Source organism: Tenrec ecaudatus, chromosome X (assembly GCF_050624435.1).
Source record: "Tenrec ecaudatus isolate mTenEca1 chromosome X, mTenEca1.hap1, whole genome shotgun sequence".
NCBI lineage: Eukaryota > Metazoa > Chordata > Mammalia > Afrosoricida > Tenrecidae > Tenrec > Tenrec ecaudatus.
In genome coordinates, this window is record NC_134548.1 from 130,737,019 (window position 1) to 130,881,197 (window position 144,179).

General features: G+C 43.7%; 1 long non-coding RNA gene and 1 other non-coding gene across 19 annotated transcripts; both read right to left on the reverse strand.

The window, feature by feature from the left end:
* Positions 1-24,045: 24,045 nt before the first annotated feature.
* Positions 24,046-100,489, reverse strand: LOC142434924 (uncharacterized). Of its 18 annotated transcripts, XR_012781202.1 has the most exons (16): positions 100,145-100,489; positions 97,401-97,572; positions 96,375-96,904; positions 95,443-95,528; positions 94,608-94,812; positions 90,278-90,450; positions 84,914-85,085; positions 77,664-81,238; positions 76,791-76,872; positions 55,402-55,681; positions 44,181-44,214; positions 34,931-35,192; positions 31,392-31,469; positions 29,619-29,722; positions 26,457-26,561; positions 24,046-24,300 (listed from the first exon to the last, which is right to left on the reverse strand). It is a non-coding gene; the product is annotated as an uncharacterized LOC142434924 (long non-coding RNA). The 18 variants fall into 18 exon arrangements; XR_012781199.1 differs by lacking the exon at positions 96,375-96,904; XR_012781189.1 differs by lacking the exons at positions 95,443-95,528; positions 96,375-96,904 and having other exon boundaries at positions 77,664-77,768; positions 78,717-81,238; positions 100,145-100,488.
* Positions 78,535-78,664, reverse strand: LOC142435444 (small Cajal body-specific RNA 24). The gene has a single exon (XR_012781499.1).
* Positions 100,490-144,179: the final 43,690 nt, after the last annotated feature.

The window sequence follows — 144,179 nt, forward strand, 5'->3', positions numbered from 1 at the left end:
CCTCCGCCTGCACCATTGCCTCCTTCATCACGTTCAGATTCTCCCGGGGGACCTCCCCGGTCTCGTAGGAGAGTCGCTCCTCGACTTGCTCTCGAAGCTTTTCCCCAAACACACTTGTGGGCACCTCAGAGAGACAATCGATCTGATCCAAGAGGCGATGCTGCACTTGATTGCCAGGTATCAGGAGAAGCGGCCTTTATTCTTGGCAGCTGCTCGGCCCGTGAAGGTGGAGTGGAAAATGAGTCCGTATTTAGGGGTGTTTCCCCTAGTTAGTCTTCAGGGCTCTGGAGCCTTGGTCCCTTTTGCTGGGCCTGGGAATCACTCCAGTTTCCATAAACTTTTGAGGTGGCCTCTTTGCCTTGCATTTATAGGCACAGAGCCCCCTAGAATTCTTAGGTTCCAGCTAAATATCTCTGTTTCTGAGAAGAGAAAAATTCCATGAATATTTTTCTCCTGTTGAGCCACAATTTCATTGCCTTAGCATTTGTCTTATGTATAAAATGACATCAGGTAAAGAACGATGTATGCAATACAGATTAAATTCTCTAGAATGCGGCATAAAAAAGAGAGCCATTTGTTCGAATTTTTAATGCTTTCTGCTTTCTTTTCTATTGACTTTTTTCTGTTTTACTTTGTTATTCTTGTTAGTTTCATTGTCTTTTTGTTTGTTTTTTTAATGGTTTTCTGTAAATGAAATCCAGAAAAGGTAGCACTCTAGAGACAGTAAGTGGATTACTGGTTCCTTGGGGGTGTGGCAGGAGAGGTTGAGGGGAATTGGGGAGCTAATACCTATGAATACAGGTTGAAGAAAATGTTCTAAAACTGATTGTGGTGATAATTGTATAACCCTCATTGAGAGATTGAAGTATTGAATTGTATGATATGTGAATTATGTCAATAAAACTGTTGTCAAGGGGAAAAGACAGATTTAGATCAAAATCTGGATGAACATATAGATCCATGCCCGTGTGTGTAGAAAGTGAGCAAATTAGTACCATAAATGGAGAGGCCCCTTCTTGATAGAACCACAGACTTTTCCTCTTTGTCCACACACTACCCCCGGGTTGATGATGGTTTTGACAGTTGTGATCTAGGCTCCCTGTGAGTCTGCAATAACTGGCCGTCGTGAGTTTGTTTGGGATCTGTGGTAAAAACTCCAAGTGATTAAATGACAAGGTCATAGAGAACAGATGAAGGTTTTATTCCCCACCACTACTTTTCAGTTTAAGTTTTTCTTCTCTGACTCTCTTGCCATGGGTCTCTCTCTGACATGTGCTGCCCCCTTGTCTTTGCCTTGTTCCTTTTTTATTTTCCTTTTCAATCTTTTCTGTGAACAATTTGAGGGAATTCACAAATGATACAATTCAAAATATGAGTTTCCTGTTTTATTTGAAGTTTCAAATAAAATAACTTTAGGTAAGCTTCAGAGGCAGGGTCATAATACAGACCTCTCGTCCAACCCAAGAATCCTACTAAATGAATAATATGACACTTTGACACTAAAAGGTGATTTTCATCTTTTTGTTTCCAAAACAATGTTGTCTAAGACCATGTTTTTAACGCTCTCACTCTTGGGGAGCAAGCTCACCAGGTCATTTTGGTATTCTAATCTATAAACTAATCACGTTGTAATTTATTATTGTAAATTGCTCTGTTATATATATACACATATATATTTCTATTACATAAAACCATTGGTAAAATGTCATCAAATTCAACTGCTGTAGTCCTAATAAAAAACATCATCTTTAAAGCCAGCCACCATCACTACCAAGAATCATACAGGCAATCTCTCCATTAACAGCCTGTCTCAGAAAAACTTAAATAATACTCCACACTCAATAGCGATTCAGAAACAAATACTAGCAAACCTCAGAGGAGTGGAATTCAAGCTTTATGAAGTGAAACATATCCTAGCTGAGAAGGTCTTACCTGATACATTACACAGTGGGAAAACCCACTGTAAAACTTCCATAATACAATTGCAGTGGGGATAACCATTAAAGACACTATGAATGTATCCACTTGGTTATATGTATTTCTATCAAATGTGTCATTGTCTGAAAGAGGTGGGAGATGGCAAGTCAGATACAAAGTCTATACACTTACTGATTTCTGGCTCACATTTTATTTATAAAATTGATTACATGTTGCTAATACATATATATTTACTGGGAAATTTATGGACACACTGTAAATAGTTTTTGTAAGCTACGTGAAAAGAATTAAAGTGACTTTAGTTTGACATGGGTATGAAAAACACCTCTTTAATGGTTTACCATACGACAAATGGCTCTGAGTGTGCACTACAGTAAGTGGAATTTGATGGAACTGTCTTTCACAGTGTAGGATATTGTTTATTAACACCACGACATCCCTGTAATAACAGGTATCATTGTGTGGTGGAGTGAAATTCCTAATATGACTCTTCTATCCATGTCTCTGTATCACCCACCAAGTGAATGGATGGGACGATGCATCAGGGTGTGTGTAACACTAATAGAAGCAATTGGTCAATTTTAATTGCCACTGCCATAGCAATATATGAGTCATCTCTGCAGGAAGAGAGAGAAATACCAAGACTGTGAGATGAAGAACACACCAGAGGTCCAAACCAGGGTAACCAGAGGTGAAGACAAGGAGGTCATGTGGCAGAAGAAAGAGGAAGAGCAGTGCAGAGACTATGAGACTGTGAAGCAGAACAGCAGGCTGGCTTCCTGGCCCATAGAGGCAGGAGCCAAGAGACCATGTAGCTGAGAGCCTGAGGACTACAGAAAGACTTAGCTACTGGGTGAAGAGAGATGCCATTGTGGACCATTGATGGTTTCCTGGTGCTGTTTTGTCATAACCTGATAACTTCCCCCAATAAACCACCTTAACTGTGAGTATTATCTGTGAGTTCTGTGTGGCGATCACAACAATTTGTTGAAGCCAACAGAGAATTATAGTACACGGTAGGAGCAGTTGCTGTCAAAGTACATAAAGAAGGAAGGCAGGTGGAGGCAGTAGAGAAATCAGAGACATTCAAATACGGCCCCTCACCTAATCATTTACAAAAGATGAAACAAAATATAAAGAAATTATTGATGAAAGTTGATGATCTACTGTGTAAAGATTCACCCAATTCAGAGTAAAAAGTTAAAACAAAACATTGCTGTAAAACTAGCAGTAAGATTTCAGAGTAGTGCTAAAAAAAATCCCAAAACTCAAACTAAGTGCCGCTGAGTCTATATTCTGACTCGTAATGATTTTATAGGACAGGGTAGAACTGTCTCTGTGGGTTTCTAAGACTGTATTTCTTTATGGGAGTACAAAGCCTCATCTTTCTCCTGAGAGTAGTACTAGATGTTTTTATAGACCCAAAATATCAAAATGTGAAGTTATTCTTTCTCAACATATCCTCCATCTAGGTCTATAAAGTTGTTGTATTTGCTGTAAGGTGCCGTCAAAATGGTCATAACAATCTTCTGCAGAGAAAAAGGAAAGACTTCCCAGCCCTGCACCATCTGCACAATACTTCCTATGCTTGAGGCCAATTGTTGCATTCACTGTGTCAATTCATCTGCTGGAGGGCCTTCCTCTTGTCCGCTGCCCCTCTACCATGCATGTCGCCCTTCTCCAGGGACTGAGCTCTCCTGACGACATGTCCCTGGACCACTCTAGTTGTACTTCTCTCAAGACAGATCTGTTTATCCTTTTAGCAGTCCATAGTACTTACAATGTTCTTCTCCAGCACCACAATTCAAATGCATCACTTCTTCTTTGACCTCCTTTATTCAATGTCCAATTTTCACATGACTATAAGACAACTGCAAAATACCATGACTTGGGTCAGGTGCACCCTAGTCCTCAAATTAACATCATTGCTCTTCAATGTCCTAAAGAGGTCTCGTGCAGCAGAGTTACCTAATGCAACACAGCTTTTGATCTCTTGACCACAGCTTCCAAGAGCATTGATTGTGGTTTGTTTTTTTTAACTCTGTGGAGTTAGAAAAACAAAAAAGGAAGAACAGGCTCACCATCACTTTAAAAGGAAAAATATTCAAGATTGTGTAGGCAAAATATTGAATGGTATAAAAACCATCAAAAGAAGATGGAAAGAATATACTGTACCAAAAAGAGCTAGTTGATATTCAGCCATTTTTAAAAGTCGCATATGAGCAAGATCCAATGGTACTGATGGAAGAATTTCAATTGGCACAGAAGACTTTAGTCAAAAACAAGGCTTCCAAAATTGATGGAATACTAACTGAAACAAGCTGATGAAACACTGGATGCACTCACTCCTCCATACCAGGAAATGTCGAAGAAGACTACTTGGCCAACTGACTAGAACCGATCCATATTTGTATACATTCCAACAGAATGCACAAGAAATAGAACATTATCAATGATATCACATGCAAGTAAAATTATGTTGAAGATCATCCAACAATGGTTGTGCCAGTGTACATCCACAGGGAGCTGTCCGAGTTTCAGGCTAGATTCAGAAGAGAATATGGAACAAGGGATACCATTGGATATGTTAGATTGATTTTAGCTTAAATGAGAGAATAGTAGAAAGATGTTTACTTGTATTTTATTGACTATGCGAGGGCACTCAACTGTGTGTATCATAACAATGTATCGCTTTGAGAAAAATGGGAATTCCAGAACATTTCACTGTGCTCACACAGAACTTGAACCTGGATCAAGACGCAGTTGGGCAAACAGAACAAGGGAATACTTTATGGTTTAAAATTAACAAATGTGTGTGTCATGATTGTATCGTCTCACCACATTTATTCAATCTGTATACTGAGCAAATTATCAAAGGAGCTGTATTATCCAAAGAAGAATGTGACATTAGGATTGGAGGAAGGCTTATCGACAACCTGAGATGTGCAGACGACACAACCTTGCTGAGAAAAATTGGGAAGAAATTGCAGCACTTGCTGATGAGGATCAAAGATTTCAGCCTTTAGTATGACTCAATGTAAGGAAGACCAAAAAGCCTCCCAAATTTGAAACTAAGTACATTGTTGATAAATGGAGAACAGATTGAAGTTGTCAAGGATTTTGTCTTATTTTAATCCACAATCAATCATCACAGAAGCAGATGCCTAGGACCTTTTTAATTGTTTAAAAGCTAGAAGGTTACTTTGAGGACTGTGGTGTGCTAGATTCAAGCCATGGGATTTTCAGTTCCCTCATGCACGCGGAAAGTTGGACATTGAACAAGGAAGACTGAAGAAAAATTGAGGTGCTTGAATTAAGGTGCTGGCACATGATACTGACAGTGCTATGGGCTGTCAAAAAGAGAAACAAATCTGTCTTGGGAGAAGGTAAGGCAGACTGCTCCTTAGAGGCAAGAATGGCAAGACTTCCTTTCATATCCTTTGGATATGTTGTCAGAAGAGAAGAGTCCTTGAAGAAGGACATCCTAAACGAAGGATCTAATGCTAGTCGGAATGGCAGTGACAAAGAGGAAGGCCCTATAACAGACGAATTGACCCAGTGGCTGCAGCGATGGGCCCACCATAAGAAAAACTATGAGGATGGAGCAGGACTGGCCAGTGTTTCATTCTGCTGGCCAAGGGCTGGGCTCTGGGCCGGAACCAATTCAAGGACACCTACAACAGCAAGTCTATATACTTCCATCTCTCTAACCCTTCCCCCGAAGAACTGTGCTCTTCCAGTTACACGTAGCAATCACCATGGCAATATTGGCATCTTCATTGGACCCAGATTGTGTTCTTTTTACATGTTCTTGGAGTTTGGTGAGTAAAAAAATCTAAAGGGGCAAAATCAGGATTGTTGGATGGAGGGGATAAGATTTCCCATTCTCCTTGGCCAACCCTTGCTGTCCTTGAAGAATAAATAAGCAAATGCATTGTTGTTAAGGAGGAAAGTTGTCCCGCACAAAATTCCTGAACTGCTTTCTCACTTGATGAAGTTTTCAATACTCTTAAAACTTCTTCCTAATAAGCCCCTATGTGTCCTTCCAAAAATCCATCAAGATTACCCCTTTGGGATCCCCAAAGCAGTTATCATAGCCTGACTGATCCCTGTTTCGAATCTAACTGGCCCTGCAGATGGTCTCAGAAAGCCACTGTTTTGATTAGACTTCTTTGGAAAGAAACCTTAAGGAAACTTAGAGAGAACTTGTCTACAGGCATCCACTGATCACAGAGACAAGGTTAAACATGGGTTTTTGTTGGGTTGGTTGGTAGTAATGCTTTATGACTTCTTCTAGTATACTGCCAAAGTCTTCCACCACCGTTAACATCACTTCACTGTGTCCTGAGATATGTCCCCTCTCCCTCATCCCCTATCCCTTCCCTGCTAATCCTGGAACCACTAATAAGCTTGGATGATGGCCACCTTTTGACAAACACAACTGCTCTGACATAGGGGTTATGCCGCTGAAAAAGGAAATGGGAAATGGGGAGACAGGACCTTGTAAACCCAGATATTCAGGTAGGCAGTATTGCTTGTCCTATTTATGGAGCACTGGACTATAAATCTCAACTCTGGACTACTTTAAAGCTACCTCTGAATTATACAGGGAAAAAAATCTTGAGTTGGCAATTTAGAAATGAACCCCTGCAATAAATTCTAGTTTACATTGTTGGTCTGAAACTGATGGCTGCTGCTTTTTACTTCCCTCTGTGCTTTCCTTTCGAAACATACCACTTTGGGACCGACAATCACACAATGGCCTCTTACAGACACGGAATCCTTTCTCAAATGGAAAATCCTTATTTTTTAAGGAAAAATAAGTTTTGTTTTCCCTTTGCATTTTCTTAGATTATTTAACTCAGACAGAGGTTGATCTGAAAGAGCTTGCTTTTTTCCACTCACAGTAACTGGCAAAATGAAACTTTCCTACACCACAGACTGCCTCACTAACTACAGGCTCAACCACTTGCAGCAATGTGTATGTGTGTGACAGAGACAGACAGACCAGACAAGGAAAGAGGCATGTATAACTTGCACTGCTGCTTGCTAACTGGGACACTGGCAACAGCCTAAGTGGGCATTTGGCACCTCGGTGTACGTATGCCCTCTAACCCAGAGTGATCTCCTCAGACGTACCTAGATATCTAGAACCTCTGGAGCAAGATGAAGGGCAACGATTCCCTGCTAATACAGTATTGGATCAGAGGAGGGAGTATGGACAAACATCCCTGTTTGAAAGTTGCATGGTATTTTTCAGCTGGGAAAAATGGATCATGATCTCCCTCTAGTGACAAAAGGAGAGTAGCACCGTGCAATCTTAAATCCTATCCCCTTCAATCTTCAAACAAGCGAATTTGTAATTAACAGAAGTAAGTTTGTATTTGTTATTGACAACTAAAGACACACACCTCAAATATAGCATATGTATATACTCCTGATGTTGTATAAGCAGACCACAAGGCTGTGGCCAGCACAGAAACTGCATGCCAGCGAATTATAAAATCAAAAGAACCAAACACTGCTATTGCGTTAACCCTGACTTATAGCGACCCCTGGATTTCCAAGACTGGGACAGCTTCTGGAGGTAGAAAGCCAGCCTTTCTTGCATGTGGCGCACAGCCACTGCGTCATCAGGGCCTCTGGGCACTGTAAATTGGATCCTCGGCTACCTAGGCACTAACTGCTTTGCTGATGAGCGTGTTAGTGTTGCTGTCAGGGTCCCAAGAGCCGCGTCCGACTCCTCGGAACCCTGCGTGCAACAGAAGGAAACCCTGCCAGGTCCTGCGCCTTCCTCACAACTGTTCCTGCGCTTGAACCCAGGGTTGCCGCCGCCGTGTCCATCCGTCTCCTTGAGGTTCTTCCTCGTTCTCATTGCCTTTCTACTTTCCCACGGGGAGAAAGATGAGGCTTTCCGTGCCCACGGACAGTTGTAGCCCTGGAAACCCAGGCAGTTCTACCGCCTTCTAAGGGGCTGCTGTGACTCAGCATTGCTTCTGTGGAAGTGAGATTTGGGGGTTTTCTTCTTTTTACCAGTTTAATTAGCACTTCATCCACATATCATACAATTCAATAATTCAATCATATTAAGAAGAATTGTACAATTACACCACAGTAAGCTCTAGAATATTTTATTTGGGCTCTTTTTTCCTACTTTACCACACATGATGTCCTTTTCCAGAGACTAGTCTTTCCTGATAACATGTCTTGAGAGGCAGTCTCCCCATCCTTGCTTCCAGGGAGCATTCTGGCTGTACTTCTTCCACTGCAGAATTGTTTGTCTATCTGGAAGCCCATGGTATTCTCAACCTTCTTCCCCAGTACCATAACTCAAACAAATCATTTCATCTACGGTCAGCCTTATTCATTGTCCAGTTTTCAAACACACATAAGGCTATTGAAAATAACATGGCTTGGATGCCAGCACAACTTATTCCTCAAAATGATTAAGCGTCTTGGCTGCCGTCTGTTGAGCAGAGGCCATCCTGCCTGGGAGTTGAACCACAGACATAAGAAGGAAGAGTGGCCAAAGTTAGATGCCTGGAGAGGCCTCCGGGGGGCCTCTCCACATGGTTTTCCTGCCCTCCTTCCAGTTTCTAGCTCCACTTCCAGAGGCCCGCACCCCACCCCCACTACCAAGCCTTTACCACAATTCACCTCTCTCCTGTACTCAGATTCACCACCTCACTAGCCATGCAACTTCAGCCCTTTGGATGAATGTGTTCAACTACTGTGAATGTATTCATAGGCAGCCTCGCACGCAAGTGATATTCTTGCCTTTGAGCACCTTAAAGAACTCTTTCACAACAGATTTGCCCAATGAAATGAAAGCATTGATTTCTTGACTGCTGCTTCCATGAGCATTGGTTATGAATTCTAATAAATGAAATACTTGACAACTTCAATAGTCTTATTGTTCCAGGGAGGAACGTAATTTTCTTTGTGTTGAGGTGTACTTCATACTGTAGACGGTCATCCTTACTAAGTGCTTCAAATCATCTTGCCTTTCAGCAAGCAAGGTTGAGCCTGAGCTTTCCTCCAATGCAGAATGTAAGGAGTCCTCAAATAGTAAGCTCAGGATGGGATGACTCCACGTTTAATAAAGGATCATCTGATAGAAGAGGGAATCTGACGTTCTTGAAGTTAGACCAAACCTAATCATTTTGCTTGGATAAATCAACTTTTCTGCATTGCCCAGGATATGATTCTACTACAGATTCCTGAGCACTTTGGTACAAATGTTTTATAACGCAGGTGTTGAAGATAAAGCGGTAAGACAGAAGAGAGAGCAGGAAGATGAACCTCCAGCAGGTAGGAAGTGCATTGCCTGAAAATCTGTGCATCCCGCAGCATCAGTAGTCATTGCCGGGAAGAACATTTGGAAGGTGTGGTGTGGGATGCCCTGAGCTGAGCCCACCTCACAGTAACCCCCAGTGGCAGAGTGAACCTTTTCCGTAGGGTTTTCTTGGCTGTGACCATCACGGCACCTCACAATGACGATCTTTGTGGAAGTAGATCACGGCGTCCTTCTTCCACGGAGACCCTGGGCGGTCTCTGACCAAGAACCAGTCAAGTCACTTAAGCTGTTCTGCCACCAAAACCATCATAAACTCCAAACTCAATGCCATGGAGCCAATTCTGAGGCATAGCACGCTCATAGCAACAGAGTAGAATTGTCCCTGGGGGTTTCAGAGACTAGAAATCTTTACAGGAGTAGAAAGACCCATCTTTCTTCCTAGGAGTTGCTAGTGGGTTTGAACCTTGCTAACTTTGTGGTTCCAGAGCTCTGGTGATGCAATGGTTATGCTTTGGCCTTAGATCCTGCAAACTAGACAGTCAGACACTACTAAACCACCAGTAGATCTCTGGAACAGACTGGGCTTTCTACTCCCATAAACAATTACCATCACAGAAACCCACAAGTGGTCGCTGTGAATCAGCATTGACTCTTAGGCAGTGATTTTGTGTTGTTGCTTTTCTTGTTAACCTTGTGGTTAGCAACTCACTGTGAAACCCACTACACAAGACATCATTGGGTCAAACTCTCTCGCTCACTTCTCAGTTGGGTAAATGGGGAAAACAGAAGTTATAAAAACTAACAGCAACAACTCATAGCAGGAAGGATGGAACAATAGGTCCACTTTTGAAACTCACAGATGATGTCTCCAACTGTCTGAGATGTGAAATATTTGGTTTTAAAATATTTTGGGAAACACAACTCAAGTCACCGTGTAAGTTATCTACTTTCAAAACATTACTGTAAAAAATGAATTTACAAAAGTGGATGTACACAATGGATGAATGTGTGAATTGTGAAAAGAGTTGTATGAGTCCCCAATAAAATGGTTTTTTTAAAGTTGTCTACTTTCAAAGCATTGCTGTAGAAGAACAGGGTAAACCCATCAACAAAGATGTACAGACACATTCAGTTGTCTCAGCTAATCAGCAACCATTTGAGGGCCTAGTGAGAACACGACTGTTGATGGGGGAACAAAGAAGAAACCGTAACTCATTAAACAATGAGGAGTTTAATTTGAAAGAAGACATTGACATTTAAAACGTGATTAAGAGCCTTTTCTCCTACTTTTCTTTGGACTAATGTCCTAGTGGAAAAAACCACTCAGACCCTTAAACATTGCGAAAATGCATTCGATAGCAACGAAATACTATTGGTGCCATTCTAAATGAATGTACCTGTGTCAAAACTCCCTTCCTTGGGGTGTATTCCTTCCACAACCTAGTTTCACAACAAAGAAAATGGTCCTTTCTTTCAGTGGTTCTCAACCTGTGGGTTGTGATCCCTTTGGGGGGTTGAACGACCCTTTCACGGGGGTCACCTAAGACCAATGGAAAACACATATTTCCAATGGACTTAGGAAACAATACACCGCCACGCTATCCATCTACAGGCGGGTTGCCCACCTGCAGATATGCCCACATAGAAGTACCCAGTGTGAAGACTGTTACCCATGCTACACCATGCTTCGAGACAAAATTTCATTTATTTGTCCTTAGAAATAAATATTTCACAATATATAACTACATATTGCTTTTGATTAATCACTATGCTTTAATTATGTTCAATTTGTAACAATGAAATACATCCTGTATATCAGATATTTACATGATGATTCATAACAGTAGCAAAATTACAGTTATGAAATAGCAATAAAAATAATTGTATGGCTGGGGGGGTCACCACACATGAGGAACTGTATTAAAGGGCCATGGCATTAGGAAGGTTGAGAACCACTGCTTTAGTTATTTATGCTTCAAGTAATAAACATAGCCAGATAATAGGATCGTGCTAGAATTCTACCTTTAATTCAACATTTCCTGGCAGACAGGCCAGGAAAGAACTGGTTTAACTCACTAAGAGCTGGGTTTAATTCAATATTTTAGTTTTTTAAAGCTATGGATTTCTCCTTTACGCTATTAGAACAATTTCTTACACTTCAGGAGAATCTACTATTTAGCAAACACTTCAGACATTGGTGTCTTTGGTGGCTCCTTCTTTAAGTCCCCTTTTCACTTCCTTGACACTTGATTAAAATGTCAACTTGTATTTTGTGATTTTTATTAGTTGTTTTTATTTTTGTAGGTTTTCCTGTATATGAAATCCAGGATGGGCTAATCTATAGAAACAGTAACTAAATTCATGGGTTCTTGGGGTAGGAGAGGTTGCAGGGAAATGTTGAGCGAATAATACTGAGTACAAGAAAGAACATGTTCTAAAATTGACTGTGATAATGAATGTATAACACTTCTTGATATTAATGAACTATTGAATTGTATGGTGTGTGGATTATGTTCCAATAAAACTATTTTTAAAGGGACAAATACCATACAATCCACATTTAAATGAAAAATCTAAAGTTGACACATGCACAAGTTTAAAAGTTGAATAATCATTCCTAAAGAGTGGAGGCAAGGGGGATGATGGCAAGGGGGGATTGGAGGAAAATGTTATTGTGTAAGGACTACTGAGTTTCTGTTCGGGATGATGAAAACTGTTTTTGATATAGGTAGTCGTCATGATTGGACAAGATGGTGAACGTCAGTCAATTCCAGTGGACTGCATGCTTAGAAGTGGTTGAGAGTAGTGTTTGTGCTATATGTGGTTTACTAAAATAAGTTAAAATATCTCATCACAGTGCATATATATCTGTATCTATATATGTGTGTATATGTATATATATCAACCTGATTGCCCTACATATGGATAAATGCCCATCAGTCCTTTAAAATGACTGTATTTAACATTGAGTACCTCATTCTTCTTAATCCTATAACACCGAGCATGATGTTCTTGCAACCTTTAATTAATTTAAGTAATATATAGATAACTATGAAAGTAAAGAATAAAAACAAAAAAATTTTCCTGAAATTAAAAATCCTGGCATTATAGGGTTAAAAATTCAAGCATTTACCATTGACAATCGAACCATTCCCTTTTCTTTTCTTTTTAAAGTTTTATTTCCTTATTTTCATTATTTTTTATTACTGTTGTTGTTGGAAAAAATGTACAACACAGAATTTTGCACTTTAACCATTTTACTGCTAACCACACGGTCGGCAGTTCCAAAACAAGAAGATAGATAAAGCTTTCTACTCCCATAAACAGTTACAGTCTCAGAAACCCACAGGGGAAATTGTACTCTGTCCTACCGGGAAGCTATGAGTCAAAAGTGATTCCATGGTGGTGAGAAACAGAAATACAGTTCCATGAATTACATGCCCCATGTTGGTAATTAGTATAACTATTTTCAAAGCTTTGTCATTCGAAAGAAATTAGGTGCCCATGTTTCCCATTCTTCTTTTGCTCTCAGCTCCTGGAAAACTCTAATCTACTTTCTGTCTCTGTGAATTTGCCTGGTCTATTGATTACATGTGGTGATGCTAACCAAAAGGTTAGTAGTCAGAAACCACTAGCCGATCCTCAGGAGAAAAATGAGGCTTCAACTCCCAGAAATAGTTACAGTCTCTGAAACCCACATGGAAAGCTGTACCCAATTCTATAGGATAACTGTGAGTCAAACTCCATTCAATTAAAGTGAGTTTTGTTTGTGTGTTTGTTGGGGGAGGGCATGTATTCACGTGTCAGTGTCATTAAACGTAGAAAAATATTTCAAGGTTCATATCATAGCATAAATCCGAACTTCATTCCTCTTTATGGCTGTAAAATAGTTGTCCAATATTATATTTATCCTTTTATCTGTTGATGGTCATGAGATGCTGCCACCAGTTGGCAATTATGACACAGGCTGCAATGAACATTTAATGTTCCACTCCTGGTGGCGTGGTGCATTACAAGTTGGACTCCTGACCTCAAGGTCAACCATCTAAATCCACCAGCTGCTTTCCAGAAGACAGATGAGGTTTTCTGCTCTGGGAAGGTATATAGCCTTGGAAACTCTACAGAGCGGCTCTATTCTGCCCGACAGTGTTGCTATGAAACAGCAAAGCCTCAATGGCAGTGGACTTGACCTCACACATAATGGACATGTTATCAGGAGGGACCAGGCTCTGAGGAAAGACATGCTTGGTAAACGAAAGGGTCAGTGAAAAGGAGGAAGGCCCTCAATGAAATAGATTGACATAGTGGCTTCATCAATAGACGGAATCATAACAAAAGTTGTGAGGATGGCATGGGATTGGGAACTGTTTTTGGTGGCAAAATAGAGCAGCAGCAAAACGAATCAAAACTGATGCCTGAGACCATATAACACAACGAATGCAAAATGGATCCACGACCTAAAGGTGAAGCCCAAAGCACTTAATTCTCAGAAGAAACTAGGGGACTTACATTTGTTTTATTTTAATGAGAGCTACTCCAATACAACTACAAATACGAGAGTAACAGAGGACAAAATACATAAATAAGACCTCCTAAGAAGAAATACTTATTAAAAGAATTTGTCAAAAGAATAAAAAGACAACCTACAGATTGGGGCATCTACTATAGAAATGATATATCAGATAAAAATCTAATTTCTAAAATATATAGAAATTTTAAGCAACTCAACAACAAAAGACAAACTGCTCAAGCAAAACTTGGCAAAATAGGAAATTCGAGTAGCCAATAAACACATGAAAAGTTGTCCCTGATCTCAGCTATTGAGCAGATGCACATCAACACAAAAGTGAGCCACCATCTCACCCCTGCATAGATGACATGCATCACAAAGAAACACAACCAAGGATGGTGCGGATGCGCGAAGATTTGAATCCTTATCTATTGCTGCAGGGACTGTGTGAAGGGAAAGGGGTATGATACTTCCTTTAAAAAAACGACAAAGACAGAAAAATAACTACCCAATAATCGGACAATCCCACTCCTAAGTATATACCCGAGATCCTTAACACAAGTGACATTCACACCAATGTTCATTGCAGAACATGTACACGGATCAAGAAGCAGTTGTTCAGTCAAAGCAAAGAAATACTTCATGGTTTACAAATCAAGAAAGGTGGGCCTCAGGGTTGGATCCTCTCACCATACTTATTCAGTTGGACTATATTAAGAGGAAAGCAGCTGCACAGAAGCAACAAAGCACACATGGACGAAGCACACAAGCCTGTATGATCATGAGGTGTCAATGGGTTCAGGTACCAGGCATCAAAAACCCAGAACAACATAACAAATCAATATGTATCGATGGAGAAGTGCCTTGTGGAAACCCAGAGCCCATCAGCAGACAATTGGTCATCCCCTTACAGAAGGGTCACAAGAAAGGGATGAAGCAGTCAGGGTGCAATATAGCACTGATTAAACATACAACTTTCCTCTAGTTTTTTGGTGCTTCCTCCACTCCCCCCTTACCCCCCACTATCATGACCCAAATTCTACCTTACACATCTGGCTAGACCTGAGAAAGTGCACTAGTACTGATAAGAGCTCACAGCACAAGGAATCCAGGACAGATAACCCACTCAGGACCAATTATGAGAATAGTGATACTAAGAGGGTAAGGGGAAGGTGAGGAGAGAAAGGGGAATTCTATCCCAATTATCTACATATACCCCCCTCCCAGGGGGATGGACAACACAAAAGTGGGTGAAAGGAGACATCAGTCAGTGTAAGACATGAAAAAGTAATAATTTATAAAGTATCAAGGGTTCATGAGGGAGGGAGGGAGGGTGGAGGAAGGGGCAAAATGAGCTGATACTAAGGGCTCAAGTAGAAAGAAAATGTTTTCAAAATGATGATGGCAATGTATGTACAAAGGTGCTTGACACAATGGATTATGTATGGATTGTGATAAGTGCTGTATGAGCCCCCAATAAAATATTTTTTAAGAGGAAAGCAGCATCAGGATTGGAGAAAACTATTAGCAAGTTTCAATATGCAGACAACACAACCTTGTCTGCTGAACGTGAGGAGGATTTGAAGCACTTGCTGATGAAGGCCAAAGATTGTAGCATGAATTACAACTCAGTGTCAATGACACCAAAATCCTCAAGATTGGACCATTAGGTAGCATCATAAGCAGAGAAGTGATGGAAGTTGTCGAGAATTTTATCTTCCTTGGATCCACAATCAATGCTCATGCAAACAGCAGTCAAGGGATCGACAGATGCATGGCATTGGGTGAATTTGCTACATAAGACTTCTTTAAAGTATTGGAAAGCAAGGACATTACTTTGAGGATTAAGGTGCATTTAAGCTATGCCATGTTTTTTTTCAATTGCCTCTTATGCATGTGCAAGTTGGACCTTGAATATGGAAGACCAAAGAAGAATCAATGTGCTTGAATTATGATACTGGAGAATAATATAGAAAGTACTGAGGACTTCCAGAACTAATAAAACTGTCTTGAAAGAATTATATATTGCCAGAACACTCCTTAGAAGGATTGCAAGAATTCATATCATATGCTTTGGACATGTTATCAGGAGAGATCAGGCCCTGCAGAAGGACATCATGTTAGGTAACATAGAGGGGTAGCTAAAAAGAGGAAGACCCTTGACAAGATAGATTAACACAACAGTCACAAAAACAGACTTGAGCATACTATTTGTGAGGATGACATAAGATGGGGCACCATTTCATTCTGTTGTGCATAGGATGTCTGAGGCAGAACCAACTTGACGGCCCCTAACACCAGGTTCACTGAAGCACTATTCACAACAGGTAAACGTTGGAAAGAACTTAAGTGCCCATCAAGAGGTGAATGGCTTAACAAGATGTATTGCATGCTCATACATACCATGGAATCCTATGAAATCATAAAACAGTGATAAGTATTCAAGACATCTGAATATGGAGATAAGTCTAAAGGACATTGTATTGTAAAGAGCTAGTAACAAATGACAAGTATTTCATGATCCCACTTTCATTAGAAGTAAAAATTATTTGTACAAACAAAACCAACATGTATTGGATTAGATCGTCTCACTGCCATCTATGCCGACTCATAGCAATCCTATTGGACTGGGTTGAACTCCCCCAGATGAGTTTCTTACACTGGAACCCCTTACAGGAGTAGAAAGCCCCATCATTCTCCCCTGTTGGCAATAGACACCTCTTATTTGTTATAATGGGAATGGTAGCATGAAACGCAAGTGAAGTGTGCACAGCTGGAGCAAGGTAAGTGTTGTCACTAAGAAGGACACGTGGATGAATACTAGAAAATACAGAATTTAGCAATAACAGAAACATCAACCAAACAATATATGTGTGGATCACAATTTCCAGGCTAAGGACCAGATATTCTGGCAAGGGCCAAATCAAACCCAAAGATTTCTATATCAACAACAGACTCAGGTAGCACCTGTGATGAAAAAAAGTGGGTGAAGAAAGATGTTCAACAGTATAACTCATGACAAAGTAATACTAATTTATAAATTATCAAGGGTTCAAGAGGAAGGGAGGGCAGGTAGAGAGAGGAAAAATGAGGAGCTGATACCAAGGGCTCAAGTAGAAAGCAAATGTTTTGAGAATGATGATGGCAACAAATGTACAAATGTGCTTGACCCAGTGGATGGATGGATGGGTTATCACAAGAGTTGTACAAGCCCCCAATAAAATGATTTTTTAACAAAAGAATGAAACAAAAGCATCTACTGACTACCTCTCATATGCCTCTACGGCCCACAGAGGCATGGGAGGAGAAACAATGGGGGGTCAATAGGGGGTGAGGGCACTAACAAACCCAAGGGAAGGGTATTGTTTATGTCTCCACAGGAAAGGGAGAGCAGAGTAGACCTCATTCTGTTATGCCAATCTACGAGGGCAATGTTCCTGAATGGAGCAGCTCATTCCTAGGGATGACTGCAGGGACGCTGGAGGGCCTCTTCCTGGGTGACAGGCTGCAGAGGACAGCCCTGAAGATGCAGTTCAGAGAGAGCAGCCAGCCTGACCCACCTACGTGGGGGCAACCCAAGAGGGGAGAGAAACAGACCAGTGATGGGAGCAAAACCATGAAGTCCCTGAAGAATCCTGACTGTGGAAATCTCGCTCACGCGCAGTGCTTGGCACCCCACCTGAACTGGTTGGGGTTTACACACAAGGGGTCACACTGAAATTCTAAGACATAAATTGAGGGGGTTGGGGTGGGCACAAGTTCATCCCAGACTGTGAGAATAGCAACATGGGAAACTAGCCTTTTGGATATGAATGTGGCTCTATGAGTCTGGTGACCATCTGTATGTTGTTGTTTTTATCATTTATTTTATTATTGTTGTTGTTGCGTTCTCTTTTTTTGGTGTTGATCTATACAATAAATGCAGGATGGGCAGTCTTACAGAGACAGTGGCTGGACTGACGGTTCCTGGGGGGACACGGGAGGGGTGGATGGGGGGAGGTGAGCGGGAAGTTAACAATGTCAGGTACAGGGGAACAGGAAGAGTTCTAAAAATGGACCATCAAGAGGGTGTCACTTTTTGGAGTGTGATTGATCAATCAAATAGTATCTGAGAGGAATTACTGAGAGGTGAACAACTGGCAAGCATAAAAGTGAGGTAGGTGGAAAAAACAAAACCATATACCATATATATGTATATATATGAATATTTGTATGTTTGTGCAAGGTTGATTTGGCAACAGAAAGAAAGAAAGCAAAGGTAGAAAATAGTTTCCGAGGTTTATTTCAGAGTTCCCAGGGGGGGGGGGAGGGAGAGCAGAGAAAGGGACAGGATCATCATGAGCCCCTGGCCAAGGTTCGCGGGGGAGGGGGGCCCAGTTGGGGCCCCCTTGAAGGCACACTGTCCAGGCGAGAGGTGTAGAGTTGTATAGCCTGGGTCTCGAGGGAGGAAATAGCTGGGGAATTTTCCACTGTAACTTTGTTGTCATAGGTCCGGAGCTAAGCAACAGCGTTCAAAGTTATCTATAATGGTTAGTCTTCTGCACCTGGGCCTGAAGGCCACCGAAAGGGAGGGGGAGGGGGCGGGGAAAGGGGGGGTCTGACCTTTCGCAGTGTCCTTGATGTGTTTTCACCAGCTCTATCTCCTAACCCACCTGCCCTGCTCACTCCCGCTTCTGCCTGACAGTTTGTTTGTGTATGTATGTAATATAAATGCAACAAAGAAGCAGATGAACTTTGGGCCTCTACTTAAATCATATCTCAGTACAAGAATGGGTTGTTCTAATAATGTGGCATTGTATGATACCCACCTCCCTTAAAGGATTGCTGAAGCTAAAATGGATGCATAGCAAATGTGGTAAAGAAAGCTGATGGCACCTGCCTATCAAAAGATATAGCATCTGGGCATGAAGATAACCAAGTGGCCTTCTAGCAGGGAAGCAACAAAACCCACATGGAAGAAGCACACAAGCCTATGTGATCACGAGGTGTTGACAGGATCAGGTATCGGAAGTTTAAAAACACAAATTCAAATTGATATGAAAGGGAGTGGATGTAGTGGAGAGTCAAAGTCCACCACTATGACAATGGGACAATACCTCTTAAAAGGGCCACACAAAATGGATGCTAAATCCAGGATGCAGTACAGTACTAAGGGACCATTTAACTATCCTCTAGCTCTTTATGATTTCATCCCCTAACTATAAAGGGATTTCTTTATTTGTTTTACCTCGTTAGTCATGTTAGATTTGCATATGTTTATTTGGATATTTAAAATCGTTCAGTACAAGGAAGTCAACATGCTATATGCTGTGAGAGATTAAAGACCACTATTATGCCATGAATCCTATGGAGTCTTTATTAAGCCGACAATAGGAGGACTAGTATCACTTCACACTCCATGCCCCAAATAGTACTCAGGCAGGGTATATATAGGCAAAAACCGTATCCTGTTTTTCAAGCAGCAAGGTACGGGGGGACTCCAGCTGCATCATGTTTTTCGAGCTGCGGAGCTGTGGAGTGCAGATATTCCATTCTAATTAGCCAAGTTGATTACAGAGGCTAAAAGAAGCATTAGTTTACATAACATCCTGAAACAGGGTGGGGGTTCATACATAGTATCTAAGAATAAATTTTAAATTAATATCCTAGAACAGGGTGGGAGTAGAGAGTTATCTGAAGGCTGTAAACTTAGATTTGGAAAATTACCAGGATAGCTTGACATAGCAAACTATCAACAGGGCTATAAAGGCCATGAACTTAAGGCAAGATGGCATTACCAACACTTATCTAGGGGGTAAACCAGAATATTAGGAGTAGGTTGGAACAAAGATAGATGACCCCTCAGAGAGAGTGACAGGAGTAATGGTTTCCTGAGGGTACGGGAAGAGAGAAGGTGTTGGGGAGGACAGGGAGCAGAAAAAAGAATAAATGTATGTGTGTATGTGTATGCATGTATGTGTGTATATTAAAAACCGAAAACAAACTACCATTGAGTCAATTCCAACTCACAGAGACCCTGTAAGATAGGATAGAACTGTACCCATAGGCTTCTAAGATTGTAATTCATTACAGGAGGACAACGCTTCACCTTTATTAAGCAGAGTGGTTGGTGCTCTAAACTGCTGACCATTTCATTAGCAGCCCAACGTGTAACTCACTGTGCCATTAAGGGTCCTGTGCGTATATCTATACACAGCCATATGTATAGGCATATACATGTGTGCATGCATGCAGCTTCACATATATTAAAAACACACAGAGAACACAATTATGTTTACTTCTTAGACAAACCAATCTCCTCAAGATCCTAGGATTCTAGTTTCATGGGACAGCTTCGTCAGTGGGCTGACATAATGCACAGCCCTTCAATGAAACAGCATGAGGCAGCCGTTTCTGGCACACTTACTCGGGGAAAATGCCTAAGGGGAGCTGCTTTCTCATACTACTGTCATTGCATAGGCTAGTCACTCACAATGGAAGATGCCATGAGACCAAAGAAAGAAATATCCACATAGGAATTTATTAGGAAGACTTACATACGAGGAAGGTCCTTGGCAACCACGTGACTTGTTCAATTCTTTGTGTCCTCGGTGGGAAGCAGGGTTTTATAACTATGTTGAAGTGTGGCTACATGCCAGGATTACAGACTAAAGGTACCTAGGAAATCTGCTCTTGGTGACTTTCTCCTTCCACCTAACAGGACAACCTTCTACTAGGGGACTCAATGTACTACCTAAGTTAGCTAGCTACCTTTAATATACTGTAAGGAGAATATGGATAAACTCTTAATCGGGACAGAGACAAAAAAAAACATCATCCGGATGATGAACACCATTAATATAAGGTCATGATGGCCTCTAAGGATTTGTTGAGATTCAGAGATTTGTAAAGGGTGTGGAACGGAAAAGGAAACTCACAAAATCATGATTGGTGGCACAGATATATGAGAGGTGTGCTTATAGAAGGTGGAAACAGACCATAATTGGGATATACATTGTATTAGACCAGCAGTTCTCAACATGGGGGTCGCGACCCCATTTGGGGGGGGTCAAATGACCCTTTCACAGGGGTTGCCTAAGACCATATTTCCACAGGTCTTAGAAACCGAGACACGGCTCCTCGATCCCTCTCCAGGCGGCTCTGTCCACATGCAGATACGCCCACATATGGGCTCACCACAACATGAGGAACTGTATTAAAGGGTAACAACATTAGGAAGGTTGACAATTACTGTATTAGACAGAAGAGCTCACATGACAGGTCCAGTACATTCAGACAAAGGAATTCAGGGCATATCTCATGACTACTGGACCCCAGTGTAGCAGTTTCCAGAAAAGATGCACGCAGGCAAGCCCTTAAGGGACACTGCCCCTCCCTGTGTCTGTCTGGAAATTGATTGGGTACTCTGTTGGACAGAATTGATAATGATGGGGGAAATGGCCCCCAAAGCAATAGGGTCCTACGGTGTGTAACTGAAGAGAATAAATAGACAAAAATTGTTGGGTACTCATCTCCCCAAGGAATCTGGGTGAGAGGTGAGAGGTGAAAGGGAGAGAGGGAGGGAGGGAGGGAGAGAGGAAGAGAGGGAGAGAGAGAGAGAGAACTGCATCCTGGGTGGGGGGGCGGGAGAGAGAGAGAGAAACTGCATCCTGGTTCATCAAGCCTGGAGGATGACATTCCTGCTTGGGGCAGCCAGTGCACAGAGCGAACAGCCCCTCTACAAGACACAACAACCCCCTCGCTGACCCACTGGACTACAGGGGACAGCACTGGAGAAAGAATGAGAATTGTGCCCTTCTGACGGTCCCACACTGGGACAAAACAGGAAAGGAGCATAGCCGAACAACAAGGGGAGCAAAACAATGAGGTACCCTAAGCATCCTAAAAATAGACCTCAGAATCTGTGGGCAGGGTATGTTACCTCACTAGACCAGATTGGAAAACATGCAGAAGGGTCAACAGACAGACCTGGGACTACTTATAGGGTTGGATTTTTCTATGTGCCATATTTTTCTTCTTTCTTTCTTTTTTCTTTTTCTCATGTCTATCCAGATAGGATAGATAGGATAACAGATACCAAGGAGAAAGTAACAGGGCAGAGGGCACTGGGGGTACATGCAGAAGAGGAGATGGGAGAAAGGGAGGGGGGAGCCAACAAAGCCAGGTAGAAGAAAACAGTAAGAGATCTACAATCAATGACGAAGAGGGAGTAGAATGCCTGCTGGGGGTCGATCAAATGCAATGTAGCCGAGAGAAAGTACTGAGAGTTGAATGAAGTCCGAACATGATAGTGGGACAGGAGGAAAGGAAAAAGAAATAGAGGAAAGAACTTGGAGGCAAATACAATTACAGAGGCATACATTTAGGCGTGCAGACATGTAAATAAATTAACATATAACTATAAGGATATAGGTCTATGTACATATATTTAAATGTTGAGCACTAAAGTAGCAGATGGGCATTGGGTTCTCCCTCAATGCAAGAACATTTTTGTTCTAATAACTTGGCATTCTAACATGATCACTGAAATCAAAATGGGGGCATAAACAAATGTGGTGAAGAAAGCTGATAGTGCCCAGCTATTAAAAGATATGGTGTCTAGGGTCTTAAAGGCTTGAAGATAAACAAGCAGCCATCTAGCTCAGAAGCGCACACGGAAGAAGGACATCAGCCTGTGTGGTCATGAGGTGTTGAAGGGATCAGGTACCAGGCATCAAAGACCCCAAACAATAAATCCTTACCACTGTGAATATGGGGTAGTGCAGAATAGAGACCGAAAGCCCATCTGTAGACGATTGTACATCGCCTTACATAAGGCTCACAAGGAAGAGATGAGCCAGTCAGGGTGCAGTATGCACCAATGAAACAATATTCCTCTAGTTCTTTAATTCTTCCTCCCCCATACTATCATGGCTCCAATTCTACCTTACAAATCCAGCTAGACCAGAGCATGTCCACTGGTGCAGATAAAGAGCCCTTGCCTCTTGGAATCCAGGACAAATAATCCCCTCAGGAACAGCAATGAGAGTATCAATAGTATGAGGGGAAGGGGAAGATGGGGGGAGAAGGGGAAGAAATGAGGGACCAACTACAATTAAGTATAATCTCCCCCCTCCCCAGGGGTACAAACAACAGTAACGTGGGTGAAGGGAGAAAGTGTGTGGTGTAAGATATGAAAATAATAATAATTTATAATTTTTCAGGGGTCCAGGAGGGTGGGAGAGTGACAGAGGGAGGGGAAAAACGAGGAGTTGAAACCAAGGGCTCAAACAGAAAAAATAATTCTTAAAATGATGATGGCAACATATGTACAAATATGCATGATATAATTTATGTATGCATTGTTATAAGAGCTGTAAGAGCCCGAAATAAAATAAAGTGATTTTTTTAAAGGCCTAATTTGTGGCAGATGGTGGATTGGTTTTTCTTCCATGACAATGCACCTGCTCACACAGTCATCTCAGTGCACCAGTTTATGGCAAAAAAAAATCCAGCATGCCTCTCTTGCCCCACGTACCTGACTCAACTGACCTGGGTCTTTGCGATTTCTTTTACTTTTTTTACTCAAATGAAGAGGGGCATGAAATGACAGTGATTTGACGAAGTAGAAAAGGTGAAGAAAAAAACGAGTAAGGTGCTGTCAGCCATCCAAACAGATGAGCTTGAAAACTGTTTCCAAAAATGGAAGCACAGATTTGACAAATGCGTTAACTGTAATGGAAAGTACTTTGAAGGGTTGTTTTGTAAAAAAATACAATAAATTTAATACATATCTTTGAAAAACTTCCATTTTTGGTACCCCCTCGTATGGAAAAAATTAGCCTAACGGACTACAGTCACATGAAAACATCCTGAGATGATAGGTGATGCTCTACTAGTACCAATCACTCTGAGAGGCTTCCTTCAGAGCTTCAAGGAGGCCAAAAAATGTAGAAGAAAACCCAAAGTCAGCGAGGATACCAGGCTTACCGCTGGGGTAGAGACGAAGTAGAACTCTGTAGTCTATGGCTATCAGTCACCCTCCAGATCTGGACCTGAATTCACCCACACAGCTAAATCTTCATCCAAACAACAAACACGCCTCTAAGGGAAATTATAATACTAGTGAGGTCCGCACACAAAAGAACAATCAAACATTTAAGAGGAAAGAAGGAATGGATCCAAGAAACACAGGGAAGAAATGGGATTAGTGATGGTACATTGTGGGAGTCGCACTTCATGAGTTGGATTCTCTGCTTTGTAACCCTTTAGTCAAGTCACAATACAAGTGAAAAGAAAAACAAAGAAAGTTCAGTTTTGCATATTTATTTCTGCTGTATCGTAGACGATAGAGCAAGCAACAATTCTTAGGGCGAAGGTAGCCTGAAACAGGTGGTGGTGGTACAGGTAGTGATGACTTAGGACTTAGTCCAGGTAAAGGAACTGGAAGAGCAAAAGTAACTCATCTGCACTGCAATACTGTTCACTGACTTGATGACGTGGATGTTCTTCCTTTGGCCAGGGGAATTGTTGGAGGAAATCCTTGGATCTACCAGCACCATGTGGGTCTGTAGTACTGTAATATAAACAAACAGAAGATGCAATACTTGCAATAAAATATAACAGTCAGGAATACGTAACTCTCCACCTTGTACTTGTTTAAAGAGCACACACACACAACCCTAACCATAAAATTGATTGCAGAGATATTAAAAATATTTAAACCATTCAATTGTGTGTTATGTGAGATATGTGTCAACACAACTGTTGAAAGATTTTTAACACACACACACACACACCCGGCATTGGCATTAAGTCAACTGTGATGCATAGTGATCCTAGTTCGGATTTTTGAGACCGTTAATCTTAACAGGAGCAGACTGCTTCACGGTACCCCATCAAGGTTATGTACAGCTTATTCGGGTAGAAAGAGTCAAAGACTTATATCGTTATTTGATAAACATTTAAAACTGTTTAATGGTCATTTCTACTGACACTGTAATGCAGCAATTTTCAACCTGTGAGTCACGACCCCTTTGGGTGTCAAATGACCCTTTCTTAGGGGGTCGCCCATTTCATAAAAGTAGCAAAATAAGTGTGATGAAGTAGCAACGAAAATAGTTCTATGGTTGGGGGGTCACCACCACATGAACTATATGAAAGAGTTGCGACATTAGAAGGATGAGAATTGCTGCTCTCATGTTAGTAAAATTGGCATCCTTATTTAAGGCTCTGATAAAAATCTCTAAAAAGAAATACTGTCTACAGCTCGGGCCTATTCGATGAGTTGGTTAAAATCAGAGATCATCAGTACAAGGGCATGCTTTTCATCCACTCAGTGACAAACAAGATTTACCCCTAAAGTCTTTCTCTTGGCACCTGTGTCTTCTACTAGCAGTAATTAATGCTAAGTAACATGCCTGTACATATATGTACATTAAACTTTTATAGCAATTATGTTTTTATCCTCATTTTAACACTGGACAATAAGTAGTTTCATTTCATTCACTGTAGATGAGAACACTGGAATTCCAGGAGTTTAAGCGATGGAAAAAAGGTCCCACAAAGGAAAGGCAGGTATGTGAGTACAGAGACAGCTGCAGACAAGCCTAGCCACTAGCTGCTAGGAGCAGGCATAATCTACAAAAAAGGGGTGTGCATGGATGTGCGCGCGTGCTTGTATGTGTGAGTGTGTGTGTGTGTGTGTGTGTGAGAGAGAGAGAGAGAGAGAGAGAGAGAGAGAGAGAGAGAGAGAGAGAGAGAGAGAGAGAGAGAGAGAGAGAACGTCAGAAGGAATCCGCATAGCCAATACTCTGATTTGGACTCCAGTTTCCAAAAAGATGACAGTGAATTCTCCCTCTTAAAAGTCATCGACGTTGTGCTATTTCGTTACGGCAGCCCTTGGGGCATAATATGGTGGAGCTAGTCTTTCAAATCGTTCTGAAAATTTCCTCTCAAAAATGGATTTGCTTCTGTTTTACAGTCTATCACAAAACACTCAGGGTACATTCCAAAACTAATGCTGGGGTCTTTTCTACAAACAAAGATGATGTTTCCACTCTAACAATAATTGAGGGATGGGGATACATTGGTTACCAAACAGCGTATTGGAGAGACGACTATAGTATATCCAAGTGATAGACCTGGCTTGACCTCCCCTTTCATAGACTTTGGGCTAGATCTGGTTTTCAACATTTTCTGTGGTTTCGGGGTTTGTTTTCATATTAGGGTCTATCTCTGTTGTATCTTCTCTTTGTGGGTAGCCTCCTTGAGTCTTTGTTATGTGTATCTGTTTCCCAGTATATGAAAACAGGATTGATGAATCAATCGAGAAAACAACGAGAATCAGGGCTCCTTGGGGGTTGAGGGGTGCAGTGGGGGAGGTGTGTGTGTGCACATGGGAAGAGAGCTGATATCAAAGAGTTCAGGTAGGAAGAAAAAAGGTTTTTAAACTAACTGTAGTAGCAACTGTACAATTCTTCTTGATGTGATTGATCTATAAAATGATATAATATCTGGATTAACTCCAAATAAAATGGTTTAATTAATAGTATGTTTATTGTCTTGGTTAATGACATTTATAGTACTAATTAAACTAAAATCTGAAGGAACCTAGAAAATCGACTGTGGTCACATTCTCCTTCCACCAAAAAGCTTATCTACTTTTATCTACTGTGGGTCTCACTGCGACATGATACAGATCAGCATCTACCTTCAAAGTGACCTAGTTACCTGGGTTGCGCAGTGCTGGTGTTTGGCTCCAAATGCTTACATTTTCTCTTCCGCTTTCCGCATGTGGGATTGAGCTCACCATTTGATTCTGAATTCTGCATTGAACTACAATGAATAATAGTAATAATAAATGTAAACTTACTGATACGGTTTCAGATTAATTTGATAGCACTAGGACATAAAGCAGCGGTTCTCAACCTTCCTAATGCTACGACCCTTTAACACAGTTCTTTATGTTGCAGTGACCCCCAACCATAAAATTATTTTTGTTGCTCCTTCTTAACTTAATTTTGCTACTGTTATGAATTGTAAATATCTGATATGCAGGATGTATTTTCATTATTACCAATTCAACATAATTAAAGCATAGTGATTAATGACAAAAACAATCTGTACTTATATATTGTGAAATATTTATTTTTAATTACAAATAAATGAAATTTTGTCTTGAAACATGGTGTAGCATGGGTAACAGTCTTAATATAACAACAGTAAATTATATTGCTAAATTCTGTGACAGTATGCATAAAAAGCCAACGTCAGTGCCAAGGTTGAGATGGTTTCTTTCTCACCAGATCAGCATATCTGCATGTGGGCAGACCCGCCTGAAGACGGAGAGAGGAGCAGTGTCGGTGTCTCAGGTCCTAAGATCATCGGAAATACCTGATTTCTGATGCTCTTGGATGACCCCTGTGAAAGGGTCCTTCGACCCCCCCACCCCCCAAAGGGGACGTGACCCACAAGCTGAGACCGCTGATATAAAGAGAGCATAATCTGGCTCTTTGCATTCCCACACCCTGACAAGCAGAGTTCCTGAATGCTAACAATTCATGTGGGGGTGGAACTAAGAGCCCATTTTACCTTCTGAAAAGAAAACAACAGCAGCAAAAACCGGTGGGGCTGGAACAAAGCAACCAAGCTGGAGGGTGGTGAGGGCAGAAGAGCCAGATTTCGATCTTTGCTGGTCATAGGGAGCAAGAATTTGCTTTTCAACGTACACAAAAAAATATTTGCAGAGTTTTACAATGACCTGATTATGGGACATAACAAAATCACAGGCGTATGCAATCAGAACAGACATGAAGCCCCTTCATACCAGTTATCTAAAGAGATTGATAGCATTGAAGTTCCTATGTGTTCCTGTTTTACTGTTAGTTAATGAAATTTCCAGACCATTCATTAACTTTGCAGAAAGGTCCTTGACCATAAATCATTAGGAAGCATCCCTTCATTTGTCTCTGCTGACTCACAAGTAAAGGGCAGTGAAGCCTGGAGACATTAAACGACTTGTTCAAAAGTAAGATATTATGAGAGTTTGAGGACAATTTTTACTAATACCTAATTCCCTCCTTTCTCTGCTATAGAAAACTAAATTTTCTTGGCTGCATATCATTTTGCAATAGGTTTAGGGCAGAAACATGGGGAATACTCTCAAAGGGGTAGTATGAAAAAGGAAAATGGAATTCCCAGGAATGTGACCTATGAGTAAGGGTGAACTGCCACAAAAAGATAATGGGAAGTCATCACCCAATACCTGTGACTGTGAACTTGTTCAAAATTATAGCCTTTGATAATGCTATCAATTAGGTTAACATGAAGTCATGCTAGAATAGGAAGACTCTTAATCCTGTATGACTGGTGTCCCTGTAACAGAGAAGATACATACACAAGGCTATGGCGAGAAGGGAAGGGCAACTATGTGTCTACAGAGGCAGCTGCCAGCCAAGGCGTGTCACCTCTAGAAGCTGCCATAAACTATGAAAAAAAACATGCAAGAGTCTGTGTATGTGTCGCAGAACCTTCTGAAAGAATCAGCATGGCCACTCCTCTGATTTTGACTCTATTTTCCACAATGATGACCTTCAATTCTTTTTTTTTAATTTATAAAAGTCATTTTATTGGGGGCTCTTACAGCTCTTATGACAATCCATACTTCAATTATCTCAAGCATATTTATACATATCTGCCATCATCATTTTATGAACATTTACTTTCTATTTGTGCCCCTGGTGTTCGCTCATTATCCCCCTCCCTTCCCACTCGCCCCTCCCCCATGAACCACTGATAATTTATAACTTATTATTTTGTCATATCTTACACCATCCAACATCTCCCTTCAGCCACTTCTCTACTGTCCCCCAGGGCGGAGGTTATATGTAGATCCTTATAATCGGTTCCCACTTTCTACCTCACCTTCTCTCCACCCTCCCGGTATCACCACTCTCTCCACTGGTCCTGAAGGGATCGTCCACCCTGGATTCCCTGTGTTTCCAGTTCCTATCTGTACCAGTGTATATCCTCTGGTCTAGCCGGATTTGTAATTTGTAGAATTTGGATCATGATAATAGGGGGGACGAAGCATTCGAGAGCTAGAGGAAAGTTGTATGTTTCATCATTGCTATACTGCACCCTGACTGGCTCGTCTCTTCCAGACAACCCTTCTGCAAGGTGATGTCCCATTCCAGACAGATGGGCCCTGGGTCCTCAATATGTACGTTTCATTGTGGCTACCCTGCAACCTGACTGGCTCATCTCCTTTCCGCGACCCTTCAGTAAGGGGGTGTCCAGTTGCCGACAAATGGGCTTTGGGTCCCCACTCCGCACACCCCCTCATTCACAATGATATGATTTTTTATTCTTTGATGCCTGATACCTGATCCCTTTGAAACCTCATGGTCACACAGGCTGGTGTGCCTATTCCATGTGGGCTTTGTTGCTTCTCAGCTAGATGGCCAACTGTTTATCTTCAGTCCTTTAAGACCCCAGACTCTATATCTTTTAATAGCCAGGCACCATCAGCTTTCTTCACCACATTTGCTTATACACCCGCTTTGTCTTCAGCGATCGTGTCGGGACAGGCTGGTGTGTTTCTTCCATGTGGGTTTCATTCTCAGCTAGATGGCTGCCTGTTTATCTTCAGGCCTTTAAGACCCCAGATGCTATATCTTTTGATAGCGGAGCACCATCAGGTTTCTTCACCACATTTGCTTATGCACCACTTTGTGCTCTTCTGTTATGGCAGCCCTAGGGAACCAGCATGGTGGACCTAATCTTTCCAATCATTCTGAATGGTTTCTCCAACAACTTGCCAAGGCATCTTTCAACTGTGGGACTCACACTGACATGTCACAAGTCAGCATCTACCTACAAAGTTATAGTTACCTGGGTTCCGCGGTGCTGGTGTTTGGCTCTAAATGCTTACATTTTCTCTTCCTTTTTCTGCATATAGGCTTGAGCTCATCACTGGACTCTGCATTATTCATTGGCTGCAGTGAATAAATATAGACTTATTAATATGGCTTCAGGAGAGTATGCAATAACATTAAGATACAAAGGGAGTACAATTTGGCTCAATGAATTCCGACACACAGAGAAGCAGAGTTCTTGATTATTAAATATCATGAAAACTAATAAATCATGGGGATACAACTAATAAAGAAATATGCCCCTACTCAAAGACACCATGCCATTTTCCTCTCTGAAATGGCAAAAGGAGATAGGATAGGTAAGTGTGATTGGATGTGTTTCTAATCTTGTAATTATGGCTTTATATGCACATATATGTCAAATATATTAAATGGTGATATATATAGAGATATATAGACATAAACAGACCTGAAAACAACAAAAACTTGAGTGACTGGAACAAACCAACAAGAGGAAAGTGGCAAGGACAATGGAGCATGGGGACCAAGCATTGTACTTTTCAGCACACATGAAACAACATGTTTTCAGAATTTTACAATGGCCACATATGACTTATGAGAGATAACAGGGCAGAGTTTGGATTTAACTGAAGAGCAATAAAAACAAAAACAAAACCCAAAGAAAAACCACTGTCATAGAGTTAAGTTCAATTCATAGTGACTCTAAATAGGGTTTCTGAGACTATAAAATTCTTTAAAGGATCAAACAGCCTCATCTTGCTCCCAAAGAGTGGCTATTAGGTTTGAATCACTGACTTTGTGGCTAGCAACTCAATGCCTAACCCAGGACTATTTAAAAGACCACACACAGATTTCTTTTTTTATTTTATTTTTTTAGCGCCACCCCACCCACCACCCCCCAGATTTCTTTTTTTAAACCCTCACTGCCATCAAGTCAACTCCTACTCGCAGTGAATCTATAGGATGGGGTCAAACTTCCCCTGTGCATTTCCGACACTATAACCCCTTATGGGAGTAGAAAGCTCCACATTTCTGCTGTGTGGCTAGAGGTTTTAAATTGCTGTCCTTAAGGTTAATAAGTAGCCCAACACTTAAAACACTACGCCATCACGCCTCCCTACAGGGCCACATAGTACCGTATAAGGCATAAGTGATGTTTCACATCATACTTCGATCATTCTAAAAAGCATAACTAACTACTAGTGAAGGATGACAGAAGGTTATTTCATAAGAAGTCTGAAGATATGAAAACAGGGTCACTTCAATTTCTCTCCTAGCTGTAAGGTTTTCGGTTTCTGGAAAAGGTTTGTATTAGTTTGCTTGGTCTGTGTACTAAGAACATAGCTGTAACACTACTTGAAACTTAATGATTTGTACCAAAATCTCAAGGCACCAGTCTAAAATGGACTCAAGCAATTCCAAAAGTCAAGGCATTCAGCTGTAGTAGGATGACTGCCGCTGATGGAGCTTTGAGTTTAAACCAGTTTCAGGGGAAATAGTTTACCATTGCCAATGAGTGCACTGACAGAACCCTCAGGAGCATCCTGATTCTAAAAGCATACTTAGGATGTTCCCTTGGAGATATTACCTCACCAGACGTTCACAGAGGAAGTTCAGGGATAACGTGCCCTAATGAAGAGCCTTTTAAACAGACACAAGTTGTAAGAACCCCCGATAACATGATTTACAAAATAACAGACACATAATTACAATAGAAAGGACAAGGCTGTCACATTACTATCAGACAGATGAGAGTTTACTGTCTAACCTGTCTCTGTTTGATGTCTCACAGGACTGCGGTAGAGCGCTGGCTGTAATTGGCGCTCTTGGATTTTCTTGCGGTAACCTGAAAAGAAAATATTGTTGAACCCCTTTGCCACATACACAAATCAAGTGTAAAAAGAAAGAATTCAATAAGATAAAAGAGGCCGTGTTCTTTTCTAACTCTGTAAAAGGCCCACACAGAGACAGAAACCCCTGTGGCCACTACATACCTCTGGTGTAATAAGCCTGAGGCTAAAGTTGCAAGAGACTTTCTAGAGGGACAGCATTTTGATGTCATCAACTGTGACACCTGCGTGACTTCAAGCCCAGTTTCCTGGGGGACAGGCTTGTGTTTCAAGACAACGAAATAGGCTTTCCAGTTTACCAAACTGATTGGCCCTCAAGTAATGAAACATCTCAACATTCATGGAAACCGTAACGTACTCAGAAGTCGAGTTCTCAACAGGAAAAGCATGCTGGCAAGAATTGGCATATGAGAACTTTGACTTTGTTCAGCAACTTTATACAAATTAGTATAAGGAGCTTACACATCTGGACTGAGGCATCTTTGTACATAACAGAAATGGGAATTATTTCTTAAAATCACATAGAGATATCCTTGTTCAATATCCCCACCTTCCCTAAACACAGGGATTTAGAGATTTTCAAAGGACATGAGAGAGCAAAGGAAACTGTCACAAACCATGTGTGGCAGCAGACCGGTCGCTACATCAGTTACAGTTGGGACCAAAGAAATGGAGGAGTGGGGAAAGAAATAAGAAGGAGACCATGATTGGGAAACGTATATTATATTACACAGAAGAGCTCACAAGTTTGGTTCAGGACCTTCCAAACATGGCAATCAAGGTGTGACTCTTGGCCACGACTCCTGCGTACGGGACCTCAGTATGGTAGTTTCCATCAAGGATACACCCAGTCGAACCCCGAAGACTGGGCGCCTAGGGAAAGTGCAGGTAATCTGCTTCCCAAGGAACTTTCCCAAAGAAAAGACTGCTCACATCTCAGGGTAATGGTCAGAAAGACCATTGTAATTGGCCTTTGGACTTTCACTGGTCCTCATTTTGTTATTAGGTGCCTTGGAGTCGGTTCTGACAGCACAGGACAGAACAAAACACTGCCTGGTCCTGTGCCATCCTCATAACTGTTCTCATGTTTGAACCACTGTATAAATTGTTCTTATGTTTGAAGCCACTGCATAGATCCCTCTTGTGGAGGGTCTTGCTGCTTTCCATTGTCCTTCTACTTTACCAAGCAAGATGTCCTTCTCCAGGAACGGGTCTCTCCTGATAACCTGTCCAAAGTACATGAGACCAAGTCTTGCCTGCCATCCTGGTTTCTAAGGAGCATTCTGACTGTATCTTTTAAGACAAATTTCTTTGCACTTTTGGCAGTCTGTACTAATTTCAATATTCTCCTACAGCACCAAAATTCAAGTGTATCCATTCTTATTTGGTCTTCCGTATTCAATGTCCAACTTTCACTGGCATAGCCATAGCCTTCTACAAAGCCAGGGCTCAGAATTTAAGCTCTAAAACACAAGGGTTACCCAAGTACTTGTAGCATGTGACATTCCCACATTGTTTCATGGCTGAATGAGAATACGGTTATGATACATATGGCTTATCAAGTGGGCAGATGGTGTCCATTTGGCTCATTGTTCCTTTCAGATGTTGGGAATAAAGCATACATACAGTTTCATTCCGTTGAGGTATTCTATACTGGCACAATTATCTGTCTGTGTTTAGCATTTTGTGAAACTGCTGAACTGCTTTCCCCCAGCAATAGATGAAGCCTCCAATTTCTCCACACCTATGAAATATTACCCGGCTTTTTGATCAGAGCCATTTTAGGGGACGTGGACTTGTATCTCATTATGGGTTTGAGTGGCATTTCCCTGAAGGCTAGTGGTAGTGCACATTCTTTCCCATGTACATTAGCCATTCTCATGGGCCAACCAAGAGGCTGCAACCTGTGAGCCCTGAGTCTGTGATTCCATCCTGTGCCAACTGGTACACTTTGGTAAAGCCTTTAAGCACGAGTATATCCTCATTCTGTGTCTAAGGAACAGAGGCAAGAAAAACCTAAAGGGCCAATACCTCCGTGAAATGGCTTAGGAGAAGAACACGGAGGCATCCTGGTGGGGTAGCTGAGGTACAGAAAACAGAGCTTTACTATGGAAGCCCCCCTGGGGGGAAACCCAAGCTCGCTCCACTGTGCATAAGGTGAGGAAGTCATGGCTGATGATTTTCTCCTCCCTCCCAGGCACACCGTAGCAGCAAAAGGCCAGTAGATGTTGTGAGATCTCTCACACTGAAGTGGAATGCGAAACTACACAAAAGCCCCTGCTACCTGTCTAGGGAAAACACCTCTAGAGCCTCCGCCCTCAGATTCCTTACCCCCTTGACTGAGCAAAGGACTGTGCCAGATCCCTGACTGCCCCTGAAGGCAGTCTGGAACCGATAGATAGATAGATAGATAGACAGACAGAGAGACAGACAGACAGATAGATAGATGATAGATAGACAGACAGACGGATGGTAGCAAGCTAGAGCTTGTGGGTGTGTTCTGGGGAATAGGCTGAGCATGTGCAGATCCTTTCTGGGGCAAGGAACTCTGAGGCTTTAGGGGCAAAAATCGGGGCCAAGTGTGATATCTTTTGGTTGTTGCAGAGGCTTTGAATTTTTTTGTAAAGTATTATTTACATTTATGCGGGAACTTCAAAATATTTCTTGAAAAATGGAAATAAAAGCTAATGGAATTTTTACACGAAACCTTTGTTGCTGTTCCTTGTTAGGTGCCTTCTGTGGGTTCTGACTCACAGCAGCCTATGTGTTCGGTGTCTGGGATGGTTGTCCCGGTTCCAAGAATCTATGCGGCAGAAGCACTTCATAATCTAAGTAACTTTCATGAAGGAAAGGGAAGTTTCCAGTAATACAGTCTGCCATACCACACCTTGTCTCTGGAAAGAGAGGAAGGCCACCTGGCAGGGCCGTGGGAGAGTTCGCTACTGAAAATGGCCACTTCTCGGGAGAGTGAAAAACCACATGGAAAAGCGAGTGCTAGAACCGAAAAGTAAAGAAGACAGGGTGCGAGGGCTGAGAGGGCGTAGGAGCACCCCGAGTGGCCTCGACGCCCACAAGAGAAATCCCGTCCTCCTACCTGAAACAGAAAGAACCAGGCTTCTGTGTCTGCTTTCGACGACCCACCCCGATGTGAAGGGCCTGGTGGGTGGGGGCAGCGGCTTGACCCTCAATTCAGGTGTACGTGTGACATAAGGTTCCGGGAGTACAAGCCCTCCACGTGCACCTATTTAACCTCAGTCTGCGAGGTTTTGATCGTCCCCATAGGTGTCTAATGTGTGCCTGATTCCTTTCAAATCCATTTATTGTGGCTTGGATGGCTAATTTTCATTTAGAGTAGGCATTCGGTAGAGACAACCGCCCTTATCCCTAATTTTCCTTCTGTCGTACGGACACCAGGATGAAACCTTTCCCTGTCCTCGGTCATCCCCACAATTGTTACCTTTGAGGCTGTGGTGGCAGCTACGGTATCAATCCATGTTGACGAGGACCTTCCTCGTTTTCACTGCCCCGCCACTTTACCACACAGGGTGTCACTGTCCAGAGACTAGTCTCTCCTTAGAACTTGTCAGAAGTATGAAACATATGGACCCCCTTATTTCAAGGCTTCTGCTAGCCAGGAAACTTAGGGGAAAGAGAGTTGTCTACTCATAATACCGGTGCTCCAGGAGGATCAGCTGGCCAGGCCACAAATCAAGGGGCTCCTGTGAAAGGAAATCAGGCACACATTAGGAGCCTATGCGAGGAGACCCATGCAACGAAAGACCCAAGGCCAGGACCCAAATCTTGCACATACGCACATTCATTTTGTCTGCGCATGCGCACTAGAAACCCAGAACCCTCCCTCATACACACTGGAACACACCCACTGAAAATCTGCAGATACACAACCATGCGCCCCCAATGGTCGGGTGGGGAGGGATTTCGACAGCTGGGAAGGGATAAACCAACAAGATGGAACTCAGTTCTTCCTTTTCGATTTCAATGACCCTCCTTTCCAGGCATCGTCACGTGGCTCTCCACCTGGCACTCCACGTGGATCGACGCTCACTGGAAGCATCGATTTTCTTGGCCACTGCCACGTGGGGGTCTCCCTGTGCTCCCCTGCAAGCTCTCCAGAGATGGTGTGTAGTGTCTGAACCTCCACTATCCAAAACTTCCTTTTCGCTCCTTAGAGTTTACTTGGACTTACAATTGTGCGCGCGTCATTTAAATTCTGTCAGACAAGTGAGAACGGGGAGAATCTGTCCCCAAACCGAACACTAATATACGCGGAAGATTGTGACGCGAGTGCCCCCAGCTCTGTGAAGGGTGGTCGCACGGAGGCGTGAGTGAAGTTCAGTTCCCGGGCTGTCGTCCACAGAACTAACCAGCTCCCAACCTGTGTGGTTGTTTGGGTCCAGAGATAAGCTGAGCTCACACACACTTACACAGCAGCAGACAGGTAAGCCACCACTGTATAAAAGCATGGAGTCGTTTCAGAAGACTCTCACAGTTGGGGTAAAGCGGGTCCCATCTCATGAATGAAGATGAGGATACTCTCAGGAAATGATTCTGGTTTTTATACAGCACTTTAAAGGACGGGTGTTTCTGCTCTGCTGATGGTCAAGCAACTTTCTAATTAATTACTCAGTTGGTCCTTGGGTTTCAGTTTTATCTGGGATGCTGCTTTGGGTCAGCATGTCCCAGAATTATCTTCAAGTACAGTCCTGTGCCAGCATGTCACTGGGGTCTGGCTTCAAGGTGAAGGTATTGACCATGCCAGTTCCCACACAGGGTCCTTTGTTTGTCCCCTTAGCAGACAGGGCAGGAGTCCTTGTTCTGTCCCTGTTGGTGCTTGTGAAGATTTACTTTCACCTAAAATGAAATTAGGCAAGTGCTCCTTTTCCAATGGGCAACAAAAATCTCTCCCTCTCTCTTCCTCTATCCTTTCTTGGAAAGATACCAAGAGTCCAAACTAGTTCTTTCGCGGATTCTGACTCATGGTGATCCTAGGCCCCTCAAAGCAGAAATGTGCTTGCTCCATGGGGCTTTCAACAGCTGGTATTTTCAAGATAAAATATCAGAAGCTTGGTCTGCTGACACTGCAAGGTTAGCAGTTCAAAACCATCAGCCTCATCAATTGGAATAGTGTCTTACAGGCTTATATTCAAACAAGCAGCCATGTAAGTGAGGTGGTCACAATGTAGACATGGAAGAAGCACACCACTCTACGTGATACAAAGATGAAAAAGACCAAAGTCCAAATATGTTGGAGGGAAGGGTATTAAAGCTCAAATTGTGAACAGCCAATTTTTTAGAAGGCTATGGGGGACAGTGGGAGCCCAAAATGACCCTGCTGAGTGCCTGTTTGGACTAAGCCTGTGGCAGATCCCCTCTGGCCACATTTGAGGAAGAACAGCCCTGCTATCATACAGTATATTGTAAAGGATGGAGGGAACGATGGTATAATGTAAAGACTGGTCAGTTGGCCTCCCTCTGCACCCATCCTGTATATGCTCTAGGTTTCAATATTTCTCGCTTATTTTTACTTTTTATTGGCCCTGTTTCCTTCCACAACTACCTGGAACTTGGTCCTTAGACCCTGGACTCCTCTTGGAAAGGCATGGCAGTTTCTGGCTTCGGAGGACTGGGGAGAAGAGGTGAGCATCCACTGAGCAGAGTTGGGCTGAACTCCTCTCTGGAATTTGCTGAAAAGTTGCAAAGAGCCAAGTGCTAAGGACCAACCTGACCCAAAATTCCTTCCACAGGGGGACTCTTAGTATTGAAATGCTACCAGCAGGGTCCCTTGCTAGTAGTGATTGTCAGTGGGATGATGGGACCTGTGTGACCAGGGCCAATTGTCCCAAGTCCAACGTGGTCCTCACGGCCATGGAGTCCTAAAGCCAGCCTATAGGACAGGGTAGAACAGCCCTTGGCTGTTTTGAGATTGTAACTCTTTCCAGGAGTTCAAAGCCTCATCTTTCTTCCACAGAGCTGTTAGGTTTCTGGTTCTTTGCTTTGCACACTGAAAGAATTCATGCTAAAGCACACTTTATAATCCAAATGTGTTTTAATGAAGGGAAGGAGAAGTTTGGGGTTTTACAGTCTCAAGGGGGTACACGCTGTTTCTGGAAAGCATGCCAAGCTGCATGGATGTCACATTGGGGTTCCCAAATGGGCACGAAAAACCACATGGAAAAGAGCACCTAAACATGTGGAATTAGGGAATCCCCAGAGGCCGAGCACAAGTAGGCTCTGGAGCAGGCTCTGAGTGGGCACGCAGGCGTGTGTACCCCCCATGCTAGAAGCCCTCCTTACATCATGTGCCTGAGCAAGAGCAGAACAAAAGAGACTACTGGCCAGCCAAAAGGGGCTGTCAAGAGAGCAAGTGAGGAAGAGCCTAGCATGTGGGCCAAGGGTTAGCCCTGAGGGGACATGCCCAGGCCCCCACCATCCGACCTGCCACAAGATCCAGAGCAAAAGAGAGAGATCATCTTTCCTACAGCTGGCCTTTAACACCTCTGGCTGGGGAGGTGTGCTTGAAGGTACTGGTTGACCTCATTGACTGAATTAAGCCTGATTGTGTAATGTCATGAGCTTGGGCCTAGTTTGGGAGCCCAGATGTACCTCCCACCCAGCTCAGGGTCTTGTGTATGAGTATGCCCAGTTCTAGGCCTCTCCCACTGGTGTCCAATGGTTGAGTAGGGCAGATCTTTGCAAGACAATAGGAAGTGATGATTTGGGACTACAGCGGACACACCCAAAACTGGGCAGGAAGCAGCAGGCATGCTGCTCAGATGGACTCCAAAGGAAACCACCAACAGCTCCTGGGGAGAAAGCCTGGCTTCCGCCTCCTGTAAGCAGTTACAGGCTGAGAACCCCCCAAGGGGGCTCACTGCGATGGAAGCTATGAGATCACGACTGTTTGTGATTCGGGACAGATTGCTGGGATCAAGTACTGAATTCTTGTATGTCTTGGTCTCTTCTTTTTTTGTGGACATGTGTTCACATACTCTATTAATTTCCCATTTAGAACATTTCTTTTTATAAATGAAGTAACATTCACGTACTATGAAACACACCATGAAAAGTATACTATTCAGAGGCATTCGCACGTCGAACCACCTTTGCTTTCCTGAGATAAATTCCAATTTGTTCTGATCTGCCTTCCTTGTAATATGCTCTGGATTCTGTTCGGTACTACTCCTTCGGGGCTTTTACATCTGTCGCTGCAAAGGTTATTAGTCTGTACTTTCTTTTCTTGTCATGTTTTTACCTGGCTTTGCTATCAGGATAAAACATGCCTTCTTGGAGATGTTTGTTATTCCTGCTTCAATTTTGTGTGATAGATCTGTTTTGAGTTTCTATTTCTCTTTGAATCAGTTTTGGTTTTCTTTTGTGCTTCTAGGAATTTGCCCCATTTCATCCAAGTTGTCAAATTTTCAGAGTATTCCTTTAAAATCTCTTTCAATTCAGTTAGGTCTCTAGTAATATACCCACATAGAAATTCTGATTTTAGCATTTTGCAACTTTATTTCCTGTGTATTCTGACTTAAACTTTAGTCATTTTGTAGATTCTCTCAGAGAACTACCTGGTGGGATCTTTGATTCTCCGCATTGCTTTTCTAGTCTCTATATTAGAGCCCTGGCAGGGTAGTGTTTAGGTGTTGCGCTGCTACCAGCAAAGTTGACAGTTCAAAGCCACCAGCTGCTCCTCGGGACAAAGATGATGCTTTCTAGTCCTATAAAAAGTTACTGAAGGTGGTCTTTTCTTTATTACTCATTTATTGAGCTTTATCTTTATATTATTATTATTATTATTTTGTCCTTAGAATGTTATTTATTTTTGTCCTTTATTGGTTCCTCCAGGTTGCACAGCACAAAAGGAGTAGCTGCACAGGGATAATAACTGATACAAGGGCTTATAGAGGATGTAGGATTGGGGTGGGAGACAGGGAGGGTGAGGGGGTTTGGAGAGCAAATGCAATATATGAAGGAGGGGGGAGAGTGCTAGAACTGCTTCTGATTACACAACTCATTTTAAAAGCAATGTAACCCTGGGGGGTGGGTAAAGAGAATATGTTAGAAAATTGATTGTTAATGATTATACAATGCTTCTTGACTTGATTGAACTATTGAACTGCATGATATGTGGATTGTGTAACAATAAAACTGTTAAACAAAAAAGAGTTACAGTCTTGGAAACTCATAGGGGCTAGTAGTTATACCCTGTCCTGTTGGGTCCCTGTGAGTTGGAATTCACTCGATGGCCAGTGATTTTTATTTTTGAGGGTTCTAGGAGGTTTAGGCCTTGTTTGCTCTTCTTTTTCGGGCTGCTCAAGTTGTAAAATTAGGTTCTTCATGAAAGAGCTTTTTGGTGTCTGAATGTGTTTCCAGCTATGGTTTCCGCAGTATCCCATAGGTTGGATGTTCCTTACAAAAGTCTACTTCCCTCTTTGTGCATCTACGACCGATTGGTTATTTAGACGGTATTGTTTTATTTCCCTAATTTGTACATTTTTGAAAAGACGTTGGTTTCATTGGTTCCTGGTTTCATTCCATAGTAGTCAGTGAACATGTTTTATAGTAAAGTATTGAATTAGGTTTTATTCCTGCTGTAATAAATACAGCCAACCTAGCTGTTTGAAAAAAAACTCAAATCGATATTCTTTTAATTTGAAAAAGAGGAAGGCTGTCAAAGACATGGATTGACACAGTGGCTGCAACAATGGGCCCAAACCTAACAATTGTGAGGATGGGGCAGGACAAGGCAGTGTTTTATTCTATGGTAGGTAGATTGTCCACATGATTTTCCAACTAAAAATGATCAAGATCTGTTCATTTCAGTTCACAACTAATTAGAATATCAGTCTTAATGTGTTCTATTTCATTTGTCATGACTTTCCTAGGGTCATACTGTGTACATTTTGTGTTCCAATGCTCATTGCCTGTCTGTAGCTGTTTCTCACTTTGAGTCGTCCCTCCTCCGTGGCTGAAGGTCCGGAAAGCGTTGCTTCATCCAAAGGTCGACTCCACTTTGAGGAGGCAGCTCTTCTGCAGCCGTCTGTCCCTTGAGTGTCTTCCAGCCTGAGGGGTTTGTCTTCACAAGACCAGACCGTGTTCTGCTGCTTGTTGCTCAGTGGCTAACCTTGCAGGCGTGGCCCATCTCTTCCTTCTTCCTGCTCTTAGTAAGAAAATTTTGTTGAAACCTATCTAACTTGTTTAATCTTGCTGGTATTTGAAATACCAGTGTCATAGCATCCAGCATTGGAGCAACATGCAAGTTATAACAATGTAACCAGCAAAGATTAGAATATTTTTGTGAGGGGTTGTCAAAAAATGATCTCTATCCTTTTAGAAGACTCCACACCCTATCTTATCAATTTCTATTATCTCCAGCTGTTGGAATGTCTGATGACCTTTGGACACACACATAAATAAATGAGCAAACAAACCAACCAAACTCACTGCCATCGAGTTGATTCCAACTCATAGGCAGTCTCTATGACAACACAGAACTACCTCTGTGGGTTTCTAAGACTAACTTTTCACAGAAGTAGAGAACCACGTATTTCTCCCAAGGAGCAGCTGGTTGTTCTGAACTGGTGACCTTGCAGTTAGCAGCCCACTACACTACTAGGGTTCCCCCTACAAAAAGAGTAGCCCACTGGGGCAGCAGCAGGAGCCATTCATTTCCATGGAGTCATTACCAGTGGCCCAAGTTTACTACTGCATTTACCTAAAGCAAGAATATCTTGAAAGATTCATTTTATTTCAGACGATCTGATTCTCTCAAATCTGGTTCTTGGCAGCATTCCTGAATTATAGGTTTAAAAAGGGAACAAAGTAGAAATAGATATCCAACTGGGTTTGTGAAGAGGTATAAGAACTCTGTGTGGTGATGTAATCTATCTCCTGCAGTCTTGACCAAGCTGGAACACCATAGTTATAGCTTTAAGTATGTCTCCTCTTAAGTTGCCAACTGGGGAATCCATCATCTCTTCTGGAAGGAAGGACATCTAATGAAAAGGCCAGGACTTGAGAGACTCAAATGCTGTCAGGGCCATTTCTGACCTCCTCCTGTTCCCAAAGACGGACTGCTAAGACATCAGTCAGACATCCCACTCTCATTCAATAGCCATCCCCTTCATTACACTAATTCAATGGCCATTCACAAGAACTCACAGACAGTGCTCACAATTACAGAGCTTATTAGGGAAGTTAGCAGGTTACAATTAAAGTGAGAAATGCTCAAGATTCTCAGTGAGGAGAGTTTCTTCTCTTCCATGCCCACAGGCAGGCCTCTATCTCTGGCCCTCAGCTTCTTGGTCTGTCCTCTGCCCTGATCAGTATTTCAGAGCTCTCTCAGAGCTGCCAGTAAATGTTCAAAGGGCACACTACGAAAATAAAGCTCAACCTAAAGGCACTTGGCTCCAGCTCCATATGGGTCAGCAAACCTAAACACCCAGAGTCACCCAGCCACCTGCTCTGGAGCACTCAGTTTTACTTGCTCTGTGGACCAGGAAGTCCATTGCTCTGTCTCATGCTCTGCCTCCTGGTTCCACTGCTGCTGCTACTCTCCAGGTGTTAAAGTTCTCTCCTGGATCAAGGAAGTGCACTTTACAGGAATCTCGGGGCCTAAAAGAGGCTCTTCTCATTTGCTGATAGTAAAACCAGAAGTAAATAACTGCTTTTGAGACTTACTGTTGTATAGCCAGCAGGATGGCAATCACACTTAACCCTGGTAACAGCCGGGCACAGCTGAATCCTGACATCCAACCAATACCTTCTCTGACCTTCTTCTGCAGACCCGCCAGGAAAACAAAGGTGATTTTTGTGGGAGAAACAAAGACTATAGCTAGAAGAGCCATCTTAAATAACTTACTGTATTGCAGAGCCCCCTTCCCCCACTCAAATGTACAACATGGTGATGTGCCATGCCTTAGGAAAGTTGGACATTGACACTTTTTCCACAGCCAACGGGGCTGAGTGTTAAGGCTGAGGAAGAAAGAGTGCACTGGTATTTCTTGCTCAATACTGCCATCAAGCAGAAATTGTTTCCAATGCCCAAGAACCCATTCATTGCTTCCTGGAGAGACTTTGGATTAGAGGAAGTCAGGGTCAACTAAATACCGAGTTCAACTAAATACAGGGTTCGAAATCCAGAGTTGTGACGGAGTCATGGGGTAAGTATTGTTCTAATCTCAGACTTACCCAAAAAGCAAGGGAGGGGAGCCAAGATAAGGCAGACGGCACAGCAGGTTGGGTACAGAAAGCCAGGATTCAGCCCCTGGTGGCTACTATGCCTGGGCGGGACTAGTGCAAGCCTCAGGAAAAACACCTCCTGGACTTTGGAGGGTCCAGGGCTGTAGGTGCCTGGGCTATCGTTCAACTGTGGTAGCTGTGGAGGCAGGGCCATTGATCTGCCTCAATTTACCTCAGCAATGAGCTCAAAACTGTCCGGCCAGTCTCTGGAAGGACCCAGGAACCCAGGGGAGCCCACAGCAGAGTCTAGAAATCAAAGATGAGTCCACATGTTGTGCAAATCACCGGCATTCTCCACAGGATATTCCAAAAAAAGTAGAATCTGATTCATGGACCCAACTTCCCAGAGGATTTTTGGGAGGCTAATTTTTTTTTTTAACAAATTCTTCATTGGAGAAACTGGTTTGAATTAAAAGCTTACTGCATGAAATTGTTATTGGTCAAATCATGCAATTCATCAATTGACTTGCTAATTATTAATTAGTTTCCCATGATAATTTGTAGGGTTAATAAAAACACTCAGGGAGAACAGACAGCAGGGTTTAGGCCAAAAGGTTTTCCCTATTTGGAATGTTAGTCCTGTTTTTGTAAATGCCTTTGGCACATGTCCTATTATCATCAGGAAGAGACCTCAGAATTGAAACCAAAGCTTGTATAAGTGTTCAGAACAGCCAATATCAGGAAAATGTGGCTTATCTGTAATAACGGAATGAAGCCATTGATCCATGTTAGAATATGGATGAACCTCAGAAACATGCTAGGGTAGAAGAAGCCAGAGACAAAGGTGACCTATAGTCCCCAATTAAGACATTCACTTTACATGAACCACCTTTTTGGGGGGTGGGGGGTATGCATTGTCATCAGTAATATGTATTGTATACAATGTTATAGGGTGTGAGTTGCTTTTGTCAATCATTCATATGTTCACTTGCATATATCCAACTTTATGATTTAATGTTTAAAAAAAACTCCCATTAAAAAGTTCATTTTATATAAGGGGCTTCAGTTTCCTGAAAACATGATATCTTTTAGATTCAAGAAGCAGTGCAACGTTACCATGAAATAGATGCAGAAAAAAAGAAAGTACCCTGCAGACAACTGTACTGAATTTCTGACTAGAAAGGCCACCCCCATCCCCAGGAATGATCCAGAGCCTTCCACAACCGGAATTATTACCACAACCAAGGAAATACCTCTCTCTTCCAACTCATCTTCATTGAAGTAGGTTTTTTTTTAATAAGCATTCTATTGGGAGCTAATACTCACATCCGATCATTTCATAGTTCAAGCATACCAAGCAGTACTGTACAATAGCTATTGTACAATAGCTCCCACAATCATTCTCAAAACCTTCTTTTCCTTTTCCTTCTTGAACTCCTTGACATCAGCTCCCTTTTACCCCCCACACCCTATTCTTTCCCCCCAGAAACCCTTACAGTACTCACTGTCTCTGTAGGTTCAAAATCTGGGTTTCATATCCTGAAAAACAGAAGAACATACCATATATATTCATGTGTAAGCTGAGTTTTTCAACACATGTTGCAGTTTTTGTGGTAAATTTAGGTGCCTCGGTTGATATTCAGGTCGGCTTATACTCGAGTATATACGGTATAACAAAAAAACGCAAGAGGATCACTCGCAATGACAAGATACATCTGCAATAAGCCCCAATATGAAGTGAATTTGTACCATTTGTGTATGTTCCCATATGTGTATATGTATTTATGCGTGTATATATAAAATTATAGTAATGTTTCCAACCCACATAGTTGAATTTGTATATACTAAAAATAAGATGCAAAGAAAAGGAAAAAATGAGGTATTTGACTTATGTCAGAAGTGATGTACGATGAAATTATTAGAATTGAAACCTGTCATAAGGTGTCAACTACATATAGTCACAAGATTCGTGGTATGGGTGGGAGCAAAGTAGAGGTGACAACTCGGAATTCTTAAGAGCAGGCTGATCGATGTGAACTTGTCTCAAACAAATTTCAACCATTTCAAAGAGACCTCCCAAACAGTGTCCTAGGTTTAATTTTTATGGAACCAGATGGCTAGGCCTTTTCTTCTGTGGCTTTCCTAAGTGGATTTCAACTGTCAACCTTAAGGTTAGTTTACATCATGGAAATGGAGCCCTGGTGGCATAATGATTATGAGTTGGGCTACTAACCACAAGGTCGGCAGTTTGCAACCAACAGCTGCTCATTAAAGAAAGAATCGACTTTCTAGTCCTATAGTCCTAGAGAAGCCCCGGGTGGCGCAATAGTTACGCATGGGGTTGCTATATGTGAGGCCAGCTGTTTGAGGGAGAAAGCGGAGACTTTCTGTTCCTACAGAGAGTAAGAGTCTAGGACACCAACAGGGGCAGTTCTACCCCGTCCTACATGGTGCTGATGGCTGTGAGTCAGACTTGACTTGATGGCAGTGACTGAAGTGAGTTATATACATGAATGATAGTATGAGTGAATCTATGCATATGTGTTCTTTTATCTATTGGTATAGCTATAAGATTCATGTCAGAATTCCATTTTAACAGTTATCCATATTTTTATTCACATACCATATATACTCGAGTATAAGCCAACCCAGATATCAGCGGAGGCACCTAATTTTACCACCAAAACTGCATTAAAAATGTGCTGCAAGGGGCCTGACTGATCTCAGGGATACATATGGGATACATATGGCAGCCCACTAAAAAGGGGGATGGGAGACATGGGTAGCCAGGGAAACCGGGCACTAACCCACACAGGGGGAAGGTGTTGACTGTGTTTCCACAGAGAAAGAGGGACCAGCCAATCAGATTTTTCGACCCGAAGAGTCTTCATTCCAGTTGGAACCTTATGAAGTCTGCATCCATAACCAAAGTCAAATCCGGACAGGCCATGCATGCAGTCAGCAACAATATGCACCAGTTCACAGGCTCAAAAATCTCCATCTGGTCGGGTTCTGGTCAACTCAATGTGGGCTGCCTCACTCAGCCTCCTCAGGGTGCCCATTGGTCACCTTGATTTTAGACCATGAGCTCTCACCAGTACTCAACAAGCCTACCCCTCTAGTGCTAAGTCATGAACCTTAAACCAGTCAACCCGCTCTCATCTTCTCTTCTTTTTCCTGTAAACCAAGTCCACAGGTGTCAGTGGCCAAACTCAACCCGTCTCTTTATTGGTGCATTTCTCCCACTTCCACTCAACAAGTAGATCAACCTGCTCTCAGGCTCCCTTTAACAGTCAGTCCCAGAAAGGATTTTTCTTCATGTTTCCAGATTTTTCCCAGTTTCTGACAAAGACCATTGGTTCCTGAGTGCGCCTAAGCACGGGGTGGGGCATCTTTCTTTGCATAGCTTTCTTTGCAGACGTGGCCTAAACCCAGCTAAAGATCACATTTTAATGGCTCAAGGCAAGTGGGCTTACGAACTTTGTATTTTCCTACTTGCCATATTTTCCCCATAAAACAACCGAGTAAATACCATGGCTTTATCTGATCTCTGGCTAGACAAGAAAAACTACCATGAGAGAGAGGTCAAACAAACATCTACTCTCCATCTTATGATTTGTTTCTCTAGTACACCACTCCCAGGACCATCATGTCTGGGTACTTTAGAGAAACAAATCTACAGAAACTCATGTATAAGAGAAAGTTTTATATAAGTTTTATATAAAGGGTAAGTGTGCATCAAGAAAATATCCCAACCCAGTGTTACCCAAGCCCACAAGCCCACAAGTCCATATGTCCAACACCAACCCACAAAGCCTCATCCATCTCACAAAATAGACATAATGATGCCGACTGCAGGAGGAAAGCCAAGTCAGTGAATGTGTAAACATCTCAGCACTGGCAGGGGTCTCCACACGGGTGCTCCATCACCCAGGGCTGCATTGGGGTAGGTCCATGTGGCTTCTCCTCAGGGATAGTTGCAGGAAGTGACCATTGCCAGCTACAGCAGGGAACTGGCTAAGGCAACTGCACCCTGGTCCAAACATCACAAAGCAAGAGACCTGAGAACTAGAAAGGCGAGGCTTACTGAGCCATTTATCTCTCTGCCCTTCAATTAACCCATGTGTTTATCTGCCAGGTTGGCACAATAAACTAACTACCTCACCGGCAATCAAAAGATATAGAGTCTGGGGTCCTATGGGATGGGAGATAAACAAGTGACCATCTCACTGAGAAACAGCAAAGCCCACATGGAAGAAGCACACCAATCTGTGAAATCAAGAGGCGTCGAAGGGATCAGGTATCAGGCATCAAAGAACAAAAAAAATCATATCATTGTGAATGAACGGGAGTGTAGAGTGGGCACCCAGGGTCCATCTGTGGGAAATTGGACATCCCCTTGCAGAAGGGCCGCAGGGAGAAGAGCGATGCCATGTAGCAATGATGAAACGTACAACTTTCCTCTAGTTCTTGAATGCTTCCTCCCTCCCACTATCATGATCCCAATTCTACTTTACAAATCCAGCCAGACCAGACGATGTACAGTGGTACAGATAGAAACTGGAAGCACAGGGAATCCAGGACAGATGAACCCCTCAGGACCAGTGGTGAGAGTGGCGATACCGGGAGGGTGGAGGGAAGGTGAAGGAGAAAGGGGGAACAGATTACAAGGATCTACATATAACCTCCTCCCTGGGGGATGGACAGCAGAGAAGTGGGTGAAGGGCAATGTCGGACGGTGTAAGATATGACAAAATAATAATAATTCATAAATTATCAAGGGTTCATGGTGGAGGGGGGAGTGGGGAGTGGGGAAATGAGGAGCTGATAGATAGGCTCAAGTAGAAAGCAAATGTTTTGAGATTGATGAGGGAAGCAAATGTACAAAAGTGGTTGACACAATGGATGGATAGATGGATTGTGATAAAAGTTGTGCGAGCCCCCAATAAAATGATTTGAAACATTTATCTAAATAAATAATTTTTTAACATGCTGAAAAACTCGGCTTATACACGAGTATATACAGTATGTCTTCTTGGTTATGATGTTTAGCTTTCACAAGAAATTTAATCTTGGCTTGAGTAGAGATGAGTATCTTGATTTCCTCACATATCATTCCCTTCTTGAGTCTTCTGGGGCTCATGGGCCAACTCATGCAGGACAAGGACTAAGCAGCCCAGTCCCAGAGCGAGAGAGATAGCCGTGGTTGTGCGAGCAGGAATCCTTCATTACCACTGACCAGGTCAGAAGACAGCTCATTTTCAGGATCCCTGATTGCTGCCTGGAGTTGGTGGTCAAGCAGCATAAAGAGTTGAGTGGTGCCACCCAAACGATGAACTGCCAGGGACATTTGTTTATCAGCTGCTAATGTAAAGGTCTATGTTAAGGTTTGGCTGCAGGATGTACTCTGATGCATGTACATACATAATCGCACACACAGTTCTTTTTGTTTGTTTGTTTAACTGCCACGGAAAATTACAGACTTAGGACCTTTCTGCATAGTGTCTTCCATTCAAAGACATCGTCCATTATGATTGTCCTAGGCTCACGTCCAAGCTTCTCCAGTATTCATTCCAATACTTCTTATAGTGACAACCAGATTCAATTGTGCAGACTTCCATGTTTAATGCACATGGAGGCAAATAGAGTCGTGTTTGCATTTCTTTTAACCAAACACACATGGTATCATGAGCAATATCCTCTCCTGCATTGGTCTCCTGTCACAAACTAAGTGTCCTGGCCTTCACACAGCTGTATAATGGAAACCTCCTGCCAGGTATTTATCACATCCTTTTTAACATCTAGGTGCCCTGGTAGCAAAGTGGTTCTGAGTTGGGCTGCTGACCAACTCATAGTGATGCCAGAGGGCACAGTAGAATTGCCCCCCGTGGGCTGCCGAGATGACAAATCTTTACCGGCACAGAAAACTTCATCTTTCTCCTACAGAGTGGTTGGTGAGTTTGAAATGCTGACCTTGTAGTTACCAAGCCAACACATTACCCACTATTCCACCAGGGCTCTTTTGGCCTTAGCAGCAAGAAACACCAGATAAAATCACATTGTTGTGGAGTCCATTCTCAATTCATGACAACCCCAAGTGTTACAGATCAAACTGCCCTGTACACCTGGTCTTGCTTGTCATTTTTGAGGAAGAATATGACAAAGCATTTTTTTCAGGGCTACCACCATGTGGGTTCAGACTCTCCACCTTTAGGTCAGTGGCCAAGTGCAGCCTGGTGGCCTTACCCAGAAGATGAGGCTTCCAAAAATTCATGGAAAGATTAAATGATAAGGCAAAGGAATTTTTATCCGGGAATGGTTTTTGCCACCCCCTCACGTGTGAGTACGGTGATTATGCTTCCCAAAGGAAAAAGGCTATCAAGTAGCTATCTTCATATTTCAGAGGATCTAGTTCTCTATCATCTGTTAATAAACTTAAATCAGAGATGTGAACTTTCCAAAAACCAAACCTACTGCCATCAAATCAGTCTCTCTGGTTTCTGAGGCTGTAAATCTTTAAGGGACCAGACAGCTTCCTTTTTCTCCCATGCAACAAGTGCCTGCTGAGTTTGAAATACTGACCTTGTGGTTAGTAAGTGCCACCACCCAAAAGAGGAACACAATTGAAATTCATATCCATCCCACTGGCTTTTAGGTGAGGTGTAAGAAAGTTCAAGTTGGAATAGGGCCCATTGGGCATTGGGGCACTAGGTGGGTGGGCCTGGTGTAAGAACTTAGTATGTCTCTTGTGGTATATACCAATCTGGCTTCAAGAGCTCTCCCTCCAGCATTTTCTGACTGAAAAAACAGCCAAGGAGTAAAACAGCCAAGGAGTCAGGGACCCTTTGTTATAGATCATTTTTGATTTTCAGGGTTTTATAGCTACAATCTTTTAAGTTAAGCTACAATCATGGAGCTACGTTGCAATCTTTAACAAAGGATTCCTGGTGTTGAGGTTGTTAGGCTGTTAACCAAAAAGAGGTGTAAGATTCAAACCCACCAGCTTCCCAGGAAAAAGATGTGGCAGTTACTGCTGAAAGCATGTTGCTGTGGAGTGCCATCTAATTAGTTCTGATTCAATCCACCCTTCTGTCTAACAGAAGGAAATCCTCACAGTTGTTGTCTAAGACCATTGTTGCAGCCACTATGTCAAACATCTCATTGAGGGCCTTCCTCTCTTTCGCTGCCCCTCTACTTTACCAAACACCATATCCTTCTCCAGAAACTGGTCTCTCCCGACAACATGCCCAAAGTATGGCTCCGCTTCCTTGCCTCTAAGAATTAATCTGGCTGCACGTCTTCCAAGACAGATTGGTTTGTTCCTCTGGCAGTCCATGGTACTTTGATATTCTTAGCTAGTATAATTCAAATCCATCGATTATTCTTCAGTCTTCTCTATTCAAAGTGCCACTTAAACATAGTCTTGGAAAACCTATGGCGCAGTCTACTTTGCCCTTTAGGGTCACTAGGCTTCAGAATGGACTCAATGGCAGTGAGTTGCTTTTTGTTTGGTTCTGTAACATTCAATTCATTGAAATAGCCTTAAATTTTATTCATGTGATTTCCAAAAGGTTGAAATTCCCATCATGATGTATTCCCAGACTGTTGTTATTCTCATAAGTTATCCAGTAGTAGCTTCTTCCTTTTCTAAAGCAGCAAATCTTTTTCAGCAGACCAAAGACATATATCGTTACTTGTTTAAGTAGAGTGTACACAGTTTCCTCCCACTATCACATTGGCAAAGCAAAATGGTGTCTGTCCAACTTTGATGCTGAGAAAAGTAGACAGGAAAGACAGGAGAGAGAATGCTATTCATTTCCAACTCTAAATTGATAATTGTGCTTCCCAAAGGAAAGCGATAACCCACTGCCATCGCGTTGAATCCAACTCCTAGGACAGAATAGAAATGCCTCTTTGGGTTTTTGAGGCTATAAATCTTTATGGGAGCAGATGGCCTCATCTTCCCCCTGCAGAGAAGCTGGTGGCGTTGGACTGCCGAGCTTGCAGTGAGGAGCGCAGCAGATGCGCTAGGCCACCAGGCCTCTTAGGAAAGATATTAGGAAAGGAAATAGCGGTGGATCTGGTTCCCCAAGATCTGACTCTTGACAGTCTCCCTGAATTAGAGGAATGGACTTTCCAAAAGAGGAAAAAGTTGAAATATATAGGAAACTGGCTTCTCACTGAAGTGTTAAGAAAGCACAAGTGGAGTGTTCCCTTGGAGACAGGCTGGTTGGAACTCTGTACAGGGATGCAGTTCCTTTCCTGAGGTCTCGGCCAATCAGGCGTGCTAAGGATGATTATCTGATGGCTTGAAATCTATCTGGGAGCCCTGGGAGCGCAGTGGTTAGCCATTGGGCTGATAACCACAAGGGCAGCTGTTCAAAACCAACAGCCATTCCTGAGGAGAAAGATGGGACTCTGTTCCTATAAAATGTGAGTCTCAGAAACCCACAGGCACAGTTCTACACTGCCCTATAGGCTCATTATGAGTTGGAATTGACTCAATGGCAATGAGTTTGGTTTGGTTCGATCCACCCACCCACAGGATGCCTGAGTATGGAATAAATTTTCCCCTTTAGGAAGGAAGGAACCCTGTTTCCTCCCCATATAGAGGGTAGCAAGATTTAGTACAAGATGTTAGAGCTGGAGCCCTGAAAATATACAAGACGGTCAGGCTTCCAGAGTTAGGTATCTGGAAACCAGATGGTCCCCCCACCCACCCACCACACCCCTTCCTCTGGCAAAGGGTGAGGTCCTAGGGGAAGGTGTGTAGATTTTTCTGGTCCATTAAGATGGAATGCATCTCTCTGTGTTCTCTGAAACACAGTTCGCACCACAACCCCCTTTGGGAACTTGGTGAGCCTAGTAGTCATGGGTGCCTCTTTGGGGGGGTGGGGGGAAGGGGGCACCTGCTATGCAGCTTTAATATCACTCATGAAGGATCACAAAGCCCTCGCACTGCCACTAATACACCCTTGTTCATGTCACAGGCCCACGAAACCAAAGACCAAACGCAATGCCATGGAGTCGATGCAGACTTATAAAAACCCTATAAGATCGACCAAAATAAAATTGCTCACCCTGGGGTGAATTCTGATGCTTAGCAACCCCTGTGCTACAGAGATGAAATGCCTCGCAGGGTGTTCTTGGCTATAATAAGTAAAGAAACTCATGACCATACCCACGCCCCCTTTTTTTTAAGGTGCATTCACAGTGCTAAACTTCGAGGTTAGGTACCAAGTAAAACTTGTTTGTGTCACCACCCAGGGGATATGTATAGATATATACAAACACTCTTAGGAATACATGATACTAAACAAAAAACAAACAAGCAAATCCATTCGGCCGAGTTGATTTCGACTCACAGTTGCCCTATAGGACAGAGTAAGGATCCCTGCTTTAGGGACAGCAGACAAGGGTGAGAGTAAGTTCCATAGTAAGGGGTAGGTTAGGTTTCAGGCTACGCGGTTCTGCTTGTACAAGCTGATGAAGGTACCCCAGAGTCAGGCTTTTAGTTCACCTTGTCCCCAAAAGCAGCTTGCAGGGATCAAGCCTAGTACTCAGTGGCCTCCAGGACCAAGCTGGAGCAAGGGGGTGCTAGGTGTGGGTGTATTCAACCTGCCCCACCCCCACCCCCCATCAGGAAGGAAGGAAATCTAATATCTTCCTTCAGGGAAAAGGGCTTAAAAGATTCAGCACGGAGTGGGAGCTGGAACCCCAAATGTGGACAAGATGGGGAGGTTCTAGGCTTAAAAGGGGCAGACTCTGGTTGGTGATTTTTTTTTTAGTGACAAAGGGCAGAGAGAGTCGTTCTGGGGAAGCGCATAGGGTCATTTCTGATACAATACTGCCATCCAGTGGTAGGTGTTTGGCGGCCTGGAGACCCGCCATGTTGTATCTGTTGAGCATATGGGAAGACAGTAAGTTGGGACCACCCTCCTCCCTCGCCAGAGTAATTGAACACAGGGTCCTGCAGATGCAATGCATCCTGCGCCATGGAGCAAGTGTGACTGGAATGTGTGAAAGGTGAAACAGCAGTGGGTAAGAAGGAGCCAGGCAGCCATGTTGGCTGACAGGTCATCATAGGAAGCCAAGGCTCAGGCTTTGGTGGCGGCCATGTTTGCAAGAGAGTACTGCAAGCCAGAGAAGTTCCCTCAGCCCTGGGTTGTGGGCAATTTGTGCATTCAGCAGGCAGGCCCAGAGCAGGAGTTGGGTAGCCGTCCTTGGACCTTAGAGAACCTTGGTTAAAGACCATGCGAAGCACCAGAGTACAGATGGCCACTCCTCTGTTCATCTCAAGGATGAGACCGGGAGCATGTCCAGCCAGCTACCAGGGATCCGAGGAGGATAGAGAACCCAAGACAGAGTCCAGACCTCCATGGCCCTGACCAGAATGAACCAATGTTGAAGGCGCCCAGCTGCAGTGTCCCGGTCCAGGTTCCATGGGTCTTGTCAGGGGCCTGTCCTGAGTGCTCCTGGACCCATCATAAGCAGGACAGATGGCCAGGCAGCTCCATTGACAGATCTCCCCACTCAGGCTACTGTCCCTGAGCAGCCATGGGAGCTTGGGGTGCAATCTGGAGGAAGGCGGTTCACATCCATTCACTCCTGGCTCCCCTGCTCTCGAGCTCCTGCTCAAGTCAGAGCTCTTCATGGGCCGGGGGAGCCTCCCAGAAGGTCAGCAGTGTTGACTTGAGGTTTCTTGAGTGTTTGCTCCCACTACCCTGCACCTCCCTCAGCCATGCCAGCAGAGAGCTGCATAGTCCTGGAGACTGCCATCATTCCTTTCTTTCCACCTCAAACATCTACTTGTAGAATCAGCCTGGGGCCATACTCCCTGCTCTCTCTAGCAGTTGTCTCTTAGGTCAGGTGGCAAGCTGGTGGGATAATCCTAAGCTACTTTCAACGACAGTCACTCCCACTTGTGTGCACATGACATTCGACACAGTTTGAAAAGTTGTCCTATGGGGAGAAGAACATTTTGAATATCATTCTCTTCCTGACCAAGTCCCAGGGAACTAGCCACCACTCCATGGTCCTGAGCATGATCTTCCTGGTGTGCTCCTAGGACAAGCCTATCACTAGGTCTCAGGGAACGTAGACCATGTTTACTGACCAAGTGTGTAAACGTCCAGGTGAGTTTCCAAACCAGTGGAACAGTTAGGCAGCCAGATTAGGGGCAGGGGATGTCCCTCCATGGCTGCGCAGGCCTCCGAGAGGAGGTTGGAAGGGAATCAGGCAAACATTAAATATCTATGAGGACACCCTAACAGCATGCTCCAATTCAAGCCCGCAGCCTGGTGGGAGGTACACCTGGGCGGTCCAAACTAGGCCCAGACCCATGACATCACCCAGGCGGGCTCAACACAGCCTATGGGGTCAACCAATACCACCAACCAGCCGCCCTAGCCCGAGGTCTGCAATACCCTGAAGGAGGGAAGGCAGCTCCCTCTTTACCCAGCTCCTGGTCAGAGGAGGTCAGAGGGTGAGGCAGCCTGGGTGTGCCCCTACAGCCTGCTCCAGGCTATTTTGGGACCCACTGCTTCTTCCTTTTAGGTTCTTCCCCCTAGCACTCTTTCTTGCCCTACTCCCAGGCCTCTGTGGCCTCTTGTCCTTTCTCTCTCAAACTTTAGGCCCCTGGGACCCCTCCCCCAGTGCCACATGTTTGGGTGCGCTATTCCACTAGGTTGCTCATGTTTACTTGTAAACCCCAGGGTGGTTTCCGCGCAGCTTGACACGGTTCCCTGAAATAGCGTGTACTCTTTTGAGATTGTAAGACTTCTGCCATCCTTCATAAAAACTCAAATGGATCACAAAATGGGCTTCGGTGTCAATTATTTCTCGTGCAAAGCCGAGAACCGAAGTATGGCCCACTTTAGAGACTGTGCAGAACCATGTCATTCAGCGGGAGGCCAAAGAGTAGGTGCGATGTAGTCAGTTGAAAGGGCTCGTCTCTCCATCATCTCTAGTGTGATATGTTGTCAATGTTAGCGTCGATGCCTACGCTTATAGCCCAGCTTTGAAGGGAATTCTCTGTTTATGCGAATTTATAAGATTAAGGAGGGATAAGTTCTGAGTGTCCACCTTACTGCAGGGTGTCAACCAAGTCACCACCCTTTGTTCCCTTGGGAAGAGAAACAGCCCGCCTGCTGCAAAACCAGTCTTCTGTGGATGAAAGCCATTTCAGAAGGAGAAAGAGAGACTTCAGAGCCATCAAGGAAGAAGAGCCACCAATGGAGCACCAGCAGTTCGAGATCGCTGTGTGAAGTGTTGGAGGCACCAGAGGCTGTAGCAGAGACCATGGGACAGAGCAAAGGAGCCAAGCCAAGACACAGACCGACCAAGGAGCACTGCTGAAAGATGGGACTCTGAGGCAGAGCAGCGGGCTGGCTTCCTGGGCCCCCGAGGTCAAGGGACCACGTGGCGGAGAGGCTGAGAATTAGAGAAAGACTTGGCTGTTGGCTGAAGAGAGGCATTACTGTGAGCCAGTAACTGTATCCCTAGTGCTTTGGGATCCTGGCTTGTGGTAACCTGTTACCTTCCCTAATCCATGCCCTCATGAGTACTGTCTGTGAGTTCTATGTGACCATTGCAACAGATTATAAAACTGTGACCATTGCAACAGATTATCAAACTGCCATATAGGATACAGTGGCCTCCTCACCATTGTCTCAATGGGAAATCAAACACTTGACAATGACTGACTTCCAAGTGTGGGGCACATACCTTGACCCAGTGGCTCCAGAAGATGATGTGTCTCTCAGTTGATTATCCCCACACCACAGTGGTCTTCCAGGTCTTTGCAGTATGCAAGGAGACAACAGATATTAAAGGGTTCTGGGTAGCTTATGACGCAGGCTTCATTTCAATTGAGTTGTCCTTCCTTGTTGTGGCCCGTGAAGGGGGTGGGGTGTGTCTTCCATCTAGGTGATTCCATATGCTGTTCCTTTTCTCCTCCAGCAGTGTGCATGGCTTTTGCTTGTGCTTCGATAGTAGGTGGGCCTTCCTTGTGATCAGAAAGAGAAATAGATAGTGATGAGTTGCAACCATTGGAAACAGCTCATTAGCAAGTTGTGAAGGGGGACTTGGACTCTCCAAGCCTGACTGGAATCTAGGCAACCATAAAGAACCAGCTTGGTGTTCTGGACTGCTGCTAGGCCTGGGATCATGTCATCCCTGGTATGGCAAGGGCCCGGTCCTGACCTATGTGTACAACCCTGGGGCTGTCAAGTGAGAAGATCGGGCCCTCTGATGCTAAGAGTTTCCCTTTACCTTTTATACCATGGTAACCGTGGTGCCCCTCTGGATTTCTCTTACAGGCCTCCTGGCTTTTCAGTGAGGTGTAAGAAAGCACAAGAGTGAATGTTCCCTGATAAGCAGTGTGGAGTCAGGGTCATTAGCATTCTGAAGGTCTCAGGGAAATTAGCCCTCAAAGGATGCAGCTATGGAAAAGTTTAAGTCCCATGACTCCACCTATAAAACCCTTACTCCCATCTAGTTCAATTGTCCGTGTTTGCTTCCAGACTGTAACTCTTTATGGGCCTAGAAAGCCCCATCTTTCTCCTGCAGAATGGCTGGTAGCTTATGTATAACCATTAGCCACCAAAGCTCCTACTGTGAAGCCTAATTCCTCCACATCAGAAAGAAAATATGGTACTTCCTCTGATCCTGGAAGGAAGACCTTGCAAGCACAGTGGATGGGAACTTACTTCCGCAACTTGGACAAGATGGCTCATAGCAGACACTGGTTGGTCGATTTTTTTTTAATGGCAAAGGGCGGAGGGAGAAGATCCAGGGAAAGGCGTGGACTCATTTCTGGTACAATACTGCCATCAAGTGGAACCTGTTTTGATACCCCATAGATCCGCCATGTTGTTTCTGGGCATGATATGAAAAAGAGTAAGACATACACACACCCAGCCATGAGGCATGATATGACAGTCCTTAGTGTGTCATAACAATAATGAAATCTATTTTCCGCTCTAAGGTGTTTCAAGACAAAGCGTAGAAAGTGGAGGCTCGTACTCAATGGCCATGTTTTCTTTTTTTTTTTTTTAATCATGTTTTCTTTGGATGGGCTAAGGCGCCCTCTAATCCACAGTATACACAGGAATAACTACTGGGATCTCCTGCAATTGAATCGGGTATTATCCTGTCTTCTTCTGACCTGGTGTAGTCTCTGCTAATGGTCCCAGCTACAACAGTACCCACCCTCTCTTTCTGAGACAAGGCTGCAGCGCGCATGCCTCGGAGGAAGTAACTCAATGAATCCAGAAAAGCCAACAAGGTCCGGATGTCTAGTAGAAAGTCACAGCAGGATGAGGACTTTCTATTCAAGTTATCCTCTGATAAGAAACATGATCAAATTAGATGAACTACCGTCTAATGATAAGGAAGAGGCTGATGGATGGTGCACACTTCGCATCTAAAACTGATCTAGACCACAAAGGGGCTTTTCCATTCTGGCGCGGATGCAGCTATATCCTAGAGCCTTGCTTTTTTCAGATACACCCCCCCCTGTATATTTACATAACAGAATGCATTGTGGGTAGGCGCATGCGCAGAAGAAAACTGGTTGTAAGATTACCTTTGCTGTCAATCATCAGGAACACCGCCCCGTTCTCCTCGGAAAGTAAGGTATAAAGACTTATGAACTGTTTGCTAATAGCGCCCTCCTATGATAAGGTACCCATTCTCTTCCCAGAGCAAGAACTTTGCTAATAAAGTTTGTTTTGTTAAACGTGTTGCTGCTGTGTCCTGTGTTTTCATTTTGTTCCGGTAATCCGCTCAGTCCAGTGCGGCATCAACGCTTCATTTTCAATTCTTAGTGGCAGCAGCTATGAGACTAGGGAAACGCTAGGACCTGGACCACCAATAAGAAATAGTGGGCGTAGCAATGCCAGAAGGGTAGTGGGAGGGTGGGGAAGGGAGGGGAGAAAATGCAAACCAATTGCAATGATCAACACAAAACCACACACCGCCCCTGGGGGGGGGGCAACATAAACTGTGAGGGAAGGGAGACAGTGATCAGTGTAAGATATTAAAATATTAATAATTTATCAAGGGGTCACCAAGGGTGGAAGAGGAGCTAATACCAAGGGCTCAATAGAAAGCAAATGTCTAGAAAATAATGATGGCAACATATATACAAATATGCTTGAGACAATTGACGTATGGATTGTTATAAGAGTTGTAAGAGCCCCCATAAAATGATCTTTTAATACATTTTTTAAAATATAAAGAAATCAAGATTTTTTTTTGACTTAGGCAACAAGGAAAAACTAAAACCCTTCCCAAGAAGACCCATGTATCTGTCTGTGTGAATCTGGGTACCTATTATCAAGGGATAATGACTTATGGGTTAGAAATAGATATTAGCAATAGAATATAAATATATTCATACTGATATACATACACAGAGACATACATACAAAGGAGGCTGCAAAAGTTTAGTGGAAATGGGGAGCTGATATCAGGGTCTTAAGTGGGAAGAAAATGCTTTGAAAATGATGATGGCGGCATATGTGCAAATGTGCTCGACACACTGGATGAATGTGTGGATTGTGATGAGATGTAAGAGCCCCCGGTAAAAGTAACACACACACACACAGAGCAAGGGAATGATACACATTTACACAGGTGAATAATGATTTTATAAAGATATTTCTTGCCTATTTTTATAACTGTAGGGGAGTCAAATCATGTAAATGATAGTATATCTAGCTTTGAATCATTGATAATAAAACTGATTTTTAAACATAAAAAAGGAAAAAGGTTAGTGGAAGCTAACACTTAGAACTAACACCCTCCCCCAGGCACTTAATCCAAAGTGTCTGCCACCACTCCCCACACACACACAAGATCTAACACACTTAACTACCCCCACACAACCCCACCTGCCTATCAGCCACACCAAGGTGGCAAGGAAACAACAGAAGATATAAATCCACAGACACACACAAAATAAAAGAGACACAAATAACCAACGTACACGCAGACTAAAGAAATGCCTGCAATTTAACGGGCTATGGAATCACCAGAAAAAGAATGTCAAAGAATAATGCTTACACTCAATCAACAGTGAAGAAAGAGTTTGAGAGGAGAAATGAAAGAATAGAAGAAGTCAGACCCTCACTTAGAAGAAACACTAAACATAACCACAAAAGTCCAACACTACACTAACAGAATTACAAAATCCTATAAGAGAGCGGCAAGAGAATTGCAGAGACAGAAACCCGAATTCGTGAGCACTAACTATGGTGACCTCGGACGCTGGCCTCACCCGGAGCATGGCATCCCCCCAAGAACCACGCCAGAAGAGTTCAACGCAGATGCCCGAATGAACAAACTGGGCCCTGCCTCGAAACTACCTGTAGCTCTTGTTCTTAAGACTGAATTCCCCAATGGGAGAAGAACCAAATGATGGCTAGCCCAAGATTGTGAAATGTGGCGACTGCTGGACCTTGGTTAATATCCCTGTCTTTGTGGGCTTCCAATGAATGGAGACCTAGAAACAACATATACTTACTATTTCAATGCTCTCCTTACATTAATTAATATGCAGTCATCTGAAAGGGAAGAATCTTCCCTTGTAAGAAATATTGCAGGGATTTTCCACTAGCATCAATCCTCACGTACAATGTCAACAGCTCAATCAAGTAATAGTTCAATCTGTACAAAGCAGTAACTCATGGATATTGGTTCACAGATGGACTATACTCACATAATTTCCTTTTCTCAACAGTGCCTTAAATTCTATGCCATTGGATAAATTCTTGATGATATCCATGCAATTACCTTATACCTCAGGGGGATGATTGATGATGTTTTGGTTTTGTCATAAAATATTAATATGTCTGCTAAAGTCGTATATAACCTGTGAACAAGCAAATAGGTTCTGGGCTCCAATTTAATTCTAGCCTCAATCCAAGAACAGTTAGTTCTGATAACACGGCTCTGCTCAATACTCACCTTCATGAAATGATCACTGAAGAGAAGGGTGCTACAGCAAACTGTGGTGAAGAAAGCATATGGTGCTTGCCTATCAATGAGAATAGTGTCTGGGGTCTTCAAGGCTTGTATTCCAACAAAGCTTCTATTCTAAGCTAGGAGTCAATTAAGCCCACAGGGTAGAAGCACACCAGCTTGTGGGGTCCAAGATGCCAACAATGAAATTAATCAAAGAGAAACTTCCAGAGCTTAAAGTATGAACACATGATCTATAGGCGGCTATGGAATGCCGTGGGATCCCAAAACCCATCTGGAGAGTACCTAGTCACATTAGAGCCACTGGCAGATCCACTCTGGCCGCAGGCAAGAGTCTCCAACAGCTTTATACTATCATATAGAGATCTTTGTAATCTTGGTTATGCTGGATGGACTTGATAATTGGTCAGTTGATTTTCCTTTTGACCCAACCTGATTTTGTTCTAGGTCAGTGGTTCTCAACCTTCCTAATGGTGTGACCCTTTAATACAGTTCCTCATGCTGTGGTGACCCCCCAACCAGAAAATTCTTTTAATTGCTATCTCATAACTATAATGTTGCTATTATGAAGTGCAATGTAAATATATGATATGCAGGATATATTTTCATTGCTACAAACTGCACATAATTAAAACATAGTGATTAATCACAAACAATATATGTAATTACATATTGTGAAATTTTTATTTCTAATTACAAATAAATGAAATTTTGTCTTGAAGCATTGTGTAGCATGGGTAACAATGTTAATATAACAACCGTACACCACATTGCTACATTTTGCGACAGTATGCATAAAAAGGCAACTTCAGTGCCAAGGTCGAGATGCCTTCTTTCTCACTAGATCAGACAATCTAGGGGCAGTCTTTGCAAGAGCACAATGAAGATCCTCTTCCACAACAAGTCTACTTCTGTATTAAGGCTCCATAACCAACAAACTGGAAAACCCTATTTCACAAAGGTATGCAGTTGGAAATGGGAGAAGGCGTAACACAGTCTCAGACAGAACAGGATATGACTGCAAACACTTGATCCAGAAGTTTGCAACTGGAACTGTAGAGAAATCGGTTCTCACTGCATCGCTATTAATAAATTCAATGAACTCTTTGCTGTCTTAGGAACATCTTCAACTTTGACTGTGAATGGGCTTCTGGCAATTGCAAAGGGGGTGTCAGGTAGATTTGGAAAGCATGATGAAATGTTGTCTGCAAGCATGTGCACATGTTCTTTCGCATAAATTATCATCATAGTCCTTTTGGCTGGTTCAATGTCATGCTCCTCAAAGAAAGCAGATAAGGTAGGCAACATAAAAACTTATTTTCATCCAATTTTTTTTGGCCAAAGGTGAAGTTTCATTTGGAATCTTGGAATGATTGAATCTTTTCGGACAAATGGAGGCATTTGGTCCTTGCGGTGATACATTTAACTCATTCATTTAACTATTTTCTGCAGTTCACTTTTATTCTGAAAAGTGCTTTGAATGCTTTCTGATTAAAAAACAGTTTGAGTTCATCATGAAACTCAAAAAAAAAGTTTTAAAATTTTTCCTCTCAACAACCATCTCACTTCAGTGTGAAATAACAGAGCATTGGTTGGCACATCCAACTCATTGCACAGTTGGGCAAACAGTCGACTGTTTGAAGTGCTTACCTTTACAAAATTGACAGAATTTATGATGGTTTTCATTACTTCTAGTAACTCTCATAGCAGCGTCTTCGTTGCTAACATCTGCCGATGAATCATATGGTGAGTTCCAATGATTTTTGGTGAGTCCTTCAGTACCAAACGTTGGAATCCAGATCAACATTCAAGCATAGCTGGAGCATTATCCGTGCAAACACCACAAACCTTTTCCCAAGAGAACTTGTGCTCTTTCAGAAATGAACCAACTATGTCAAATACATCACGTGCAGTAGTTATCATTTCAAGAGGTGTGCAAAAAAGACACTCACCTTTGAATTCGCCATCATTAATATACCTCACGGAAACCAGTAACTCTGAACAGCTTGCAACGTCTGTTGGTTCCTCAAGCTGGATGCTAAATATTGGAAGTGGAGCAGACTTAATTTCCTGGATTACCTGATCAAGAATATCAGCAAACATGTCATCTGTTCTTCTGCGAACAGTGTCGTTAGATAAGGAAATTGCACTCAATTTCGCAACAAATTGGTCTCCGACCATAACTCGAACAATGCCTTTGGCTGCTGGCAACAGTAAATCCTCAGCAATGGTGTGCGGTTTCATAGCTCTGGCGATTCCAAATGCCACCAAATAGGAAGCGTCAACGGCTGCTACGTTTTGTTTGTGGTTCTTGCCACCAGGGTCAGGTCTGGCTTTCCTGAGTCCATCAGATGTGCTTCTAAAATAGTTGATATCTTTGCCAGCAAATCTCAGATGCTTGCTATAAAAATGGCGTTTTAGTTTGTTTGGCTTCATAGATTCGGCTGATAGAACTTCACAACAAATAACACATTGCAGTTTCTCAATTCCTGCTGTGATTATTGAGGTAAAACGTACGGTAAAAAAATCTCACTATGTTTTCTTAACCTTCTTTACCTGATCCATTGTCATGGGATGGTTTGCTAGTGACTATAATATAGAACAATAACGTTAATAATACAAAAGGTGATACATGGCATAGTTCAGTCAATACAGTTCATTAAAGTTTTCCATGCTTTACCATTCTCTGTTGTTTTTTACATACCTGTTATATCACAAGGGGGAGTATTCACATCAACCACAGCAGAATATAAAAAGACCAATCAGCATCCAGATAAAGATCTATCTATCTATCTATGCAGTATTTGATGATTCTACAGTACATGATTTTATATTTACCCAGTAATTATAATTCATGAAGTGTCCTTTTACCTCCAATACTGCTGCTTTCAACACACTACCTGATTTTAACAGAGTAGCAACTTTCAACACAGCAGCTGCTTTCTACGCAGGAGCTGCTCTCTACACTGTAGCGGCTCTCTACACGTGTGACCAGCCCACATAAGTATATTATGGCACCAACCCTGTCACATACACCTGAATTTGTACAGATTTTATGTGATGGGGTTTGTGCGATGTGACGGGTATGCATATGAGGGTGTATCTGCATGTGGGGGGAACCACTTGGAGACAGATAGAGGAACCTTGTCTCAGTTCCTAAGACCATCAGAAATATGTGTATTCCAATGGTCTTAGGCGACCCCTGTGGAAGGGTCATTCGGCCCTCAAAGGGGTCACAACCCACAGGTTGAGAACCACTGCATTAAACTCACAGACAAAAATAAACTGAGAGTCAAGCAACGGTGAAAAATTTATAAATCTAATGGCAATGAAAGAAGCAAGGGTGGCAATTTTAATCTCCAACAAAATAGACTTCAAACTACAGGTCATAATGAAAGACAAGAATTGGCATTACATAATGCTCAAGGTATCAATAGATCAGGAAGATATAACCATAATAAAAATATATATGCACCCAGTCAAAACACCCTTCAAATCACCAGTTCAACGATAATAGTAGGAGACTTCAATACTCCACTCAAGGAAAGCTAGATCAACAAGAAACTTAATTAAAAAAAAAACTCTAGAAATGAAAAACACAATTGAACAACTCAACCTCCTACACATTTACAGAGTTCTCCAACCAACGACCCCAAAAAGTGCATTATTGGGTAGGGCGTTGAACTTAGAAGAATTGACCCAGGAAGTTTCCACCTGGCATAAACTCCCATGCTTACAGTAAATAGAACTCAATCGAGTGGAAGACTGAACTGTGTGGAGCAACAAATACATGGGTTGCAGCTCACAGTGGAACTGTCCTCGCATAGACTCCTCAGACCTACAATGTCCAGAGTGATGTGTCACTGGAAAATTGATGATGTTACAAGTACAATTGCCTTATGCACTAGGGAGATGATTGATAATGGTTTACTTTTCTGTTTCTATGGAGGTTTTGTTTTCCTGCATTTAGTTTGCTTGTTTCTGTTTGTTTGTCCCTTCTTTTCTGTTAGTTGGTTTGTCACTGTTGTTTGGGGTAGTTGGTCTTAAGAGGACTTGAATTTGTCATAATACGAGTGCCAAAATAAACCTGAGTAACGAATATGCCAGGGACAAGCCTCTGGATTATGGACCCCACTGAACTCTATCCCCAATCAGAAAAGTTATTTCTGATAACATGGCCCTGGCTCAATATTCACCTTCATGAAATGATTACTTAAGATAAGAGTGCTACAGCAAAGTGTGGTGAAGAAAGCAGATGGTACCCACCTATCAATTGGAATAGTATCTGGGTCCTTAAAGGCTGGTATTTAAACAAGCTGCCATCTAAGTGAGGAGTCAACTAGGTCCACACAGAACAAGCACACCAGCTTGTGGGATCCAAGGATGACAGAAAAGTCGAATATAGCGAGGAGAAAAGCATCAGAGCTAAAATGATGAACACCCAATTTGTGGAGGGCTTTAGATGATGGTGGGAACCCCAAACCCATCTGCAGAGAATCTCGTCAGGATGAGCCACTGACAGATCCGCTCTAGGCACAGACACGAGTCTTGAACAGCCTTACTATCAAGCAAAGACCATTGCCATCTTGGAAAAATGAACAGATCATTAACAGATAAATGCTTCCTCATGTTCATTGCAGCACAGTTCACAATAGCAAGAAGTTAGAAACAGCCTAAATTCCCATCAGAAGCGTGGATTAAAAATGAAAACCCTCTGGTGTATATACACACAATGGAATACTATGCATCCCTAAAAAACAACAAAACCATGAAACACCTCATGACATGGAGGGTTCTGGAAAACATTATGCAGAATGTAGTTAGTCAATCACAAAAGTACTGTGGCTAGCTAAGGTTTATTGTGCCAACCTGGCCAATAAACACGTGAGATGAACTGAAGGGTAGAGATATCAATGGCTCTGGAGCCTCGCCCTTCTGGTTTTCTGGTCTCTTGTTCTCTGATGGTCAAACCACTGTGTGACTGACTTAGCTAGTTCTTTGCTTCAGCTAGCAAGGCTCACTTCCTGTGAGACATCTCTGAGAAGCCACATGGACCTAGCCTGATGCAGCCCTTGATGCTGGAGCAGCCACATGGAGAACCCTGCCAGCACTGAAATGCTTATACACTCACTAATTCAGCTTTCCTCCACCATTCGGCATTATTGCATGTATTTTGCGAGTTTGAGGAGGACTTTATAGATTGGTGTTAGACATATGGGTTAATGTCGGACTTATGAGCTTGGACTGGGTAGGTTGGGATGCTTAATGTACACTTACCTTTTATAGAAAATCCTCCCCCATACACATATGAGTTTCTGTAGATTTGTTTCTTTAGTGTCTATCTAGACTAACACAAGGACAAATATTGTGAGTCCACTGCTGTAGGGGCAAGCAACGGGACAGAAAAAAAGCTCAGGCTTACATGGCATTCAGTGTGGTATCCAAGAAGGCCAGACAACCTGGCAGAGAGCCTGACTGGTGCCAATGAACCATGCACCATCCTCTCTTGGTATGTATTGCAAAGGTCATTTTGGCGGAGGGGTCGTCATGTCAGCTGGGATCAGATAGTCAAGGGATGGGGGGGGGAACATTGACCAGATAGTGGCTGCCATGTAAAGTTATGATGAGGTCTCCCCTCCTCCCTGGACAGGGAGCCATCCCTATCAGAGGGATGAGGGTTGCCAATGGGAAACTCAAGTAAAGAGAGGGAAAAGGAAGCACACACATCTGGGAGAGCATATCTGTTGGTAGAAAACGAGGAGGACTGACCTCCAAGTGGGCCCAAGAATGACTAAAAATATTTTTAAGGACCCTAAGGCGGTAATATCCCTGGTAATGTGAAGGGAGTATTGCCCAAGCTTCTGGACACACCCTTGGCACCCAGCTTAGGGAAAGGGGTACGTGTGGTTAGAGCACACGGGAGAAACAAAAAGGAATGGAGAGGGAGGGGAGGACATCCTGGCCCACCAAGCCCCGAGGACGATGTTCCTGCTCAGAGCAGACATCGCACAGAGAAGACCATAGAGCCGGACCCACCACAAGCTACGATGATATAACAAAGAAGAATCACTGAAACCCAAATGAAGGCTGAACAGGATAGTGCGACAAGAGGAGGTAAGGAAATAGAGGAAAGAACCATGAGGCAAAGGACATTTATGGAGGCCTAAGTACAGGCATGTACATATGTAAAGGTATATATAACGAGAGGGGAATACAACTATGTACTTAGATCCATATGTTAAGAATTAAGGCTGCAGAAGGACATTGGGCCTCGACTCAAGTACTCCCTCAACACAAGAACACTTTGTTCTAACTATCCGACCCTCTGTGATGTTCTCCTTCCTGACACGATTGCTGAAGACAAAATGGGTGCATAAGCAAACATGAAGAAAGCTGATGGGGTCTTAAAGGCCTGAAGATAAACAAACGGTTGTCTAGCTCAGAAGCAGCAAAGCCCACATGGAAGCACGCCAGCCTGTGTGATCATGAAGTTTTGATGGGATCAGGTGCTAGGCATCTAAGACCCAGACAAAATCATACCCAATATGAATTGTGGGAGGCAGGGTGGATGTTAGGTGCATGAAGTGGAGGCCCAAAGCTTCCTCTCTGAGCCCCAGCTCTTGGATCATTGTCCTTGTCGATATTCACACTGAATCACTTTTTTATGAAATTTAACATCTTCCCCCAAGATTATAACACTACACTGTGGACAAAAATCGGGATAAATGCAAACATGGAACTCTGACATAGAGGTCTTAATAGAAACAGGAAAGGCAAACACACATACACATGTACTCATACTAATATTCATGTATCAATTAGTTTGATGTTTTTGTTCTGTACCCTCCAGTTGATGCCCTCTCACAGGGACCTGGTCTGACCGAGTAGCAGTCTGCATTGGAACAGAGCACCATTTCTGTCCTCCCTCGGAGCAACGGGTGGATTTAGACCACAGACCTTTCAGCAAGCAGTCGAGCGCTTTACTGCTGTGCTGCCGAGGCTCCTTTGATTCTTACTGCTGAGCATACACTAGAACAAGTCTCATGCCCAGACCCACAAGTACATAAGCTGATTTTCTCTCGTCTCTAATGAAAGTATGCACTGTTTCCATGAGACCCAGTCTAGTGATGATTCCTGAAATGTTAGGGTTTTGTAAATGCTTCAAAGCTAAGGTAAACTCACTCACTCACTCACTCACTCACGGCCATGGAGCCAATACCAACTCATAGCGAAACCCTATAGGACAGAGTAAAACTGCCCCTCTCGGTTTCCCTGACTAGAGGAGTAGAAAGCCTTCCTTCCCCAGAGCCGCTGGCGGTTCCAATGGCTAACTATGCACATGCAGCCCAACGCGAACACAAAGGATAATTTAATCTTAGCTCAAAAACAAACTAAACAAAGTCACTGCCTTCAAGTCAATGCTGACTCACAGCGACCTAGAGGACAGAGCAGGACTGTCCCTGTGATGTTCAAAGACACGGAGTAGCTGGGAGTTTCCAGTTGCTGACCTTGCTATGATGAGCCCAACTCTTTAATTACTACGCTAAGATCAGAATGAGTGCGTAAACGTGTTCATACTGATATTCGTGCATATAGACATAAAGGACCCTCATAAACAGACATCTGTTTTCATGTTTTTTAAAACCTATGAAAAAAATTCAGAAAACGAAAAGAACACATTTCCTGGCAACACTCCTACGTAGTAAATTCCACTTGAAACCCTAGTCAGCCATTGGGCCTGGTGCACGCTTTTTTTGAAACTGAACGGGCGGAGGGGGAGGCAGTGCGCAGTCGAGTGACTGCCATTTGTAAGTCAACACTGCCATCAGGCGGAATCTTTTTTTGAGGATGGGTTGGATTCCCGGTCACCACCCCACCTTCTCAGCGCTAACTTCAGGATAACGCCCGTGATATATTTAGAAAACATTAGTGATTAACCGTGCCACCTCCAAAGTTGGTCTGAGTGAAACCCACAGAATTTGTCAGGAACCCGGACAATTTAACCCTTGATGGCCGACTTATGGGGGGCGTGGTGGAGGCGTGGCCTCGATAGCCGCGATGTTTGGGACCAATGGGAAATGTGGCATTTCTTGCTGATTGCCAAAGGAGGAAACGGTATATGAGTATGTAAAATGTGGGTAGTTAAAAACCCGAAATGACCTCTCTCTAATAATCTCAGCTCAGCAATTTAAATCCATCTCTGTAACATTTCAAAATTTATGGCCATAACCGTGACCCTATCGGGCAGGGTAGAACTCTTCCCCGTGAGTTTCCGAGACTCGCTTTTGTTTTATAACACTTTATTGGGAGCTCGTACAACGTATCACAATCCATAAATATCCATTTTGTCCAGCACATTTGTACATTCGTCGCCATCATTCTCAAAACATTTGCTTTCTAATTGAACCCTTGACATCAGCTCATTTCCCCCCTCCCTCCCTGCTCTCCCCTCCCTCATGAACCCTTGATACTTTATAAATGATTGTTTTCTCATATCTTGCACTGTCCGACGTCTCCCGTCACCCACTGTCCTGCTGTCTGTCCCCCAGGGTGGTCACAGAGAGATCCTTGTTGGAATCGATTCTTTCATGTAGATCCTTGTAATCGGTTCCCTTTCTCCCCGACCTTCCCTTCACTCTCCTGGTGTTGCCACTCTTACCACTGGTCCTGAAGGGATCATCTGTCCCGGATTCCCTGTTTCACCTCCCCATCTGTACCAGTGAACATCCTCTGGTCTAGCCGGATTTGTAAGGTACAATTGGGTTTATGATAGTGGGGGGTAGGAAGCATTTAGGAACTAGAGGAAAGTAGTGTTTCATCTTGGCTACCCTGCACCCTGCCTCTTCTAAAAAGACTAAAGCTTTATGGGATTCCAAAGCCTCACTTTTCTCCAGCTGAGTGGCTGGTTGTAGAATCACTATGCCACCAGGGCTCCTTTAAAATGGGCAACTTCAATCCATCTCCGTCCCTGCAGCTAAAAACTGAGGAGCTGCTTTCTTCCTGAGTGTTGCTTGTTCCCCTGACTGATCAGCAGACATTTTCCCAAATTCCAAGGATATCTATTTGGTTCCTAAAGAAACTGTGTAGCCATCTTCTCCATTTTAAAAGAATTTTTCAACCAAATAGGTTTCACTTTGCACTTGGAGATATTTACTGACAACACTAGACTCACTGCATTCCAACTCGTGGAGATCTGATGGGGCAGGGAGCATTGCCCCTGTTGGTACCTCTTTATGGGAATATAAATCCTCATCTTTCTCCTGCAGAGCAGCTGATGGTTTCAAATTGTTGACCTTGTGCTGAGCAGCGGAATGCATAACCACTACACCACCATGGTTGCTTCTAGTCTCTAATGGTATATATAGAACGCCTTCTACACCAAGATAGCAAATCACACAAGCTTCTTTCCCCTCTGGTGAGTCTCCCAAGAAAGTGTGCACCATTTTCATTTACCCCCATGTTCCTTGCTTAGGATATGAGTCACTGTATGAACCCTATTGAAGGCAGGTGGGGAAAAAGAAATCTCATCCACACTTTTAAGAAGGTTCTGGCCAAGGTGTAGAAGGGAGAGGTACAAACTTTTAATTAGTCATAATTAAATCATGATGGATATATTCTTTGATTGCATGAAAACTATATCTACAGTGACATACACATGCATGTCTGATACAGCCATAACAAAACTTGTGTGCGTATTTGGGGCAGTGAGTGTATAAAGTGGCAGTACCTTCATGTATAGCTTTATGGACAGACTAACAGAAATGGCCCTTGCAGAGATCAACTGCCGATGTGAAACATTGGGTCTTTAAACAAATCTAGATACCAGGAGGGGAAGGGGAAGGTGGGGTGGAAATGATCACAAGTATCTACATATAACCCCCTCCCTGGGGGAAGGACAACAGAAAAGTGGGTGAAGGGAGATGTTAGACAGTATAAGTCATGAAAAAATAATAATTTATAAACTATCAAGGGTTCGGGAGGGAGGGAGGGTGGGGAAGTAGGGGGAAAATGAGGAGCTGATACCAAGGGCTCAAGTAGAGTTTTGAAAATGATGATGGCAACAAATGTACAAATGTGCTTGACACAATGGATTGTGAAACGAGCTGTAGGAGCCCCCAATAAAATGATTTTTTTTTAAAAAAAAGCTGATACCAAGTGCTCAAATAGAAAGGTAATGTTTAGAAAATAATGATGGCAACATATGTACAAACATGCTTGAGACAATTGACATATGGATTGTTTTAAGAGCTGTAAGAGCCCCTCATAAAATGATCTTTAAAAAAGTCTACTTGGGGGTGATGCTTTTCTGATGCTTTGGAGCTTCACTGGGACAGCAAATAGGCAAAGACTACCTAGACCCTTTGAGGGTCAGCGAAGGTATCAACTACAGGCGTCTAACATTATATTTGTCACAAATAAATATTTGGGGGAGAAATACCATCAGATTTCACTCACAGGAGATGGTCCTATAAAATCCCATTAATGAAAACAACCTGAATTACATTTATTTAATTTCCAAAAGATAAACTGTTAAAAGATAGTGGTTTTTTATTTGAAATGTATTGCTATTCTTGTAGCTGATCTAGAAACATTTAAAAAAAAGAAGAAAATAAGCAAATATTTATTTTTCAGCAGCGTGATTAATATCCCTGGTTGGCTGGGTTGAGTGTACGTGGCCATGTGTCCCCATCACAGGTTCACTGCAGTGGAGTCCTGGGGGTCTGGGCCTCTTGGTGTTGATGACACTGGACTGGACAGAAAGAGAAGCGAAGAGAGAGAAGGCTGCCCATCTCTAGGCAGTATAGCTATAGGGGAGTACTTGTTTCTTTTTATTTTTTTCTTCTATCCTTTCTCCTTTCAACACCAGGTTTTCCAGGATTGTTAATTTAATTGAAGTCCTACTCTAATCTCTTGTATTTGATCAAACATCAATCAGGAAGGAGAGTATCCTAGCATGGATTCATATAGTACTAAAACATTGGGGATCTATGAAGTGGCCTATGGGAAAAAGGACCTTGAGTGACAACTTGACTGTGTAACTCCACGTTAGAAACCCATGGAGGAGTGGGGAGGTGATCTGAATACTATACCATCTCACACAGATGATCAGAGTCGACCTTAGTAAGAGACTCAGGGAGTGTGAGTGTAGCCGAGAGCACTTTGAGGCTCTCTGAGAGACCATTTGACCACTCACTTTAACGGTGGGAAGGAGCAGCCCCAGCCTCTAATTGGGAGATCTTTGAGGAGATCTAGGTCCTAAAGTGAAGATGGCTCAAGCACAGGCTCAAAAAGCTCCCACTTGATGCCACTGTGGACCCACAAATAGCCGCTACTCTGTGCACCACGCCATTTCCTCCACCTCTTCGGGAATTTTTTTTAAAAGGCACAGATCGCGAGAATAGGAAGACTGGGGGCGTGGGAACCCATCACAGAGGGATGGGTAACAGAATGGTGGGTGAAGGGTGACAACGAGCAGTGTAAGACAAGAAATAACAAAAATAATATATAATTGATCAAGGATTCACAAGGGTGGGAGGAGGGGAAAAAAGAGGAGCTGATAACAAGGGCTCAAGTAGAAAGAAAATGTTGAAGGCAGCAAATGCACAAGTGTGCTTCATACAATTGAAGGAAGGATTCTTATAAGACTGGTAAGAGAACCCAGTAAAATGATTCATAATTTTCAAAAAAGAAAAAAATTGTAAAAAGGCAAAGCCCCAAAGCCATTGAGCCTTTCAAGTGGGGTTTATGGAATTGGGATGTTAAAGAAGCTGGTTTAGGTTTTTGCTTTTTAAAGGAGATGTGTGTGTGTGTGTGTGTGTGTGTGTACACATGTGATGGGCGATAAAAACTGTGTGGAAAACCAATTAAAAGATGTAATTTCCTCACAAACTTTTGAAGCCTCCTGTATGTATCGTTGTGTGTAAGACTATCGGTATGAATAAATTTACATTCTATTGCTACATATACCGCTGACCCTGAAATGGAACACAAGCTAAACAATGCTCAAGTCAAGCGGAATAATTTGATTTCTTTCTTGACCATATCACATTGGCTTGTCTGGATCCAGGGAAAGGACTAAGGAATCCTGGTCCAGAGAGAGAGAGTTGGGCACTGTGGCAGCAGGAGTCATTAACATAGGCCATGGCAGACGAGAAGACATGTCCACTGTGAGGGAACCCGGGTAGTTTTTGCCCAATTGTTCCTCGTTAAGAGTCAGACTGGATGCTGAGAACCCAACCCCCAACAGGAATGAAGACCCGTCCCTATACTGCCTGCTGCCTGGGATGGTAATAGGACTAATCAAACGTGCATCAGGAGGCAAAGCAGAACACCCCAGTTGTGAACAATGAAAGGATGTAGTTTGGGCCTAGATTAATCCCCATAAAACTTGCTGTCAAACCCCTAGACTCTTCTTCCTCAAATTCCACAGGGATCCACTTTACTGTCAATACATTGCTTGGTCTTACACATGTCTTGTGACAAGCGGCTCAGGGGGAGCTTCCTAATTCACCCTCAGAAAGAGGGCTAGGGGACACCAGCACATAACATTGTATTAGGTTGGAAGACCTTAGGGTTACACTGGCAGATGTCCTCTGTGAAGTTCATTTCTCTTAATCCCTGCTAAGAGAAATCCCTGTGGAGCGGATACGCAATTAACGCCCATGGTAGCAGCTGTCAAAAGATCAAATGACACGTCAAATTGGGAAAATCTGCTGCACAAGACCCTTTTCAATTGTGGGAAAGCAAGGAGGTTACTTGAGGACTGTGATGCACCTGAGTATTGGTATTTTCAATCGCCTCATAACATATGTAAGTTGCACACTGAACAAGGAAGACCTGAGATGTGGGATACAAAAAGGCTTTCCCCAGGGTGTCTCCCCCAAATACATGCCAAACCTAAGACCCTGCTTGCTAGCACATGCTGGGAGGTGAGATGCTTGGAGATTTTCTCCCTGAAGTCAGTCAACCATTTAGAGCAGGGTGTCAAACAATTAAAACAGGCCACTGGGTGCAACAGGCAAGATTCACTCGGGCCACATCACACTTACAAATGTTGTTAAATTTATTTTTTGAAGTGCAGATTCAGGAATATGGATAGGACAATTAAAACACTATGTATTTATTTTAACATTTTATGTAATGTATTTATAAAACTAAACTTATTCTTTTTTTACCTGAAACTTGCCAGCGCTTTCCTCCTACCAGTTTTCACTTACCTCTTATGTTGTGACTGGAAAATATAACAAAGTAACTAATAAAAACCACAAAATGTTGGGCAGTGGACCAACGTGATGCACAATCGTAATGGCTTCCCTCTAACACTGTTAGCTAGCGCTGCCGCTAGGTAGGATTCATCACAGCACAGCCCCGAGTGCCCTTTTTAACCTTTTCACTATTGGCATCTCTTTACATGACGTGACACTGAGAGTGGCAGACATGTCGCTTCCAAACATCACCAGAACTGAGTCAGCGCCTTTATACACGTCCACAGGCCCCAGGGAAGGCACTGCACCACGTGTATACTCATCTTCAGTAGTTAAAGGGTTAACGAGGGAATTATAAGTACGATATTGCCTCAATCTCCCCTAAGCACTAATTTCGTCATAACAATTTTTTCTATTTTCACTTTATTTCAGAGCATCGTGGCCTACAAAAATTACCTTGTGGGCCACTGCTGCCAGCTTGACACCCCTGATTTGAGAGAAATGAGACCCTATTCTCTATCCCACTGTAGCTGAGGCTCACACCCTACTGATAAGGAGTGATTATATCCCTGGAGAGCCCGGAGAAAAGGTCACGCCCACGTAAGGACCATTAATATTAAGTGGCCATCTTGAATCTAGAATCTGCCCATCTTGTCACATGTGTACCCCTAATCCTTCCTCTTCCTAATGCGTGTACACCCCTAGATCACCCCCCTCCCATTGCTGTATTACCTATGGTACAACCCCTTCCTGAGACTTGTGTGGTTACTTGTAATCTGGGGGGTTTGCATGCTACCCAAATACATATAAGCCTTGGTCAGAAATATATTCTTTCTCCTTCTCTTATCTCCCATCTCCAAGTGGACCACCAAGAGAGGCTGAGATGAGCATGCTACCATGAAATGTGTCTGACTCCTTTATTTTACTCTCTCCTATTTCTCTTATTCTCCATATCCTTACTATAATCTTTATATATGATCACCATAAAATTGCGCCTATGGACCAGTGATATTGTCAGGGTCTGAATACCCTGACATATGACACCCAATGTGGGGCAGTAGGAAAATAACTCTTTGGAGTTCTATCCCGTATAACAATCATACAGCCTCAACGTACAGAGGATGAATCAAGGAATATTTAAATATTTTTTAGTCCGAATGAGATATGGGTTAGGTGCAGAGCAAGGATACAGAGTACTGTATCGCTCTTAAGCACCTCTTGCAGAAACAAAATGTAGTAGTAACGAATAAAAAAATTAGTTTCTTGAAGTGGCAAAAAAATATTAATACTTCTTTTTTGAGTCAGGAACCTTTGATATAGAGATTTTGGATGTGGTAACTAGTCACTAAAGAAAGGCTCACAGGGAAGGACAGAATCAATGCATTTGAATTGTGGTTGCTGCTGGGGTAAAATATTGAAAATGCCATGGATTGCCAAAGAACCAACAAATCTGTCTTGGAAGAAGTACAGCCAGAATGCTCCTCAGAGGCAAGGATGGCAAGAGTCTGTCTGATGAACTTTGGATGTGTGGCCAAGTGAGATCAGTCCCTAGAGATGAACATCATGCTTGGTAAAGTAGAGCGGCAGCGAAGAGGGATAGACACAGTGATTACAACAATGTACTCAAACGTAAGAACAATTGGGGGACAGTGCAGGACCAAGCAGTGTATCATTCATTCAGTTTGCTATGGGTTGGAACCAAATTGATGTTACCTAACAACTACTCTAAAGCTCTACATGAAGGTTTGGTTTACATAGTCAAGGCCCTGCATAATATGTGTACTCATATAAACTTTGATTTTCTTTAAGTGCCGTGGAGGTACTACTGTGGTGAGGAATTCATGTCCTTCAAAGAAAACACTCATTACCATTGTAGTGGGTACACATATGGGACAGGGCAGACGAAAAGAAGGAAAGGCCTGAAGCTGAGACAGGAGTTCTTCCCATAGGGAATCATCTGTGTTTGACACTAAAGCTCAGGCACCCATTCCCCTTAAAGCGCCCTCTGATGGAAGTTTAGGGTTTTTTTAGAGAAAAAACTGACAATATTCCATCAGAAGGTCTGCCCAAATCAGTATGAGGGACTACAATTCCCTGAATCCCTCACACCCAGTACCATTTTGGCCCAAACTAGAGACATTTCCCAGAATCCCTCGCATCCAGTGCCTTGAAACCTTTGCCTCCATTTCCTAGCCAAAACATGTAAACTACATGCCCCCAAACCCTCAGTCCAGTGGGAACTTTCAAAAGGTCCAAGCTGCTGTTTATTCAGGGGCCCATTTGGATTTTCTACGGTTATGAACTGTATTCTCCTCCAGAATGTCTACCTAAAGGCACATTTTATTATAAACGTCATACCAGAAAATATTTTTGGCACAATTAAAAGAATAATTACACAAATAACAATGTGTACAGGCAAGAAGAAAGGGTTCTAAAATTATTGTGGTAATGACTTCACAACTCTCTTTGATGTGACCAAACTACTGAATTGTATGAAGTAGCAATAAAATTTTTTTAAAAAAACCAGTTTAGAACTACAGAAACTCTGACGATCAATACATGGGGTCCCTCCCTGAGTCTTAGAGTTACATAAAGGAAATAAGTAGGAAGGATGAAAAAGCAGTCCCCTGAGAATTTAAAAACCCCAATCCGGGACACCATATTTGGAATGCCTCTGTGATTCTAGGGTTTTCTTAGTTACACAAACAACAAAAGGCGACCCCTTGAGGCCACTGTGGGTGGTGCTTGTGGAAGCACCTCACCACCAAGCAGCTTTTCTCCAATGATCTGAGGCCGCACTACTCAACTCACTGGCCTTGATTTTACACAGAGCTACAGGGGCCCATAGGACAGGGGAGGGCTGCCCCTGTGAGTGTCTGCGACTGTCACTCTGTAGGAAAGTGGAAAGCCACATATTTCTCCCATGGAGAGGCTGGTAGTTTTGAACTGCTGACCTTGATGTTAGCAGCCCAATGCATAACCACCAGGGATCCTGGAGTCCAAAGAAGTACTAAGTAGGGTCTGTGATGAGAATGTGAATGCTTGTGATACTCAACAGACTGGATTCTGAGTGGAAAACGTCCCAACGGCCCAAAAAAGCCATACATACCCTCTGTCCCCTACAAACAAACCCCAGGCTGCCGAGCCTGCCTGTCCCAGGGAGCCCTGGAGGCATGCCCTTGATCCTCACTTTTCTTTTTAAGGAGAGATAAGATATACAGGACTGCTACGTCCGATTACTGAGAAATGTTTGGACATAAATAAAAATGCCTTCGGGAATTTGACAGAGGGAAGACCTGACATAACTGATAGCAGGAAACCTCCCCCTGGGGACTGACAGGGACAGAATGAGGACTTCAGCCCATTTGCTAAGGAGATGAACAAAAAAGGACTCGGTGGGAACTGGCTTGGTCAACACCTTCACCTGGAAGTTGCCAGGCCCCAGTCACATTCTGGCACAGGACTATTCTTGATAATTCTGAGACATGCTGAGCAACGCAGCAGCCCAGATGAAACAGAAACCCATGGACCAACTAGGCAGCAACTGATGACAAAGTTGCTTGACCATCAGCAGAGCAGCTACACCCTCCTCTTTGAAAGTGTCATATAAACTAGAAGCCCTGCCCCAGACCCGCGGTTCTCAACATGTGGGTCGCGACCCGTCTGGGGAATCAAATGACCCTTTCACAAGGGTCACCCAATTCATAACAGTAGCAAAATGACAGTGATGAAGTAGCAATGAAAATAAGTTTATGCTTGGGGGGTCACTACAACATGAGGAACTGTATTAAAGGGTCACGGCATTAGGAAGGTTGAGAACCACTGTTCTAGACAATATCCTCACCTGGACTCATGAGTAGGGGACCACCTTAGCACCCCACCTGAAATGTACCTTATCTATATGCTTAAGGTGGCCCTTCTCACCTTACAAGGGGGATGGGCTTCATTTCTCTTGAAGTGACTCTGCCTTCCCAGGCGCAACGTAACACGTGTTGGACTGAGCCGTCTATAGAAATAGAGAAGGTGGCAATGTAATTTCTTCAGTGGCCTCGGAGAAATCCTTGATTTTGAAAAAATAAATAAATCCTTGACTTTTGAATTAATGTTTTTAGATGCGTCTAGGAAACAAGCTAACAGGAAGAAAGAAGATTCAAAGTTCTTATGGACACATACAAAACTGGATTTTTTTCTGATGAATATTTCTGGCCTTTATTTTTAAAGTACTTATACCACAAAAAATAATTTTAAACAAATTAAAAAATAATAGCCAAATGATTATATTATACAGGATACAGTCATGTCATTACATGTTGAGAAAACCAGCAAATTACCTTTCAGGTTTTAATTTTTAGTAGCAAACATTAAACAATTTAATGATCTGCAAGCCATCTGCTAGTTCGAAATGTATCACAGATGGAAACATACATATTATAGTAAGCATCAACAACTTATCTGACTGAGTCCTCATTACAAGTTTAAGGAAAGTCCAGAAGGCTGAAGAGAAAAAAGGAATCCAAGTAAGCTTTAATTCACACTTTTCCAACAGGTGTCACAAATCCGACCCTCAAAAGAAAACAGCATTCTTTATATTGATGTCCAGTTGAAAGCCGCCTTTAAATGTAGAAATTCAAGGTGTGTCTCCTGCTGTGCAAAGTATATGTTTTCCTTAAAAACTGGAGAGCTTTCAGAGCATAAAGGTCATTTTTACTACAGTAATGATGGCATTCAACGCTTGCATTCTTGGCTTATTTTAAATGCAAAATTTAACGGTGCGATGTGTTTGCAATCACTACAAACCTCTCGAAGGATTCTCTCCTTTGTATTAGAAAGTTTTCAACAGTATTGGCTTCTTTGAAGACTCCCTGTCTCCTCAATGAAAGGTGAATCTTCTGCTGTCTCTCACTAATGGAGGGAGATGCTTTGTGTAAGAGTTATAAAATCCAAATACATCATCATTTACTGATAGGGTTTTGTGCACAAAAAGTTAACATTAACTTAGTCACTCCAGGAAACATTAATTTAATCCCACAACTATTTCTGACTGTATAACAGGTCTCACACCACAGAAAACATATCGTCCACATTTTAGCACTAACATTAAACCATATCATATATTATACCTCTAATATTAAACTATTTTAATATTACATACAGTTTGGTTATATATACGTGCACTTAACAACTATACAATCACACAAACTACTATTCAAATACACTAATTGCCTAGTAGTTTATAAAATGGCCTTTTAAGACAAATGGTCACAGATGAACTAAATATTTACACGCTACTTTCAAATATATCTATATAAAGATAAAAAATAAATATTTATTTACCATCAAAATTGCTCTTACCATTAATTTCAGGAAAATTACATTTGTCTCAAGTACATTTTTACTTAAAATTTAATGTAAAATGTCATCCAATTAGAGATAAAGATATATATCCAAGCCCAGTTTTACTTCTGGAACAGGAAAGCAAAAGACATTTAGTGGGAAAGTTTGCGTTTTCGGAGGTTAGGGTTAATTTAATGGAAATAAAATGAATAATCTATTTTAGAAATGGAGACAGAATAAAAAGATTATTTTCAGTTACTGAAAAGGTTTTTAGCCATTAATCTAAACTTCCTATTATACCGTTTCCAGAAGAAAACTTTTTTTTTTAACCCAGAAATGTCAGTTGTGGCATGAGCCACCATTTTGGCTTTCAAAAGGTAGGGCACAGAACTACTCGGATGCTCTAGGACATTCACAAAGTGTTATCTTCACTGGAGAAGAAACGCAAGTCAAAGGAATGTCCCCACAGAAAACTTCTAAGAATACTTGGAGATTCAGGAAAACATAAGCACTTGCCTTTAGATCTTGGCATATGTAGACAGCGATAGGTCAATTTCCTTGTTCATATCTGTTTTGTAAAAGCATTGAATCATAAACGGTTACAAATCTTCTGCATTATAAAATCAGTGTGTTATTCTCGCTTGGAGAAATGTAACTACTATGACATATCACCATTCTCCGGGGCTTCATCTTTATAAAATCGTCCAGAACTCTCAGAGAAAGACGAATCCGATTTCTCGAGAGAAGACAGTTGCGGACTATCCGGCAAACTCCCGAGGTGCTGGACCAAGTGTGCTCTGCCTTCTGGGAGCGGTACGAGTGCCCTTCCCAGCTTGGTCCTCCTTCATCCTTCAGCCTGCCACTCCTTAGCGCGGGGACCAGATGTAATGTTTCCCTGGCTCTCCGTTTACCCTTCACTGCACATGAAAACAAGTACATATTCACAATTGCCTTTCATCTTTCATTTCACCCAGATGGTTGCGGGAGGTAAAGATTCTTCAGTTTGTGCTGCTTTGACACAGTGTATGTCCTGGCCTCGCTACAACTGCAGAGGGCAGACATGCTCCTCTCTGACCACTGCTTCCCTTTCCTCACAGGTCGCAGTTGGTGAGTGGACACTTCTTTTTCTTGGACTTCTCCTGTGACATCAGGCTTACCGTGTCCTTCCTCCCTCCCTCCCTTTTCCCTCCCGTGTCCCTTTGTGGTCCAGTCTCCTGCGCACGCTCTGTTTTCCTCCTGCTTCCAAAATTCACTGCAATGAATTATAGCGTTTATTGTGGGAGTGAACACATCACAACGCATGTGAGAAACGCTCAAGGTATGGATGTTCTGCAAGGACATTAGTACACAACGTTCTTTCAGAGCTGCTAATAAATGTCCAAAAGGAGTTCACCGTTCCACACTGGAAGCCTTACCGGAAGGCATCCAGCTCCTACAATTAATGACCCAGAAACACGCCACTCTAGCAAGCCTCAACCGGAAGGCACTCAGCGTGACCTCCAGGCGCCCCTAAACCCAGCTCCTCCAGGTAGGTGCCCAGCTGCATTCCACCCACTTCCCAAGGCCGCCCCTCGCCCAGACGCAGTCAGCAGATTGACCTGCTCTGTGGCCTGGAAGTCCAGCACTGATCCTCTGGCTTCTGGTTACGTGGCCGGTGCTCCTCAGATGCCACAGGTGTCTTCTGGATCAAGGAGGTTCACTGTGTAGGGATTTCGTGGTCAAAATGACATGCTCTATTCCCAGCTCTTGCTGGAAACGAGATTCCCTCCTCCTGCTCCTCAGAAAGCCAATTTGTTACTAGCTGGGAGGCTATCAAAGTGAAGCCTAGTCACAGCCATTCACAGGTGAATCTTATCCGTGGCTTCCCACCTTCCGACACAGACTCAAGCAGAAAAGGCCATTCTCTAGGAGGCACAGAGACTTTGGCGAGGGGAGCCCATTCAGTATTTCGCTGCCTCCGCACCCTTCCTTGCCTTCCTCTCACAACCACGCCCCAAGCTCTGCTGATTCTCCTTCTTTCCCTCTCCAAAGTTTTGCTTGATAGCATGCTTTGAGGTGGTCTATCGCCTCACAATCGTGTGTCTGCGGGCACACAGCTCTGTAGCTCTGGGGTCTCCTGGAATAAGAATCCCAAATGTGGAGATTTTGCTGTACCTTGTGGTGAAGGCCTGGGACAGGAGCAAAAATGCGTTGGAGGCACTCAAAGAAGGCTGAGTGGATGCGAGACCTCAGGGCCGGAGAAGACAGAACAGGAAACCGGGAGCACTTTGCCTACCAGGCTCCCAGAAGCATGAAGGGAGCAGCCGAATTAGGGTTCTTTTTTCTCCTTTTTAAATACTTGGGATTAATTGGGGCTTAATTCATAGATCCTATCATTCCATAGTTGAATCAGATCCAGTAGAAATGGACAATTGTTACCACAGATTCATTCTATTTCTCCATGGACTCCTTGAACTCATTACCCCACCACCTCCACTGGACCTTCCTCCCCTGAAACCCTGATTCTACTTGTTGTACCTACTGATTCATCAATCCTAGGTTTCACACACTTTAAAATGGAGAAGCATATTGCACAACTTAGAGCGTAGTGTGACCCTCAGTCACATGAACACCTCTGAGATACACTCAAATCTGAACAGACCCAAATCAAACAAAAAATACAGGAAATTTTGGAAACCAGCTCAGGTCCAGCCTGCATCATAGGGGGGGATCTCCTGACAAGGTGCAAGTCAGGTTTATGCCTGTGGTCTCCTCTTCTCTCTGCCAAGCCCTCTCTTCAGGGACTGCCTCCCTCCTGTCCCTCAGTTGTAGACAGGCGGGTTCTCTGGAGGCTTATTTCCTATGTGGTCTCACAAAGGAAGCTTGGCTCCCTCTGTCATCCAGCACCTTCTGCACACTGGGGTCTCACAGTTTCGCATCTGAGATTCATCTCTCAATCAACTTCAGATTATGCAGATTCCACTCCTGTTGCGTGACCTTGTGTTCAATTATTCTGGGGGAGGGAGGAGGTTGGTCCCATCTTGCTGTCTTCCCATATGCTCAACAGATGCAACATGGCGGGTCACAGGGCCGCCAAACAACTACCACTGGATGGCAGTATTGTATCAGAAATGACCCTATGTTCTTTCCCAGAAGTACTCCCCCCGCCCTTTGTCATTAAAAAAAAAATCACCAACCAGTCTGGCCCATTTAAGCCTAGAACCTCCCCATCTTGTCCACATTTGGGGTTCCAGCTCCCACTCCCTGCTGAATATTTTAAGCCCTTGTCCCTGAAGGAAGATATTAGATTTCCTTCCTTCCTGATGGGGGGTGGGGGGAGTTGAATACACCCACACCTAGCACCCCCTTGCTCCAGCTTGGTCCTGGAGACCACTGAGTACTAGGCTTGATCCCTGCAAGCTGCTTTTGGGGACAAGGTGAACTGAAAGCTTGACTCTGGGGTACCTTCATCACCTTGTACAAGGAGAACCGCGTAGCCAGAAACATTCATTCTGGTTCTGCCAATCGTGTTGGAACCACGGGAGGGAGAGCGAACAGCAGTGAAGGGGCCTAATCAGTGGGAAGGGAGGGTTTCTTTCAGTGGGGTGAGCCCCTAACCACAAAGTGTTGCACAGGACAGTTGAAGACAAAGGGAAGGAGACAATGGACGTGTGTTTGAGTGTGTGAGTTTGTGTGTGTGTATGCACGTGGTGTGCGTTCAGAGTTCTGTGTCACACAGCGACTCTTTATGAAGGGTGGTGAAGATCCTAAAGTAAATGAGCCTCCCGCCTGGCACTGGCTGGCAGAGCCCTGGATCCCTCGTTCTGATGTCTGGACCTCCAGCGTGGGGCACTGAATGGGCCAGTGTCCTTCTGGGGTTCTTGAAGATGGGCCCGGCCAGGACACAGTGGACTGCACTCTCCCCGTCTCTCTCTTTCTGAGGCCAGGCTGCTCAGGCCCTGCTCTGGATGAGGGAGCTCCAGAGTCCAGAGAAGACAAAGGGGCAAAAGCGGAAACCGAGATACTCTGTAGCCCAGGCCATAGCTGATTTAGTCCCAGTAGCTCTGGGACCAGGTTCTCTAAGCTCGAAAGGTGGCCTCAGTGGCAGCCCTGTTGGGAAAGTCAAAGGAACATGTATTCTGTCCTAAGGGTAAATGACAACTGCACTGGAAAGGAGTTCAAGCACAGGAAAACTACGCTGAGTCCCCCTTGGAGAACCTGGTTCTAGTGTCCTCCAGTGATTCCAGTCACCAAGAGTCCTGCCTCGACTTTGGAAGGGTGGCCTGACTGCTTCCCTGGCTGCCCATCCACTCTGTCCAGAACGGTCTCCCTCACTTCCTAAGCAGACCTTCCCTGTCATCTGGCCTTGCCCAGTATCTCAAGGGGTGCGGACAAGCATGACCATGCCCTCTTGTAACCCCATGCTTCCCCAGAAAAAGGAAGTGGGTCCATGGACTTTGGAAATAACTACCGCAGGATGGCAGCATGACATCAGAAATGCCAACTGCCCCCCCTATGAGCTCACCCTCTGCCCTTTGCAATTGGGAGAAAAGAAGCAAGCAGTTTCCTGTCTAACTGCAGACTCTTTGCCATCCATCGTGTTGATTTTCGGGGCTGGAGCTGCCACATCTTGAAAGGAATGTCTCTTTCAAGCCCTAGCCTCTGCAGAGGCAACAGGTTTCTCTCCTTTTTCAGAAAGAAGCCTTGTTACACGAGTAGGGAGAAGGAATTGTAATGGAGGAGACAGAGCAAAATGGACTTGATTTGTTGAATGTAAAACTATAGTCTGCACTCTAAACCTCCTCCTAATTCACAGTGAAAACGCTTGGAGGAATGAACTACTAAAATAAATATTTAGAGTTTTGAAAACCCTCTGACCAGTTCCGCACCACTATACAGGGTCCTGGGGCCAAGAGACAGCTAAGGACAGTGAGTGACCGGTGAGGCCTCAGGTCCATGAGCACTGCCCTCAGGGTATCCTTGGTTCTCTGCATGCCCAGAAGGACACCATTCAGAGGGAGCATCTGCTGCAGAACGGGCACTGTGGCTAGAGGTGCTTCAAGAGCTCCGAAGAATTCTGGGCTCTTTGCTCTGTTGAGCCAAGGAAACAGGAAGAAAGTACTAGCCCCTGCTCACCATGTCATCAGCACACAGAGCAATGGCTGCTCTCAGCTGGATACTTGGAGGCAGTGCTACAGGCCTTCTTGCGCCCAACTCACATCTTATATCCTTTTATTATTATTGTTTTACTGAGGGCTCTTACAGTTCTTATTACAATGCAAACATCAATTGTATCAGCATATTTGTACATGTTGCCATCATTCTTTACTAAACAATTACTTTCAATTGAGCCTTTGATATCAGCTCCTCTTTTTCCCCCCTCCCTCTTCTACCCCCTCATGACCCCTGAGCGATTATAAATTATTATTATTTTCATATCTCAAACAGACCACTGTCTCCCTTCTCCTATGGTTTCCTTGTTCTTCCCCTGGACTGGGTGTGTGTGTGTCAATCATTATAACCTGTTCCCTATTCCTCCCCTGTTTCTCCTCCCCCCTTTCTCCCTGCCCATCTGTTATTGCTAGTCCCATTCCTGCTCCTGGGTTGCCTGTGTCATGAGCTGAGGTCTAGTCCGAAGTGAGAGGCATCACTGGGGCCATGGTAATGCGGGCTGAGGAGCCTCAAGAACCCACAGGAATACTTTGCATTTACTCAGTGCTTTACTGAGCCCTGGTTGCCTCCTCCCTTTCCTGTGACACCTCTCTGGGGGATGTGCCAATGGCTACAGGTGGGCCATGGGTCTCTGATCCGACCACCTTCGACGAACCTCAACCATAACCCCGTATATACGTGTATTTTTCTCCTTCAAAATACTCTCCTTTGCCATTTAATGGCGGGAGAAAACAACACATTCACCCATTTCTCCCAAACATGGCGGCCACTGACGCCACGCCCATACAGCTCAGAGATCCTGCCAAGGGGCCGCCTGGGGATTATTTGTCTGGGAGTTTGAGTTGCTGGCTTTCATACTAGCTCAAGATTGAAGGTGTGGCCCCCAAAGTACCCTTCCTAATATTCCAAACTGTATCCTGATAATTGCACCTTCTTGCTGTGATCAGAGCAGGCTGAAAATTCTTCCGCTTGGTGGCACTGCGGTCTCACAAATGCAAAGCCCACTGTTCTCTTTGCTGCTCCCTCCGCCCTTTGTAGAATGAAAAAACCAGAAGGTGCAGAAGGCAGCTGAGCTTCCTTCCTGGGGTTTGACTGCACTGGGGCCTTCCTTTGCTTTCCATTGGCTTTTTATAAGTAAATAGACTGATGTGCACATGGAGCCTGGAGGGGGCTTCTGCACATTTATGGGGAAGTGAAATAGAATGGAAAGATAATGGAATTTTCCTGAAAACTTTTTAAAGTCTTCTCTTATGCAAACTGCTCTTACACATGATTCCATTTAGCTCCTGAAGACCCCTGAGTCACAACTGCTTGTTATTTGGTCCTCAGGCTCACACCTGTAGATGCAGGAGACTTCAGGGCTACAAGTTCAGCTTTTGTTTTCCTCCAGAGTCAAGATTCTTCACAACCCCCCAGTGTCCACCCAGTGCTCTGTGACTCAATGTTGGGAGACTAGCCTTCCTGAGCCTTCATCAAAACCCAGAAATTACTCAAGTTGTTCAACCATGCCCTGGCACCTGGTCTTTAAAGGATAACAGATCAGAACACAAAAGAGCACTGACCTGAGACTACACCATGGAGAGATGAGCAGGGTTCTCTCTGCTCCCTTTCTGTCCAGTCAGTGTCATCGGCACCCAGATGCCCAGAGTCCAGGGACTCCACTGCAGTGAACCCTAGCGCTGCGGCCTGGAGGCCAGGTACACTCCATCCAGCCAACAGGGATAGTCTTCGCTGCTGAAAGATACAAATGGGTTGGCTTGTCCTTTTTTTAATGTTACTACATTAGCTAAGGATACCTGGTGATGTGGTGGCTAAGCGTTCCCTTATAAACAGTAAGATCACTGATTCAAACCACCATCTGCTCCGTATGAGAAAGATGAGGCTCTCTACTACCTGAAAAAGTTGTATTTCAGTAAATAAATTAATTCATAAAAATATTGGTATTGGCCTATCTATGTACATATATTTCTAAGGCAATATATTGAAGAAATGAACAGACTCTGAGCCTCAGTTCAAGCCCTCCTTCAATGCAACAACACTTTGTTCTCATAACCTGACATTCTGTGATGCTCATGCTCCTGACAAGATGGCTGAAGATAAAATGAGTGCACAGGCAAATGAGGGGAAGAAAGTGATCCCAGGAGCTAGGGGGAAAGTGGAAAGAGGAGGGGAGGAAGGAGGAAACAACTGTAATGATCCACACATAACCCTCCTTACCCCCTCGGGGATGAACAACAGACACGTGGGTGAAGGAAGAAGGTAGTAGAGGTGAGCTATAATAATATTAATTTCCAATTTATAAAAGGTCACGAGGGGTGGGGGATCTGATACCAAGGACCGAAATAGAAAGTGAATGTTTAGAAAATTATGATTGTAACATTTGTATAAATATGTTGATAAAATTGATAGTGGGGATGTTGTAAGAGCTGTAAGATCCACTAAAAAGTGATTTCCAAATATTTTAAGAGTTTTAGGAACCCACACACACAGACAATTCTAATCTGTCCAGAATGGTCACTAGGAGTCAATCTCTACTCAATGCACAGTGAATTTGTGTTTGAGATTAGAAATGAGAACAACCATAATTTTCTAAAACAATTTCATTTTGAAATTAATTTATACTGCTCATCTTGGGAAATTTTATGAATCATCTTCAACATTTTATGAATTCAGTTCTAGCAGTTTCAATAAGGGAGATCTCAATCAAACAGCTCCTGTGACATATGACTGTGTAAGACTTAAAACTATTTAAATGACGACCCCTAGGGCGGTTTTCCTTCTGAAAAGTAATGTGAGAAGACTGCTGTTACTAACATGGTTTAGCTCGGTGGACTTACGTAGCTAAGGCCCATTTGCTGCCCCACGTAGAGGTGCTTAGTTCAGAGACAAACCCCCCAAATCAGAAGAACATCCGAAATAAATAAAAAGTAATCCATAATTTCCCACACCAACAAGTGCCCCTTTTGAGGAGCATTTCTTTTCCAGTCTCACTGTGAAGCCCTACAAGGACAAACGGCCGCATTGCAACTCATGGCCTACACGCACCCCTGCTTTATGCTGGGTTGTTTTACATGCACGCGTGGACAGAGCCTCATCTCAGAACATCCATTGCCAGTGACTGAGAACCACTGGCAAGCCTGTGTCTCTCTTCTACACCTTGACCAAACCCTTCTTAGAAGCGGCAAGGAGATATCATTTTGCCCACTTTTTTTTTTTTTTTAACAATTTATTGGGGCTGATACAATTCTTTTCACAGTTCATACATATACATACATCAATTGTATAAAGCACATCTGTACAGTCTTTGCCCTAATCATTTTTTTCTCTTTTCTTCTTTTACATTTTATTAGGGACTCCAACAACTCTTACCACAATCCATACATATACATACATCAATTGTATAAAGCACATCCATACATTCCCTGCCCCAATCATTCTCAAGGCATTTGCTCTCCACTTAAGCCCCTTGCATCAGGTCCTCTTCCCCCCCCCTCCCTCCCCTTTCCCCCCTCCCTCATATGCCCTTGGTAATTTATACCTCGTTATTTTGTCATATCTTGCCCTATTCGGGGTCTCCCTTCCCCCCTTCTCTGCTGTCCCTCTCCCAGGGAAGAGGTCACATGTGGCTCCTTGTAATCAGTTCCCCCTTTCCAACCCACTCACCCTCCACTCTCCCAGCATCGTCCCTCACGCCCTTGGTCCTGAAGGTATCATCCACCCTGGATTCCCTGTACCTCCAACCCTCATATGTACCAGTGTACAGCCTCTGTCCTATCCAGCCCTGCAAGGTAGAATTCAGATCATGGTAGTTGGGGGGAGGAAGCATCCAGGATCTGGGGGAAAGCTGTGTTCTTCATTGATACTACCTCACACCCTAACCCACTTCTTTTCAACAGCGATTGCACTGTGCTACAGAACCCAAGGAGACAGCATGGGGTAGACTGAAGTAGGCCCTTTCGAGGGAGGGTGGTCAGAGAGGAGAGAAACTTGAATGTGTCTCGAATTGGGAGGGCGCTCTGTTTGCCTTCACTGGACTAGGATTGTTACCAGCTGTGTGTAAGGCAAAGTGAAACCTGCTGGGCAGAGTATGCGCTGTGGATCTGGAGAAAGGGGGACACAGTTTCTGTAGAGCTCTGAGAAGTCCTTGGTTGTTGCAAGAAGGCAGGCTGATGGAGGGCTGATCCTGCATGCAGTCCAGATAACAGCAAGCTCCTGCTCTTTGACACCCACAAAAAGGCAGGTAGCTTGAAGGGACCGAACTTCGGAGGAGATCATTGGAGAAACGCTATTTCAGCTCTTCAACTCTTCAACATTGTCTTTTCAAAATGCGGGATTTGGCACTCTGTGTTGTTGGGATGAAAGCACAGATCCAGAACAATTGGGCACCAAGGCCACATAAGGCCACAGGGCTTCCAGAGACTGGTAGTCTGAGGTTTCCAGGTCCGGGCAGTCTGGGGCCCATGTCTCAGGGAGCCTGGCTCTGCAGTTCTCACAATAGCTCTGGGAGTGGCCAGGTTGGCTACCAAGGTCCTCAGAGTAACCCACAACCCGTCTTCCTGATGCCATAGCCCTTGACCTTGAATACAACTGTCATGGAAAGGAAGCCACAGTAAATATTTCCGCTTGATGGCAGGGTTGCCTCACAAAGGCCAGCATCCCAGTGCTCCTGGCAGCTTCCTCCGCCCTTTGATCATTAAAAAAACAACAAGCCAGGCCTAGGAGCCATCTAGGCTTGGAATCTGAGAAAAGATCCCTTACTGCTGAAGTAAGGTCACTGGCAAGCCTGTTCCTCTGCCTTCTACACCTTGACCTGGCCTGTCTTAAAGTGGGGACGAGGTTCCATTTCACCTGCATGCTTTCCATAGGGTTTCCACAGTGACATTGCACCCCAATGAAGGAGCACAGGGCCCAATGCAAGCAGCGCTCCCTTTCCTGGGAGGCTGAGCAGGCCCTGGGAGACAAGCTCATGCAGCCCTCTACCTGGATGCAGGAGGTGCTTTACTTACTGCTCAGTGGGCCTTGACTCTGTCCTCCAGGGTGATGATAATTCAAGACTCCAGAACAATGACCGTGAATGATGTTGTCACTTGATGTTTGCAGACACAACATGAAGCCAATAGGGCTGAGAGTATGTTCCATAGAAATGGAGAAGGGGGGGGGGGTCCCTGAAGAGACACTGATACCAAGGGCTCCAGTAGAAAGGAAATGTTTTGAAAAAGAGGACGGCAACATGTGTACACATGAGCTGGCACAATGGATGTATGGAGTGCTATAAGAGCTGCAAGAACCCTGAATGAACTGAGTTGTGAAAAAGGAGAGCAATGGAGAAGGTGGCACTGCTGAAAGCCCGCGTGCGGGGGAGCATCTGATTGGGCACACAGTCAGGCAGAAAGCAGCAATCTCCTCCTCCTGTGAAAGGCACACGTCGACAAGTGCATGTAAGTGCCCGGCGGTAAGTGAGGATCACGGGAGAATACTCCCTTGTGAAAATTACATACATGTGCATATGGGGATTTCCTGTCACGCGTGCTGCCACGGCGGCGGCAGGTGCCCTCTGCTTCATCTCTAGGGGGACGTCTACAAGGATATAAGCCCGACGAAAACACGCTATGCCCCACAGACTGACAGATACACAGACTTGTTTGTTATACAACCCCTCAAGTGCCATGTACGTGATCCTGGGATTGTGGCCCATCCCCTTTCACCAGGCACTTCCGTAACACCTGACAAGCCAGTTTCATGTGAATGTCCACTTCGTTCTCCTTCTAGTTAAGTCCAGGCTTCCAATACAACCTGGCAAGTGTGAGATTGTAGAAAACCATGTCCTCAGAGATAGAGAAGTTCCTGATCATCTCTTCCTTTGGGAAACACAGTCGTCAACTTGACCAGGACCCTCCCAGATCTCTCCTGCTCCCGGAACACACACACACACGCTTGAAGAATCACATGGACTCCAGCCATTGTGTTTTCAGGTAGGATTCTAAGGAGCTAAGACATGGACTCTGTGAAATTGAGCTGGTGCAAGCTAACGGCAACCCTGCATCATAAGGTAGATTTGCCCCTCTCTATTCCTGAGACTGTCACTCTTTATGGGAGTAGAAAGCCATGTCGTTCTCCCAGGGAGCGGTTGGTGATTTTGAACTGCTGATCTTGTGACTAGGAGAGTGTGCAGACATATCGCTTGACCCTTAGCCCCTTCCAAATTGCCTTGGACCCCAGTTTCTAGTCACCGCTTGTTAACATGTCATTACTGGTCCTGCTGAGAATCATGGCCCAGTGTGCCCAATTCAAGAGACATCAGGAGAAAGCCTGAGTGGATCACCTACGAGGGCTCAGTCCAGAGAAGACCTAGGCCTTCAAAACATGGATCTCCTTAAGGGCTTCCAATTGCCTCTCCCCACTGGCCGTGCAGCGGGGAATGCTCCGTCCCAGAGGAAAAGGTCTTCTCTCCGGGAGAGCCTCAGAGCGCTTCCACCTACACAAACTTCTAACTCTCTCCCCTTCTACCTCAGGGGGATTCTGATCATCTGCAAGACAGGGTATATACTCAGATCAGATCCCCACTCCTCCATGGGTTTCTAATGTGGAGCTACACAGTCAAGACGTCACTCAAGGTCCTTGTCATGAGCTAAGCCCAATTCCTAGTCCCCTCAATGTTCCTGTGCTGCATGAAGCAAGGTTGGGAGACAACCCTTCCTGAAGTTTGATATAATACAAGAAATTGCTATAGTATCTTACTGTATATATTTCAATATAAACCGACCCGAATATCTGCCGAGGCAGCCAATTTTAGGACAAGAAATGCTTAACACATGTGCTGAAAATCTTGGCATATACTGAAGAATATATGGTAATCCAATCCTGCGTCCCCTGGTTTTGAAGCGAGCATGAAGAAAGCAGGGTTACAGAAAAAAAGGTGCACGCACCTGAGACTACACTGTAGAGGTATGAGCAGTGTTTGCCGTCCTCGTCTTTTCCAGTCCAGTGTCATCAGGACCAAGATGCCCCGACACCCAGGGATCTAGGGTAGTGAAGCCGAGTGATGGGGACGCCTAGCCATGTACACGCAATCCAGCCAACAGGGATGTTGTTTACTCTCCTGCAAGACAAAAATTTGTTGCTTTCCACCCTCTTTTCATTGCAACAGATCAGGCATAAGAACAAGAATACTTCCAAAAATTAAATAAATTTTTATATGAATTTAAACTATTCATCTTTTGGATGTTATGAAAATGTACTTCCAGGTGTTTCATGAAATGATATCTTACCAAAAACTCCTGAGTAATCTGATGGTATCTGACCCCCAATATTATAGTTGTGACAATACAATGATGTTAGAAGATTGTGGTAGATGCCTTGGTTCACCTCAAGAGGACCCAGAAAGTTACAGGTAGAGATCCATCAGATACAGATCCGCCACTCAGAAGACCCCAAAGAACCAGAGAAGAACACCCCAGATAAAGATACCTGAACGTGCCGCACCAGCAGGTGACTTCTCAAGGGCCATTCATTTTACAGTTTGTCTGTACAGCTCTGCTTGGCGCTACTGCCACTTTACACACTACGTCCCCGACACCCAGACAACGACACACACACACACAGAAACACACATGCGTACACACAAAGACACGCACCGAGTTTGGTTCTGTTGTAGCAGACCACCATGCATTACTGTGGACACAGCCTGATCCCGAGCAGAGGTAGCATGCACTGCTATCCGATTAGGATCGTTGCCAGCCTCTTCTACCTTCTACACACTGGCCCAGAACTGAAGAGTGGGAACAAGGACTCACTTTGCCCACATGCTTTCAAGCGGGCTCACACAGTGATAAAAGGCCTAAGCAAGGAGCACGACACAAAGGGAAAATGGCTTTTAAGCCTCTCAGTCTGAGGGGGGACCAGCTCTACTTATGACTAGCCCAGTCTTTGTTCTGCTGGAGACGTTCACTAGGAAAGAGGAGGCAGCTTTCTACTCCCAGAGAGAGTTGCAGTCTCAGAAATGCCCAGAAGCAGATTTACTCTGTCCTATAGGTTCGCAGGTTAGGTATCTGAATGTGGAAGGACTATGGCCAATTGCTCCTTAGAAGCAAGGATTTGAGATTGTACCTCAAATACTCTGAACTTGTTGGGAACCACCAGTACCTGAAGAACACCATGCTTGCTAAAGTAGAGGTCCCCTGGAAAAGCAGAAGAGGCTCCGTGAGGTGAGTTGACATCGTGGTTACAACAGTGAGCTCAACAGAGCACTGGTTGTGAGGAAGCAGCAACCCTAGACAGTGTTTCACGTTGTACAAATACGGTCCTTATGGGTAAGACCTGAGGAGATGGCCCCCGCAAAACAACAATACATCAATGTAAAACCTGAAAGGAGTTCTTCTGAAATCCATGTCTAGGTAGCCTGTGAAATTGTGTACAAAATCCACAAAATTTACTATGGAAGAGTTCTTAACTGTCATTGATTTTCAATTTAGTTTGTTTTTTATTACTAAATAGAGGTAAAGAATTCTTTGACTAGTCTTTCAAATAGGGTTCTTTTGGGTTTCAGTCAACATGATGTCACGGAGTTTGATTTGGGTTTGAGATCAAATTTTAAAACATTCATGATTTTGACACAAATATTCCATTTCCAGGGCTCTGCACATCTTCATCCTGGAGAATAAAACTAATGTATATATAAAAGTTTCACTCTGCATTGACTTGAATAGTAAAAAATTAGAACTTATCTGTTCATTGAGAAAATCCTAATATATTTTCATAACTTCATACTTTAGAATACTAAGAGTTATGCAGAAAGTCGTGTAAGATGTATTGCTACGTTGTTTTTCATGGGATGATTAATCAGGCATCTATGATGTGCTTAGTCAGTGTGTTTTGTGCTAGCAAAAAAAAGTGGTCAAAGGCTCTTCCGGTAGTTTCGTGATACTGCAAACATAGATTCGATATATATATGCATGTATACTATGTAAAGAAATTACGTCGTCTCCTCGCTGCCACCCTTTTATAAGGGGATGTCCAGCTGCCTACAGATGGGCTTTGTGTTCCCACTATGCTCTCCCCCTCATTCACAATGATATGATTTTTTGTGCATTGATGCCTGAAACCTGATCATTTCGACACCTCATGATCACACAGGCTGGTGTGCTTCTTCCACATGGGTGAGTTGCTTCTGACCTACAGGGCCGCTATTTCTCTTAAAGCTATATCATTTGATAGCTAGACACCATCAGTGTTCTTCAACACATTTGCTTATGCACCCACTTTGTCTTCAGGGATCTCAAGTTGGGAAGGTGAGCATCATGGAGCCTCATCACCACTTTCAGTTGCCTCACTTCTTCTGGTTTCTTTCTGTTTAACTGCCATGGAGAGTTACCTTACTTCCTGTCTAGATAACCACTTCAGAAAATCTGGGGGGAATTCCTTTATCATATCATTACATTTTTTCATGACTGTTTTAACAGACACCCAGTATTAAGCAGCCAAAGGCTTTGGAGACCTTTACCGTAGAGTCTTCACAAAAATGGCCCTGGCTGTCATCACCTGCTGTGTGGCACACTGAAGTCTGGTCATTCATAGATGACATATAATTGAAAAAATTGACTGCCATCAAGTGAATGTATAATCATAGTGACTCTAGAAGACCGGACAGAACTGTCCCCGGGAGTGTCTGGGACTTTAAATCTTTACAGGATGGCAAAGCCCTGTCACTCCCTGGAGGGACAGCTGGTGACTTCCAACTACTGGCCATGCAGTTAGCACCCAATCTGATAGCCACTGCATTAGCAGGGCTCCTGTGTTACAGGACTCAAGCTAACAAACCCATACTTCAGTACCCTCAAGTCGATGTCACCTCATAGCGATCCTATATAAGACAGGGCAGAGCTGCCCTGGTAGGTTTCCAAGTCTGTTACAGGAGTGAAAACAAACAGAAGCAAGCAACCTCAATGCCTTCCAGTCGAAGCTGACTCATAGCGACCCTACAGCACAGGATTGAACGGCCTCTGTGAGTTTCTAAGGCAGTGGTAACTGCCTAGATAGTAGAAAGCCTTGTCTTACTCCCGGGGAGCAGCTGGTGGTGTCAACTGGCCAAACGTACAAAATACAGCCCAGCTCGCAACCACTATGCCACCATGGTTCACTGACCTTAATAGAGGGGGTGAACCATGTCTTCTCTCAGAGGCAGCTTGAAAGTCTACTTTACTCGAGTCCCTAACTAAAGATACCGCCCTCAGTTTTCCCCAGGGGTAGGGTCTGCTAAAAGATGGCCACTTCTCCATCAAAGCCATGCCTCCCTCCATATGTAAGAGCCATCTGGGACACAGGAAAATCTCAGGACCATTTGGAAGATCACATTCAAGAAGTATGTGAAGTGGGGGCAGCCACAGAGACCAGATGCAAGAGAATCTACGGCACAGTGGCACCGAGGAGCAGAGCCAAGACTATGGAGTACCTTTCCCCATCTGGTCCAAGACTGTGAAACTGTGAGACAGAGTACAGGAGGTCTAGCTTCCTGGCCCACAACACAGATACCGAGGGACCACGGGGCTGACAGGCTGAGCACCTGAGAGACTCAGTTGCTGGATGAGGAGAGGTGTTGCTGTGGACTAATGACTATTTCCTCACTGTTTGCTGATCATGACGTGTGGCAACCTATGAACTTCCCTAACAACCCCCTGACTGTGAGTCTTGTCTGAGTGCTGGGTGTCCAAGGCAACCAATGATCACACTCACCACAGAAACATGTGTTGTGGGAAGAACAGCTGGTGTCAGAATAGGGCAAAGAAGGATGGAGCATGGGGGTGGGGTGTCAGACTCCTGTCTCGCGGCCATGGGGATGAGAGAGGAGGTGAGATACTGCCCGATGCCATTTACCAAAATGGACCTCAAATATGGGGCACTAAGTAGGATCGTGAAAGGGGCTCTTACTGTCTTCTGAAATGCCATGGCCACTGAGGAGGATTCCTGCCACTGCCACCAAGGCCTACTCGCTCGGGGGCTGGGTTCCTGAGTCAATATATGGCATGAGTTGGCCTCCAAGTTAGAAAAGCAAAGAAGACAATGATATAGGAAATCAAGTTACACATCTCTACTGAAAACAAGAGTCCATTTCTTCTGAAAGCTAAACTTCTTAGACCAATATATCTGCTACATGAAGAAAAATTGGGGTATCTGTTAACACGGAATTCTGACAGAGAAGTCTTATCTATGCAGTCATATAAATACATATGCACGTATGCATACACTCACAGTAATACGTACGTGTGTACCTCTGCGAGTGTACCAGTGTGCTGGATCTCCTCTGGGGTGCAGAAATACTTTGTTCGCAGCTACGAACTTGAAGGCAGTTGTTCGAACGCACTCAGCAATGCTGCAGAAGAAAGGGTTGGCCATCTGCTTCCAAAAGGCTCAGCCCAAGACACTGGTTCCGGAATGTATCTGAGGAGGATGTCTGAAATCCCTGAAACTTTTAAGGACAAATTGACATAGATCAATGCACCCACGAGTTCTCAGTCGTCCCTTCCTTCCACTATACCCACAACAATAAGAGCCATGAACCAAACTGTGGTTAACACAGATTCCAATACATAACCTGGGCTTGATCATAATACACATAGATAGTAACACAGATTTATCTTTTGTGATAGTTAGATTTCATGTCAACTACTGTCCCTGCATGAGGGTAGAGATGGAGCCCAACCTATTAATCAGTGAGGCCTGATGGTGCTTCCTTGGGGTTGTAGAGTTTTTATAACGACATTGAGAATGTCTCTGCCTTTGGTTGCTCTTTGCCTTCCTGCTTGCTTGTATTCTGCCTGAGGCTCTAAAGAGTGGCCAATGAGCCCTGCCATACCACTGTGGGCCTTGGTCCACACAACACTGCACCCCCTCTGCCTCTCCCCTCCAGCTCTGCCCATGACCGCTCAGTTTCCTGTTTTGATTCCTTGTTTAGTGACCAGCGTCTGCATGAACCTCCAGGAGGCTGTGGCTACCAATGGGGCCAAGGTCTTGATTTGGACAGAACTAGCTTGGCTGGATATAAAGTTCTTTCTCGATATAAAGATTTTCTTATACATAAAAAAAAATAGCCATGAACCTTGTCTCTAGCGATACTGTCTGATTTCCAACAGGATTGCCTTCTGATGTCCGCATCATAAGTCGATTATGACGTAAGTTAGGTACCTGATTTAAACAAATTTAGTGATTATTGCCTTTTATCATCAGCATCTTTATAAAGATGACCTTTATCATTTGGAATTGGAAATATTACACATAAGCTTATGTACATACATTTTTCATCTCTGCACATTACAAACACACACCAGATCACAACACTTCACATGGCAATGAAGAGGAGATGGACAATGCTGGCTTTTGGTCACACTCAAAATTCATTGCCAACAAGTCGATTCCGACCCTCAGTGAGCTTCTAGGGCAGTGGTTCTCAACCTTCTTAATTCAGCGACCCTTTAACACAGTTCCTCATGCTGTGGCAAGCCCCGAATCATATAACTATTGTCCTTGCCACTTCATAACTGTCATTTTGCTACTGTCATGAATCCAGCGACCCCTGTGAAAGGGTCGTTCGATCCCCAAAGGGGTCCCAACCCACAGGTTGAGAACCACGGCTCTAGGGCAGAGCAGAACTGCCACTGTGGGTTCCCCGGCAGTAGCTGTTTATGGATGTGGGACAGCTTCTCTGTCTCCCTCGGAACCGGGGCCCGTTTCCCCTTGCTGACCTTGCTGTTAGCAGTCCCACGTGTAACCCACGACACCACCAGGGCTCCATAAGGAAACATGAAAGGGAGCAAACTTTTATAATCAATTTCCTTCATTCTACCGAGAACACGTTTATTTCATGCAACGTGCTTTCATAGGAAACCCGCATTTCCAATAACGAAAAGCGTCCGTAAAGAAGAACAGGACGAAAGATGAAACCCCCAAACTGTGGCAGTTCTGCTACGTCATTTTCTACTTCCTGCAATGTGGTTTTGAAAATCTGTTGTTTGTTTTCAGGGGAAGGAGTACCTTGTGACTTGGAGCAACGCGGGCTCTTGCAGGCGATGGACCCTGACTTCTGGACTCTGCGGTGCACTCCCTGTCCTCCCCGGTCCGTCCAGGGACAGGCTAGACAGCTTTACGTCTCATCCCTGAGCAGTCTGGAGGCAAGTCTTGGGTGCAGCCTTCAAAGCTGTCAATGTCCGTGAACCAGGCCGAGGTGCACAGCACAGTCTTATTTCAGGGCTTCCGGCAGCCAAGGGAGGCTTCCATATCCTGGGCCCACCTTTCTTCCTACCACCCTCCTGAGCCCCCATGAGCACTTTACACGCCGCAGAGAAGGAGGCGCTGTGAGAAGTAGAGTCCAGACGCATAATCTACGTTAGGGACCACCACCTTGTAAACCCTAGGGAAAACACAGCTGACCTTACTCAATTTCCATGTCCCTGGATTTCAGTGTGGCCTTCAGTCCTTCATGTTTTCTTACTTTCTCATTCTTCTAGCAAGAGATCTCCTTGTGTTCTCTGTGAGGTGATCAGGGACAGATTCCAAGGTTCTTGCTGAAAAATGACACATTTTCGCAGGGATCGTCTGACACTAGTGATCTAATAGTTTCATCATCATCTGGAAGACCTGCCTCCTGGAGAAGCCAGACATCTTGGCTGAGAGCCCAACTATTTGGGAGAGTTTGTAACACTTCCTGACTCACCTGGACGAGAGCCTGACCCAGCAAAAGAGACGCAAGTGTAATCAGTTACTTACGCACTCCAGGCCGCTGACCCCTCATTCCCTGCACCCCACCCCAAGGTGGACAGAGTACGCATGCTCCTCCATACGTGTCTAATGCCGCATTAGGAAACAAGGCGTCTCTCAAGATCGCTGTCTATCGCGCTAGAGAACCGTTTGGGAAGCCTCCCATCCTCGCTGTGTGCATCAGGCACAGAGGCTTCCCTGAGTTTTGATCTAGCACCAGAAAGAACTGTCAATCTGGAGCAAAATGACCAGTCCCGTGAAACCTGCTTCTGAAAGGGGAATGCACAGAATGAAAGCACGCACCTTTAACTCGAAGGCCTGGAGAGAAGCCGGATCCTCTCTGTGTGTCTTTGCAGCCTAGTTTCCTCAGTACAGAGTGGCGGGCACCCCCAGGATTCCATTTTCCTTTGCCAGAGTGGGGGTGACAGGTGGCCACGTACACTCAAGCCAATTGACGAAGATATCATTCACTCTGCTGAAAGAGAGACTCAGTGTGTTACTGTTATTGCTCCTCAATGTTACTAGATCAGCTCAAAGAATACTAACTTCAACATATTTTGTGTCATGAAACTCAACTCTGCTCCTCTGTTGCGAACGGTGTTGCAATGATTTGGCTCCCACCAAACCAGGGCCTATGAAATCTGCAGGTACAGATCACAAAATTACTTTTCGTGTGTTATGTACAATGTTCACCATGACTTTTATATTTCAAAATCATTGCTTCCCAACTCTGGGCATCTGCGAATATACTGGGACTAATGTGAGTATATTCCCAAACTGGTTTCATCTATTCCCAATGGAATACCAGACTTGGGAGGGGATGGATCACTCCTGGAACTCACTGATCAATGAAAACCAGGGCTCTCTGAAAAACCAACAGCCAACAAGGTAGTCAATGGAGAAAAGATGAGAACAATTCCTCTGAAAAAGGGGACCAGACAAGGATGCCGCTTGTCACCACTGCTAAGCAACATCATATGGAGGTCTGAGCTAACAACATAAGACAAAGGAACGGTATCAAAGGTATTCATCTAGGGAAGGAACAGGCAAAACTATCATTGTTCACAGACCATATGATTCTGTACATCGAAAATCCCGGAAACTCACAAGCGGAGTGTTGGAAGCAATAGAAGAATATGGCAGAGTGGCAGGATACAAGATCAACAAACACAAGTCCATCAATCTGCTATACACACCGGACAAGATCACAGAAGAGAAAAGTAAAGAGGTAGTACCCTTTACAATAGCCAAGCAAAATGGAAACATCTAGGGATACACCTGACTGACAAAACGAAAGATCTGCATGAGGAAAATTATAGAACACAATGACCAGAAACCAAGAATGGACTCAACAAACAGAAGAACATCCCATGCTCGTGGATTGCAAGACTCAACATGCTAAAGATATGAGTTCTGCCCAAGCCACTACATGAGTTCAATGCTATCCCGGTATGAATACGACCATGATTCTTCAGAGATCTGGAAAAACTGACTACCTACTTCATATGGAGAGGGAAGAAGCCCAAAAGTAGCAGAGAACTCCTCGAGAAGAAGGACTAAGCGGCAGGCCTTGCTCTACCTGACTTTCGCACGTACTATACGGCCACATTAGCCCAAACAGCGTGGTACTGATATAACGACAGATATTCAGACCAATGGAAAAGAGCTGAAGACGCAGAAATGAAAACATTAGCATACAGGCAACTCCTCTTTGATAAGGGCCCCAAAAATACTAAGTGGGAAGCAGACACCTGCTTCAATAAACGTTCCTGGAAACAATGAATTACCTACCTGCAGAAAAAATGAAGCAAGACCCTTCACTCGGCCCATGCAGAAGAATAAACTCAAGGTGGATCACAGACCTGGAGGTAAAACCCCAAACAATTAGGGCCATTAATGAGGGAATTTGGACAAGCCGGAGAACCTTGGAATAGGCTATCAGAAAGGGGGAAGGACACAAACACAGAGGAGGCACAGATTGAGAACTGGGATATACTGAAGATAAATCACCTGTGTACATCGAAAGAATTCACCAAGAGAGCAAGAAGAGAGCCCACAGCCTGGGAAAACATCTTTAGCAATGACACATCTGACAAAGGCCTTATTACTAAAATCTACAATACTTTTCAAGCTTAACTAAGAAACTAAGTAACTTCCCACTGTGGAGGTGGGCAAAAGACCTAAACAGAAGTTTCACAGGAGCAGAAATCTGAATGAAGAGTAAATATGAGACAATGTTCCTGATCATTAGCCATAAGAGAAATGCAAATTAAAACAACTGGGAGATTCCACCTAACACCCTCAAAGTTAGCCCAATTCAAGAAACCAGAGAGTAGCAAGTGTTGGGGGGCAAGTGGAGAGGTAGGAACTCTATAAAGATTTACAGTCTCAGGAACACACAGAGCCACTGGGACCTTACCAATAGGGTCACTATGACTCACAACCGGATTGACGGCAAGGAGGTGTAAATTTCAGAACCGATTACATGAACTCTTAGCTGTGCTGCTAAGAACCAAGAACTAAAGACCGTTAGAGCAAGCCCTCCTGCTTTGTCCTTCTTAGGTCTGGGCCCTGAGGTCCTAAGCCATCACTTCCCCTTTGCTTGCTCTGCTTCCTGCTGTTCACATGGACAGCAAAGCCAAGGGCAGAGCTGCTCACAAGGGGCCTGGAGCCAAGTGCTCTGTACCCAACGCCCTAAAAGTGACTGCAACCCCACAGCTCACACACGAGTCCATTGTAAGGGTCAGGAGACGCACACAGTCCTCATTCAGCCCATTTCCGCTCTCCCCATCTCTCTCACCCTCGGCGCTAAGTGTCCGCTCACCAGGAGCACGAGCGGAGGAAGGCAGCTGGCCCCAGGCAGGCAGGCTCCATCCGCCCATGGACAGGAACGCCCAGCACGACACTGACTCCGAGGGTTGAAAGGAAATACTCGGAGGGAATGCGCAGAGTGAAGCCTGCTCCGGCAGCTCCTGGGCACTGCGCTGCCTGCAGCTTTCCAGCAACTTCGAGAAGGGCGTTCAGTGCAAGCGCGCCCCGGGGCTCACCTCTCCTGCAGGGCCTGTGGATGGCAGCGCCTTTCCAGGCGCGCGCGGGCTCTGAGGCCCGCTTCGCAGGTGGTGGTGGACTGGAGCGCGGCCTCTGCAACATGGCAAAGCCGCCGGCCCCCAATGGCGGCGGGGTGCCACCCGCGCGCCCTCCCGCCCCTGGGAAGCCAGGACGCCCGCGCCCTGGGCCGCCGCCCTTGGAGGCCTGGCTGGCCGGCAGCCGGAAGGGCCTGATCCCCGCTTTCAGGAAAGGGAAGGGGCGCCTGGGAACCACGTGCTGTGGCCACGCCCAGAAACGCTGCGCCGCCCCTCGGGGTCCTAGTGCGCCCAGATGTTCTCCTGGGAGACCCCTGTCCCGCGCATGCGCGTCCATCAGAAAAGGCGGGGGAGAAGGTCAGGGCGCAGGCGCAGGTAGGAGAGGGTTAGGCAGGGTCCAAGCCCAGGAAGCAGTGCTTAAAGGCGGCACAGCCACTCTAAGGATGCCCGGCATTTCCTTTCTGAAATAAAGGATCCTGACAGCTTGGTACCCTTCACAGGTAGAGGGCACCTGGAGTTAAGGAACTCCAGCATGGCATGCCTCTCTGCTGAGGAATGGGAACTGGGCAGGTCCTTCCATTAGTTCCCAGGGCAAAACCAATGGATGGTGAGCTACCAGCTACCCAACATCTTGGGGGTGATGGGTAAATCATCTGCCATGACTTTTCCATCTTATCAACAGTGGCGGGAGCTTGCGTCTCCCGCCAAGTGGGCTTCCGTAGTAAAGTCCTGTTCTCTGTACCTCAGCTACCCCACCAGGATGCCTCCGTGTTCTTCTCCTAATCCATCTCACGGAGGTTGTGGCACATCCCTGCACGGACACAGAATGAGGATGTACTCGTTGTGCTTCAAGGCTTTGCCAAGGTGTACCAGTTGGCACAGCATGGAATCACAGACTCGGGGATCACAGGTTGCTGCCCCTTTGGTTGGGCCGTGAAAATGGCCAATATGCATGGGAAAGGATGCTCCCTACCACTAGCCTTTAGGGAAATGCCTCTGAAGCCCACAATGACATACAAGTCCACGTCCCCTAAAACGGCTCTGATGAAAAAGTCAGGTAGTATTTCTGCAGTCCCTGGACAAGGACATGATGCTTGGTAAAGTAGAAGCTCAAGGGAAAAGAGCAATACCCACAAGAGGGATTTACACTGTGGCTGCAAGATTGGGCTCAACCATGAGAACGACTGTGAGGATGGCACAGGACCAGGCAGTGTTCCCTCTGTCCGGTGCCGTGTCTCAGAAGCCACTCCAAGGAGCCTAACAACAACGTTCATCCCACGGCACGCCAAAGGCCAATTACAGACTATATGGAATAAGTCTCTGTGGAGAGCTTTCTGAACTTTACCCAGGGATGTGAGCAGTCTTTCCCTTGGGAAAGTGTCTTGGAAAACAGATTAACTACACTTTCCCTAACCACCCAGGCAGGGACAGTCTCCCTTAAGGGGTGCCCTGGGTGTATCCTTGTTGGAAACTACCATACTGAGGTCCCATCCTTGGGAGTCTTGGCCAAGAGTCCTTCCCTGATTGCCTTGGTTGAAAGGCCCTGGACCAATCCTGTGAGCTCTTCTGTGTAACACACCATATGTTTCCCTTTGTCCTGTTAGCAAGCATGTCTCTGCAGGAAGTGAGCATGTGTCCCACCTCCAGCAAGCTATTTATCTTCTTAGCACCTCCAAATGAAGTCTGCAAGCTGTGACCTGATTGACAGCCTAAACTCCACCCCCTCACTCTTAAGTCTCAAATGGACAGCAGATTATGTCACTACCACGAACCACCCCTAGTCAATTTGACACTTTCATAAAACTCTTTAGCCATATAAAATTTTCGAACAAAAAATAATAAAATCATATCTGTGACAAACAGGATAAAAGTAAAATGAATACAATTCAATAGGTTCTACCCTCATTTAAACAAAATATTCTATAAGTGATCCAAACAAAAATGTCCTAGACTTATCTGAACAATTGCATCCTATTTCTATAATCCTATAAACATATTCCAGCACCTGTGAAAGTTTGCAAGCCAACCACTTCACGCCTTTATCCTCCCCATTTTGGGTATCCAATTTCTATATTGCCTACTTCCATTAACCCAGAACTCTGAGGAGAGAAACATATTTTTATGTGAAGAATCTTCATTCCAGTTGGAACCTTGTAAGCCCACATTCATAAGCAAAGCCAAATCAGGACAGGCCATCCATAAAGAAAGCCGCAACATGCAACAGTTCACAAGCTCAAAACCTTCCCTTCATCTGGTCGAGTTCAGGTCAACTCAGTGTAGGCTGCCTCACTTAGCCTCACCAGGGTGCCCACTGGTTGCCTTGTCTTTAGACCATGCCCCATCACAAATTCTCAACAACCCTAACCTCCTTGTGCTAGGTCATGAAATTCAGAACAATCAAACTGATCTCGTCTATTCCGCTAGGGCTTGTAAAACAGGTCCATCGGTGTCAGTGGGCAGACTCAACCTGTCTCATTATTTCTGTATTTCTCTCACTTGCACTCAACAAGTGGATCTAGGTGGTCACCTAGCAAGCATTTCAGCTTGTTCACAGGCTCCCTTTAACAGTTCAATTCCAGAGCAGAGAGTTTTCTTCGTAGCTTCAGATATTTGCCAGCTGCTACCAAAAATCACGAGTTCAAAATTTAGAACTCCAAAGAATTCTTTTGCGTCCTCTCTCTCCATAGCCCCCTAGTCAATCTTTTGGAATGTAAACATCCTGAGTTCTCCAAAGCACTGGGTGGGGCTTTTCCTTTTAGAGCCTTCTTTGAAGGCCTGTCCTAACCCATTTAAAGATTCCAATTGTAATAGGTCAAGTCAAGCAGGCTTACAAGTTGTCTATTTTCATAGTCCCCAATAATCATTTCTATCAATTATTATATCAATGACAATAAGCAGCAGAAATCAGTATAAAAATGTAGAATCAGAATTTTTAAATTCCGTTTTCAAAGCAGTCAAGTATAATTTTAATCTAACTTATGTTAATTCTTATCTAAACTGTTCCATTGAGGCAAAATATTGGATTAGGCCCCTGAAAACAGCAAGCCAAAAGCAGGCTTGCTGTCAGCCATTTTGACCGCTTCTGTCAGCCATTTTTGCTAATCAGCCCTGAGAAATGCAGGGACATTGATGTCCCCTGAGGTAGTTAGTTTATTGTCCCAACCTGTCTGATAAACACATGTGTGCTTAATTGAAGGGCAGAGGGATAAATGACTCGGTGAGCCTCGCCTTTCGAGTTCTCGGGTCTCTTGCTTTCTGATGGTTGGACCAGGCTGCAGCTGCCTTAGCAAGTTCCCTGCGTCAGCTCACGAGGCTCACATCCTACAAGACACCCCAGAGGAGAAGCCACATGGACTTGCCCTGATGCAGCCCTGGTTGCTGGAGAAGCTGCCTGGAGACCCCTGTCAGCACTGAGATGCTTACACATTCACTGATTCGGCTTTTCTGCTAAAGTCAGCGTCATACTCTGTGTTTTGTGAGATGGAGGAGCACTTTGTAGATTGGTGTTGGACACATGGGTTAATGTTGGAATTGTGGGCTTGGGCATCACTGGGTTGGGATGTTGATTTGCACTTAACCTTTCTATAAATCTCTCTCTTATACATGATGCGTTTCTGATTTGTTTCTCTAATGTACCCAGACTAACACATCCCCTGAGCACAAAATGTCTAGTAATCACATTCATGTTTGACATTTCACAGAGGAATAACCAAAGACTGCAACCAAACAAAATATTCAAAACGTTACCTTCCCGTTTTCTTTCCAGAAATCAACCCAGTAAGCAATACGAATATATCTGTCCTCTGGAAAGCAAAAAAAAACCCAAAAAAAAAACACTACCATGAGGCAGAAGTCAAACAAGGATCCACTCTCCATCTTTATTGTTTCTCTAGAAGCCCACTCTCAAGGTACCATAATGTGTTCGTGTGGGTAGAATATCGCCGAGTGAGTGTATCTATATCTTGCCTCCAGTGAGCTTTTCATCTCCTTAGAACCTCCAAATGACTAATCAAGCTGCGACCTGATTGACAGGCTAAACTCCGCCCGTTCACTCCTAAGTCTCAACTTGGAAGCAGATTGTATAACTACCACAATAATGCTGCAGGGTCTCTGTGTGTGAAAAGAAACACCTCACTGCAGGGGAAATTACAAAAACTTGAATGAAATCTACTTTTACTAGTACTCAGAAAGTTCACTTACGTCAATGGTTAGTTAGCAGACTCACCAAAAGAAAGAGAGAGAGAGGGAGAGAGAGAGAGAGAGAGAGAGAGAGAGAGAGAGAGAGAGAGAGAGAGAGATCTTAATAATAACTTAAGACTTTGCAGCCCCAATAAAAAGATTTAAAAAAAAGAAAGAAAATGATTAGGGCAAAAAATGTACGGATGTGCTTTATACAATTGATGTATGTATATGTATATGTATTGTGATAAGAGTTGTATGAGCCCCTAATAAAATGTAAAAAATAAATAAATAAATAAAAATTTTTAAAAAAGACTTTGCTAAATCGAGGCACCTCACAACTTCCACCAGGAAGCTAATTGGCACATACCATTATCTCATTGTTTATTAAAGTGTCAGTGCAAGACATTTCCGTTCCCACCAGAGCCATTTTCTCCCTTACTCTAAACCAAATGTTCGGTGTTATTTTGCTACAGGATATTTTCTCTTTGTTAATTAGAACAATATGAAAGGGCTAAAGTGGCCCCCAATGTGTACATGGTCTATGGAGCAAAACAAATATAGAGGAATTTAGAAAGGACGTTATGATGGAGAAAAGTAAGGCCATTTATCTAACAAGGATGAAAATGATATGCCATAACCACATTTAACTCATCGTCAAATTAAAATGGTGTTTCCCTTCTTTCTCCTTAATGATACTCACCGTCAATGCTAAATAAATACTTACTAAACAAAAGATAGAAAGAAGAAAAATGTGTTCTGAACACTTACATAAAATACTAAACCCAATGAAAGTCCCAACAACAAGACCATGTTATTTTTTTTTGACAAGGCAATCAAATCACAAGTAAATTCTCCAAGGTGAATTTATTAAAAAATCACTCTTTTTATTAATTAGAATACTGATCCCATCACTCTTTTGCTGTAACTATTAAAACCCTTTATATTGGGAGTGAGAGAAGTCCATCAGGAAAAGTTTCTGTGAAAGATGGAATGTGCTGTCTTATGGAGCTCAAAAGCTTCAGGTAAAATCGAGTTTCAGCTATGCCTCAAATTGTTTTCAGGTTATCTGTGCTTTTTGTTCTCTAACTTTCGCTCTATATTGGTTTTCACCATCGTCAGATATTCAAGATCGCCACAGGCATCTTTAAGTTATACTAACTAATTAATCATTGTAGACAAAAATGATTTCTCATTTCCAGCAGCTCCAGCTAGGATCAAAGATTTAACCCTTATCAGACAGCTCATGCCTAAATCAATCTTTGTAACTAGACATGAGAGATATGCTGACTTGTGTGTCCATTACATTGGCCACACCAATGAACTCAGCTGGACTTACCCAACCTGGACTAAGATTGGTGAATGGGTAAAATTAAGGGGCTGTGATGTAAGACTGTTAGCTAGATGCTAAGGAGGCAAGGACAACACAATTTCTCTGGTTCTCCTAAAACAACAAAACCCCTTAATTTCTGCCCTATTTTTAGAGGTTGAATTTCACATTTCCACCCCAACCTCAAATATATGGCCACAGTTTCCCAAACAAGACAAATTCACTCAAATGAGTTAGTCCTACCCGACATGGTCTCTCTTCACCACCCTGGCTCTACACAGCCACTTTCCCTGGCTGATGCCCACAGTACGTAAGGGCTCAGATTTAAACGCAGCACCTCTATAAAACATTTTCTACGTACCCCCAAAACACACATTTGATTTCTTTCTCACTTGGAGCACAGTGAGGGGTCCAGCTTGTGTTGGAAGAATTTAAGTCCAATTGAATAGCATTTCTCAACTCCAGTAGACAAATCCTGCCTTCATATGAACCATCTGAATGGAGGCTTCCCAGGCGAGTGGTAAGTGGGAATAGCAATGTGAATGAGTCCAGAAAGTCCTAGAGATTTCTTTCAGATAGTATTAACCATGATTATGAATTTCACCACACCATCCTCGCTGCAACAACACACACAGAACCAAACCAGCAAAGTCAGCATTCATTACTAGAGGCGAAATGACTATGACGGATCGGTTGTCAATATGCCTGTGATGTTCTGGTTCACATCGCTTGAGGTTTATGAAAAATACCCATGAATGAGGAGAACAAAAATGAAACTGCATGCCTTTGCAGAGGATTCCTTATGGAATTCTGTGGCTTGGCAGCAAATCCGCCAAATCTTTTAAGGAGAAGCATGAGGCACTGGAGAATTCAAGATGAAGCCACTCAGCATTAATCGGGAGACAGGCAAACTGGAAAGATCCAGCTGGGGGTCTGGCGAATTACCCAGAAATTGTGGGCTCTCTGAGTTAGAATCTAGGATGCAAAGACTTCCTGAGGAGAAAAGACAGACGTCCCTGAGCACCTGCAGATGAGAATAAGGGCATTTAACCAGAGTGACTCAGGGATGGCGTTTGAAGAAGACAGGAATATGAAACAACTAGACCCACTCAGGGGTCTCTGACTTGGCTTTCGAATTATTGGAGCATATTAAAAGTCTGAAAATAGTACCGATGAAGAACACAGCTTTCCCCCAGATCCTGGATGCTTCCTCCCCCCAACTACCATGATCCAAATTCTACCTTTCAGGACTGGATATGGCAGAGATTGTACACTGGTGCATATGGGAGCTGGAGGCACAGGGAATCCAGAGTGGACGATACCTTCACGACAAAGGGTGTGAGGGGCGAGGCTGGGAGAGTGGAGGGTGAGTGGGTTGGAAAGGAGGAACTGATTACAAGGATCCACATGTGACCTCCTCCCTGGGAGATGGACGGCAGAGAAGGTGGGGAGGGAGACTCCGGATAGGGCAAGATATGACAAATAACAATCTGTGGATTATCAAGGGCTCATGAGGGAGGGGGGAGCGGGGAGGGAGGGAGAAAAAAAGAGGACCTGATGCAGAGGGCTTAAATGGAGAGCAAATGCTTTGAGAGTGATTAGGGCAAAGATTGTATGGATGTGCTTTACACAATTGATGTATGTATATGTATGGATTGTGATAAGAGTTGGATGAGCCCCTAATAAAATGTAAAAAAAGAAAATGATTAGGGCAAAGAATGTACGGATGTGCTTTATACAATTGATATATGTATATGTATGGATTGTGAGAAGAGTTGGATGAGCCCCTAATAAAATGTAAAAAGAGAAAAAGAAAAAAAAAGGAAATGATTAGGGCAAAGAATGTACAGATGTGATTTATACAATTGATGTATGTATATGAATGGATTGTGATAAGAAAGGTATGAGCCCCTAATAAAACGTTTTAAAAAAATAAAAGTCTGAAAACGTCTCTGAAAATATACTCCTGTGGGAGAAAATTGACAGAGGACTGAGCTGGGATGTGCCCTAAGGTGAACCCAGCCCATGCGAGGTCATCAGGTTGCCTGTGCGCATGCGCGTGTGCTCGTGGGTGGGGTGGGATAGCGAATAATGGTTGCCTAGCCAACAGTCCCTAAGGGCCTGTGGCCCAACTGGCCCAACTGACCCGCAGAGTTAGATCCCAAGGGGAAACTTCCTGAAGACTGCAAAAAAGGTAAAACCCACTTTCCTATTTCTCAATAGTGTGGCTTCCTAGTCAGATAATTATTCTTTGTCTCTCAAGATGGAAAACTCTGATTCGGATGATGAAGAAAGTGAGCCTGCAGCTCCTTACAGACTACAGATGCGGCGCTCCGTTCCCAAAGAAGCTTTCGACCCTTCCGTGAGAAACAGTGGGGAAGAGGATGCCAAGCTGAGGAGGCGCCAGTACCTTCTGGGCAACGCAAGTCAAGGTGCGGAAGAAGGGTCACAGCAACGACTACGAGGTTTTACAGAGCCGTCACCACGCCAAGACTCAGGTTAGCATTAAAGTATATCTGGGGAGTGTGTGTAAAATGGATAAGAAATATCATAAACACTACCAGTAGTAAATTTATGCCGAAATGGCATACATTTGAAAGTAAGTAGCCATTCAAAGAAAACTGACATTGATGTTTGATGGGTACTAAGGTGGGGATTTTCCCCTCAATCCCATCCAGGCTCTAATCAGGATGGGAGGTGCTATACTTCCCACCTCACCCTACACCCTCCATTGGTGGTTTCCCCTACTTCCTGAATGACTGCCTCTTTATAGACATGTGCTTTCCTCGCCAGCAAGGGGAAAGCTGGCGCCCTGGAAGTGTGTTGCAGGTGGGGCTGAGTTCGCTTCCCCTGCCCCTGAGGGGCATTAGGCAATGCTCCGGGGCATTGCGGTTGTCCCCCCAAGGCCTCCACAGCACGGAGGATTTCCAGGCTGTGGTTTCCCTGTCTGTGTGCGGTAGACGGTTTTACTGTGTAACCCAGAGGCGACTACAATAGCAGTGCGGTTTGGAGCATGCCTTTATTTTTGTGGTTCTGTTGTCTGTTCTTTGAACCTGACCTACAATTCCCTGACAGTTCTTTAAAATATGAGGTACTCAAGAACTTACAAACTGATAAACGTTGTTTATATTTTGGCAGTAGTCATATTTTCAAATTAATTCTATGTATTATATCAGGTTGTCTAGTAACAGTGGTTAAAATGCGCGGTGGCTAACCAAACACTCAGCAGTTTGAACCTAGCATCTGGCGCACCAGAGGAAGACGTGGGATCTGCTCCCGTCACCATCAGCAACCTTGGAAATCCTATGGCACAGTTCTAACCTGGCCAATAGGGCCATTATGGATCAGGAGTAATTTTCAATTTGGGCATGTGGGATATGTATTGTCAAAGGCCGTTAAGACTGTAAATAATAAATACAGATTAATGAGAATTTGACAAAAGTGGAATTTGATGTAAAGCATAGGTATTATATTGGGGACTTTTCAAAGTTTATGGAAAACTCTATTTCTCTATGAATTTTTGAGGCCCCATTATTGCTTACAGATGTTTACTTTATGGATTACATTGCACTCATAGTGATATAAAAACTAATATTAAAAGTGTGGGGTTTTTTTCTATTTGATATTCAGGCCATCTCAACAATTCAGGGTAATCTCTGAATATGAGGAAATTTTGAAAATACACTCCCTTTAGCTTTACTTTAATGAATTCTCTCAATTTGGTCAGGATTACTTCACTTTCTTAAAAACAGCGAATAGAAACTTTCGTGCCTTTACTTGCCTGTCTAAAGGAGCAAAGAAAGTATTAATCTATAAAGGTAAAATCCCTTGAAAACATCAAAACTGTTTAAGTGCCCACTTTTGTTTGTTTTAGCAAGAAACTACCAGAGGGCTTTTTTTTACGGTTGTCCTAATTGTAGTATTCCCATTCTCCCTCCCCAATTTTTTGTCAAAAGGTGGACAAGACCCTTCAGCTGAAGTATCTCCTTGTGATTCCCCTGATGACTGGTTTAGGTCTTTTGAACAACCTGCAAATGTGATGCGCACTAGACAGAGAGGACAAGAATCCTATGGAATAGTGAGCCAGAATAAACCTAACCAGGATGATTCCAGATTAAGATTAGAACGAAATTTTACCCCTAGTGGCAGCCTAGATACCCTCAATGAATATGCCCCATCTTCAAGATATTCCATGGGGGTGTGTATGGGAAATAACACCCAATGGCAAGTGCATAATTCACTACCTGAATCAACATCTTGGTGTCACCTCTTAGAACAGTATACACCATTAACAGAACTCCAACCTACCAGAGGCCAAAAAAGATCGAGAAGTAGTAATCCAGACCACCAGAGAGCCGGGTTCAGAGCTGACGGTGACTCAACACCTCTGAATCGAATGAGTGTAGTCTCACAAGGATCTTCTCATGTTCCTTTACCTCAGACTCCTGAGCATCCTCCGTTTCCGGACAGTGAGGTTGCTTCTAGACCCCAGCATCAAGGAATACTCTGCGAGCCAAGAAGTGGAAATGAGTTACAAAGTGGGGGTCTTCTTACAACTTATAGACCATGGATTGCCACACAAGGGGAAAGCTCTTCAGGGCCAATAATCAATGAAGAACCTTGGAGACTGGAAGAGAGAAACCCAACGAGACTCTTGGACTTTGAAGTACACAGAGTTTACCCTGAAGCGCAGTGGGATGGAGGCAGCATAGCTCGTGAAGCTCCAATAACAGCTCCGACATCTGGCTACCTCGTCCCTCATGAAGATGGAGGAGGGAGGTGGTGTGAGCACCAAGGTTTGAGATCATATGGCAGTAGCATGAGAGGGACTATTAATAGGACTTCAAACACTGGCTTAAGTGGTACAGAGTCTAGTGCAACGCAGAGCACCTTCCCACAGCCCGGGCCAGTATTTGACGAATCAAGCAACTTGATGCACACTGTACCTATTTTAGAGCCTATGTACTTGATGAACACCGTGCCTACTTTAGGACCTAGTTACTTCATTTGGAGTGAGTCTTTTTTAGAGCCTGGTGATCTGGTGCACGCTGAGCCTAGTGGCCCAGCTTCACGTGACAATATAGAACAGACAGACAATGAGAGCAGTCACAACTCTGAACATAATATCCTTTCTGGCTCTCATTCCAATCATAGCTTTCACAACAGCCCATATGTTTCCATTGCCCCGAGATCGAGCTCCAGTTCCATCACCACCTTGAGTTCTTGTACAATGTCTAGCCTTAGCTCTGACAGTGAAATTTCAGAAAGTAGTTCAGATGTATTCGAAAACGGAAATGAAGGAAGTGTATCATCAGAGTCGCTGTCAGAGTTCATTCAGGAAAGACAAGCCTGGTTCCTTTGGCCCTTCCCTGAGCTGGCTCACTTTATCCATCCGAATGAAGGTGATGAGGAGCAACCTATAGGACTCACTAAGGACCAGATTGACAACCTGGAAATCAGGTCCTTTACGGAAAACGATGCAACAAAATCCTGTAGTGTGTGCATTACGCAATACACAGAAGGCAGCCAACTGCGGGTACTGCCTTGCTCTCATGAATATCATGCTCACTGCATTGATCGCTGGCTGGCAGAAAACTTGACCTGTCCCATTTGTCGCAGGAATGTCATAGATTCTGGGGACAGATAAAATGTTGAGATCTAACCTCATTCTTTACAAGATGGTCTAATAATGGACAGATAGAAATCACTTGGTTTGTGCTCACTATTTTTTGAAGAATGCTTAAAAATATAAACAAACAACCAGAATGGGGTCATTGAGGTCTCAACAAATCATGACTATTTCTCTAAATTCTGTTTGAGAAATAGACAAAATATTCTGTTAAAACCATTAAACTGAAAATAAAATTCAATTCTCCACCACGGTGTCTCATTGAAATTCTGTAGAAATATGGCAAGTGCATGGGGTTTGGGTATTCCTGATTCCATATAATCAGTTCTAGATGGATTTGACGTTTTCAAAAGTCTTGTTGCAGATGAGTCCGTGCAAACGCATAACCATGCCACGGGACATACTAGAATTGCTCCCGAGTTCCAAGACTACATTCTTCATGGCAGCGGGCTCCCGCACCTTTCTCCCATGAAGCAAGCAGTGGGTGTGAAGCACCAGCTGTTCTGTTAGCATCTGAGTGCTGTTTGCATTAACCACTGTATCACCGACCAATTTGAATAATCCTGTATGATTAGGAAAGTCCAAGCCCGTTCCTGGGCCTGTCCTGCTTTGTACATGCATGCAAAGAAACACCAAGTCAGAACCTAAAATAAGCAATTTAGGAGTTTGTTTGTCATTCTCACTGAAGAGAAAGGCTGCTACACTCATCCTAGGCTGTACAACGCCCTCAGAATAGTCACTTCCCATCTCTTGTACCAGCAAACTATTGCCACCCCTTATGGCTGCCTTAAAATTACCCCATGCCTCGCTAACAAAGCATCAGTCAAGATCCCGTCCAAAACAAAAAGGTGGCACACTTAAATGAGGTGACTGGATGTCTTCAACAAAGGGATCCCGTAGTAAAGCATATTAATAAAGGAAATCAGGGGAGAAAGCACCTTGCAACTAGCAATTTTAAACATCCATTTTTCGACCACTAATCTTGAAGGCGCAAGGAGAGACTTCCCTGGAACCCAACCCATCCTATAATTAGAGTAGGAGCCAACCCAAGTGGAACTGTGGTCTTAAGCTCTGGCCAATGTAATCGGTGCCAACCTCAATTATCGAGGGAGATAAACACTTGGAAATATACACCCTTTCTGTCCTCTTGCCGTCCAACCTGTTGAAAGAATCCATTAGCCAAACACAACATGAAGACACACAGGGCAAAGGAGATTGGTTGATAAAACCCTTAAAGGTCCGTCTGTGGGGGTAACAAAGTAGAAGCAGGACTAGGGCGGAGATGTGGAGGCGACAGCAGAGACTATCTACCATAATCAGAATTCCTAAGTCTCTTCCACCCAAAGTCTATACAGACTTTCTAGTCACTTCATGTTGCCCTCTGTCTCATTCTTTCAACCTCTTTGAATTTTCCTCTTCTCTGATCACCCAGTTCCTTGTATGGTAATGGAGAGAGCAGGCACATTTGATCATGAGAAACCACGGGAAGATGGCAAACGCTTAGAAATGATTTCCTTTCTCTAAATCTTGCTCCTACTTAGGTTTGCTGTGGTTGCAACAACTAAGTACAAAAGGCAGGGCTCTGTCTCACCCAGCACTCTCTATGTTTCTAGCTAGGTGCTCTAATTTATCACGATGGGCACACAGCACACACAGATAACGTTCATGATTATTTCGTTCACTATGGAAATTACCAGGTTACAATTCAAGTGAGAATTGCTCAGAACAGAGTTGTTCATTCAGGACATGATACCAAGTTCTCTCGGGGCTGCTAATAAATGCCTAAAGGTCATGTACCTCCCAGTAAGCCTCTACCCAAAGGTACTCAGTGCCAGCTGTGCGGGTCAGCAGTCCCAGCTCCAGCAATTAAGTGCTCCACAAGTCAGCTTCCTGCCCGAAAGCACTCAGCTCTACATGCTGCGTGGGCAGGAAGTCCATCCCTCTTTCTCATGTTTATATCCTGGTTCTGCTGCTGCTGCTGTTGCTCTGCCATTCCTCTGCTGTCACAGCTCTCTTCTGGATCAAGGAGGTTCACTACATGGGAATAAATGGAAAGCCTAGTGACTTGTTAATCAGGGGAAAACTAGCTTGCTTCCATTACTCGTTGTTGGCTATGTGTTTTGCATCTGATCACAGTAAAACAGAGAAGGAAGTTTATGTTGTTAGGCTCCGTCCAGTCAGTTCCTACTCAGAGCGACCCCATATACAACTGTAGGAAGCACTGCCGAACCCGGAGGATTCCTCACAACCTTTAGATTGGGCTGCTTTTCACCTTTGCATGACCTTCACCTTTATCCAGTCCATCTTGGTTCTTGGTGATACCATGTGTGTCAGAGTAGAACTGTCACCCATGCAGTACTCCAGGTCTGGGTTGTTGTTTTCTTGTTCTTTTCAGAATGGTGATCTCCTGGACTTCATTCCAAGGCACCGTTGGGTGGATATGAACTTCCAACTCTGTTTTGCAGCCACCCACATGACCTGGGATTCCTGTGTTCTCTCTAGGTGGATGACATCGTGTAGAGAAGAATATGTTGATTTAACTAAAGGATTTCAGGGGAGTGTGTCTTCAGGACCAGATGAATGGGATTGTGCACAGGTTGGCATGCAGTGTCTTCTCAACCATGTTTGTATCTCTAAGTAGGCTCTTTCCCCATTGTAGAAGAGACAGCTTCCTTATAATCCTACATTTGTGAGCAGTTGGGCAGCCCCGTGGACTATGACAATATTGCACAATCCCTCCAGAGAACTAGTTCTGATCTAGCCTGGATCACTTCCTCCTCCCTAAACCAGTTCTCATAATCAGGCCTTGCTTTCCCCTTAATAAACTAGCCTGAGACCCCTGCCCTCCCCTGAGGACTATGGAGTCAACTTTGACTCACCACGTACTGGACCATCTACAGTCCCAGGAACCTCTGGCTCTTTCATCCTTGGATTTTGCAAGTAACATTATCACACAGCTCTTAACCCCGTGCGAGACAGTTTTGCGCTCACCGAAATATTGGGATTGGGTTAATCAGCTCAGTTTTGGATCAGTTAAGTTGAAGTTCTTCTGAAAGACATGGTTTTTCACTCCTGTGCAGAGCTGCAGTTTCAGAAAACCACTGATGCTTTTATACCCTGTCTACAGGGTTACTATCATTTGGAATAGACTTGATGGCCATGAGTTTTGAGGTTTTCAGCAAAATTACCAAGGAGACATATTGAGTAGGCCACTGCACAGTGCGCTGTAGACAGCAACTGGACTGAAGATATACAGCTGGGAATGAACAGCAGTAGGATAGCATTTCATCCACGAGACTGGTGAAGTTTACCCAGGGAAAGATTGTGAATGTGAAAGAGAAGTGCAGAGGCTGAGTGAACCTGGGGTATTGCAATGCATGCACAGGGTGCCTGCAGAAACCACGGAGCCAGCAAAGGAGATGTGAGTGTGTCACCTAATCCAAACAGCCATTGAGTTGATTCTCACTCATGGTGACCCTGTAGAACAGAGTAGAACTACATCCTGCTTCCCAAGGAATAATCTTTATGGCAGTATAAAACCTCATCTTTTTAACACAGAGCAGCTAGTGGTTTCAAACTGCATATCTTATCATTAGCAGCCTGATTCGTACCCACCAGTGCTCCTTTGAGTGACCTAATAGGTAGGGAAAAATTACACCACAGGTAAAACAAGCAGGGGAATAAATGCCTTGACCAATAATGGAGAAGCAACTCCGTTATGTGCTGTTGTTAGGCCAAGTCAGGAATTATGGTTGGAAAAGCCATGCTTCAAATAGTACATGGCAGAGTGACACCGAAAATCATGGGGTGCTAGGTGGAAAGAATAGGAGGACGTGAGGCTTATGATTATTCACTGTAGAAAAAAACAACATGTGTTTAGGATGGTGTGGAGGGTTTCTTGTGTGGAGGGCCACAATTGCTGTGCATGCTCTTTGGAATGGATGGAATCTAATGGGTAGGTGGAGAAGCTGTCTTCAGCAAGCCATGAGTGTGTGTTCATGAGAACAGGAGAGATGGTAGACTATGTCTATGGTGATGGAGTTGGGAGATGGTGGTGGCAGACTGGGAGTTCTCTTTGGGTTGCTTCTCTCTAAGGATATGAGGATGGTGATCAGATAAAGCGAGTAGAGGATAAGTTGCCTTGGAGGAATGTAGAGTACTGATGACATTTCCTTAAGGTGGGGCAATGTGTAGCTTAAGAAAATACAATAGCAAACACGTATTGAATGTCAAATTTAAGTAGCTGATCCAAGTGTAAAGAATAGAAAGTGAGCAGAAGGGGCAAGGTGGTGACCACGTAGGTAACTGACACCCAGAACTCAGTAGAGATTGGTGAGTGGGGAGATTTGGGGGCCGAGTAGGGGGTGTCAAGGCAGTCAGTCAATCCCTGAGACAGACCAGAGAATTTCTCAGAACGAGAAGCTGACTTCATCCCCATCAACCGGCACTCCCTATGGATTCCCAAGGTTTCCTGCCCCACCCCACCCCAGCTGCCTGTTTTGCGACACTCCAGGTGCTTGCACCACTTTGAGCAACGGAGGCATCTGTCCTGTATACGTGCTCCTCACAGACCCACCAGCACATGCCTCCCTCCAGAGGTTCCTGCCCCACCTTGGCGATCCTCACAGACACACCAGCCCGCCCTGTCTAACCCTCCCCAGAAGTTCTGCCCCACCCGATTCTCTAGGCCTACAAGACTTCCTGCACAAGTACGCCAGAAACTCGTGCAACTGATGTTTGGTGACCCAAGTCTGCCAGGATTTCCCACTGCATTCCTCCTTCTCCCTATGAAATTCCCCTTCCCCTAATAGAAGTATCTGGGCCCACCTTCCCAACCCCCATCCTATCAGAAATGCCCCTAGCTAGGAACAGACCACCCAATCCCCACCCCATCCACAAAATATGTGCCCCTGCACCCAGGACAACACTTTCCATCAGACTGCAGCATTCACAGCTGCAAACAGCCCCTACGGAGGCCTGGGGATGGTGGGAGCACAAAGCATGGGCTAAGGAGAGAGGGAAATTCCAGCAGGACAAAGGGGATACACAGCCCCTCAAGGCAGTTAGCTTTAGGCAGCCTACAGAAACACCAACACCAGCCTCACAAAGAGAGAGCCCTGGGCTCTTTGACTCTGGGGGAAATGGTACCTAGTGCCAGTAAATCAACAAAAAAGCAGCAAGCTGCTTCCACAGCTTCAACAAGAAAAGAGAAACAAAACCCAATGCCAGGGGATGACCTGAACTTAACAGCAATCATAGAAAACACAGATGTTGACTTCCTACAGAAAGAAATCTTCAGAATGCTTCTTAGAGTCATACAGGACATCAGGGAATCAATCCAGAAAAGGAGTGAAATGATAGAGGAGATAAAGGCCATGCACCAAATGGAAATACAAGAGCTAAGGGCCAAGATTAAAAAAAACTGATATCAAATTCATAGACTTCGTCCACCGACTGGAGGAGGCAAATAACCACACCTGTGCCCTAGAGGATTGCCAAGCAAAAATTGATAAACGTGACAAAAGCTCAAACAAGTCTGTCAGAGAAACTGAAGAAAACCTCAGAGCTGTGTCTGAAGCTATGAAGAGGAACAACATTAAAATAATTGGATCACTGGAGGAAATTACAAGGAAATCAACATAAAAAATTGTGATGGAATTCTTGGGGGACATTTTCCTTAGCTTAATGAATGAAAACCAGGTAACCATACAGGAGGCTAAAAGCACACCAGCTAGACTGAATCCCAAGAAGTCACCAAGACATATAATTGCTAAGCTATCCAACTTTGAGGAAAAGAAGAAAATTATTAGAGCAGCTAGGGAAAAACAAGCAGTCACATATAAGGCACACAGATACTATGCTCACAATTATCAGTTGACACTGAAGAAGAAGAGATAGTGGAGCAAGATATTCTGAAAATTGAAGGAAAATAATGCAAATCCAAGAATACTCTCGCCATCCAAACTGAGTATCAAGGTTGACTGAGAAGTGAAAGTCTTCCTTGGAAAGGAAAAACTCAAAGAATACATTAAAAGAAACCCAGCACTACAAAAGATCCTTACCAACTCAGTATGGGTAGAAGAACAACACTCACAAGCACAAATAAGAGACCACCATACAGAAAAACTACACCAAAAGACCACCCAAGGGAAAAGAGCTCTCAAGATAACATTAGCTCAACGATGAAAAGAAGGCAAGATGAAGCACACACACATATATGCACAACCCATGGATAAAAAGTGGAGGTAAGAAAACCCTCAAAGAAGAGGTTTAAGATGACATCACAGAGTCCACAGATCGATGCAATAACTCTGAATATCAATCGAATGAATTCAGGTATTAAGAGATAGAGGATAACAAAGCCCACATGGAAGAAGCACATCAGCCTGTGTGATCACGATGTGTCGAAGGGATCATGTATGATGTATCAAAGAACAAAACAAAATCATACCATTTTGTACTTGCCTTCCCGATATGAAAGCTGAAGACAAATGGATGCATAAACAAATGTGTTGAAGAAAGCTGGTGGTGCCCTGCTACCGAAAGATATAGGTTTTTGGATCTTAAAGACTGGAAGGTAAACAGGCAGCCATCTAGGCTAGAAGCAACCAAGCCTACATGGAAGAAGCACACCAGCCGGTGTGATCATGAGGTGTTGACGGGATCAGGTACCAGGTATCAAAGAACAAAAAATCACATCATTGTGGATGAGGGGGGATGCAGATTGGGGACCCAAAGCCCATCTGTAGGCAACTGGACATACCTTACAGAAGGGTTTTAGGGAGCAGACAAGCCAGTCAGAGTTCAGTGTAACAATGATGAAACATACGCTTTCCTCTAGTTCTTAAATTCTTTCTCCCCACACTATCATGATCCCAATACCACCTTACAAACCTGGATAGACCAGAGAATGTACACTGGTACAGATAAGAACTGGAAACACAGAGAAGCCCGGACAGATGAGCCCTTCAGGACCAGTGGTGAAAGTGGTGATATTGGGAAGGTGGAAGGAAGGTGGGGCAGAAAGTGGGAACCGATTACAAGGATCTACATATAACCTCCTCCCTGGGGAAAGAACAACAGTAAAGTGGGTGAAGGGAGATGCTGGACAGTGTAAGATATGACAAAATAATAATAATTCATAAATTATCACGGGTTCATGAGGAAGGGGGAAACGGGAAGGGAGGGGTGGGCTCAAGTGGAAAGCAGATATTTTGGGAATGATGAGGGCAACAAATATAAAAATGTGCTTTACACAATGGACATATGTATGGATTGTGACAAGAGTTTTATTTGCCCCCCAAGAAAAGTATTTTAGAAAAAGAGAGAGAGAGATTAGCAGGCTGATTTAGAAAACATAACCCCTTGTTCTGCTCCCTAGAGGGGACACATCTCAAGATTACAAACAAAAATAGGCAGAGAATCAAAGGCTGGAGAAAAACATACCAATCAATTAACAATTCTAAAAAAGCAGTAGTTGCAATCCTAATCTCAGATAAAATTGATCTCAAAATGCGAACCATAATAAGTGATAAAGAGGGAATGCTCAAGGGAAATGTAAATCAAGAACCACTAAGTATTTTATACATAGACAAGAAGATAAACAAGAAACCAACTGAATACGTCAATGAAACACTCCAAAAGATGAACAAAGAAATCACAGGCTCAACAATTATAGTAGGTGACTTTAGTACACCATTCTCTGAGAAAGATAGATCACAGGGAAAGAAACTCAACATGGAGGCTAAAGATATAAACACTACAATTAACCGATTTGACCTGATAGATATTTACAGAGCTTTCCAACCAAATAGAAAATAATTGCAATCTTTTTAAGTCCATATGGCACATATTTAAAGATAGACCACATGCTGGAGCATACGATGAATGTGCATAAATGTAAGCACATTGATATCATACAGACCTCTCTGTGCCCCCTGTGTCACAAGGCTGGAGACAGCAAAGGCAGTTATCAGAAGAAGTTTCATAGCAATACATGCACATATGAAAAAGGAAGGGAGACATGACTGATATGCTGGAATGAAATTAACAGCAACTACAGCAGATTCAACAGGACAATCCCATTAATAGCAAAAGAAGAGAAATAATAAAAACCAGGGCTGAGATTCAAGGGAGGGAAAATAAGAAAACTATGGGATAAACTAATGCTGCTAAAAGGTGGTTCTTTGAAAAGATAAGCAGAATTGACTGGCAAACCTAAGGAAAGTAAGGATGGAAGAACATTCAGTAGCAATGATGAGTGTTGAAAGAAAGGACATTAGGAAGGAACTTCAAACTCGTGGGTAATTATCCCATAGAGGGCACTCTGGTGAGTTTGATGTCCAGGAGGTCAAGTGAGAGTGTTCTGGTGAGTAGAAAGATCCTCAGGAAGATGCAGGGGCCCTCCATGTCTTGGAGGTGGCCCTGCCCCATATCTGTTTTGTCCCAAGGTCTATACATCTATGTCTATAAACCAGGGATTCCCCACCCCCCGGCTGTGTGCTCTTTGTGTGCCTTGGTTGCCACCCGCCAGTGCCCCCTTCACCCATGGCTTGGTCGCCACACCAGGAACTGGATGACTGTCATGTTGAGCTTCCCAAAGCTGTGGTTTGACCACCAGATAGCAAGTATCCACCCGTGGCTTCCACCCAAGGGAGCTGCACCCTTCCCCTATGGTTTGCCTCTCTCCTAGGGGCTGAGCAGCAATTCTGCCTACACGCTCTGGTCCCTCCCCTTAGCCACCCAGGGCCACAGCACCTAACCCACCGCACGTTTGATCACCTGCGGCTAGGGGCACCCAACACCAGTACTGGGTCACCTCCACCCCCACACAGTCCCATCTGCCATGTAAACAGGTCATGGCACCTGCCACTTCCAAGGTGCTTCAGCTCATCGCAGCCCCAGCCTCTACCTATCTGCACGGAGTGCTGCCCGCACTTCCCACCAATCATTTACCCAGCACTGCATCTTCTAGCAACCTGCTCTCCTCGCAGCCTGCACATCCTTGCAGGTCCACCACGTACCCGCCAGCCATACTACCTTAGATCCCAACGGGGTCACCAACCACCCATAGGTCCCCTACAGTCATTTCATTGTTTCAGGAGCTATCCATCAGTCAAAATGAGCTCCCCACATCTTTCTCCACCTGTGCTTGCAACCTCTCAACGCTATTCACCAGTGAATCGTGGCAGTGCCTGCCTGCACTGTAGCCTGAGCCACATCTACAGTAGGCCACAGACAACCCTTGAAAACACCATTGCCAGTCACACAAAAAAGAATTCAGGGTCTCTTTGTCTCTCAGAAATATGTTGCCTGGCTCTTACAAGTCATCATGTAAACAACAGTATACCACATCTCTCCCAACAAACAAACCAGAAAGATAAACTGCAACAACAGAGCTAACAGTGTTCACAGAAAATCTGATGGGCATTTGCCACAAAAAGAAAATTTCAGAGGATGCTTGGAGATGAGGGAAGCTACACAGACTAAGGATGCATCGATAGAGGAAATGAAGTCCACAATAGAGGGGATGAAACCCATGCACCAAAGGGAAATACAGGAGCTAATGGATGAAGTAGCAGAAGCTACACACAAGTTCGCAGATCTCAAAAACAGTAGAGTAGGCTGAGAACCGGATGGGTGGTCTGGAAGACAATAAGGCAGATCTTATGAGAAAGAGAGTCAAACAAGCTAATAAACGGCCGAAAGAAAACCTGAGATCAATGAAGGTTGTTATGAAGATTAATAACATCCAAATTATTGGCCTACCAGAACAAAACACAGGGAAGAAGTCAACAGGTAATCTAAAAACACAATTTCTCAAAAATCATCCCCACCTTAATGATTGAGAATCAGTCATTCATACAGGAAGCAGAGAGAACATCAATTAGACTAAACCCTAGTAAGAACTCACCAAGGCACATAATAGTTAAGCTCTCCAATTTTGAGGAAAAACAGAAAATCCTAAGAACAGCTAGAGGAAGGAAGACAGTCATATACAATGGCTGTCAGGTAAGAATATGCTCAGACATATCAACATTAACTATGAAGAGGAGGATACAGTGGATTAACATAGCCAAAAGCTAAACAGAAAAAAAAGTCTCCTACTCTGCCAAATTATCTATCAATATAGAAGGGCAGATAAGGGTCTTTCAGGATAAGGATAATGTGAAACGACAAAAACAAAAGACTTATACAGTGAAAATTACAAGACCCTAATGCAGGAAACTAAATGCCACCTCCATAAATGGAGGAGTATCCCATGCTCATGGATCAGAAGACTCAATATAGTAAAGATATTTATCCTTCCCAGAGGACTTGAAAGTTTAATGCCAACCAGATTCCTAACCTTCTTCAAAGAATTGGAAAAACTGACCACCAATTTCATATGGAGAGGGAAGAAGTCCAGAATTAGCAGAGAACTCCTTAAGAAGAAAGACAAAGTCGGAGGACTTTCTTTACCTGGCTTTAACACCTACTACACAGCAAAAATGGTCAAAACAGCGTGGTCCTGGCATAAGGACAGAAACTAAGGCCAATGGAAAATAATAGAAAGCACAGAAATAAAATCATCAGCATATAGACAACTGATCTTCGACAAAGGCTCCAAACGCATTTAGTGGGAGAGCGATGCCCTACTCAACAAGTGGTGCTGGAAACAATGGAAATCCACATGTAGAAAAATGAAACAAGATGTCGACCTCACCCCATGCACAAGAACACACTCAAGGTTGATTATGGACCTAGTAGTAAAACCACAAACCATCAGGACCATTAGCTAATGACTCGGGACAAACCTACAAGAAATACAAAGGCTAACTGCAATAGGGCAGGGTACACACAAAGGGGAACCTGAAATTGGCAAGTGGAATTTGCTAAGGATAAAACAACTGTGTGCATCAACAGACTTCACCAAGAGGATTACAAGGCAAACCATAGACTGGGAGAGGATGTTGAGCAATGAAACAACAGACAAAGGGTTTATAGCAAAAATCTACAACACTCTCCTTGTCTGCAAAAAAGAGGAAAACAGTTAACCCCTTGAAGGAGTGAGCAAAAGACCTGAAAAGAAGTTTCACTGGAGAGGAGATCCGTATGGCCAATACACGTGAGGAAATGCCATTCGCCATCAGAAAAATGGCAATCAAAAGAACCGTGAGATACCATCTATCTCCTTTGAGACGAGCCCAAATCAGAAAATGAAAGCGCAACAAATGTTGGAGGGGATGTGATGACATAGGAACACTCCTACATTGCTGGTGATCTTGTAAGTATGTATAGTCGATATGCAAAGCGATCTGGTGATACATTTCTCAACATAGAAATTGATCTACCTTATGACCCAGCTGTCCCTCCACGGTGCATATACCCAGAAGAGGTATGCACATGAATAGAAAAATAACAGCTAATTAGTCCACACACTCATACAGAGGGCTCAATTCAACTCCCTTCCGTGGAATAGTTAATATACTGAATGTCCTTCAACACAGGAGGGCTGGTGGGTCCAAGATAAAGGAAGCAGTTGAGTTCTGCCCTAGGCCAAGGCAGGTAGTCCAGCCATAGGCAGCAAGCAGCTGGGTGGGTCACCAAAAGTCAGCAGCTTAGGATCTTAGGGAAGCAGGCTCAGATGGAATATCAAACTCAAGCAATGCAAGACAATAGGAACTTCCAGCTTCAAGTTCAAGTGGTGTATATACCAACAGTGTGGCGAAGCAGGTCTCCAAGTAACCTCAAACTCTAGTGACACGATCCACAGGCTGGCAGTTCCAAAGGTAGTGTAGCTCACAAGTTGAGACAGAGCTCTAGCTTGTCTGATCACCAGAGGACAAGAGGGTAAGGGGTGGGCTTTGCCGAGTAATTTCTCTCTTTGCCCTCAAGGCAAACTGAGACCTTATAAATCCCACATGTTCTTATTGGCCATTTTGGCACAATAAACCTACCTATCACAGTCCACTCCATGCCAACTGGGGCCTGTGCACAATTCTTTAGCCATACATAATTTCCAGACATTAATGAAATCACACTTACACCTAACATCATACATATAAATGAGAACACTGAATCTAGTTGTATCTGGTGCATCATACACGAACAAGGGGGGGTATTCAATAAGAACATGCAAACAACATAAACTGACTATGGCAAACCTGCCTTTTGGAATTGGTCATGTAATCATGACCTATGTAGAACTGCCTTCTTCTACCAACCATTCTGTATTACCATTGACTTCGGCCAGAACCTCTGCTGGCCATGGTTGTTTGCCTGGTGGAGTGGCCGAGGCCTTCATTCCTGAGAGGTCTGGGTCATTAGATGTCCTGTCAGAAGTGGGTTACTGTAATTTACCATTTACTTTAATCTCAGGGCATGATAGTAGTAAGAGACAGCTTACGGGTACCCCTGGAAGCCAAACACTCTTCTTTGGCTCCATTATGTAACACCAGTCTAATTTCTCCTTGGTAATCAGGATCAGTCACCCCACTGACTACAGTGGCATTCTTCCTGACCGGTTGATCCAAAGGCACGAGAAGCCCAAAGTGGCCAGGGGGCATTCTCATCTGTGGGTTCAGTGGAATCTGTGCTGCGTTTCCGGGTGGGAGAGTTCCTTCCTTTGGGACCAAGACCTCCTGGCCTGAAGAGCATAGGGTTTCTGGAACAGGAAGCACAAATGCTGCAAGTGGAGCACTAGAAGTAATAGTGCCACTCCAGCTTCCACCCCTTGGGTCCTGGACCCATTAATCCTGGATATTGGATACATAGCATCATATCTTGTCCATTGCTTTAGAGAGTATACAGCCTCCTGGAGAACAATGCCTATGCCCCCCAAGTCATTGCCACCTATCTGAGGCCAAAACTGTGTCCCTAGGAACCCATTACATGCTTCTATGAAAACATCTACTTCAGGACGACGAGGAACATGATACAACCAGTGCATTCCATGGGCATGAGACCATTGCCACACTTCATTTGCTGTAAAGTGCGTTCTTTTATCTGAAGCAATGCTATGTGGGATGCCATGCTGGTGGATAAAGTATTCAGTAAGTCCACGAATGGGAGTTTTTGGCAGGAGCATTGCATGTAGAGAAGGCAAATCCATATGAAGGGTAAGTGTCTCTTCCAGTAAGAACAAAAGGCTGCCCCCTCCATGACATAAGTTGTCCTGTGGAATCAAGCTGCAACCAGGCTGCTGGTTGATCTCCTGGAGGAATGGTCCCATAACTTGGACTCAATGTTGGTGTCTGTTGCTGGCAGATGGGGCACTTAGCAGTGGCAGTGGCCAAGTCAGCATTGGGGAGAAGTCCATGTTGCTACACCCTTGCATAACCTCCATCCCTACCACCATGCCCACTTTGTTTATGTGCCAATTGGGCAATGACAGGAGCGGCAGAGGAAAAGGGAGGACTAGTCTCTACAGTGCGTGTCATCTTATCCACTTGATTGTTAATGTCCTCCTCTTCAGAAGTAACCCTTTGGTGAGCATTCATATGAAACACTTTCCTAGCCCATTTACAGAGGTCTAGCACATACCTCTTCTCTACTCCTCCTTGTCCCCAATTTTCAAATCACGTTCCTGCAAATTCCCTGACCATCCAGCCAAACCCTTAGCCAGAGCCCCTGAATCATATATATATGGTGTTTCACTAAGACAAGGCTGTGGCCCACGTGAAGCGTGAGGAACGATAGACTGGTTCAGGGTTGAACGTGTTTATGTGCTAGCTGAGACCCAGGCAGCCACATTGGCAGACAGTGCAGGAGGTCCATGAACTTGATGTGAGAATGCCACGTGGCTTTGGAAGAAGCATTTGAAGGGAGAGTTTGTGTAGAGGAATCATCTCTCCTGTGGTTTTTATGACTGAAAGATTTTTTTCCTTCAGAAAAAAAAGAATTAAAAATATGCATAACCATGGTGAATCGTAATCAGAAACAAAGTTTATGGATGTCAAAGTAACCAAAAAAGGAATAGCATTTGAATGAAGATATCTGAAAACACAGTTTTCCATCTAAAAAAATGATTGCTGTGTTCCATCATGTCTACACAATAGATGCTCTGTGCCAACCAATGGGGTTGTCCTTTATCAATGTCTGGGGAGATAGACATTGTGAAACATGAGGTGGAAACGTTCCTGTCTGCACTGTCTTAACAAGTTCTTTTTGGACAAATGTGGGAACAGGGAATTGTGCTGCATGTTCCACCTTCAGGTTCCAGTCATGGATCCAAAGTGAACCAGTCACGTTATCCAATGTCTCTCCCTTCAGAAATACATAGAGAAGCTTAGAGTCAGGTTAGGCATTTCGCAAGACAGACTGATTGCTGAGTCATGTCAAGGAGGAGGCTTCCAGTCTGGTGTGGCGACTGAAGTAGTTTGAATTTGCTTACCGGTGGGAAAAAGAACATGCCTCCTTTGTTCCAAGACTGTTCGATAAAAGATTTCTTTCTCTGGGACATGCACAGGTGGCCTATCCTTCCGCTCATGCTGCGCATCCTTGTAATCTACCTCTCCAGTTCAGATATGGAGCAACGGATTGCTTCCGGGAGCAGAAGTTGCATTTCTCATGATTGTCAGCATTGGATAGTCCATCTGCCCACAGATTACTCCTAAATATGTGGCCATGACATTCAACTAGTCATCATCTTCCAGATATGTCTCACAGGAGAGCTGACCCTTTTTGACCTGCATGAAAGGGTACAGCAATGTGGATGGTTTCCTTCCAGTGACAATGCCTAAAAACTGGCTTTTGATCCCCTTAGTTTACACAATGCAGTCCAGGAATTTCTGGTTGTCGTTCCTGCCAGGCTTCAGGCATTCAGGGAGAAGCCTCTTGCAGGGCCTCTTTCCACCCAGGCCAGGCATCTGTTCAAACTCCTCTAGGTCCTCAGAATTTACCCTTGGAAAACTCCAATCCAGATCGCTGTCCTGGATGTCTTTGAGAACCGGATAACTGATATCAGCGTCAAGATCCTACAGAGCTCACGGTTCGTCTGTAGTGGTCCACCATGTAGCAGCTCTATTCCACGCTCTGGCCATACAGGTTCCTGGCTCTGTTGGTGAGCTTGTCTTTCTGCTCACAATCAAAGTGCTTCAGTTATCAGGCAGGGACTCGAATGGCCCTCCACTCCTCCTGCACGAATGCCTCAATCAAGATCACATTTGCCAGGTGCACCTTCTCGACCCCACACACAGCCAAGAGAGTGTACCACCCAATCGGACTTGACTGGAGGACACAGCTAGAGGTAAAAAAAAATCACACCTTGATCTTTTTACAGGGCCTTCTTTCTTTTTAAAATTTTTTGGTTGTCTTTCCTTTTTTTTAAACTTATTTGATTTTTTATGGGTCATTCATTTTCTTTTTTGTCATCATTGTTTTCTCTATTGTTGCTTTGTCTTGCTATGCCTTGTTTTTTGGTGTATAGTATGATCTCTGAAGCTCTATCTGGATAAGACAGACTGGATGTACAGACTGGAGGAGAAAATAATGGGACTGATGGATCTGGTGGGACATGGAGAGGGGAGGTACGGGTACGTAGGAGGTGTTGTCCAACTCAAGGACAAGGGTGCAACTAGGGATGCAAAATTACTGACAAGGAGGGTGTGATAGGCCTGGTAGTGTTTCAGCAAGGGCAATGTGACTGAGAGAGATTACTGAAACCCAAATGAAGGCTGAGTATGATAGTGGCACAACAGGAAAGTAAAAGGAAACAGAGGAAAGAACTTGGGGGAAAAGGGTATTTATAGTGGTCTAAATACAGGCAAGTACATATGTAAATATATTCTAAATAGGTTTATATAGGATTGTGGGAAAAATAGATATATGTGCAAATATTTATTGGCTTGGTATGAAGGCAGTAGATTGACACTGGACCTCACACAAGTACTTACTCAATGAAAGAACACTTTGTTCTATTAAATTGGCATTCCATGATGCACACCTTCCCTACACGATTGCTGAAAACAAATGGGTGCATAAGCAAATGTGGTCAAGAATGCTGATGATGTCTGGCTATCCAAAGATATAGCATCTGCGGTCTTAAAGGCTTGCAGGTAAACAAGCAGCCATCTAGCTCAGAAGCATCAAAGCTCTTATAGAAGAAGCACACCAGCCTATGGGACCAAGAGGTGTAGAAGGGACAAGTTATTAAGCGCCAAAGTACAAAATATCGTATCAGTGGGTGCCCACCTTCCCAATATGATCACTGAAGAAAAATGTGTGCATAAGCAAATGTGGTGAAAAATTCTGAGGGTGCCCAGCTATCAAAAGATATAGCATCTGGGGTCTTAAAAGCTTGAAGAAAAACAATCGGCCATCTAGCTCAGAAGCAAAAAAGCCCACATGGTAGAAGTACACCAGCCTGTGTAACCATGAAGTGTCGAAGGGATCAGGTATCAGGCATCAAAGAACAAAAAATAATGTAATTGTAAATGAGTGTGAGTGCAGAGTGGAAACCCAGAGCCCATCTGTAGGCAACTGGACACCCCCTTACTGAAGGTTCGTGGGGAGGAGATGAGGCATTCAGGTTTCAGGATAGCTATGATGAAACTTACAAATTTCTTCTAGCTCTTAAATGCTTCCTCCCCCCTCTATCATGTTCACAATTCTACCTTACACATCTGGCTAGACCAGAGGATGTACATTGGTACAGATAGGAAATGGAAACACAGGGAATCCAGGACAGACGACCCCTTCAGAGTGGTGATACCTGGAGGGTAAATGGAAGGTGGGGTAGAAAGGGGGAAGCCATTACAAGGATGCACATATAACCTTCTCCCTGGGAGATGGACAATAGAAAAGGGAGTGAGGGGAGACGTCGAACAGCGTAAGATATGACAAAATAATCATAAGTTATCAAGGGTCCACGAGTGTGGGGGAAGCGGAGGGGGAGGGCAAAATTGAGGAACTAAAATAGAAAGCAAATGTTTTGAGAATGATGATCACAACAAATCCACAAATGTACATGACCCAATGCATGTAGGCATGGATTGTGATAAGAACTGTAAAAGCCCCCAAGAAAATTATATAGATAGATAAATAGATATAGAGATAGACAGAGAGATATTGGGAAGCAAGGATGTTTCCTTGAGGACTAATATGCTCCTGAGATAAGCTACGGTGTTTTAAATGGGCCCATATGCACATGCAAGTTGGATTTTGAATATATAAGACTGAAGATGAATCGATATAGTTGACTTTTGGTGCTGGTGAAGAATATATAATGTACCATGGACTTCCAGAAGAACGAAAAAATCTCCCTTGCAAGAAAGATATATCACCAAGACACACTGATTAGAAGAAAGGCTGGCAAGAATGATTCTCACATGCTTTGGACATGTTATCAGGAGAGATCAGTCCCTGCAGAAGTACATCATGTTTGGTTGTGTAGAGAGGGAAACACAAAGAGGAAACCCTGAACAAGATAGACTGACACAGTAGCTGCAAAAACGGTCTTCAACATGCCATTTGTGAAGATGACACAAGGCGGGGCACCGCTTCGTTCTGTTGTGCATAGGGTGTCTGAGGCAGAACCAACTTGATGGCACCTAACAACATGTTCTTTGAAGCACTATTCACAAAAGGAAAGATATGGAAAGAACTTATGTGCCCATGAACATATAAATATCTTAACAAAATATATTACATGCTCATACCAACCATGGAATCCTATGAATGTATAAAGAATAGTGATACATATCCAAAACATCACATTATGTGGATGAGTTGAAAAGGCCATTGTACTGAGTTGAATGCGTGAATAACAAATGGCAAAATATTTCATCTTCCCACTTTTGTTTGAAGAAAAAAATATTCATATGTACAGAACCAACATGCATTGGGTGAGATAGTCTCATTGGCATCAAGGCGATGCTGACTCATAGCAATCCTACGGGACAGGGTCGAACTGCCCCTATGATTTTCTGAGACTGGAACTCTTCACAGGCATAGAAGGTCCCATTGTTCTCCCCTGCAGATAGCACACACCTCTTATTTATGGTAACAGGAAAGGTAGCATGAAATGCAAGTCTTGACATATCTTAAACTTTCTATGAATAAATAGAGGCAACATAGGTCAATGAATGAGAGCACAAAAATTAGAGCCAGACTAGACAAAGACATGTACATGCAAATATATATAGGAGGATGGGGAAATAGATCTATGTGTCTATATTTATAGGTCAAATATTAAGGTGGCGGAAGGACCTTGGGCCTCTACTCAAACACTCCCACAATGCATGAATACCTTCTTTTATTAAATTGGAACTCTATGATGCTCACTCTCCCAACACAACGGCTGGAGCCAAAGTGTGTGAACAAGTAAATGTGGTGAAGAAAGCTGATGGTGCCCGGCTATCAAAAGAGATAGTGACTGGGGTCTTAAAGGCTTGAAGATAAACAAGCGGCCATCTAGCTCAGAAGCAACAAAGTCCACATGGAAGAACACACCAGCCTGAGTGAGCGAGTGGTCCCAAAGGGATCAGTTACCAGGCATCAAAGAACAAAAAATCATATCATTGACTGCACACCTCCATGATAGGATCGCTGAAGACAAATGGGTGCATAAGCAAATGTGGTGAAGAAAGCTGATGGTGCCCGGCTATCAAAAGAGATAGTGTCTGGGGTCTTAAAGGCTTGAAGGTGAACAAGTGGCCATCTAGCTCAGAAGCAAATAAGCCCACATGGAAGAAGCACACCGGCCAGTGCGATCACGAGGTGCCCAAGGGACCAGGTATAAGGCATCATGCAAAAAAAAAAAAAGATATAAGTGTGTGTATGTATGTGTATATATGTGTATATGTATATATGTATGTATATATGTATATATATCATATTAAATGAAGGGGGAAGTGCAGAGTGGAGACCCAAGGCCCAAGTGTCGACCAATGGAGATCCCCATATAGAGGGGTTTAGGAGAGGAGATGGGTTAATTAGGGTGTGAGGTAGTATCGATGAAGAACACAGCTTTCCCCCAGATCCTGGATGCTTCCTCCCCCCAACTACCATGATTCAAATTCTACCTTGCAGGGCTGGATAGGACAGAGGCTGTACACTGGTGCATACGAGGGTTGGAGGTACAGGGAATCCAGGGTGGATGATACCTTCAGGACCAAGGGTGTGAGGGACGATGCTGGGAGAGTGGAGGGTGAGTGGGTTGGAAAGGGGGAACTGATTACAAGGATCCACATGTGACCTCTTCCCTGGGAGAGGGACAGCAGAGAAGGGGGGAAGGGAGACTCCGGATAGGGCAAGATATGACAAAACAACGATGTATAAATTACCAAGGGCATATGAGGGAGGGGGGAAGGGGGAGGGAGGAGGGGAAAAAAAAGAGGACCTGATGCAAGGGGCTTAAGTGGAGAGCAAATGCCTTGAGAATGATTGGGGCAGGGAATGTATGGATGTGCTTTATACAATTGATGTATGTATATGTATGGATTGTGGTAAGAGTTGTATGAGTCCCTAATAAAATGTAAAAGAAGAAAAGAGAAAAAAATGATTAGGGCAAAGACTGTACAAATATGCTTTATACAATTGATGTATGTATATATATGAACTGTGAAAAGAATTGTATGAGCCCCAATAAATTGTTAAAATTAAAAAAAAAATTAGAGCCAGAGATGGGCTAGAATATCTTCTGTACATAAACTATGTGATCTTGGGTGAGTTAGTTAATATCTGACAGCCATATTTTTCTCATTTATAAAATGGGTATAACAGAAACTATAGGGTTGGTGCAAGGATGAAATGCATTGATACATATAAGCATTTGTTTTTTCAGCAGGTGTTTAGAGAATGATAAGGGCAACATATGTATGAATGTGCTGGACACAAATGATGTATGTATGGATTGAGATGGGAGTCAATGACCCCTAACAAAATGATTTTTTTAAAGGAAGACATGACAAAATAATAATAATTTATAAGTTATCAAGAATTCATGATGAAAGGGAGAGCGGGGACAGAGGGTGGAAATGAGGAGCTGATACCAAGGTCTCAAGTAGTAAGCAAATATTTTGAGAACGAGGAGGGCAACAAATGTACAAATGTGCTTGACACAATGGATGGATATATGGATTGAGATAAGAGTTGCATGAGCCCCCCAGAAATGATTTTTAAAATGTTTTCGCCTGTTTAATATAATCTGTCACAAAACATTCCCCTCAGCCAATGGGGAACGTGAAGGGGTAATAATAAAGATCATGAGAGAAAAAAATGCACTAAAATCCATTTAGGTGATAATCCTACAAATTTCTAGTAATTTTAAGCCATTTAGTTGTATGGTATGTAAATTATATATCAATAACATTTACATTTTTATATCTAATTTTTAAAAGAATGAATGAAGAAAGTGAATAACTATCTAAAGATAAAAAATACTCCACGCAGTTGAAGAAACTAATGCCTGAAACTTTTCCCCATATAAATATCATATTTATTGTCCTGGTAAACCAAATTTGTAGCACCAATTAAACAATATCTGAAAATCTCCTTGGGGTAACATTTTCTTTCCACCTAACAACACGACTTTTATACTGTAGGATCCACTGTATCTACCTATGAAGTTAGCTAGTTACCTCTAAAATAATTTGTGGAGAACATTGATTAAGTCCTAAGCAGGACAAGGCAAGACAAAGATAAAAACACACCACCCAGATGAGGAAGACCATGAGTATGCGTTCAAAATGGACTCCAAGATTGAGAAAGGTTGTCGCAGGGCAAAGGGATCTCAGAAAAGCATAATTGGTGGCATGTAGATACATGAGTTACCATTGGGATGATACGAGTGGGAAAGAGACCATGATACCATGATTGGGACATACATTGTGTGAGACAAAAGAGCTCACAAGATTGGTCAAGTGCCTTCAGACCAAGTCAGTCTGGGCATGAGTCAGGGACATGACTCAAGTATGCTGCTTTTTGAAAAAAAACTGGCCACACTGAGATGGCTGCGTGGGCAGGAGCATTGCCATGGTGGCAAAAGCAGTCCTCTGTCTGACACACGCTGTTACCCAATCATTTCAAAATCTCTCACTAGAAAGCTTGGTTAACAGTCTGATCTGATGGAATGTACTCTAAATGCCCTATCCTCCTCACATAAAACCAAAAACAACAACATCAAACAATAGAGCACCTTCTTGATCTATGATTTCACTTGACCAGCTATTTTTGGCCAAGGTGAGTATGGGGGTCAGTCACTAACTTGACTGAAGTTTGATTTCATGGTACTCAGGAGAGCACTATGTCTCATCACCGTTAATGACCTTGAAAAAATTCTGGGTCCCTTCAGAACTGTTCTTGTAAAGTACAACGTGTTTCCACTCGATGCTCTTTTCCTTGGTCAGTCAGAACCGGAGGCACTAATTCCACTGCGACTCTCCTTGTTCCCAAATCTTCCATTAAATTTTGCTGAACAGAGTTCCAATATAGTCCAGATAACTTCCGCATGTCTTCAGTGGTTTCTCGTGAGTCTTTGAGGACAAGTGCACAAATTTTGTCAACATTTTCGTCCATGCGGGAAGTGGACAAATGTCAAGGAGGTTTGTCAACAATAGACATTTCACCTTTTTTGAAACAAGAAAAAAAAACATGTGCACTTGTGTTTTCCCCAGAGTGCTATCCTTGCTGTGTTTAACATTACAGCAGTTTCTGTGGTATTTTTTCCAGAGAATGAAACAAGATTTTACAGCCACATACTGTTGTCTTAAATTAGCCATCACAAAACACAAGTTTGAGCCAGACTGCTTTTATGAAAAAAAAAAAAAAACAAACAACTCACTGTGACCCAAGAGACTCTTCCCAGGTGACGCCACTGGGTGCACTAACTCAGCGCAAGTCTCTTGATGCTCACCCAGCGGGCAAAATGCATACTATGAAAGCTCCACTCAGTCCAGGTTGGGAAATAAGTCTGTTACTCAGGTCCCAGTCCTAATGCCATTAACTAAAAAGAATGTTCCTCAGGTGTGTGGCCTGCTTCGAATATAAGTGGATGCTACAGAAAAGCTTGCAAGTTCTGAGTCCTGCATTGGGCTCATCAACGTCCAGTTCTTTAGACTTGAGACAGTGACCTGCTATATTTCTTGGTGATTTTGAGTCATCAGTAGTCCGAATGTGACGTGCAAATTTGGGTTCACTGATCTCTGTTGTCAAAAGTCTGACCTGCTGACCTTGGACCATTTACCTCTGTAGCACTTGTTCTCAACGTTCTTAATGCTGTGACCCTTTAATACAGTTCCTCAATTATTTTCATTGACACTTCATAATCGCTATTTTGCTACTGTTATGAATTGGGTTGACCCCTGTGGAAGGGACATTCAAATCTCCAAAGGGGTCGCAACCCATAGGATGAGACCCGCTGCTCTGTAGTCATAGATTTGACCTGATGACTTTGGATCATTTACCTCTGTAGTCATAGATCTTAGCTGATGACCTTAGATCATTTATCTGTAGTCATAAGTCTGACCTGCTGGACGTGGATTCATACATGTCTGCAGCCACCAGCCTGTTATCTACCCACCAATCTTGGGTTCATCAGCTTGTACAGCTATACAAGTTAGGTACTACCTCCACATTAAACCCTAACATGGTGAATTGGAATCTACCTGGAACTGGACTTTGCGAATTCTAAAATTGTAGCATAATTCTCTCTCTCTCTCTCTCTCTCTCTCTCTCTCTCTCTCTCTCTCTCTCTCTCTCTCTCTCTCTCTGTCTCTCTCTCTCTGTGTGTGTGTGTGTGTATATACACAAGATTCAGTGGTTTTGTTTTTCTAGAGGACCTACTCTAACAGGACCCACCTTCATGGAAAACAATGTGACTATGAATTGTATGATGAGTCCTACACCCTCCTCATCGTCAATTTCAGATCACTTGTTGTTCCCTTGTCCATGGGTTTGTTAACATCCACTTTCTTTTCCCTTCCTTCCCCTGTGTCTCCCTCAAACAGTCAGTCCCGCTCTTTTCTGCTCCGGATTGTTTATTCCATCTATCTTATCTACGTAGACATGCAGAGACAATAATAAGCACACAAAGAAGACAGAGCAAAACAAAGAATAAAAAAACAACAAAATCCAACGACAAAAAAGCCTATAAATAGTTTAAGGTCTGTTTGTTGACCTTTAGGAGTGTTTTACAGTTGTGTCTGATGGGATGCCATGCCCTGACCGATGGTCTATTTTTGGTATTCCCCGGGGACTTCATTGCTTTGCTCCCCTTGGTGTTCTTTTGCACATCCTTAGTGTTTTGCTTTGGTGTGGTGCGGTCAGATCAGGCACAATTCCTGCAGGGTGTCTCCAGTGTAGCACCATGGGTCAGTGAGGGACGTCGTGTCTCATGGTGGGGTTTGCCTTGTGATCCTCTCTGTGCATTGGCTGCTCTGAGCAGGAATATCATCTATGGGGCTTGGTGTGCCAGGATGTACTCCACTCGCTCCCCCTTCCCTTTCGTTTGCTCCGCTGTGCTCTATAGAGATGTGTCCCTCTTCCTGAGCAGTAGCTTCATTGCTGTCCTCTGATGTGATTTCTTCTAGGGGAAGAGGTTATCCATGTAGCTGGGAGTTGCGCTGCCCTCTCAGACCTCTCTATTGGTTACCTGCTGCATGCTGGTATGTTGGCATCTGCGCACACCGGGTAAAGGGTGTAGGATTTCTAGTAGGGCTTGATCAAAAGCAATGTAACCGTGAGGAATTACTGAAACCCAAATGAAGGCTGAACATGATATTGGAGCCTGAAGAAAGTAAAAGTAAATAGAGGAAAGAACTAGGAGGAAAGGGGCAAGGGCAGATTTCCACAACTTGAGGAACAATAATAAAGGATCGTGGCATTAGGAAGGCTGAGAACCACTGATGGAAATGTAACCCCCTCCCTGGGGGACAAACAAAAGGAAAGCAGGTGAAGGAAGACATCGGTCAGTATAAGACATAGAAAACGACAACAATTGTTAAATTATCACGGGTTCGTGTGTGAGGGAGAGGAGCGGGCTGAAGGGAAGTGTGTGTGGTGGGGGAACAGCTGATAGCCAGGGCTCAAGTAGAAAGAAAACGTTTTTAAATTGATTATGGTAACAAATGTGCTTGACACAATAGATGTATGTATGAATTATTATGAGTCGCTTGAGCCCCAATTAAATGATTAAACAATAAATTAAAAAATGTGAGATGAGGTGTTGATTCTGAATATTCAGATGTGACCTGTAGGCAACCACAAACATCTTTCAGACAATGAGACTTTATAGATAGACACAAACAGATGAAAACCATTCGATGATGGATAAAAGATACATGTGGCCCTAACACGAGGTGACGTGGTCAAAAGAGAGCAATTCGAAGATACAAGGACCGGCTATTTTTCTGGATTCTCTAGAGTGATTAGAGAGCTAACCACACCTTAGTTACAGATTCTGGCCTCAAAAACGGTTTCAGCTTTAAGCCATTCAATTGGTGGCGATTTGTTCCAGCAGCCCTTCGTTTCAATAAATTCACCAAACATTGCTCTAGTGATTTCCCTCTGCTGTCAGCACTGATTTCATATTCCGTGTGGAGTTTTCAGGTTCTGAGACCTGACACGGAATTAAGTGATTGCTGAAGACGGTGTGTTACTTTGGGTTTTCTAGAAAAGTAAAGCCAGTGATTTAGTTATGAAAGAAATGGTTTGTGGTAGTTTTCTTTTAGAAGAATTAATTATTTCAGAAGAATTACAAGAGCAGTTAATGTAAAGACAAGACTTTCTAGTCCTGTCAAGATGAAAATTCTCAAACACACAAAGGGGCAGTTCTAATTTGTCATAGACAATCGCTATGAGTCAGAATCGACTCAAAAACATGACCTTTGAGTCCCTAGGAGTTGGAGGTTAAAGATGTCCCAAATGTCCCGAGTCTTTCAAGATGCTCTTCTCCTCCATAGTCCCCAGTGAGAGGCCCAACTGCAGCCTAGTGAAAAACCCACTACATTATCATATCTAGGGGTAGAAGAGTCCAAATAATCTACTCAAACTTTCTGGTGACCCAATGATTTTCTTCATGGACCATCATGAAAAACAGGACAAGAATCAATTCATAAATGTGAGCCTTGAGTAGTGTATTGGGCAGGGTTCTCTAGAGAGACAAACCAGATTGCTAGTAATTATATATAGATATATTTATAAGGATAGATATATAATTCAAGAAATGAACTGTTAAATTATATACAGATAGATAATACAAGAAATTAACAGTTAAATTATAAAGCAGTGAGACACTAGCAGTCCTTTAAGGCCTGAGAGCTGCCAGTTGCCAGTCCCTTTCTGTAGAGAGAGCTGGGCTATATATATATCCAGGCAGCAAACAGCAAGGCAGGTCCCCAACTGTCATCAACTGTCTGTCCCCAGCTCCAGAGATGAACATTCCAATCATGTGGCATAAAGGGACCTCAACTTACAGCGACACAGTCCACAGGCTAGGCATCCCACAGGTAGTGTACCCCTTTAAACTGAGGCACAGAACAACCAAGGTGAGGCTCACCGAGCCATTTATCCCCCTTCCTTTCAGTTAATCCTACTTGTGTTTATCGGCCACGCTGGCACAATAAACTATAGCAAGTAGATACAGAAATCAACATGCAAGCTGAGCAGTTGTGGGAAGAAGAATGGGTGTACACCCCTGGATATATGCAAGTTTGACAAAGCATATGTATACGTGTACATCTATTGTGGTTGCAAGCATATTAATGAATGTGGTGGACCATTCAGTGGGCAATGGTATGAAATTTCTTAGATATAACCAACACCTTAAGAAAATCAACACAGTCTCAAGGGACACAGAAACTAATTGACATAATTGGGTCACAAAGAGTGTTCTACATCTGTGGTAGTTACATAATCTGGTCTCAACATTTGGAGGGGTGGAGTCTAGCCTGTCAATGAACTGAAGTTTGATGACCTCATTTGGAGGTGTCATGGAGATAAATCGCTCACTGGAGGCGAGAGACAGTCATGTCCTGTGAGACATTACTGACGACAAGTGTGATGGAGTCACACAGATGCAACCAGAGCCCTGGAGCTGGAAAAGACACGTGGAGACCCATGCCAGTGCTGACATGATTCGGACAAATAGGCTAATAACGGACTTACGTGTTTGTTTTGGACAGGGCTGGGTTGTTTTCTCCATAATCAGTTTCTCTTGTATATAGAGCTCTTTTATGCCTCGTTATGAATCTGCTTCTCTAGTCTACCTGAATTAACACAACACGCAACAGAGATGAGTAGCGATTGAGCTCTTAAAGCCTGTGAGGAGGCATCTAAGATGCAACAATTGGTCTCTCCTATCCAGAGGAAAACAGACAGAGATGAAAATTTAAAGACTTAGGGAAAAAATAATCCTAAAGAATTAGGTACCTGAAAACCTTAGTCTCTACAACCCTAAGACCATAGATGATGGCCCACAACAACTACCAACTCTGCTGGAGAAGATAAACACAGAACAAAAGCAAAAGCCAGAAGAGACTGGAATTGCTAACCGAATAGACACTAGTCGAACCTCAAGATCATGGCTGCTAGTCACCCTTCATGGCTGGATCTGAATTTACGCCTATGGCTCAATCTGCATCCAAATCACAAACAGGTGTACAGAAGAGCGATAACCCCAGTGAGGTGTACATTCTTTAGAATAATCAACTATTGAAGAGCAGAAGGGCAGCATTTACCAAGGACAAAGTTCAGAATGGATAGGAAAGAAGAAGCCATGAAAACAGGAAATACAGAGAAGAAATGGTATTAGAAATGTAACATTGTGGGGAGTGCAATGAGAGGAAACAAAAGATGCATGAGTTGCTCAATGTAAAACGGATGAGTAACCCTTCATTCAAGTCTCAATAAAAATTAAGACAAAACAATAAAACAATGTTCAAATTTGCATATTTACTTCCGCCGTATAATATAAGATAGATCAAGCAATGATTCTTCAGGAGAAGTTCCCCTGAGACAGGTGGTTGTGGTGGTGGTGGTGGTACAGGTAGTGAGGACACAGGAGTTAGTCCAGGGAAAGGAACTGGAAGGGGAAAACTAACTCATCTGCATCTATAAAGGGTTCATACATGTGATGTTCAAGATGGTCATTCAATTTTCCGAACGACTGTTGAAGGAAATCCTTGGAAGTATCAGCAACATGAGGGTCTATGGGACTGCAACATAAACAAAACAATGATTCAGTATTTGCAATGAAATATAACCATCCTGAATACATAGCTGTCTACCTTTGTGCTTGTTTAAAGCGTATACACACAGACACACACACAAACCCTAAACATCACATTGATTGTGGTGATGAGTGCACAGGCCTTTTCAATATATTTAAACCAAGCAATTGCATGAGATATGATTAAATACAAGGAGGAAAAAATTTTAAAACCAATGTCATGATCATTAAGCCAATTGTGATTAATAGAGACCGTAGTTAGGATTGCCGCACTTTCTTCCCACAAAGATAATATACTGCTGACTAAGTTAGAAAGAGTCAAAAATATGTGTTGTTATTAGCTAAACGTTTCACACTGCTCAAAGACCACTTCTAAAACACTTCAACGTTAGGGAAATTGGCATCCTCATTTATGGCTCTGATAGACACTCTAAAAAGAAATGCTGTATATAGATTGAGCCTACTGGATGAGTTGATGAAACTCAGATAATCAATACAAGGTCATATTTTAATCCCCTTACGGACAAAGAAGATTAACCCCCAAAAGTCTTTTGCTTGGCAACAGTGTCTTCTACAAGTTATAGTGAATAATAAGTAGTATACCTTTTCAAATAAAGGAAAGAACCAGGAGGCAAAGGATATTTATAGAGGTGCAAATACAGGCATGTACATATGTAAATATATTTATATATGACGGGAGGGGAATAGAACTATGTACTCAAGCTATATGTTAAGAATTAGGGTTGCCGATGGACATTGGGCCACGACTCAAGTACTCCCTCAACACAAGAACACTTTGCTCTAATAATCCGGCAATCCATGATGCTCACCTTCTGACACAATCAGTGAAGACAAAATGGGTGCATAAGCAAATGGGGTGAAGAAAACTGGTGCTGCCTGGCTATCAAAAGATATGGAGTCTGGAGTCTTAAAGATCTGAAGATAAACAAGCGGCCATCTAGCTGAGAAGCAACAAAGCCCACATGGAAGAAGCATACCAGCCTGTGTGTTCTTGAGGTGTTGATGGGATCAGATTTGGAGCACATAAGAGCCAGAACAAAATCACACATAATGTGAATGGGGTGAGGGTTATGGAGTGGAGACCCAATGTCCATCTCTAGACAATTGGACATCCTCTCACAGAATGGCTACAAGGAAGAGATGAGCCAGTCAGGGTGCAGGGTAGGACCAAGGAAACACACAACGTTCCTCTACTTCTTTGGTGCTTCCTTCCTACAAGTATCATGACCCCAATTCTACCTCAAAAATAGGATTAAAGCAGAGTATGCACACTGCTACAGGAAAGAGCCCGCAACACAAGGGACTCCAGGATAGATAAACCCCTCTGGGCCAACAATGAGAATAGAGTTACCAGGAGGATAAGGGCAGGATGGGGGGAGAAAGGAGGAATCCATCACCAGGACCAAGCTATAACCCCCTCCCAGAGGACTGAGCAACGGAAAAGCGGGTGAGGGGCAACGTAGGATGATGTAAGATATGAAAATAGTCATCTAAATTATCAAGGGAGTAAACAAAAATGAGCTACAAGTGATGACTGCAAAGACATGATCAAATAGAGCCACAGGAAGCCGAGTGAAGTAAGGAAATGGTGACAGATTGGGACAGTTGTCCTTTGACTTTTGACCCAGTTTTCAGTAGGATGGTGAAAACAGACCACTTAAAGCAGCAGACTTGGTAAGCATTCACAAGGTTACTAGGCAATGTTCTCTTTCTTCATGATGCACCACGCAAGGTGTCTTGAGGAGAGTACTTAATCTGTTCTAAAACTTAGCTCTCGCCGCCACCAGGTCAGTCTGACACATAGTGTCCATATCCATACACTCAAACTGCTCCCAGAGATACTGTGAAGTCATTATACAGTGCCTGTGAACGTGAACTTATTCATAAATAGAGCCTTTGATAATGCTATCAATTAGGTTAACACGAGGTCACGCTGGAATAGGGTGAGTCCTGATCCTGTATGAATGGTATCCTTGTAACAGAGAAGACACACAAGGCTATGGAGAGAAGGGAAGGGCAGTTATGTGTCTAAGGAGGCACCAGCCAGCCAAGGTGTGTCACTGCCCCGAGAAGCTGTCATAAACTATGAAAAAAACATGCAAGAGTCTGCGTAAATGTGTCACAGATCCTTCTGAAGGAATCAGCGGGGCCACTCCTCTGATTTCGACACTGCTTTCCTCCACGATGAACTTTAATTCTGATTCCTTAAAGTCACCCACTTGGTGCTCTTCTGTTGGGGCAGCCCTAGGGAATAAATACAGTGGGCCTAATATGTCCACTCATTGTGAAAATTTCCTCTAAAAATGGCCTCCATCAGTTAATGCAATGTGTCACGGAGCATTCTGGGCACATTCAGAAATGAATACCTGGGTCTCTTTTTCATATGCAAATGACATTTATTGTCTTTCTCTTGGTAAACAAATTCGTAGAACTAATTAAGCGAAAATAAAAAGCAACCTAGAAAACCTGCTTGCGCTCACGTACATTCTCGTCCGGCTGCCATGACAAACGTGTACTGTGATGGACACAAGTCCATATGTCCTTCAGAGTTACATCGTTACCTGGGTTGCAGCTTGCTCTTGTTTTTCCCTAAATGCTTGCGTTTTCTCTTCCTTTTCTTACGTGTAGGCTTCAGCTCATCGCTGGACTCTGCTTCATTTATTGAGCTGCAGTGAATCATAATGAATGTACACTTACTTGAACGGTTTCAGGAAACTTTCAATGGCATTAGGATGCGAAAGGAGCACAATTTGGCTCATTGCATTCTGAGACTCTGACAGGCAGAGTTCTTAGCAGCACAGCGAGTACTTCACATAATTGGTTCTGAAGTTTACATCTCACTGCAATCAAACCTGTTCTGAGTCGTAGTGACCCTATAGGTAAGGGCAAACTGCCTCTGGGTGTTCCTGAGACGGTAAGTCTTTATAGAGATTTACAAAGTCTTATCTTTCTCCAAGGACTGCCTACTGGATTGGAACTGCTGAACTTGCGGCTAGCAGCACATCATGGAACCCAATACAGCATCAGTGATGGAGAGGCTTTGTTACAGGATGTACAGGTGATATATATACTTTAATCATTTTATTGGGGGCTCGTAGAATTCTTATCACAATCCATACATATATACATTGTGTCAAGAACATGTGTACATTTGTTGCCATCATCATTCTCAATACATTTGCCTTCTACTTGAGCCCTTAATATCTGTTGCTCATTTTCCCCCTCCCTCCCCACTCCCCCCTACCTCATGAACCCTTCCTTACAAATCTGGCTAGACCAGAGGATGTACATAGCTACAGATAGCAACTGGAAACCCAGGAAACCCAGATGACTCCTTCAGGACCAGTGTAGGTGATATTTTATAATATAGGCTTTGAAATTAACATAGTCAAGGTGCATGGAAGTCACAAGACACCAGGTTTACTGGTCAGATAGAGACAGGAGGGTCCCCTAGACTCTGGCTCCTAGCCACCATTCATGTGTAGAACTTAACTCACACCTGTGGTAGAATATGCAACCATTTAAGAGCAAAAGGGCAGCATTCACCAAAATACAGAAGTTTAGAGAGTTCAGAAAGAGAGACAAAGGGAAACTGAAAACACAGGAAGAAAGCAGGTTAAGAGAGGGCAGATTGAGGGCATGGCAATGGACGGGTTGAAAAAAAATGAACGGGAATGGATGGTTGGTTATAGAACGATCTACTCTGTAAACTCTCACCTAAATCAAATACAAAGTTAAATGAACAACATTTAAGAAGTCTACCAAGGGAATTTGGGGATTATTGCCTTAAATGAAACTTATCTCCTGAAACAACTATTGTGAGTGTTTTTGATTGGATTGTGTGACCCAAAAGATGCTGCGAAGTCATAACCCAATACCTAAGACTGTAAATTATTCACAAATAGATCCGTTGATAATGCTATCAAGTAGGTTAACATAAGGTCATACTGGAATAGGTTGAGTTGGAATCCCATATCACTGGTATCCTTGTAAAAGAAAAGATACATAAGCCAGTGAAGAGTAGGGAGGGCGGCTATGTGAATAGAGAGGCAGCTGCCAGCCAAAGCATGCAACTGCCCTCTAGAAGCTGCCATAATCTATGAAAAAAAAGGAAGGGTCTCTGTGTGTGTCCGTGTTCCAGAACCTTCTAAAGGAGTCAACATGACCACTACTCTGGTTTGGTCTCTACTTCCACAATGATGACCTTCAATTCTTATTGTTTAAAGTAACCCACTTTGTGCTCTTCAGTTATGGCAGTCCTAGGGAAGCGTTATGGTGGGCTTAATCTTCATAATCGTTCTGAAAAGTTTCTCCAACCATGGTTGCATTGTGTCATGTAGTGCATCTCAAAACTGTCAGGGTACATTCGGAAACTAATACCTGGGTCTCTTCTACATATAGGAACGATGTTAATTGTCCTGGTGAAGCAAATTGATAGAGCCAATTAAACTAAACTCTGAAGGAATATGGAACATCTCCTTGTGGTCACATTCTCTTTCTGCCTGCCATGACAATTGTGTACTGTGACGGACACCAGTCAGTATCTTCCTTCTGAGTTACTTCCTTACCTGGCTTGTGTCTTGGTGCTGAGGCTCACCACTAAATGCTTGCGTTTTCTCTTCCTTTTCTTACGTGCAGGCTTGAGCTCATCGCTGGACTCTGCTTCATTTATTGAGCTGCAGTGAATCATAATGAATGCACACTTACTTTAATGGTTTCAGGAAACTTTCAATAGCATTAGGATGCGAAAGGAGCACAATTTGGCTCATTGCATTCTGAGACTCTGACAGGCAGAGTTCTTGATTCTTAGCAGCGCAGCTAATAATCCATGTAATCAGTTCTTAAATATACATCTCATTGCCAGTAAACCGGTTCTGAGTCATAGTGACGCTATAGGTAAGGTCCAACTGCCTCTGTGTGTTCCTAAGTCTGAAAGTCTTTATATAGATTTACAATGCCTTATCTTGTCCCAAGAAATGCCTGGTCGTTTTGAACTGATGAACTTGTTGCTAGCATCACACCAGGTAACCCACGCCACCATCAATTCTTTGGTTTAGTATGTGTCTACTGTACTTTAAAATGTAGGCTGTGCAATTAGCATAGTCAAGGTGCATACAAGTCATAAGAGACCAGCTTTAGTGGTCATATAAAGACAGGAGGGTCCCCTAGACCAGGGCCCCTAGTCACCATTCATGTCTACAACTTAAATCACACATGTGGTAGAATAATCAACCATTTAAGACCAACTGGGCAGCATTCACCCAAATCCAGAAGCTTATAGAGTTAGGAGAGGGAGTCAAAGAGAAACAGAAACACTGGAAGAAAGCAGATTACGTGATGGCATACTGAGGGCATGGCAGTGGACGGGTTGAAGAAAAATGGGTATGGATGGTTGAATAGAAGAGTAATGATCTACTCTATAAATGGTCCCCTAATTCAAATACAAAGTTAAATAAAAAATATTTAAGATGTGTACCGTGTTTGGGTAATCTTTCCCTTAAATGAAGCTTATCTCCTGAAACAACTATTGTGAGTGTTATTGTGTGCCCCCAAAGATGCTGTGAAGTGATAACCCAGTACCTATGGCTGTGAACTTATTCAGACATAGAGCCTTTGATAATGCTATCAATTAGGTTAACATAAGGTCAGACTGGAATAGGATGAGTCTGAATCCCATACGACTAGTATCCTT